The sequence below is a fragment of the Cyanistes caeruleus genome, chromosome 6 (genome assembly GCF_971803275.1).
Source record: "Cyanistes caeruleus chromosome 6, bCyaCae1.hap1.1, whole genome shotgun sequence".
Classification (NCBI taxonomy): Eukaryota; Metazoa; Chordata; class Aves; order Passeriformes; family Paridae; genus Cyanistes; species Cyanistes caeruleus.
In genome coordinates this window covers 51,122,250-51,243,648 of record NC_141706.1, presented here as the reverse complement: position 1 = coordinate 51,243,648, position 121,399 = coordinate 51,122,250, and the positions used below count along the sequence as shown (strand labels likewise).

General features: G+C 38.7%; 1 protein-coding gene across 2 annotated transcripts; it reads left to right on the top strand.

The window, feature by feature from the left end:
- Positions 1-15,455: 15,455 nt before the first annotated feature.
- KCNK10 (potassium two pore domain channel subfamily K member 10) lies at positions 15,456-70,571 on the top strand. 2 transcript variants are annotated; one of them, XM_086894216.1, is made up of 8 exons: positions 15,456-15,547; positions 16,407-16,464; positions 39,937-40,265; positions 49,219-49,336; positions 51,995-52,155; positions 63,995-64,181; positions 67,320-67,462; positions 69,349-70,571. In XM_086894216.1, the coding sequence occupies exons 2-8, from the start codon at positions 16,413-16,415 to the stop codon at positions 69,958-69,960; spliced, it is 1,602 nt and encodes a 533-aa protein (XP_086750342.1). In that variant the 5' UTR covers positions 15,456-15,547; positions 16,407-16,412; the 3' UTR covers positions 69,961-70,571. The 2 variants fall into 2 exon arrangements, with proteins under 2 accessions (XP_086750342.1, XP_023783502.2); XM_023927734.2 differs by lacking the exons at positions 15,456-15,547; positions 16,407-16,464 and adding an exon at positions 35,452-36,247.
- The last annotated feature ends 50,828 nt before the right edge of the window (positions 70,572-121,399 follow it).

The window sequence follows — 121,399 nt, the reverse complement described above, 5'->3', positions numbered from 1 at the left end:
ATTTCCATTTGTTCCCTCTCAGTCAGCAGTCACAGCATCATAGAGATGTCCTGTGTCTGAAATTTTGGCAACACATACCAAAGCTTTATATATTTCTAATTCTATTTCATTAATGGGCCTTAGGTCTTTGGTGGCTTTTGGCCCCCTTTGTTCTGTGACAGTATATATATTTTGAGTGTAATTAAGAAGTAATGCAGTTTCATAACAGTGTGCACATTGAGTCCTATAACATGCATAAAAAAAAAAATAAAAAATCGCCTTAACAAAAATTGAATCAGTTCTGGAGTTTGATCCACTCAAAGAAGTACAGAAATAAGTTCCACAGATCACTGCAGAGATCTTACCGTTGCAGCAGAAGCAAAAATATGTCAAAACCGGGAAGATACGTCCTTTCCCAATCTGAAAAGAAGAAACAACAATCACTGTTGCTGTCTGTCCATTTCAGCAGGCATTTTCCCATTAGAATGCATTGCAATAGAACATGGTTTTAAAATGTGCTTTCACTGGGAGGGAAGGAAAGCAGCAGGAATATGAGAGTCGCATTTGCAAGTGTAGGTGGGCATCTGTCCCCACCCTGGCATGGACTTAGGGAACAATTGCCTTGTCTATTACCTCTGCCCTCTGTATCATCCAATGTAGACACCTAACTGTTGTGAAAATACACAGTTCATAGTATTCAGCAACAAGCCAACACAGAGAGAAATATGCCCCAAAACCCCAAAATATCCCATAAGATGTCTGCTTTCTTTTGTGTGCTTAGCCCAGACAAGTTTCAAATCCTCTGAAAAAGATAGTATGTCTGGAAGGACCTCAGTTACCTGCTAACTTGGGACAGAGATCTGTTCATAACATCAGAAATTTGCTTTTGTAGATTTGGCTTTCTTGGAGAAATAGTTTGTGTGTACCCTGGAAAATTAAAATCTGCAGTTCTTTGGAGAGTCTTTTAAGCCACTGATTTTCATTCATGCTTGCTTTTCCTTACAGCAGTCAAGTGAGTATACAGATGCAGGCAGGAGATAGACCAACAACCAGATCTGCACACTCTATTCACAGAGTATTCTAGAAAAGTCTTAAATTCATCACAATAGGTACTTGATCATGGAAATAAATCTCATGGGTTTTCTTGAGTATTTATTTGGCATAAGTGCCCTATCTCAGTGCAGATTGTCACCTGCCTGTGGTCTGTATGTCAGTGTTCCAAATCCTTTGTTGCAGCTCTCAGAGGGCTTTCATTGAGTTGCAGCAATTCCCACCTGGCACGTTCAGACCATCCACCTTGCAGTCTGTTCCCCTACAACTATGTGGAACTAAAAACATTTACCCGAAAGGTTTGAGGACATGGTACCTTCTAAATGCATTTAAAGACTGGCCAAGCAGTTTTCTTTTGCTACCTAGTTAGGAAATTCTTATGTTGAAACAACTGAAGTAGGTTTCAGATAGTGGGTTGAGGGGAAAAAAAAAAGCCTTAATAGCTACTGAAATATAGTGTTCGCTTGTTTTGGTTAATTTTGGATTTTTTTAAAGGATTACTTTTCCAGGAGGGATGGTAGGTTTTTTTTTCTGCCTTGTGTTTGCTGCATGTTCTTTGGTCATATGGTTCTTCAAGTTATTTAAAATCATGTGCAGTCTTCAAATATCATTGCAGCTTTCTAAATGATGGAGAGTAATGTGTTTTGGCAGGGCTGCAGACTCCTTCGCTTTCTTTGTGGCAATGCATTTAGTCGTTCTGTTATTGTCTGTAAGGCAGCAGTAGTCACAGATTGTTGTAAACCTAGGGCTCCAGTGGGAAAGATGATACAAAAAAACTCCAGAGGAGGTGATTAATATCTTAAAAACTGTGGTTTTTAATACCTTGTAATTTAGAATGCAATAAGGGAGCTAACCTAAAAGAGGGAATATGATAAGGAAGATGAGGGCAACTATAGGAATATATGATGATATAAAGTTTCTATATACTTAGTATTAAAATTCCATAAAATTTATCAGCTTAGAATAAAAAGTCTTCCCTGCAGCATATATAGAATAACTGCTACAAAAACCCCTTTAGGAAGCTGCTGTGCCCATGTACACTGCTGTGGCTTACTCTATACAACTATTTTTTCTCTTTAGATCTATACAGAGTTTTATAATGCATCTATACTGTGATAAAAGACTATTTTTATATGTGTCAAGGAAGAAAGCTGTATAAATTGTATGAGATGTTATTCTCAGACTTAATGTAATATTTTGTAGCTGGAGTGACTCAAGATCTGCTTATATTTCTCCTTATATCATGTCATGTTCTGTTAATCTACTGTTCCCATGCAAGTTTGCAGACAGAAGGCTTGTAGGTGAAAAGCTCTCCTTTAGTAGGGCTGACTGCTGAGGGATGTTCTTTTCTCATTACTTTAATTGAGCTATTAGGTATTAAAGAATGTAGACTGGAATAACTAATGAAATATATTGGAATTTTAAAGGGAAAAAAGCCCATGTAAATGTCATAACTTAGTTGTCTAGACCATAAGAAATTCTTCATTTTCTAACTGATTTACCTACTGTGAAACATAGAAATGCTTACTCATACTAATTAATGAGAAACAGATGAAAATCAAAAGGATTTTTTTTTTTAATATTTCAATGAAGATCAGAAACTTATGACACAGATGAGACATATATAAATGATACAACTCCAGTAAATTCAGTGAAGCTATTCCTGCTTAGGCTGGATGGATCATCTATGTCTACTTAGCCCATGTCAGGCAGACAGAAGAATTGAGGCATTTTGTGTGGCCCATCCACTTCCTATGCAGCTACTCATTCTCAGCTACTAAGCATGCTCAGCCTTACCTGGCAATGAATTAATCCATACACATGCTTGAATAAATGGTAAAGAGAGTTCTTCCAGCTCTGTCAAGGTCAAAAAGAGAAATTCTCAAAGGGTGTCTTTAGAATTGCCTACAAAAGGAGACACAGATATAGAATGATTTTCCAAACTAGTTTGTTATACTTTCAGTATCTGCATGAATGTGAAAAATGGTTTTACTAGAAATAGGCTTAAATTCCCGCTTAGGAGAGTGTGAGGGTATTATTTATCCTTAAAAAATGTACTGTAATGTTTATACATTAACTTCATAAAAGCCTGTGTGTTTATACAAACTGGAAGATGAAGGAAACAGACAGAGACAATAGCTGGCATGCAAAATTTCATAAGTAATAGCAATTTCAGTCACATTAACCTCTTTTAAGTATGTGTGAAAGAAAGCAATAGTCAAGAAAATGGCCAGAATCAAAATGGAGTTCCAAGGAAAACATCTACTACACACTAAACTTCCATGTTTTTACTGACATCATAAAATTTCAGGAATATCCAATGTTCCGATTTAGATAGAACTTGAAATTTACTGGTTTAAAATGTGACATACAGCCTTTTCCCCCCTTCCTCTGTCCATTACATTTAAATGTATCAGAAAAGAAAGGAGCTTCAGTTTGATGGATGTTTCACAGGCCCAAGGGCCAGGATGCTCAGCTTCTATTTATAGCTTTGTCAGTGACATGTGTGATCTTGTGTACAGCAATTTGGGTGTCTCGGTAGGCTGCAGTCTGAATCACCTTAATTCATAGTTGGTAGTAAAAATGGAGGCATTTAGAGTTAGTGCATTCTTCTGCATTTTTGAGATGAGTGTTTTTACACTGTGCTTGTGATGAATAGGAACAGAAATTACATCTATCCTTTGAACAATAAATATCAGAACTGCAGATTACATTAGATGAGACCTAAATGTAGAATAATATTTATACCTAAGATAATGTCACAGAAGCCAGTAGGGCCTGTGAATTTTAATATTAAACATGAATATCTGTAATGGAATCTAGCAATTCCACACAAGACTAGAAGCTGAATTTTCTCTGTGTAAGCAAATCAGTTATACAATGTAGAAAGAAAGAAAAATATTATTAGGATGGAAAGTCTTATGTGTTACAGTGGTTTATTTAATAAAAGACAGTATCATCATATAAATCTCTTTCATAAGCTGTTTAATCTCTGTCATAAAAGTTGCATGTATTTCTTCTTGCAGCCCTCTTTAAAAGTTTTCTCAAAAAATCAGTTCCATAGAGGAATACAAAGCCTTTACATTCATGATCAGTTTACATGCAATTGATGTTGTGTATTAGTCTCAGGTGAAATTAGTCTCATGCTCTTCTGTTCACTTTTTGGATGTTAGCATTCCCCTTCCCCCTAGTTGATAATTTCCTTCATATGTTCTAGTAAGATCTGTGCTAGAAAATTCAACATAATTGATATGGATTTTATTTTCTAAGAATATCCATGCTCATTCAATATTCCTATGTCTCATTCTTCCTATGTCATCTGCTTTTCATAGTGACAATTCTTCTTTCTCTTCCAAGGCATGCCTCTGCACTTGGTGCTGCTAATACCAATTGTTTTCTAATCTGTACCACACAAATCTGCAGTATTAGTAAATACTCTTCAAATTATAATATATACTGGCAATACCTTTCAGTTTCTGACATTCTCACATTCCATACATTTACACAACTCGCTGTTTTACAGAAATGTTTTACTATCATGGTATCAAAAGTTTTCAATATTGGTTTTCCAGGATCATCACTAATAGCTTCAATCCTTGTAGTTTACCTGTCTAGGAAAGATATTTTGTCTCCCTTTTAGCTAAGTGCATCTAAAACCCCCTCAGGTTCTATTTGATTAATAAACCTATTGGGTTTTATTGCATTTACTGATTACTTCTGCAAGTCCTTTGTTTTTGCTTTCTTTAGAACATATCCTTGAAGAGTGCTGAGGTCAAACCAACAGGCCTCTTGTTACCTGGGTAAGTTTTCTCCTTTCTAAACCATACTGTGTTCAGTTTTCCAGCTATTTAGTGTCCCCTTGAAGTTGGTTGCTTCGTTTGGGCAAGCCACGTTTCTCTCCCATCTTTTCTTTAATCAGTTTGCTCAGAACTAAGGAAGGATTTCTGGAGAATCTTCAATGTGTTGTGAAACTTCATAATTTTGCTATGCCTGATAGATAAGGACTTTCATCTGTGTAACTCTTCTCTAAAAAATTCTTTTTCTCTTTCTCTGATTCTGCTGCACTTCTTCTGTAATTTTCTTTCTCTTCCTGGATTTTTCAGCCTCCTTTGGGCTGAATTCTTTTGGGATCCTCCCTCATGGGGAGCCCTCCTTATCTCAGTTCTTTAGGTTTGAAGAAAACTCCCAAGCTCATTAGAATCTTGTTTCTTGTGTTTATTAGAAGGTCATTACAAAACTTGGCAGGTCTCTCCAGACTAGCTGCACAAGCTTTATTCTTTGCAATCTGGTACATTTCTTTCTTCTGATGGTACAAGGCCTTGTGGCTCACTTTGTGTTTGAAAGTAAAAAATGGCCCCGAACTACGTAGTTCTTTTATCTTTATACATATTGTTACCCAATTAACAATAGACATGTATATTATTTTTCTTAATGACCCAATGACCCGTAACCTGTGTGCTGCACTGCGGCATTTTCTAACCAATCGTTTACTATTACCCAAAAACATCTAGAAGAAGAATGTGAAGAAGAAAGAAAAACAAGAGATAACACCCTAAATTCTCCATCTTGTCTTCTGTTCTCTAAACTAACTTTTTCACCCAGTGACTTATGAAAACTCTCTAATCTACACACTTACACTTTTAGCTTTTTCTACCTAACTTTAACAGTTGCTCTCATGTATCACCATGAAAACATGCTCATGAATTTCATATTATATGAAATTCAGTGTTTTTCTGGATCTTAGAACTATGTATCAGAAACAAGGGCACACACTCTAAATCTCAGACTCCAACAGTCTGTGAAGGCCTAAAACACCTGACAACCATACAGCAACACACTCTTCAGTATGTATCTGATGAATTATACACCAATACCATGGATTAGAAAATATTAGAAAGTTCTTTCCACCTCAGTGAAAGTTATGGGGAAAGAATCTCTGTTCACTTTACTGGAGGTGTAGTAATTTCATTCTTAACAATGTGTTCTAATCACATCTCATATGTAAAGGGGATTAAGAGATAGCAATTTAAAACAAAAGTTGCTTGAGGGATTAAAACTTAATGCAAGTTCTAAGTAGCCCTAGTTGTTCATGGTCTTAGTGAAATTGGCAATTTTTGTAGGTGGAATAAAGCGTCTGAGAAGGAAGATAACATATAAAACAAAGCACTCATGATCAAAATAAAGTGGAAGTGGATGCAAGACTCATTGTAAGACTTTAGAGCCTATAAAAATATTTAATTTACAATTAAACTAAAGCTAAAATAAAATAAGATTGCTTTTTTTGGGGGCGGGGTTGGGAGTGGGCAGTACTGGTAATTTTCATTGGAAGATTTCACTGGCCATTTCTGTTGAATTCCAAAAGATTTTGAGGAATACATTACTGATAACTAACTCATGTTTTCTGTGTTATGACTGCTGCAGTGTTACTGATTTGAAAACTCATTTGTCATATAATAAAATGTATAGCTATATTGGTTTACAGTTCCCATGGCAGCCTCTCCAGCTCTAAAGATGGTATCAGCTGGCAGACTGTTATATATCCAATGGTTGCAAAAGCTGGATTTCCTCCTACCACTATGTGTTTGTTTTAATGACATCATCCTTAAAACCAAAACTGAAATATTACTAATTTTGGAAAAATTCATGAGAAAGAGCAACAATCTTAGAGAATATTCATGCACAAAGTCCTAGTCCCTGTACCTCAAAATCTGTGGGTTTGTGTTCATTGCATAAACAATTGCATAAATTGCACTTGTTTAAATATCCATCCCAAGTCAGTCAAGCAAAATGAGGTTCTATGTGTCATGAATATGTTACAACTCTGAAGAAGAAAATAATATGTTTAAAAGATAAATACTAAATATCACCTCATTTGTTTTAGAACTTGTCACAACTTAAGCGATTACTGTTTTCAGTGTTTCCGACAAATTCCTACAAGAAATGGGCAAACAATAGGTTCCCAGCGTTCTGTAGTTTACCTTGAGTGAATGCCTTTACCCAGTTATGAGGGAAGCAAAGAACATTATGATATTTAAATCACTGAGCATAATGCAAAAAAAGTTCGCAGATAAAGTTGAAATAGGTCTTTAATGAACACACCTGTGTTTAATTCAGTTTTGACCACTGCTTCTCAAGACAGTGGAATGAAGATCAAAAAGACAAAGAGCATTATGGGAGTCAGAAAAAGGATGTTGAGGCATGAGGTTAAATTGACAGGTATAAATTTCTGTTCTTACATAAACTGAAAAATTAAAGAGCCTTTGTGATTTATTCTTTTTCGACTGTTAAAAATCAAGAATGAGATATTTATTATAATTAAAAGTTGATGCTATACTGCCAGAAAGTGATATGTAATTGCCAGCATGTATAATTTATAGAGGTTTGTGGTAATTGAGGGAGAGGGTGGTTTTATGCAAAGATATAGTACTGAATTAAACTGCTGGAATAATAGGTATAACATTATCAAGTAAAATGGTAGTTACAATTATGTGTATGTCTCGATTCTTATACAATTTCTTTAACAACAGTGGTTTTTCAGTATACCGGTCTAGGTTCTTAGGTCATAAAATTACCCTTTTTTGATTCTGATTAAATGGTTGGGTTTTGTAGAAACAAATTTTCACTTTTCACTGTATTGAGAATTCTCATGATATTAGATGAGGTGCTAGACCATTCCCTATAGCAATTAAATAATCTTTTAATGGCTATAATAATATTTATTCTAAAGGGTTTTCATGATTCACTTTAACTAGTGGACTGTTTTCAGGTACTGAGCTGGATGATGCTAAAGAAAATAAAATAAGTTGTATTATTTTTCTCCTTGAAATATCATGTACAGTCACTGGCAATGGTAAATTATTGATCAATCTAGCAAGGACCTGTAATAGCAAACTTCCATGGCTCTTTATGTATTTAGCAGCATCTAATGTTAGTTGAGTCCAACTTATGCAAACAGTTTTATAACCACAGCTGCTGTGAGTTCCAACTCAGCATTAAAAAACACTTGTGCCGTAAGTGTACACCTGTGCACTACTTCTGAACTCCTTGACAGAAGAGTCCACCATTACAACTTTGTGCAGATAGAGAATTAGGATGGTGGCAGAGCCTTCATTCCATCACCTTTCTTTACTCAAAATGCTGGCCAATAGAGCTGTGCTAAATTCTTTCCTTCTTTACTTCCATTAGCATGGTTACAGTACTGGTGATGTATGCTTAAGAGATCTGCATGATATTTAGATGCCTACCTGTCATTGACTCAGAGCTGCTTGCCTAAATACCTTTGGGAACTTGTGATTTTTTTTATTTGAGCTAACGCTAAAAGAAGGAAAAAGAAAATATCCAGCGTGCTTTCAGACTGCTTATCTGAGCTGTACATGCCTTTTGTAATACAAGCAATTTTGATCCAAATGTTCAATAATGTTAAGTCTCTGGGATCTAGATACTGCCTGCATCACATTATTTTATATAGTGAAAAGGAAGATTAGAATTACTAAATGGGATCTATATAGACAAATACAATGTAAAGATGTAAAAATACATAGTGGTTTATATTGCTCCTTTTAAACAGATCTCAAGGCTTTTCTATGTAACTGCAGCTGGTTTAGAACTGTAGGGGTGCATTCCTGAATTACTCCATAAGAGGCTTAAAGGAAGTGTTCATTCAAAATGTAAATGCATAAAGGAGGCTACCTGAAGACAACCTGCAAATGTTAGCTTAGGAAATTAATATACATTACATTTTTCCATTCTTCAGCATGAAAATATGCTATCTTCAAAGATATATTATAGTTCCCAAATCATGTAAACTCTTTTTTGCCTTTATATTACCAGAATTCAAATGGTCCAGAACCTTATTATAATTACATACTGTGTCATATTTCTTTTGATAGGTAGCTGAATGAAATGCATGTCACCTCTTGGTCTGTAGGCTGTAGAAGATCTGCTAACTGGGAGAAGTCACTGCCGATGGGTTGATTCACAGTGAGGTTCTCACTTTGCTGAGAATATGCCATGTGTGAATAACACTGCATTCTCTTGCCATGTTGCATCTAAACTGTTGCAATTCCACTACATCCTCTCCCACAAAATACTATGAAGCAGTTAATGAAGTGGAGAATGGTAGTTGTTCTATAAGGTGATGTTATGCATTAGTATGAATCTAATCTTTTAAGTGTTCTCTTTTTGCCAAATCCACTAGATTCCCCTCATGGGTTTATATTGTTTTGTTTTTTGTTTTTTTTTCTGGTTTTGGGGCCTTTTTGTGACTCTAGATGCATATGTATGCACAATTTGTGTAGAAACTCAAACTGGGATGCACGTACTGTTAGGCTACACGTCTTCAGAATTGCAGAAATAGCTTTTTCCTTGTGAGTATATTAAGACAGTCATGAGCTGTTTTCATGATTGTTATACTGCCTGACACACTGTTCCTACTATTAATATTGATGATTTTTAACTTACACTCAGAACAGAGCCCTCATTCTTCCTACAACGGAATAATAATTTATTGATTTGATTTTGCTTGAAATATCATCCTGTTTCAAAGGAATTTTCCCCTGAGAGCTCCTGCACTGAAAGTGGCAATGGTGTGCAGTTAAAGGGACACAGGCAATTCCCAGTGTTAACCTTTCAAATAATGGCTAAACTAGTGATTGCAGAAATTCTACATCTGGCTGAAAAAAATGCATGTCCTGGACTACAAGGTTCAGGAAAAATGTGGGACAGTGATGGGAGTGAAACTCAATAGAAAGCTTTATTTCATTCCTTATTCCACAGCTCCAACCTCAATTCCATTCCTTTCACTCAATTCCTCAATTCCATTGCTTTCACATTTTGGGAACAGCTTCTTACTACTGAAGCCGTGTGAGAAATACGTTACTGAATTTAGAAAGTAGTAAAGCTCTTCTGAGTACTGTAAAAGTGATGATGATTAATGCAAGAGTTGTAGTCGGCCCTTCAAATGCTCAGTATAGCTTCTTTCTTCCTTTGCTGTTCAGAGTAGAAAAGAAATAGTGATGACTGAAAGCTCTAGGAGAACTGGTCACAGCGAATGGTTGTGCAGACTGTTCCTCCCTACTTTAACTGTTCTATAGCTGCATTAATCCCCACATTTAATAGGCTTCTGATACGATATTCTGCGTTGCAAAACACTGAAATGAACAGCTACAGTTGGTGGAATAATTGATTCTAAGAAATGTGGAAGTTTTCAGTCAAAATTGGTGGTAAGACCATGCTTCTGAAACCAGCATTAATATCTTTGGTGTGTATGGCCCCTGATCCTGCCCCACTGGCTGATGAGGCCACTGCCATGTCTGTGGGAGGTAAGGTCAGAGTGCAGGATAAGCATTCTTCCATGTAGCTGCATTAGTTCTACTGGTCCTGCTGAGTAACAAGGAAATATGCAGGCTAGGCAGCAACAGAAAATGATCTGAACTCTTGCCCAAGATCTCTATGTCTTCTAAGTGCAAAGTTTTGTAGGTTATTTTTTTATATCTGGAGGCTTTAAACAAGGGAACATTAGTGCAACAAGCACATACATAAAACTGTAGGGAGTTTGGCCCTATTTTCCTTTCCTTTCTACTCAAGCAGTGCAGTTTTGTACCTTGCATGTGTGGTTCATTATATTTCTTCCACTCATTTATCCCTTCCACTCATTTATCCCTCATCCTGTATGCGAGCTAGGGAGTCTGTTTCACCTTTTTATCCTTACCTTTCTCATGTCAAAACCACCTATTCAATCTTTTGTTTATATTTCAAGTGTTGGGGTTTTCCTGTTCCCTTCTGACCTCATCGCTGACATGGTTGTCCTATGCTCCTGGTACTGATCGCCCTTCATCTGCTGCCTCTCATATTCCCTTTCTGGATATTTTGTGTGCTACTCTTCCTCCGTGCCTGCTGCTGTGTTCTTTCACAAAGTGAAAGTGCCACTGCGCTGGCACCGCATTGCCTTGGCGGGCGGGACTCTGACACGGGGCACGGGCACTCGTGCCCGGCGGGGCTCGCAGCCCTTTCCCCTCCCCAGGCAGCCCCGGGCTGCCCCAGCCCCGCTGCCGCGGGACCCGCGGGTAACAGACGGCCGGGGCGACAGAGCGTGTCCCTGTCCAGGGTCCTGAACGCTGGCTGGGCTGGCACCGCCGCCGCCCTTCCTTTACTGGCTCTGCTACTGGTGCTAATGGCAAAGGAACGGAGGTATCTTCGAAAGCTGACTTCCAAATTTCCTGTTTAATATGGAATAAAGTTATCAACTGGATAAGATAGAGTTTCATGTATCTATCAAGTAAGAAATCTTAGAAAAATGACATGAGGGAAGAGACTAGTACTGCTTAAAATGAACTTGGTGTCTTGTTTTTATTAATCAAGCTTGCTGTTTTTGTCAGATATCAGCCTTTGATCTTATGAGCATTCTTCAGGGACATCATGGAAAAACTGAAAGCCAGATTGTAATTCTCTCATGAGTATGATGCAGGAGTAATTGAACTGAAGTCAAATTAAACTAATGTGAAACAGATGTAAATGGGTTCAGACAGGCTCAGCATTCTGCAGCTTTAGTTAATATTTTCTTACATGGCAAAAAAAAAAAAAATACAATCTACTAATACACTAATAATGTGCATGTGCTTTTGCTAATCGAACAAAAAAAGTGAGGGAACTACACTATAGTCCCTGCTGGCCATACAAAGGGACTCATACAAAAGGTATCTGAAAGCTGGAGTCTGGCTAATGAGAAATGGATACCAGAGAAGAGCCAAGAATGGTGAAGATGATTACAGATTGTGAGCCAGGTATCCCCTTTCCTCTTCTGGCACTTGGATGACTGATGTGTTAGGATGTGAGAGGCAGGATCAGAGTGTATTCTGTTTAGTATCACTGGCCGAAGGAACTGCAGATAGGCTGTGGTACTATCCCAGCATAGTTTTTTGCTGATGTGTACTTGCCTCAGGCAGATTCGCTGTTTTCACTGAAGCCATTACTGCCAATCAGTAAATTTTCTGTTCGATGGATTAATCCATGAAATAAGGAAAACATGGCACTGCAGGCTATAACTTAAAAACTGATAAGAAACTCCACACAATAGAAGACAATATAGACAACAGGTTGTCTTTCCTTGTGCAGTCCTGATTCTTAGTTAACGCTCTGATTCCTAATAACACTAAGCCTTCTGAAAACTATTTGAACAAGAAATTTTCAGGTTATCCTAAAGAGAAGGCTTTAAATGTTCTCCTTAACAGAAAGCTTCCTGGAGAATAAAGAAGTTATAAAAGAATTCTGCACTGGATCATGTCCAAATTAATACTACTGCAGAATGAATCAATAGAATATAAAGAACAGCATGCAATTCACTTGAGTTGCTGTCTTGATCTCAGAGTAAATAACAACACTCGTGTGGCAATAAACTGACTGAAGAATAATCTTCACAATTAGAAATACCAGATTTCAAACAACTACATAGTTAACCATAAACTGAATTGTTACATACACAAATGAGTACATTGTTAAGCGATGACACAAAGACTGTCTAGACTTCCACCTAGCACTGTCTCATTTCTTCAGAGCATCTAAGAAAGGGAGCATACAAGTTACAGATGATACCTACTATCTGCTATCAAGGATGAAATAATTTTTCCATTCCTGCTCACTAGAGGTAAGTAGGCATTTATGAACCTTTTTTTCTATGGCTTTCTTTGAATTACATCAAATTCACTTCTAAATCACTCATGCCATATTATTAATGAATAGTAAAAGGGCACTTAGCATTTTATTCCTTTTTTCAATGAGATGTCTTGTAATAGAAAGCTTTTTTTTCTATTGTGTTGTGACTGTCACAGGCCCTGTCCTGTAAGGCACTGATTTTTCAGCTCTGGGGACATTAAGTCTGAACAATACACCCTGAATGAGAAGTAAGAATTTAGGAAGACCAGTCAAATACTGGAAATTCTTATTCTTGGTGATCTTTCATTTAAACTTTAAACATTACTGAATCCACTTAGCTTATAAAAGTTGACAGAGTAACAGCTTGAAACACTATAGCTTCAAGGCACCAGTTCTCCCTGTCATAAGAATATGACATCACTGAGGGGTGAAAGGCCTTTTATTTGCATAAGATAATAGTTACGTTTCTGTGCAGCAGCTGTGCTGTCAGTGAAAGATGCCAAATCTATCTCTGGAGTAACCTCATTGATTTTAAATGAGTTACTTTGGGAATAAATTGGCCCACTCAATAAAATTGCAGATTTGAGACATTGAAATAATTGAGCAAATTTTTCATGATCATTACATGGTTAAAAAAAATTGCAAAACAATTACATGATGTCATGTATTTATGTACCTGATAGACCACAACTGATTTGCCACAAGGTTTTTCAGTCATATAGGTAGAGCAAGTATCTAGAGATTACAGACATTTCTTGGTAATATGGGAACATTGAAGGGATACAAGAAACATGAATATGGTATTGTGTCATTATTATCTATTTAGTGTTACAGTAAGTCAAACAAATATGAGATGTCTCCATCATGTCATTTTCATGACAATTCCTCTTCTTTAAACAGTATCAACCAGAATGTATTTCTGGAAATGAACCTGAAGAATTCACCTCCAGACTATAGACTTCTTGCATGTCTTAGCAGGAATTTAATGCATCAGTGGACTGTTTCAGTTTTATTATCTTAGGTGAGTTCTCAGTGGACAGGTGTCTGTGGCAGAATACACTATCAGTTAATTGCTGATAGTTATGGCAGAGGGACAGGGTAGTGCTTGGGTTAGGGTGACACAGTTGAGTAATATTTGTGTGTTAGGTTTTCCCTGGTAATGTAAAAGGAAGATGCCAGTAAGCTGGAAACTTTTGCATGCTAAAGGAAAGTTATTTACATGCATATATATATTATGCATGTGTGTGTATAAATGCATGAATTGCTTTTTATTGATACATATTTGATAAATGATCTTGTTAAGGGTTCAGAACACATCTGAAGCCTTTCAGGTTACTGTAACCATAATTCAAGTGATTACACCGCACAGTTAGCAAAGGCTACCCTCACTTTTGTTCCCACTCAGTTTGCAGAAGTAATGTCAACAGAAATCCCGAAACGTGTTCAGAATGCATCATGGTTTGCTTGCAAAGGAAATACCTTGTGCTCTTGATGTCATCACTGCAATCATCTCAAATTGAAGTCTGACTGAGCAGGCTCATTATCATTCTCACCATGTCCTCCCTTAGAGCAGCCTCTCCCTCCTCCTCCTGTACAGCACAAAACAAGAGCCACAGGGGTGCTCAGATTAGGGGAAGGAGAGACTCCTAACACCTCCCCTGAGAAAACTTGCTGCATTGCTTCCATCCAGTTTCTTCAAACTGCATGCTGCTTTACAGGACCTTGCACGCCACTAAATGAAAGTGTGGATTCCCCAGTACTGATTTCCTCTTCCTGTTTAGGGTTGAACAAAGGCTGGGAAAAAGCACGGATTTAGTTTCACAGTGTGGATGTGAAAAGAGTGTGCCAACCTTTACAGTAAGAGTTTCCGGAGGAGAGTCACATATTTTGGGGTGCTTTGGGTTTTGTTTTTTGTTGTTTTTTTTCTTCACAAGGGTAGATGTCTCCTGTTTGTTCTTAGTAGGTTAGCTAACATTTGAGCAACAGATAGAAAAGAAAAACAGGAGAAGGGCAGTTGAGAAAAAAAGTACAGGGGAAAACACAAGACACAAATTATTATAAGCACCAGGTTTAGATCCCAACCACATTCCTGAAAATTCAGAAGGTCTATGGACCTCTGGATTGATTCTGATATGGATCTCCGACCATGACATATGAGAATTTGTGGATATCTCCACTAAACCATCCCCTGTGGATGATCCCCTTCACACAAAGAGTTGATTTCCACTGTGGAAGAGAATAGGCAGGACAGGGTTAACCTCACACAGTTTTCCTTCAGGCCCCCAGAGGGGCTGGGGTTTTGTTTTCCTGGCTAAGGGAGGGGAGCTGGGGCATGTATTGTAACTGGAACTGGAGACCGTTCTGGTGTTACTAGCCTGTTTTGGGTTTGAGGGAAAGCCTGGAGAACGAGGAAGAGAAGGGAGAATGCAGATCTGGAGAAAAGCAAGTGCCTGCTAATTGCACAAGTGTCCTCCGTTTCCCCGAAGGCCCCTGACAGCTTAAGGGAGCTTTGAGGTGCCTCCAGCCTCCTGCCCCCTCCCTGCAGCTTGGCCACATCTTACAGCCCCGCGGTGCCAGCCATTGCCTTGACGCGGAGTGTCTGTCCCTGTCCACGGTGCGGATCGGGGACAGAACGGGGAGCAGGGGTCCCCTGGCTTTCGGGGTACCCGGTCCTGCTCCCCAGAGCCTGCAGGGGCTCGGACGATCCCCTGCCCTTCCCCTCCCCCTGCGCTGCAGAGCCTCTGGATGCTGCCGTACTCCTGCCATGTGCTGCCGCCGCCGCTACTGCTGCTCGTAGCTTAGTGGAGCGTGTCTCCGGCTGCAAACTCCGCCAAACAAGCCTGCATTCCCCTCCCGGGAAGGATACCTCGTGAGTACCAGCCGGAGCCTGTCCCCTCCCTAGGCACCCCGCCACTGCCTCTTACAAAGGGACTCGCAGGCTCTCCCCACCCCCTTTTTATGCCAGTGCAGAGAGGGGCTCCGTGAATTCCCTCCAAAGCTATAGGGTGGCTCCCTCCTCCTCCTTCTCTTCTTCCTGCTCCGGCTCTCTTGGGCGAGCCAGGCTGCTGCTGCATTGAGCCGGGGTGGTCCCAGCCTCGCCCCTGCCTCGCCCCAGCCATGCTGCTGCGGCTCACGCCCCACGGCTGACTTTTGCTACCCCTCTAGTGCCCGGGGCTGAACTGAGGTGCGCTCATTTTTGGGGGATGGCTTAGGCTAGGGAGCTTGTGCACGTGTGGGAGGTGTCTCTGGGGGTGTGGGGGGCTGGACGACTCCCCGATCCTTGCAAGCCTGCGTTCTCTCCAAGCCGGGTTCCCCTCGGGTGGGCGCAGCAGAGGGGCCGCGCTGCAGCGGGGACCCGCCACCCTGACATCTGCAGGTGGACGGGGCGAAACAGCTGCGGGAGCCTCCCCAGGAGCCAGCAGCATCCTGGACCCGCTGCCTACCTCAGTCTGCTCCGTTCCTGCTCCTCCAGATTCTCTCCGGTCCTCAGTCCATCCCTTACACCCCTCTCTGTGCTGGGGTGCCTGCAAACCCCTCCACTCCACTCCCCTGCCCGCCCTTCCCCACCTTCTTCGATTTATTTGTGTATTTCTTTCCTTGGCAACCACCAGTTTCCCTCTGTCAAACAGCGCAGGCTCCCTATAATTTGAAATTAATTTGTTTGACTGCAGCATCGAGACAGGAAGGTTGGGAATTTATTTAATTCTTTTTACTCCCTTTGCAAAAAGGAAGCAATGAAATTTCCAATTGAGACTCCAAGAAAACAGGTGAACTGGGATCCTCAAGGTTGGTGATTCTCTATTACTATCATTACTACTGTAATAACAATATTATTATTCCTTGTGTCTATTGACTCGTGGGAGACTATGTGACTCCAGATGGGAGGAGGCGTTGGATGTTTGCTTCCCATGAGCATAGCTCAGTCTTTCTTGCTCAATCCTATAGCAGTGCATTAGAAAATGCTACTCAGAGATGGGGTTGGGTGGCTGCATGGCTAAAACCTCTTCTAGGTGTAAGTTTTTCAGTTTTATATTTGATATCTCTCTTGCCTCCCCCTCTCCCTTTTTCTTGAGTATTTTCAAGGCAAACTTGGCTGGCATGGCAGTGATCTCTGGCTCACAGCCATTGTTTGTTTTATCAGTGCTTCCTTTGTTGTTTCTAGTGATCATTGTCTCTGCTAAATGGGTGGTACAGGAGTGGACACAGATGTGAGTGCTTGTTCAGGGCTCCTCGATGGCACATGTTTGTTGGCAGGAGTAGAATGCCGCAGCAATACAACCTTTAGTGTGGACAGACCTTTAGTCTGGATGGTATAAAGTGACACATTAAATAAGGGAGCCCAAAGGGACCTTTACACTCTTTACTGTGTCCTATTAACAACTGATCAGCCCAAGTGGATAGTTTGATTAACTACATAGGTACATTTGGACTCAATCTTAGGGAATGTGCTTGTGTGATGGTGGAATGAGATGATATACACCAGTGCAGGGGTTTTCAATAAGATGATCCAAGTAGTATTTAAAAATAAAACATATTCAAATACTCTCCTTGCCTGACATAGGGAGGAGATTCATCTGCATCCTACAGAAGTGACTGAAAAACCTCTACTGGTAATTTGTACACTGGTGTGTCATATTTCTGTGCATTGGTATAGGGGCAGAACAACTTGAAGCCATTGCACAGGTTTGCAGCAGAACTGCTGGCAGCCAGTAGTTGTACAGCAGTGCTTGCAGGAGTTGTGAAGAGATAACATGGGCTTTGATTATTCCTCTTAATTTGGATTGGTTATAGTGGTCAATTTTTCTGTCATCCTCCATGTCTTCACATTTACAAAATGAAACGTTGGAAACAGTTTCTCATGTTATAGAAAGAATACAGTAGAACTGCTGTACACACAATTCAGGTTTAGTTTAAGCCTTAGTACATTTTTAATTAGGTGAAGGCTGAAATCAACACATCAACCTCCTCTGCCCTCATCTTCCTAATGAACACATGGATAGTAGTGCTAACAGAGATATGATTATTTAAATGACAGTATATTCCTTATCCTACGGTCTAAATTCTTTGTGGTGAAAACTTGCTCTATCCAGGTGCTTTTCTAAATGTGTGTTTGCTGTAGCTTACTTTAAACCCATTTCATGAATTTCAAAATGTATTTTAATGCAAAAAACTCTTTCCTTCTTTCCTCTGACAAGGAACACAGGAGAATGTATGGATGACATTCTGTGTGCAGCTCCTTTGCTTGGCAATCTTTAAAGCATGTGGAATCAACAGGTGGTTGGCCACAATTTACTGATGTGACAAAACCACAGAATACTGTAGCAGTTAAAAGACCCCAAGCCCAGCAGGTTTCCTCTCTATCAAACTGAATGCTTGCTAAAAACTTCAGAATCCTACCAGTTATTTCCCCTCAGTGTATTGACTTTGTTAGGCAGATAGAAAGGATGCTGATGTATTGCCAAGGAGGAAGCAAAAATGAGTTATTTTCTCCAAGATACTCAGAAAACAGATAAAATTTGGTGGAATGGAAAAAAGTCAATTTGGCAAGGAAAAGCTGTCAAAGTCCCAATCCTTTTACCAAGAGAGGAACAATGCAGTGACACTGTACTCACATAGTCCTACTGAAGAATTATGTGTGTAGAAGACAAGGTAGATCAGAGTTCTATTTTTTTGAAACAAAAATATATTTATGTAGATATAAATGTTATCAATGATCTACATGAAATAACTAAAGGTCTAAAATGAATTTTTATGTAGTCTGTTCTCTGCACATACAAGAATGATGTCATGTTTTGCATGCTATGTGGTATCTCTGGAGTTAAGAGCTGAAGTAGCTTTTCTCAGATGCAAAGATCAACATGTAGAAAGTTGAAGGGAAGGGATGCAGACTTCTAAGTATTAGAGCACACAGTTCATGTCCAGTCAGTATTCACACTCTAATACCAGACTTATTTCAGAGTGTATTTTATGATTATGCACTGCTCTGGTTGTCAGCCAGAAAACATGCAGTTTCCATAGCTTTGTCTAGTAGGAATTGTGACAACTTGTGCTAACAGTACTTGGAATAGATCAACTGATGCTCCTGGCAAGCAAGCTAGCAGCCCAAGGACATAAGTGAGAGCTATGGTATTCCAAAGACTGTTTAGACCTGATTATTCCAGGCAATATTTTCTAGAAATTATACACATTCCTAAAGGCTGGGAACCTTTTTGTGTAGATATGGCTGGTTTGGTATTGATGATATTGCTGCTTTGAACCCAGGTCAAAATGATAGTCATTGAAATGAATTAATGCTCAACTCCATAATGCTGACTAAACTCTAAATATTTACATAGGCAGATAGATTAGGGGCTGCTGGTAACTTTCATCTGGCATAGAACTGGAATTCTCAGTTAGCATCAGCAAAGATCAATATAGAAACACTGTGGAGAGAAGATGTTTAAAATAATAGAATTGACATGAAGAATGGTCTGTCAGGTAATGGGAGACTGGTTTCTTAGCCATTAAACTGGTACAATCAGGGCTTGGAGATGAAACTGTGCTATTATCATGTATTATCTTCATGTGTCTTGGGCAAAAAGTGTATCTCTGTGTTACATGTAAATGCTGAGTGTGTCTTCTAGATAAACCAAATATTTAATAAATCTGGTTGTATATAGGGTACAGATTTCTATGGTGAAGTCCCCATACTACATCAGGCAATCAAACTATGTGAACTCCTCAACAAACAGATCAAACTCAATCACAAAGTCATTGGGACTTGGCCTTAACAATCCAATGTGAAATATGCCCTAGCATTTGATATATATTGATTAAAACCCATGCAATTTATATTCAATGAATGAATAGAGTAAGAAATTACTAAAAAAACCCCAAGTAGGTACTTCAAGAATATTTTTAGGAAGTACTGTACATGTTGAGTAATAGTAAAGGATATCACAGTACTTGGCCTTACATTTTATTAAAACAAGCTTGCTGTTTTGTGTTACTGGTGAAATCAGTATGTATGTACTCAATCAGAAAACATTTGATCTGCCAATCTCTTATTGTCGCTTCTCACATTTGGTGCAATTTAAGTAAAGCAGTAATAACTGAAATTAGTGAAAGACCAGATTTTCAGTTTCATACTTCTTACAACCTCTCATCTATACTTTCCAGAATATAAGATTGGATTTTTAGCAGCATATGAAGACTTCAATTCTTATAATTGTTCATATCTCTCCCTCCTTGCAGTTCTCCTGCTGTTTCTTATACCCACCTGTTTTCTGTGCTTGAATTGGCTCATAATGTCTTTGCACATATATTTTTATATAGTACCTAAAACAGAGTTTTAGGTTCTGGATGTTACAGCAATATTATTTTTTTCCTAAAAATTATCTGCTTAAAATTGATTTATTTTTTTTTGTAGGAAAAAAATAAGAAAGATAGATGAGACAGTTTCACATATGCTTAGAAATTATCCCCAAGTGTGACTGTCTTTTATAGTGAGGGTGAGATGCCTTTTTCAAGGGAAGGATGTCTTTGTGATGCTCTTAGCAGGGAGTAAATGGAATTCAGTCTTGTTTGTACCTGTGTGCCTGCAGTTTCTGCTGTTACTGCAGTGATATGGATTGTCAGAGCCTTTTGGATATCCAGCTCAATGTTTACGTCAACACTAAAGTTTTGGAACTTTGAAGTTTTCATTCAAGTTCCTGCATTCTTTCACAAATGCACTGTTTGCAGTTTGGAACTCTAAAATCACGTATTTATTACCATCTTTACAATTAGCATGGGAGTTAATGGTCTGTAGGAAATTCAAACTGTGGTTGAAAGTCTGGAGTTCCCCTTCAAATATTGCTACTGACTTACTGTTTAACCTTTGGGAAGCCACTTACCCTGTCATGTCTTCCCTTTTTCTAGACTGGAAAACAGGAATATTAATACTTCCCTAATGCACAAGGGTGTTGTGAATTATAATTAACTTGTTTAGAGCAATCTAAAATCTGCTATTGAAAGAAGAGCTTATGCATTGCAATTAAATGCTAAAACAATTAGGAGGGAGCAAAACAGCCTGTCATCATTCACAGATCACGTCAATTAAGAAATAAGGTTGTCTCTGCACTTTGCAACTAGAGGAAACTAGTATCACTTAAGCTTCTTTACAGACAATTGAGTTTCCCATTAGAAGTATCTAAACACCTTAGATATTGCCCAGCTGCTGCTTCAGAGAGGCTCAAATCTTCCGTAGATCCTTTGTCACCAGCTTTGGGATTTCTCACTTCACCTGAGACACCTCAAGCAGACTGGATACATGTGTGTGGGACAATGAACTGAGTCTCAAATGCCTTCATACAGATGTCAGGATTGGACCATCCCTTGATGACTGTTTCAAAAATCTTCAACATCTGTTCTCAGTACAAATTAAATTGATGCTGTTGGTGAAGTGTTACTAACTGCTGCAGTACCTGTTTTTTCTATTCTTTTGTTTGAAGAGACCAATGCATAAGGTAAACTTGATTAGAAAGGCATAGATGAGTAGAATAAAGGTGTTAATTTCTGTCCTCTGTTTCCAAGAAGATATGTAAAAAAGAGTGGAATGCAGCTGTGAGTTAGACAGTATCTTTCTGCACTATCAAGTTCGTTGTTACTAGCTTAGTAGATGAAGACTGTTCTGGGAAGCTGTAATATGTGAAAAAGTAGGTCTGATCCCTGCCAATGATCCGTGGTCAGAGGCAACTGACCCTGTGCTAATTCTGTCAAAAAGTCATATTGGCTACGTACACACCCGTCTGATAGACTGGGACTCTGCTGTGCCTGGTAAGTATGGATTGTAGAACACTGCAGGGAGTTTAAATGAGATATCTGAAGGAGGATATAAATCGGACAAACAAGAGGACACTTCTGGAAGTGCATGGTGTAGGCACAATAGTGCCAAATACAGTAAGGTGTAAAATTTGAAGAGTTTGTAAAATAAATAGAAGAGAATGACAAAAATCAGAACTTTACTAAAGGCGATGTGGAGCCTGCGGAGAAGGCAGATGAGTACTGTGGATGCCAGTGTGGTAAGAGATAGATACAATTGATTTAGGAGAGAAAGAAAGACTGCAGATGACTATTAGTTTTGTTATTGTTGTCTTTAAGATGCCCTGGTAATAGTAAAATGAAGGATTCAGAAAAGTAGTAGAATTAGTAGTAGGGAAGTGGCAGAGCAAAAGACCTGACAGCAGCTTTCTCAGAGTAGTGAAGGAAGACTGCACTCTAGTCAAGGTAAGAAGGATGGAAGGTGGACTATCATTAAGATGTCATCTGTAGTGCGAGGGAAAGGGAATGAAAAAAATCAAAGGCAATAGGAAACTGTAATTCTAAGATAGGAAGAGCAATAGAATTGTCATCAGTGTGAGAGGTTAGGACAGGATTATGATTTCAGTGAAGAATACCGATGCGCTTTTTTGCCGTGTGTACAAGAGTAATCTGTTAATGGCTTTCGGACAGAAAAGTCCCTTGGGAAACTCTTGAAAAAACTGATGCTACCTGAAATGATGGAGTTTGCTCTTGGGATGAAGATATATGATACCAGTTGTAATTGGGAAGGTTTTGGTTCAGCTTTTGGCATTTATGTGGATTTATGTAGCTAGTGTGTGGACTATATCAGCTTCAGACAGAAGAGTGCATATAGATGGCGATACAGGTTAATTCTTACCCCCTTTATTTAATCCAGAGCTAGGACTCACTTCAGTGTGAGCAAAATGAAATTCTTCATTTTAAAAGAACTGTGCTGTTGCCTCAGGCTTTACTGACCTAAGAGTAAGGGAGTGCCTGGAATTACTGGCAAAACAGAGGCCTTAGATTTTGTGCTCTAAATAGGGTAAACACCTGGAGTGAAATGGGAAGGAGAAAATGAGGAGGCTGATATAAGAAAGGGATAAGCAACACACTAGTATTCAAGGTAGGGTATTAAAAAGCTCAGTGTGATGCAAGTGCCTAACCTTTATTTTATAATAACCTCAGTGTAATAACAAAGGCTGAAGCAGACAATATGAATTCTGAACAGTTGTCTGTTTTTATATAGAAGTTTTATGTGACATTTAGCAAAAGGCTAAAGAGTACTTTTTAAAGTACCTTTTTCATAGGAATATATCTGGTTTTTGTTTTCTGTAGGAGTTAGAAACATCCTGGGACCTGGCCTTTGTCAAATAGAGCTTCTTATATCTCAGTTCCTGAGATACTGGTTATACTGATACAGATATACTGAGACAAAAACCCCTCTAACTACTTAGAGAGAGTATGTTTATTACAACACTGGGCACACCGAGGAGGAATCTCCCACAGGCATGTGCAAAATCCACGGCTCTCTTGTCCTCCTTTATCTAAAAAACGTACATATTCATATAATTATTCATTACATCTATACATATGCATTACCTAACCCCGCCTACCCCTGCTTCTTATTAAAATGATTTTAAAGTCCTTTCACGTCTGTGCAGTTTCTTTCTCCAGATGAGTCGATGAGTTTCAAAATGGGTCAGTGGTCTCCTAAGATGAAGTCAGTCTTCCTCATGGCAAGCTGTTCACCTTCGTCTTATTGGCAGGCTTTCTGGTCCCTTGGCCACAATTCAAACCCCCCAAGTTCTGGCTGGTTTTGGGGCTCAGGTGTAGTTATGGTTTCTTCATCTTTACGGTACCTTATCCTCCCCATCCTGACACAACAAAGCAAAGCCAAAGATATATAGTCTTAGCTCCAACAAGTTCTATCTGCTAATAATTAACTCTTCTACATTGCTTCTATAGTCCTTGCTAAATTCTAGCAATTACATCCCCTAGCTAAGGCCATAACCCTTTGATACTTTTAGACCCTTGATTCAATACTTCTGTTATTTGTCTATAATGTAATGGGAAACATGCTCTAAGATGAACCTGCTGACTTTCATAAATTATGTGCCATGCAGTTCTCACTGCTTACCTGTATATGATAAAACAACAAGTGAGAACAGCATATGTCCTACACCCTTGTACTTCAGGGTGGTAGTACCAATCCTTTTTAGTCCATGGACCACTATTATTCTCAAAACATACTTTCTGGGCTGCTTTTCCCGCACTCAAATATCAGCGCAGAATATTTAAGCAAAAATATACATTTGTTTAATTTTGTTATTTCAAAATTGAACTATGAATCTCTAACCACATCACAGAATTTAGGGACTGTTTTCCTGGTTTGGGAATACTGAAACCAAGAATTCAGATTTCATCTTTTTCTTTAATTGCTAACACAATCCTCATGCTATTACAAATCTTACTGTTGGCAAAATGTCTCAAGTACATGTGCTACTATGTATTATCCAGTTGTCCTAAAATATGAGCATAGGAGAACATTGGTGCAATTTTGAGGTTAGGGTAGAAATTTCAGTGTGGATATATCATGGTGTTGGAAAGTGATATAAAAGCTAGTAGGGTGATAGAATCTGTTATCAACACCTGTATGAGGGAATAAAAAGGCGGAAAAGAATGCACAAGCCTGGCTTAATTTTATTTTTCTTATTTTAAAATGGAAAGGGAACATCCTGCTGGAAGCTGGAATTGTGACAAGAGGTGTGAGATATACCATATATGAAGGGACTTGAAACATGTTGCACTTAGGATCTGGAGTCCTGAATAGGAGTAGTAATCAGTTGCAAAATCTGGATGTGGTTCAATTTCTTTTTTGAAATCCAGACATAGGTTTTGCATTTTGTGAGTGTTTGCTATTTGAAATTTTAGAAGGCATTTGAAAAGAAATAAAGACCTAACAAAGAGAGACATAATAAATTGCTTCAGGAAATATGGATTATGAAAGAGTGGGTCCAAAGTGTGACCAGGTAAGATCTACTGACAGAAGTGCAAAAACTGCAGAATGAACAGAGTGTACCTGTGGTAAGGCTGAAAATGCTGTGAAAAGAAAATAAAGAGACGTAATAAAAAAGGACATAAAGATAAGTTTGGCTGCCTTCAACTAGAATTCACTGTTATCAAGCACATTATGTTATTCCTGACTTTTAGAAGTAAGCATGCATTATAGTTCATATTTTAAAAATCCCTGAAATATCTTTGTATTCTCTATTGGTGCCTCAGGCATGTATCAAGGTCTTCCTCTGTGAACAAAACTAAATCACATTATAAATAATCTCATGGACATATTACAAAATATTTTTATCTCATGAATTAAGTATCTGTCATAGATGATGATCTGTTTATTTGACTAGTCTTTCATTGGAGAAACACACAATGTTTCTTCCATTTGTTCCTCTATTTTTTCCCCAAATGGATGCATTTAATAGATCTTTAAATTGCTTTAGTTCTTTTTCTGGTAGTCTGTGTATTATGCATGACTGTGTGATACTTTTTCACTGAAGACAATAGACTGTTTTATCAGAAATGGATAACAAAAAACAACACCCTAAAAAATCTTAGAAAGCAGTACAAGTTATTATGGTATCACTGTCCTACAGGATCATCACAGCTCTTTAAGCACCAGGCTTTGAGTACCTAGGTTTATTAGAGCCATATGTTCATATCTCATCAGGACTGACTCATCTTTTCTTCCCTAGGAAGAAAAAAACAGCATGCCACTGACTTTACTGGATGAGGATTTTGGATTTTGGCACCTTAAACTTGTGCCACTGAGTTTTTGAGGATTCAGTGATATGTTGTTGAAGGGTGTTTGGATTATTTCTTACTTGATACTGTAATATAATAATATTAGCATGATTTGAAAACAGAAAATACATACTGACAGCTTGTCCACGGCTTTTAACCTCTCAAATTTCAGCTTTTCATCTTAGAGAAACAAAAATCAGTCACCAGCTACTGTGTGTAAAAAGACTTCATTGATGAAAGAGTTATGAAAGAAATGGTACTGCAGAAGCTCCCAGCTGAAATGCAGGAAGCAACAGGAACATCTCAAAGATGTTATTCTAGGTTAACCCAGGTCTATCACTGATTACTTAAATGTTAACATTGCTAAGTTTGTATTGCACAAGAAAACATTGGGCAGAGAGGCCTGGAGTAGCAGCAATTGTGAGAACTACAGAAACAACCCCAGTCACCACTTCATGGTCCTACAGCCTAATCTGTCTTCATAGGAAACAGAGTTTGTTTATAGGGTTACAATAATATACTGACATGTAACTTTATGACATGAATTTCTCATTGCTACCAGACGTTTTTTGTTGATTCAGTTTTCTAAAAATAAGCATCTGCTGACATTTAAGGGGATTTAAGATAGCTGAGATATTTGTATAGGCATGGTATATGTGATAATAGACCTAAGGGAGACTTCTGCCCTTCTGAGGCACAGCTTAAGGCCAGTTAGGTTATCCCATAACCTCTCACTTAGTAGTAGGATGTGCAACTGAATGACACTGTTTGAGTGTGACTTAATTGGAAAATAAAACAGCCAAATATAAGTACGTAGCTGAAATTCTAAGTTTCTAAGGAGCTGTTATGGTTAAGGGAGCTATAGTCAAATATGGTTATTTGAGCCAGGAGAATTTTCAGCAAATGTCTGGTTTAGGGTCAGCAGAATCTCTCTAGGCTTCACTGATTGGTTTGACCACATCAGTATCGACAGATTAATGGGATGTATTCCAAGTTACAGCCAAGCAGAGAAATGAGACACGGGTGTTTCTGATGACTTACTCACTGGAAGTGTAAAATAAAAATGTGTATATTATAAAGAATTTAGAATAAAAGTATAAAAATGCCTATGTTGAATAAATGCGTTTCAAACAGCAACTTTCTCTTCCTAGTGAAAAACATTAGCATGATTTGAAAACAGAAAATACATACTGACAACTTGTCCACGGCTTTTAACCTCTCCAATTTCCTGCACATATTAATTTTGTCTTACCTCACTTATATGTATTCTTCATCCTGTTCCAGAATAGGTTTTTAAAATATTGGGAAACTTTCATTCACTTTAACTAAGGGTATTAATGTGTATAAGAACTCAAGACAACCGTATAGATTGGATCCTCAGGTTATGCAAATAGTATAGCTTCAGTGAACTAAAAATCAGCCCAAGCAATATACTTCTTATAAGATTTCTGACCATTGCCACATGGAAAAATCCACTTTTATTGCTGTTGCACAGGAAATTTGAGAAAGTGTCACTTAATTGAAATGTTAAATAACTAATGAGATTTGATTGAAGTATTTTCTATAGACCCTAATCAGTACCTAATCAGTAGTCAAACTGGGGGAGACACCACTGGCCTGATGTCCAGTCAGCAGTGCTGCTAAAGTCCCCTTCTCATGACTGAAATGATCAAAAAATTCCTTCACTCCACTGTAAGGCTGTACCTCTGGCAGACAGCCAACATCAATCATATTTCAAATGTAGACTAGATAGCTTCCTTGTAGGAAGGCCAGCATGTGTTTTTGCTTTGTTATCTCTTCCACTTGATTGTTTTGCCACTAGGTTTCTTTAAATAAGAATGTCCTTCCCCTTGCGCACAGGCCTTCTTATGCTAAATTCCAAGACTTAGGTTTCCTTGACTATCTGATCTGGCCATGAGACCAATCGCTGAATTTCTTTTCTGAATCTGTGAGATAGGGTATTTGGAAGATCCCAGCATAAGGCCTGACCCTACATCATCCGGTAAGTGGGATGCACACTGAGGGGAACACACTGAAAACCTGTGGTGGGAGATTCAGACTCTTCCTAAATATTGGTGGAATCCTGGGACACTTCCTATTGAAGAAAACTAAACAACTTGTTTCATACAAAGCACATAATGATGTAATGAGTATTTTTGTTTTAGTCTGTAAAAAGAAGATTATGGCTAAATAGCAGCATCACTGTTCAACCTGTCTGTTGTTCACTGAAGGGTGAAATCTGCAGAGAACCAGAGAGCAGATGTTTATTCCTTGGTGCTTGTACCATACTGACAAAAAAATCAGTTTTTCTATGTGTTACCTAATGAGGAAATACAATGGTATGGTCAATTCTTCTGACAGGAACCCTTTTTCATCTCTACACCTCAAGATCTTGAGCCAAAAGCATTTGCTTCTGATTTGGCAGAGCAGAGACTTGCATGAACTCTCAATTTTAGCAGGAGCAAGAATTACCAATCTATTGCTAGGGAAACAGGTTTTAGCATGATCTATTGGTTTTAGCCTTATTTCAGGAAGAGAAAGGTGAGAATTTTTCATGGGTTTCTCTGTATTCAGTTTCTCTATAAATAGCCTCATAAAGCTGATGATAGCTCTGCTGCCAATGAGTGTGTTGGAACAAACACAGTCACCAATCTTGAAGCAGGAGGATTCCATATTTGGGACTCGCCCCTGTCATTCACTTTTAATCTCCCCTCAGTTCTTCCTGCTCCTCACTGTAGTGCTCTTCTGCTCAATTTTTCATTCTTCTGAAGCTCATTGATGAGCCCTGTCACACATAAACATGGGCTCAGGTATCGGGGTCTTTGGGAAGGGTAGTGCTGAGAAAAGGAACTGAACAGGGAGTTAGGGGTGTGCTATCTCTCATGCTGCCAGCACGATTGGAAAGAAATGAGGGACAAGAGCAGATGGATGGATTTGGAGGAGGGCAGGGAGAGAGAGAAGGCAAAGCAAGGGAAACAAAATCCAAACTGCCCTCCAGCAGTGAGTGTACAATCTCACTCCAGCAGAAGACAAACCTCTATCAAGTATTCGTCTGGACTTGGCAGCTCTGTAAGTAGTGCTACAAATGGTGTCAGCAGCAGTGCATCTTCATGTGAATGCCAGTGTTAGCTAGGACCCTCCCTGAGGACTGCTGTCCTTAAGCCAAACTAGAAAAAACCCTGATGCTTTCAGCTATTCCTGGAGTTCATGTCCTGCCTTAGCACATCCATTCTTTTGACCAGTGAGCTGTCACGTATGCATTAGAATAGCGCAGTGCCTGGGAGAGGGAGGAGGGAGGGGAAAGTATGCCAGCATCCCATGACCATGACTTTTGCAGAGATTTTTAAATGTCAGTGGATAAGTCCTGGCAGATACCTGCTCAAGCCAGCCTTGGGCTTCCTGTTGTTTCCCTGACATTTGCATAGCCTCAGTAGCAGGACCTCTATGGCTGTATTTGCAAGAGAGTAACTCTTGGACAGTCCATTTTAAGTTCATGAGTATGCTCAGACTGCAGTTCTGACAGAGCAGAGGCTGGCCCAGAATCTGGAAGTTCTTGTAAATAAACATCTAGAGTGGCTTATTCGTGGTTATCATATTTTTTCTTTATAACCAACAAAAGAAAGGAATCTGATTTATGGCTGTCTATTAATTTTTTAACAGATAGAATGGCATTCTGTAAGACATAGTGGAAAAGAGCAAAAGAAGCTGAAAATTTGCTAATACATTGATGAGAAATTGTACTTCCTTCATACACATGACAAAAACCTTGTTTAATCACCTATTGAAATTACACTTGAATTAAATTAATTTGCTAAGTTCTCTATGGCAGTGTTTACATGAGACAAAGTATGAACACATACAGTGTTGTTTCTTTTCAGTGTCACAGGGGTTTATCTATTATTTGTGAAATGCTATGAGATTTGGCACAACTGATAGAAAAGAAATGTTGAGGTGTGACTGACTATCTTACATTGAAGGGGAGGAAAAGGATTTCAAGAGCATTTTCCTGGTAGGAGTTGAGACTAGATTGTCAAGATGAATGTTTTTTAGATTTTTTTTTAATATCCCTTTAACATTTCATAAGTTCCTATTTTACAGATTTTGGATGTTGAATACACCATTAGGCTGTTTTTTTTTCTGCTACCCTTCATTGGTAGCTTTTCTTCTTGGATTCACAGGGATATGCAGGACATGGATAACTCTGACAATTTCTGGCAGGTGATTTTATGCTCTGTTCTTAGATACTTCCAATAAAAGACATTTCAATATATTGAAGGCTGTTCCCATGCTTAGCTCTCCTTGTAGATAGACTTTTTCCTAATATATATTCCCCTACTTCTTGGTACAGATTAATCAGTTATTTTCTGTGCTATTCTTAAGAGATCTAGGAAAGAATTCATCACTCTTTTTAGTTACTCAGTGTCTTATTTTCACGTGTGAGATTACACTTAACATTTTACATATAATCTAAACAGCGTTTTCATTTATATTAAGCAAATACTTTGGAAGCTGCAATGGAAATTGATGTGGGATGTTGAAAAGATGACTGTGTTGACTATTAATAAGGACACATACAAAAACTAATTTAGGAACAAACTTATTGGCATAATGAGATTTTCTGGGGTTTATGTGGTTAAGGGCACTTAGATTTTAGCCCTTTAGACTTCTTATTTCCTAGGCCACTATTGTGAGTTTTTCCTTTCTCTGCTTTGAAAGCTCCTGTGAGATGCTTGAACTGCCATTCTTCTGAGCTTTAAAACATTCACAATTAGAAATGGAACTGTCTTTCAGAAATAGAATAGGCATGAAAATGGTATTCAGACCCTCCTCTCTCACTATGCTTTCTTGACTAAAATTAAATTTGCTGATACATACATTATTCTATCTCTGTAGAGAGAGTAGGTTCAGAATTGCTAAATTATAGAATAGCAGAGAGTTTTACAACAGCCTCACAATGCAGAGGGATATGGCATAGCTCAGGGGAATGATAATTACATAGACTTTTTAATCTTTTGCATACTCGTTAAATTGATTACACCTAGATTAATAAGTAATCCAACCTGTCAAGTTTACCCAGCACCCAATTTCAAGCCATTTAGCATCTAAAAGAACATTGAGGTTTTCTTATACTATTTTAGAATTGTCAGGGACATCATGTTGTATTGATATTTCATTGGTTACATATGCATGCACTTCCTGCCAGCATGAAATATTTAATCAATTTGACATTTAGCTTTATGTTAAAATGTATCCTGCTGGCATCCATTTTTCTTAAATGTGTGTAGAAAGTGAGTGAAATAAAATACTTATGTTTGAGAAGGGAAAATTAGAATGAAAGGTGATAAAAAGTGAAAAAAATCAAACCCACACAACAAGAAAAATGTTTTTGTTCCAAATTGACCCAGCTCAAGTAGAGAGTAACAAAAATGCATTATTGTTGGAAGGATGTTTGCTGCTTCTGTAGCTAACTGCTGTTCATCATTGTAGTTTAAATCGTGATCTATACATTGATATTAGCTCTTGGGCTGATGACTTTTTTACCAAATCAATATGCAAGTAACTGGTGAGTCTCAGAGGAAAAGTGTTGCTGAACAATACAGTCTGAGTTGTGTCCTCATCTTTATTGCACTGGTGCAAACTCTCTGTAGTGGGTTGACCTTGGCTGGCTACCAAATTCCCACCCAGCCACACTGACTCCTCCTCCTCAACAGGAGACAGGGAGAAAATAAGACCGGAAAAATTTGTGGGTTGAGATAAATCCAGGGGGACCAGTTAGAGACTGGCATCACAGGCAAATGAGACTTGACTTGGGGAAAATGTATTTGCTTTATAGCTAATTAAAATAGATTTGGGTAGTAAGAAATAGAGATGAAGATTAAAATACCTTCACCTGCTTTACTTTTTCCTAGAAACTTTATTGCTTCATTCCTGACTCTTCTTTCTCCACACCTCACATGGTGCAGGGGGGATAGGGAGTGGGGATTTTTGGTGGGTCTAGCTCCTCTAGGCTGCACCTTTCTCCTTAAATAATTTCCTTGCTCCTGCATGAGTCCATACCATAGGCTGCGATCCTTCAGGATAAACCAGCAGCATGGTCTCTCCACAGGTAGCAGCACTTCAGGAAATATCAACATGCCCTGGATTGGGATCCTTCACGTGCTGCAGTGTGAATATCTGCTCTGGTGTGATATTCTCCATGAATTCCAGTGATATACTAAATCCATTATGATCTCTTCCAAAACTCACAGCCTGCAGGAGACTATCTCCTACAGCTCCTGGAGTGCCTCTTTCTCCTTCACTGACCTTGGTGTTTTTAGGATTCTTTCTCACACTTTTTCCTCATTCTTCAAAGTCTGCACAATATTTTCCTTTTCTAAAGTCTGCTTTCACAGAAGTGCTACCAGCTTCCCTGGTGGGCTCAGCTTCAGTGGAAGGTAAAATTCATTGTAACTACTGCCTAACCAAGTTCTTGTCTAACACTAAAGAAGCTCTTTGGGAAGAGACAAGAGGCTTAGGTTCTCCTTAGTTCTGATGGTTTCAACCACTATGTGACGACTCTCATCTTTGGAAAGCCCTTTCTCAAGAGACACCTTAACTCAAACCATACTGATTTCTTTATTTCTACCATGTTCCAATTTAGGCTGTTTAAGATTTTTTATTTTTGCCTAAACTATAGTTTTCTAATGAAAAAGAATGAAAAACATTATAAAACAGTGTCTTTTTGTTTTCTTATAACAACTGTGTTCCAGATTAATAAAATAGCTGGGGTATTCCAAGAGCTATTAATTACTATGTTTCAATTATAACTGATGCAGCAGAATTATGTAGATTTTTTTGGAAGCTTACTGAGAATCATTATTTTGAGCACTAGATGGGAATATATGACAAATGGTGCAGAAATTGCAAAACCCTTTTGGTATGACATACTTTCCAAAGCTGCTGCCAGGGATGGCAAAACAGTGGTCAGATATAATTCCCTCGGATACATATTGCTGGCATTTCTCTCCCCACCAACAGAAACAACTCAGTATTATGAACTTTTACTCTATTTCACTAACATTACCCTGTAATAGGAAGCAAACAGTGCCTTTATTCCTTATGCTGATTTGTAACCTAACATACTGCTCCTTTCTCACCACTCAGAGAAAGGGGCAGCTGGGAGGGCTTTTCTTCTAACAGCACATCCAATCTATTTTGTTTAATGTGTATTGCCCTTTCTGCCTTTACCTGTCTCTCATACTCCATGGAGTGCCTTGGTGCTGATGACTGCATTTGCAGCAGACGGCTGAGATGTTGCTGAAGTCAGCAGCACTAATGCTGCATTAGAGAATCCTCTTCAGGGAAAACAGTGTTAAATTTAACCCAGGGGGTGCTGCTGCAGAGAAAAGCTCTATGCTCAGAGGCACTCTGTGTTTTCCTAACAAACATAGTGTCAAGCTTTGCTTTCAGGAATAGTAAATGCAATAGTAATGCTTCTCACTTCAGTGGCAGTTCTCAGCAAAATGCTGTAGAAGCAGTAGGGTGAAATTCCCCTTGTGTGGCAAGCTTGTGATGACTTTCACTGCTCAATTTCTGTGCCTTGAGGATAGGCAGAAGGACCAGGGCCAAACTGGTGTAAAACATGTCAGCACTGATAACAGCTTTCTTGATCTATGACTGTATGAATCCTGTGGTCCCCAGACAGCAATTCTTATTATTCTTATTCTTCAGTCCAGAACAACTGCCACAGGGATGCTGGTGTTCTGCCCCATATGTAATCATAGCCTGCAGGCAGGATTTTTCTCCCATTTCTTGATCACAGCTGTAATGTCATCTGTTAATTAGCCCACATCATGCAAAGATGCTGCACATACACAAAGGCAAACATGGCCATTGTCTACTGGGATTTTTGTTCTAAAAGCCAGACTTTCTAAACTGGTGTCAGATTTTTTGAATGCCCAGTTATAAAAATTCAGCATTGATTGTGCTGGTTAAATGGATGCTCTCTACAAAACCTGATAAAAACCACAACAGAAAGAGATGAATGGGGGATGAGGGGGAGTAGAATAACAAGTAAATCAGGTAGTGGAAATGATTTGCTATATCTTCAAAACACAAAATTTTGATGGTGTAATGATTTTTGGTAACACATGGACAGAAACTTCAGTGTTTCACTACTTTCACCTGCTTCCTGTGAGACCATGCATTTTTTGTTAGGCATGCATTTTTTGTTTGTGACATATTCTTGAGACGTTCATATAGGTGATAGCTTAGTACACTGATTGTCTCCACTGTTTCTCTAATATACCTCTTATACTTGCTATGACTTCCAGGCACAGCCCTGCTAGCCTAACTCCAACAGCCCTTACCTGAAAGAACCCGCAGAGTCTGTGGGAAAGATCTGAGACTGGAAGCAAATGCTAGATACCCATATCCCCCAGGAACTTCTGTTTGGAGATGAGCAAGAGCCTTGGAATGAAAGATTAATATTTTATCCATTGGTGGGCTGCTCGTTTCCCTGCCTTTCTATATTTTTCAGTCAGAAAGCCTTTTAATGTTAAATTCAGTATGTGGCTATTTCAAAGAGGGACTGGGGGAGGAAAAAAAACTGTCCAGTTAAATAGAAATAAATGATTTTAAAACAATTATGGCCAGTGAAGTCTCTTCATCCCCCAGTCCTTTATGATCCAGTCTAAAGAAGGTGAATCCACCTACTCTTTGTAGTCTGTTCAGGGAAGCTGTAGTGGACTTTGTTAACACCTCACAGATATTTCTGAGCTTTGATGCATGAGAGCTCTGTCCTGCAACTTCATACACTTGACAAAAAAATTGTATTTCTATATTAGTTCATGAAGGAATGCTGGCTTATTAAATAGTGCTACAGGAAGGATGCAGAAGTGCCAATAACCCAATGTAGGATCTTGTAAAAGCTGTAGGGAAGACTATTTGCTCATGAATTTTCTCAGTGAAACTGGACTACATGATGAGATTACTTTATAGTTCTAACTAAATTTCTAGATTATTTTAAACATAAAAAAGGTTTCATGGGACAATTCAGATGTTTGACTATGAACATGTCTGAAGAATGCATAAATTCCTTACTTTAAAGAAACCTCCTGTTGTATCCTCCTGTATGAGTATTTTGGGAAACAAATATTGGTATGCACCTTTAGACAAGCATCAACAAACCTTTTTACTTCAGCTGAAAGTATTTTGTTTCCTTCTTCCAATGACATCACTAAAATGAGAGATTAAATGTCCAGTTTCATTTTTGATCAACTCATGTTTCAAATTTAAAGCTTGTTGCTGAGTTTGTGAATGTGTAAGTGCATATGGCCTCTATGTAATTCTGTGTTGAATCCTGTGAATGCAGCATTTTTATTAGATGTGTCTATTATTCTCTCACTAAAACGTACACACATTGCTGTGTACCTGTGTAACACAGGAATGTGGAAGAAAATAAAGTACTAAATAAGACGCTATTAAACCTTACATTTTTTCACAATAGAAATTGTGACAGCAGTAACATAGAGAGGGCATGTTTATTTAAAAAAATAAATTATTTGGTTTAAACCATTTAAAAATTCTCCTCCAAAACCAGGTTTCTTTGTATTTCATATGTTCTTAGCATTTTGAGTAAGATAGTTGCCAGGATACAGGTCACTGTAGCGAAGCCACATTTTGATATTTTCATAGCCGAAAGTCAGTTGAACACAGGCTGTCACTGAAGACTGAGTACAATAAAGCTGTTGAGTACCCCAGCCTTCTCCTCATCTGTTGTTACCAGTTCACCAGTGTTTATCAGGGAGCTACTGTTGTTTATCAGGGGGCTTGTTTAACTTTCCTTTTCTGGTTAACACACCAATAGAAGCACTTGTTATTATTGGTGTCCCTTGTGAGGTTCAGTTTCAGCTCTGCCTTAGCCTTCCTTACCCCAGCCCTTAATCTCTATACTCTTCCCAGGTTACACGCCCTTGTCTCTACCTTCTGTGCATTTGTCTCTTTAGCTTGACCAGCAGTTCCCTACTCAGCCTCAGCTATACCAGTCTCTTGCCTTCCTTGTCCAATTTCTTGCTCCTTGGGATTGCCAAGCTGCCTTCCTAGAGGAACACCCCATTATTCTTTTCAGACATTTCCCTGGTGTTTCCCTGTGGTTTCTGTTAGGAGTCCCTGGCTCATCTCCCTAAGACTGCAGCTATGGTCCAGGATGGCTAGCACAGTTCAGAGTCACTGCAGAGCCCTTGTTAGCACTCTTGTCCCTCTATTTTCATGTCTTCTCACATCTGCCAGGGACAAGCCCCATATTGCCCCTCACATCCCCTCATATTGCTCCTCTACCCCCTCACATCTAGTTCAAAGTCCTGCCATGGAGCCTCACTAATTCCTGAGCAAAGGCTTTCTTCCTCCACTGAGAAAGACAAATCCCATCTGACGCCAGCATGCCTGGGGCTGTGTAGAACAGTTTCATTGTCAAAACCCCCAAAATTTTGATGATGACACCAGCCATGGAGACACAGATTCAGTGTGTCCATTTCTTCCCATGTTGCTGCCTTCAACTGTAACAAGAGAGGAGAATATAACCCACACCCCTGATTCCCTTCCCAACCAAACATCTGAAGGCCCAGAAGTTTTTGATTGCCCTTGGACTACGTGTTGCCCTTCCCTTGGCCCCTTATGTGGCACGTCAGGAGCGGGCAGCAGTCTGAGGGCCATGCCAGGCTGGGAGGTGTGCCCGTGACCCAGGCCCCAGGAGGCAGCACACCCTGCTATGGGCTAGGCCTGGTCAGCATGCTGGGCCTGCTGCTCGCCATGGGAGGGAATTGCCTACAGCTTTAACCAGTTTAACTTTACCCTATCATCTTGATGATGAGTGAATGTTTTGCTTTTTAATTCTCATCAATATTAGCAGAAATCTGAGGTATTTTATCTCATCACACATCACCTGGAAACGCGGCAGCAATGTTCACCAGTACAAGCCCAGGTAATGCAGTGATCTCAGATGTGAATAAATGTACAGATCCTAAGATTGCAATTTCATTTGTAGCATTAATATCTTCAGTTGTTTCACTTTGAAGGTTATAAAAAAAATCAGGAGTTTACCTTTCTTTGCTCTCTGGCATCCTTTTACTGGGATAAGGCCTGTTTTGAAACACAGGAGTGCCTCTTTGAGGGTTCCTGTACCTATAAAATTAGTTGTCAGCTAACATAGTGCATGCATGTGAATGGATATCTATCATTGCTTTCAGAGACTGATTAAATATTCTTTGACATGATTTAAGAAAAATATTGATGAGGCTCTGTTTGGGGAAAAGCCTGATAAAAGTTCTGATAGCAGCTCGTTTTGAAAAAACATGAACAAATGAAGTAGGGATTGTCCTGCATTAATTGTAAACATATCCTCTTCTCTTTTGCTCTATGTTTGTCCTAAACTATGGTCTAAACCATCTCTACAAATGCAACAATTTATGCAGTCCTTCATTTTTTTAAGCTGTATACTTTTGCACATTACTGAAGTGCCAATGTAGTTCATCCTTTGATTTTAGTAAAACTGCTTGTTGAACTTCTGGAATTTTATGTAGCTCTTATTTTCAGAAATGGACTTTCCCAGGGCACTTGTAGAAAAAATAAGCACTACTTTCTCTTTCTGCATATTGATGAAACCATGGTTTAAAGGCAAATGGCAGCACTTTTGTGAGAGTACAGTTTCACAGAGACAAGAGAATTGAGTGTTCCAATTAGAATTAAAGATTTCTGACTTGCCATGTGCTTAAGTCACTAACCCCACTGTCTTGTAAAGAGTTGGATAGCTCCTAGATGGAGTATCTACACTGTTCTTCCAACACCTAACTCCTGCTTAAAATCTCTGCAGTGTTGACTGCCGTTGTGCCTTGTTCATCGACTTTGTAAGAAGACCATTCTGTTACACATCAGTTGCTTAACTAGCTGCTTTAGTACATTCTTCCTGTGAATTTATTTATATAATATAAAATACTTTAGGGTAAATCAACAACAAGGTCTACATCCACTTAGGACAGCCATTAGTTATAGGAGAAAATGAAAAACTAAGACAATTCTTCTTTTAAGAGATAAGCAAGCTGAGCACAGTAATCCACTAAGATGTTTAAGTGACAAAATATTTATAAGAATGTTTTATGCTCTCTACTGTGAACTTCCCATCTTCTTAAATCAGCACAAAACATTTTCCATAGAAGACAGAATCAAAAAGGCCATGATTTTACTGTAAGGCTGTTGCTAACACTTTGCCAGAAACACTATTTGAATAAGAAAAAACATTTATACTAGTAGACAGGAAAAGAAAACTCACAAACACTGTTTTAATGATACCAGCTCTTGACTTCCAGCTTCTTGACTAATTTCTGTCATATCAAAGGCAGACATTGCTTTCCACTGAGAAGCTTACCCAGTCTACACTGGACTGTATCAGTTTTGGTAAGGTAGGCCTGTTTCAAAAAATTGTAGCATTCTTTCTCATGAATTCTGCTCTCTTCTTACCATGTGAGCCTTGGATCCTGATGCTGAGTAATCTGAAGCATGAAAAATCAGCCCTCAGGCTCACAGATTTTATGTTGGTTTACAAAATAAACAGTAGTTATATGCTCTAACTAATTAAAATTGTATGAATCCTATGGAATCTATGGAAGCTAAACACTGAGTTGTCAGCTGAGCCACTTCTGTGAGTACTCACATTTCATTCGGTAAGGAGATGTTGTGACTCAGGTTTAAGATACTTGCCTTTAGAGAAAGGGAAATTCTAAGTGCTTCATACAAACCTCAATGTTTTATGTTTCTTCTTCATACTCCTCTGGTGTTTTCTGCTGAAATTCACTGTATTTATTACAATAATACTTTCAGGAGACAGAGAATAAACGTACTGATATCTTACAAAAAGTATGACTTCTTTCTAATACTGTCACTCTTCCTATTGTCACAATAATGTTCTTAATTTAATTCACATTAAAGTTCTCAATAGTCACATGAAATATATCTGGAGGTAAGAAAAAATATCCATTTAAGTTTGATGTCATCCTGTCCTGGTTAAAAAGTGCTGGGAACTATAAAGATCCTTTGATGGTCAAACTGAACAGCTGTGTCACAGGGTGTTGTAAAATAAACAAAAAAGGAATCGACCATAACAGCTTTTGCTCTGATTCAGGATCCTTTCTAAACTATTTGGTATCTGGAACCTCTAAATCATATATGAAATGAAATATTAACTGTAAGTGTAAAGCAACTATAGATTTCTGTAGTTTATTGATTATCAAATAAGCTGGAAGCTCTATCCTCCATGCAATGCTTCAGAGTTGTATTTCTTGTAGGAAAATATGACTGTACTAAACACCTCTGTTCTGAAATTATTCAGTATCATAAAACATTTTCTTTTGGGAAAGAGTTGTGGCCCTCTTCAGACTCAAGGTATAATCATGTTGTATGTTTAGATTTTAGAGAATGGGGTTGCCATGCCACTCTGATGGGATGTTGTAAATCTTTCTGTTTTGATTTCTGAGACAGCAAAGACACATTGTGAATATGTTCAGAGGATGCACCTAAAGTAGCTGTATTTTAACTGTAATCTGATTTAGGTCTTATATGCATAAAATTAATTTGGTTTCAAAGAAATTGCAGGCCAGTGGTAGCTGCACCATGGTAAGATTACACAGGAATTTGGTTAAAAAGGAATCCAGCATAATCAAATTCTACATGTGGTACCATTATATCAGTGAATGCTGAGGAACCCAGCCTCATCTTGCCATTGGTAACACTGGCAACAGGGAGTGGGGAAGTGTAATGATGAGACACCTGAATTATTTGGAGGTGACCCAGCTTTGATTTACATACACCGTTAGCTTGACACAGAAGTCAGGCTATTAAGTCCAACTGGAGGTCAGGGCTTGTTAGCTCTGATGTATTGTACAGGTCATCTGGGCTATGCCGTGTCTCAGTCCCAAGGTGAGAGGTCAACAGTTGCACTTGGCTTGTAACTTTGACCTCAGACATCTTGTATACTCTGGCCGACACATGATTTATTTTAAACTTTGTGAAGCTTCCAGGGCTTAAGGATGTTTTCATGAGTGATGGTTTTGTGAATCCAGGTAAATAGTATGGGACAGTTTATGTTAGTGAGCCAAATAGCACTGTGGTTTGCAAAGCATTTTTGTTTCTGTCAATACCAGGTCAGGTAGTGATCAGTGTTCATTAACAGTTAATTTCTTAGCACTATTAATAATATTAAAATTATGATTTAAGGACGCAAATCGCTCCCAGGGTCCTTCACCAAACACCACCATGTGTAATTTATGTCCCAGCTGGTCAGAATTTTCACATAATTTTGCATAAGTGATTTTCTGTATATTTCTGAACTTTTTGCACATGTAACTGGCCTGTCCAGTTCTAGAGGTAATGGGTGAAGTTATAGAGGTAATGGGCAAAGCTCTAGAGGTAATGGGAAAAGCAAACTCTTGTGTATGGGTGGACAAAGCAGACATGGAACCTTCTAGATGATAAGAACCGTATCTAAGTGAAGAACAAGATTTATGTAAAAGTCTTGAAAATGTTATTTAGGAAAGTTTTTAAAACTTTATATTTTATGAAAATAGAGGTCATACCCTAAGAGATTTGAGTTTGAATAAGGTTTTTTGCTTTGTGTTTCAGTGGCTGTTCCCTCAGCAGTGCCAGCTTGTGAGCCTGAGCCCAAAACTATCAGGCATTACCCATCTCCACAATTCTCCATTTCCTCCCGGTCCACTGTTGTTGCTGCCATGGAAACCCCTTCTCAAGGCCGGCAGAAAGTCATGGATTGGAGAGCAGTGGTGGCCATCTTTATCGTGGTGGTAGTTTACCTAGTGGCGGGAGGACTTGTCTTCCGTGCTCTGGAGCAGCCCTTCGAAAGCAAGCAGAAGAACACAATCGCGTCAGAGAAGGCTGACTTTCTTCGGGAGCATGTTTGTGTAACTGAGATAGAGCTGGAGACACTGATTCAGGTAGGTCATGTAAAGAAGATGGTACTTCTTGGAGGTTAGGAAGAACAGCTCAGTGGTTTATTGACCAGCTGAGTTGGTGAGGGACAAAATTGTTCACAAAGGCCTTGGAATAGGCAGCATGAAGAGCAAGCTCTTTCCTAGTCATTTTAAGGTCTGAGAAGCAAAAACTATGTCTCCAAAATATTGTAAATATGGAACCATAGAATCATAGAATAAGCTTGAATTGGAAGGGACCCATCAGGATCATTGAGTCCTGACCCTGTGCAAGACATCCTAAGAGTCACACCATGTGCCTGTGAGCATTATCCAAATGCTTCTTGGGCACTATCAGTCTTGGAGCTGTAACCACTGCCCAACCACCCTCTGGGTGAAAAGCTTTCTCCTGATATGCAACCTAGATCTCTCCTGATTCAGATTCAGGCCATTTCCTTGTGTCCTGTCACTGGTCATGAGAAGGAAGAGATTGGTACTTGAATTCACTAGAATAATGACAGATGTGTGCAAAGAAAAGAAGAATGTAATATCTGGAAAATATTTTTGAATGAGGTGATAGATTTGCAAGACATAGGCCCTCATCTCTACAAATTTTCAAGTGGTCTTAAATTCTTGATTCTTTCTTCAAAATTAAACACAGCAACTGGGAGGGCACATAGAACATGATAGGTGGGATTTTTGAAATAAATATTCAGCCACGAATTCTGAACTTACAGGTTTACTGTTGTAATTTTTAAATAAATGAAGGAGGATGAAGTATACAAATCAAAATAGAAAGTAATTGTCATTTAAAAGCTTTGGGACTTTTAGTCTGATGTAGTATGAAAAGTTTTAGAATCAATTTTGAAGGAAATTATTATCAAGTTTGCAAGGATAAGTGGAAAATGTAATAACAGGCAAGAAAGATGTATCTCTCATTGATTAGAACTCTAGACAAGGAAAGTATTATGGATCTTACAAGACTTTAATAGAGTATCTTCTGGGATTCCATGTAGAAGCCTATCAGTTAGCCCAGAGAAAACAAAGATTAGATAAGAAATGTAACGTACCTAAGGAACAGATTTAAACTTCAGCCTCATATTTCAGATCTGAATTTGTGTCAGCCTTCCAAGAGCACTGTGTTTCCCTCTGGGGTGTTGGACCAGAGATCTGTCATTGATTTCAGGCTGTTTGAAAGAACGTGGATCTATCCCCTGAATTCTTGTGTCCATCCAGTCAGCTGTATTAAAAAACCCTTTCTGTAGGTGAATCAAATTTATAAACTTATTTCTTTTAATAAGATGTTACAATATCTCACTGATGTGATAGAAAAGGCCTTTTACTTTTCAGCCTAAACTTCTTTGCAAATAGATGTGGTCTCTCCCTCTTGTGTTCTGTGTTCACAAAAGACAGTCAGTTCTGAGTCAAAAACTGTGTAGCTGAACCTGTACCTTTGGGCAGCCTGGTGCAACAACTAACAAGACAAAGCTGCTTTTGCAGGATTGCTTGGATCAGGGATGGCTTGGATCACATCCTTGATCTGTCTGCAAAAGACAGGTGAACATGTTAGGTTGGCAGGATCCAGGGATATTGGTTCAGATGTGTTTTTCTTGGCAGCATTGCAAAGATCTGAATTTCCTGCTACTCCTTAGAAATAATGATTAAAGGATGTTTTGAAAACACTAAATGCAAGAAGCATTTATTCCCTTGGTGGGATTGTCACCAGTAAAAGATATGTAAAATACATTCATTCCAACCAGGAAGCAGAACTCATATAAGGTACAACCAGCAAAGCACTTCAGCAGATTGTGGAGTTCTGCATACCAACTGCAGTAGAAACAGCCTTTATTCTCTAGCCTAAGTTATGTACAAACACCAATTCTTTATTTTACACAATATTTTTCTCTTCTACCTCAAAAGTGGTGATAAAGAACACACATACTCTGTTATTAGAAGACAGATATTATGGACAAATCTTCTTATCTTCTGAGATTTCAGTATGTCCTCAGGCATTACAATGGGTAGTTGGAAGTCATAGTGCAAAAATAAATTAAAATGGGTTTATCAGCTTAGGATTTGAATGTCTTAAAGCCAAATAATATGAAATATTGAAATAGATTTGTCAATAAAGAACAAGTTTCTTTGGATTCTTCTGTATCTCTGGGGGTGAAACCAGCTTCAAGAATGTAGCTGGGTACGTTTATACAGAAGTGATTGTAACTGACTTGCACAGAATAGCAGTGAATGAACTTGCTTGAAGATGTCAGGGAGTTAACGCTGGGCTTCCACAGCTTCATGTTGATGATCTCAGAAGTGACATCCCCCTGGCTGGCCCAACACAGTTCTGCATTGCACCAAATGCTGCAACTGCCTTTACAGCTGTGAGTTTAGACTGATGTGGCAACCTCCATGGATCCTAGCTGCTGTGCTGTGTGCAGTCTACTGCTAAGGGAACTATTCATAATTAATGTTATTCGAATACCTGAAAGCTCTTAGATGAACACAGATCATACTCTGCAGAATGACTGTGTTGATTTGCCTCTGTGCTTTAGAGAGTATGGAACAATACAAAAAGGGAAACCTTAGAACTAACTTGTATTATTTTACTGTGGGGATGGCTCTGGAGCAATCTTTTAAGAAGACCAATGGAGTATCCTCATCCTTATGAGACTAATGATGGAGAAATATATACCTTTTCCTAAATTTCAATCTTTCAAAGGATTCTCCTTTGGAAAACCTGTAAGGAAGATGTACAGCACTGTATGAGGATGCTGTTAAAATTTAGTGGGGATGAGACATCCTTTTTAGCTTTATCTCCAAACACCCATTGCAAATATTAGCACTTGCAGCACAAATATAAATTGCTGAGTCCAGACTTGGAAGTTCATTCACAGACTTCAGAAGAAATACAGTGATGAAAGGAGTGCAAATTCTTAGGAAGATTCAAAGTATTTTAAATTTTTATTTGACTGTTGGATTTTGGTTCAAGTCCATCTAATACTCCCACAATGACAGGTAATTTTTTCATAACAATGTCCAGTGTTTCACAGTGCAGTCCAAATTTTCTAAAGCCACTTCAAGTGGAAGTTCTTAACTGTGAATTTTTAAAGCCCATTTCTGTATCTGAAAATATTTGTTGCAGTGAATCCAGTACACTGTTTAAGGTTGTAGGTGATCTGTAGCTTGGCAAAATAGTGAATATGAGGTTAAGAAAATGAGAACATTGTGTGTTCTATCTCAATGCTTTTGAGTTTTCAGAGTTAGAGAAAATGAAACCTAGAATATGCTAAAAGACAATGAAACTTCAGGTTCTTTAAGTACAATTAGCTGCATTGTATTTATTAGATCAAATAGCAGAAGATAGCAGGACTTAGGTGACTGGACATAGAGTTGAAAAGAAAAGTAACATTGCTAACATACTACAAACCTTTTCTTTTTGTTTTTATGTATTATAAAATAATCTTATTAATAGCTGTGTTCAAAACCAAGTCATCCTGCCTTTGTAATAACACACACAGTGTGTATAATGGGGAGGTTACGCTTCTCAGAAAGTTCAGATTTCATCTATCATTAGAAGAGATAGGAAGACCATCTTTGTGTTTTGGCAGAGTAATTCCTATGGACCTGATAAGGGCATTCATACTGTTTCTATATATCCTGTGTACTGTATATGGGTATAAACTTCCATAATGCACCTTGTTTTCCTAATGAACCCTGCAAAATTATGCAGGATAGAGAGGCTTGCTACTTCAGAACTTATGTTATTGTCAGGCTGCTTTCTTCTGCCTTGTCCAACAGGGTTTAATTTAGGAGTGTGAGTGATTACAGTATATATGTATATTTAAAAAATCACCCATCTGTTAACTAAGTCATATTATTGCTGTCCACTAATGGCTACAGCAACCCATTAGAGCTAGACTGCAAGCTGGAAAAGAAGCAGAGCTGGGAATAAGCTAGTCAGGCTTTACTGCCTAATTATGTTAGTAAGAATTCATATCTTGGGTAGGCACTTTGGATTAGTGTTCTGAACCAGTTTTGCCCTGAAGGTAAGAAAGGACACATCCTGCAGAGATGCTTAATTTTGCTGCTGCTTGGTTCATTAGTGTCATAAACCAGCTTTTTTTCCAGGCTGTTTCCATGTCAAAGGAAAAGAATTTTCATGTGCTAGAAGAAAACTCTAAATAGTCAGGCAAAAAATAGTACTTTGAATTAACTATGGAGAAGACTTGCATGTTGCTGAAGACAAGAAAAGACTTTGTACTGTGAAGAAAAACAGAGGTAAGTATCTGATTATTGAACCTTCTACCTGTGCCTCTGGTGGTTAACTCGTCCCAGCTTCCCTTCTGCCCCTATCTTTATTTTACCCTATTCCTCCTAGAAGGAAAAGATTCAGATGTCTTGGGTCCTGTCCTAGCTGGTGCAGGCACACTGGTTTGTAACACCAATACAGAGCTGTTCCAGCTGTGTAGGAGACAGCCTAAGATGCTTCACAAGTCTGCAGCTTTCCCGTAGCTGTGCTGCTTCCAGAGCTTAGCTGATGCCTTTGCAGAGATCTAAACCTTTTGTACTTAGTTCTCTGTGCATATCACTCATTGAATGCTGTAGATCTACCCTCAGACACAGTGCATGCATGACTATCAAATCACTCTAAGTGAAGGTAGATCACTTTCTGGCTGATTTCTGGTTCCTAAAGCCCTTTGTGTGATAGGCAGAAATATTTAAGGAATGGGCTTTGAGAGCTTGTTATTTTTGATTAAATCTGAAAAAAATTGCTTTCCTTGGTCCTGAGAAAATGCTGTTGTGGAAAAGTGAATAAATGTGAATTTATAATGAAGGTCCCTATACATCATATAAAGGGTGGTGAGAATAAGTAGAGAGTTAGGGAATATAGAAAAAAAATTATTAAAGAATTAGTTTTTAAAAGCTTCTTGCTAATGAGAAGCCTCCTAATAATCCTTACAGAGAAATATCAGAGCATGAAAGGCAATTGAAGCAACTTTTTGTATGCTTGATAGGAATCTGCTTGGAAAAAGAATTGTAGAGGGAGATAATAATTATTGGATTAGAATGATCTGTGGAAAGGAATTAATAGAGATAGACAAAAAAAGGACAAGAATTTTCTTTTCCTATCAAATTCCTATCCTTGATATCACATAGGGTAGGTACCTTTTTGACTGTCTCATCACTTGAGAGGGATATTACGCTTGCCCTTGAAAAAGATTTGTCTTCTTCATACTTGGGATCTAACTGGAGAAATTACAGAAACGTGAACAAATGAACCAGATAAAAACCTTTCTTCATGGAGAAACCAGAAACAGTCTATTTTGCTTCTCTCTCCTAATCAGCTGCACTGGCTTCCAGCTATCTTGAAGTTTATGCAAGTGGAATTGATGAAATAAGTGTACTTCAGACTGAGATGTGGTTTGGTTCCACTCTCTTTGGGAATACAGGATTCAATTGTCCCAGTGTCACTACAAATTCTGGGCTTCTGCTCTGAGGTTTGCCTTTGGTCCCATGCAGACCACGTCACCAGGCCATGTCTCTTTTGTTACAGAAGGACTGTACTGATACCAAAGGGGCCGAGAGTAAAGTGCACGTCTATGCAGTGATAGGGAGCAAACCAGAAAGTTGTGATCAGAAATACATGTTTTAAAAAACAAATAATATCACATAATTTTATTAATTTCAGTAGTTTCGTCATTCTCTTCACTTCTACCAGTCTGTTGGCTTGAACACACATCCATTACTTGCACATCCAGAAAGACAATTTCAGCCATTTGAGGTATTTCAAATTATTGCCTTCCCTGAAATGGGTGGCATTTCAAAAGAAAAAAATTACCATAAGTTGGTAGTTATTCAGTAAAGAATAACTTTCAGTTAATAAGCACTTTCAATTAATAAGCTATACTCAAAAAATACTGTTTACTTGTATGTTGTGCTTGTAGCTCCTCTGGAGAAGGAAAAAGGGAACAGGAAAGGAGCAAGTGTGAAACAGCTTTGGGTACTTTCATGACCTGTTACTTTCAACAATACTTCAACTATAAAAGTAGCTGAAACTACTAGTTTAAAATATCTTAAATATGTGGGGCTTGTTAACATAGGGCTTAGCAAACTGGAAATTATCTTTTTTTCCTACTCTGAGAGAACCTGAGGATGCAGCTCTTCAGGTCATTGCTGCAAAGCCTATCTGAAGCTTCGATGAGAAACTTGTAAAATTTTGTGGTCTATGTGAACTTGGAGAGTCTTGCCAGTAATAGTATAATTGTTTGAATTTTGTGTCAGTTTTCATCTAGCAGGATAGTTCTGTGTAGGTGGACTTGTGGTGGTAGTAGTAAGGCATCCTTTTCTCATGCATGAGCTGAAAATTGGTTGTTTGACTGCTGTTAGCTGCAGGCTGCTAGCTGCTTTTGTTTTGTTACTCTTTTTTTGTCCTCCATCACTGTATGCAAAATACTAGGTATTAAAAGACAGCATTGGAATAGTTGGTTATTTATAAATGAATGATGTCAGTGAAGCTTTAAAGAAAAATTAATTTGTTTGGGATGATAAGGGAGTCTGAGAATCTCAAAGCTATCTGAGGCAACAGGATAGACCTTCACTTCAGGGGTTAGTGCTTGGCCCTGAAAGACTTGTTAAACTGTGTAAACTCAAGTGTGATTTAAGTGTAATTAGCTTGCTGACATTCACACACTCAAGGGGAGGGCAGACAGCATTCCTTGGCAGAAGTAACCAGGGTAGCTGACAGTGTGTCATGGCCTATTTAAATGGGCAACCTGTCTGTTATGCTGATTTATGCTGTTCTGCAGAAACCAGCAAATGATCTCTTTTACACCACTTGCAATATGCCAGCAACTGGTACAGTTGCTGTAAAACCCAATGGGTTTGGTCCAAAACACATCTGTCCTCTATATCCTTATTTCTTGAGGTATGGACATGTGCTGAGGAGCCCTGGCTTTCTGCCCACATGAGGTGAAACCAGTCCAGCCTGGAGCTTGCTCATGCTATAGTTTCACAATCAGCTTAGCCTGGCATGTAGTAGATGTACTTTTAAAAAGGGCTGTCCCTTACTGATCTTTTCAGATGTAGCTGTCTCTGTTCTTGCCCATACGCCTCTCCTCCCACTCCTTTCCCTTTTTGTGAGGTAATGATGAATAACTAAAAGCTGGGAAGCAGATTAGCTGAAACTTGCCCAGGCTAAAAAAGCAGTAGAGGAACATTTATGACCTTGAAGTCACTTGGAAATATAGACCAAAAATGAGTGAGAAAAATGGAAGTGGAAGAAAATAAAAACTGTGGTTAATAAGCCATTGGTGGAAACATTAATGATGAAAAAAGTGTATCATGAAGGCTAGGGAGAGAAATGATGTTAAATGGATGAGTTTAAAAGTCAGTGCTAAACCCACAAGAGAATGTGAAGCTATGGAGAAGATCAAGAGAGACCTCACAGACATGATCAGGTAAGAAGTGGGGCAATGGTAAAATAGAATGGCTAACCTTGCTTTGCACATGGACTGTATAGGAAAAGGTGAAATAGAAAACCACCATGACAATTCATAGATCATAAATCAGAAAGAAAAGAGAACTAGTTAAAGAAATGGAATAATAAAAGTCAAACCTGTGTTGATAGGTGGGAATTCCATGTTGAACAAAGCCAAAGAAAAAGAGGATGCAAGAGGTAGCGCTTTGCTTCACTTGTTGAGCCCAGCAGTAAGTTCACTGAAACTACCAAGGCTAAAGATTCGTGGCACTATTTAGGAGGAGGAACAAATAACAGGAGAATGAGATGATCTGGCAGTAGTGTGAGCAGCTGATAACAGCAACATGAAGTGAGGTTGGAGCAGAATGGGAGAAAAGCAAAAAGCTAGAAATGTTAGGAGGCAGAAAAGGAGAAGCTTGGTTCCTCTGCAGTGGTTTTATAGAAATTAGACTAGAGAGCATTTGGAAGGGAGAAAGGCAGTCATTTCAGCTGCTCTTCTAGAGTGAGATCTGAATTTCTCTATGATGAGGAATAGCTTGCATGAGATCTAAAACCAACTGCAAAATACATTCTGTAGGACATCTCAAAAATCAGTTTAGAGTAATTCAGGTGATTATACCAGATGCTGACAGGAGGTTTATTTCTGTGCTTTGTAAGCTGATGTATTCAGCTCTGTCTTCCTTTGGACTGTGAAGCTGCAATGAAAAATGAATGTGTGTGTCCCATGATACAATATGGTGCATTTTTAGAAATTCCCAACAAACATTCAGGAGGCTAATATGTCTGCCTGATTTGATTCAGTACTAAGTGGGACACAGGATAATGACCAGGAAGTATAGCTATCTCAGCTTCTATCCAGAATATACTTCATTCAAGCACTGTCTGGGAGTCTCTGTATCATGCTGTATTTGTGTACATGGGATCATGTGTAGTGTGGTAACTTTTGAGCTGATCACAAAGTTTTTTTAAGATGTTTCCATAGGCATCTTATTTGTTCATTTCAAACAGGGTGTATTTATATCCAATATTTTTTTCTTTAATTATCATAAAATATAAATTACTTAATCAATTATTGATTGTTTGGGAATTTAAATCCTTGGCTGACTAGCTTCTCTTGATTGCACAAATATTATTTGTATTTAACACCTTTGTAGCTGCTTCTAACATGAACTGTTCAATTGAGGAAATTTTCTTTTGGCAGTAGTTGCTACAAGAATGATATTTATGGACGAATTTGTGGTGTTGATCCTCCACTTCTCAATTGCTTTCCATCTTTTGTCATTTGTTGATGCATTGTATCTTTCTTCTACCTGAATGGATGTTCAGTTCAGTTGTATATTCGACTTACATGTACAGAAGAAGCTACTGTGCTTTGAGCACATATTAAAAACTTAAATGGAAGCTGTTTCTATGGTCCTAGAAATTTCCCTTTGGACCCTATACCAAATTGCATAGGATACAGTAAGGCATGAATCATGCTGATTCTTTGTATTTTCTTTGCAGCACGCTGTTGATGCTGATAATGCAGGAGTCAGTCCCATCGGAAATTCTTCTAACAACAGCAGTCATTGGGACCTTGGAGGTGCCTTTTTCTTTGCTGGAACAGTCATCACAACTATAGGTATATTTATTGTTTGTTTTTTAAAATACATAGTCACACTGAGACATGGATAATGAAATCTATTTGAGAAAGGTAGACAACAAAGAAGTAAAGTAGCTGAAGTATATTTCTCTGTTAGCAGGAGACATGACTCCAGCATGTGCCAAGGGCACTGAGTCTTTGGGTAGGTGTCAGAAGCTGTTTACATTATTAGGGTAGAATAGCAATGCTGAGCTGAAAACAGGCAACTCTTATGCAGGCTTTATGACCCTATTCTTGATGTAGATGTAGATGGTCTCAATTTTCACTGAAAAGATCATGAAACTGTACCAAATGAAATATTTTATGATTGTTGGGAATTTAAATTGGATTTTAAGATTATAGATGAATTTGCTCAGAAGTGTAACTTTCTTCCTAAGTACATTAATTAAATTTGGCTTATGCTATGAAGTTTGATAGAAGCAATTCTTCTCATTTAACTGGAAATATAGTCTCATAACTATTACATCCTTTTTAAAATTCTTACTTGCTTTCATTAACAATTGGAAAGAATTCCACAAATGACACATTGTGTAAAAAAAACCACTTTCTTTATTTTCTGGAATTCATGGCCTTAATTACCGACACATTTCTCTGTGTTAAATGAAGAGTATACTGAACTACTCCATTCACTTTTTTTTGAACCACTAATTTTAATAAGATCATTATTCAGGCCCTTATAATCTCTCTCCCCATGTATTGTGTCCAATGTATTTAGAATTTGATCTCTGAATGTTTGCCTCAGATATGCTAAGGTTTTTAATCTCTCCTCTCTGAGCCAGTTCCTCTCTTGAAGAATGCTCAACAAGCTTGGATTTCAGAAGACAGTCTGAAGGAAAAAGAAAATAATCCAATAACATTGGCGATAAAGTTAATCTGCTGACAATTATACAGTAGTTTTATAATTTTAAGCTTGATTTCACTACTGTCATAAAAATCAAATCAAGAGATCTAATTATTTGGAAATCACTGGTAAATTGTTGATTTTTGTTTGTGTTTTCTATGAGTATTATTCTGATTTAAATATTGTATAAAGTGCTTCTCCACATTACAGCTGTGATGCACACACTGGTGACAGTACAGACAAATAACTTGATAATCACATCACCCTTCAATAAAGTGTGAGAATCTGACTAAATTCTGTAGGTTTTTAATGCAGGTAATACAATAACAACAACAACAAAATCCTGTGGCAGTCAAAAGACTTGCTGTGGTGATCATCTCTAGCAGTAGAGTCTGTGTCTTTGGCTCTGCCTTTTCTTTGCTGTCAGATTGAGGGGGAAACAGGGATTGTATAGAATGCACAATCTGTGTTCCTCTATATTAAGCTACCTTACCATGTATTTTTGATGGTAGCATAAAAGCAGCGGGAGGCAAGAAAGAAAACATTTCTGATTCATACATAAGAAAACCCTCCCTTAATATTTGTTTACACAACAGACCCAAGTGGCAAGCTTTTAAATTACTCATTAAATAAATTCCGCTTTGTAGGCATAGTTTATGCAGGCATATTAATTGATATCTGCCATTTAAATAACTTATTGAAAAGACCTTGTATTTTTGCCCATTTGCCTATTTTGCCTATTTGTTTTAAATTCTCCATGAATGAGATTTTTATAGGCTGCACAAAGTCTGTGTATTGTGTGCATGAAAATGGTTTTAGTTTATCCACCAGAGGCTTGTTAAGGCTCCTTTTAGGCAGAAACACAGCAGGTTACCTGGTCAACCTCAGTCCAGGGACCTATGGAACCTGAAATTTCTTGGAATTTTAGGAGAAATCTGGGATGATGGGTCCAGCTATGAAAAGGACAGTAGGTTATGAGACATGCATTATTGTGTGTCAGCATAATTCTTGCAGCATGCCATGACAGAGAAATATACTCTGTGCCAGTGTTGTGAACCCAGCAGGAATAGGACTTGACACTTTCACAGATTTCCTCCTCTCTGGATGCTTTATTGCATCAGTGATTTGTGATTATGTGATGATTTTTAATATTTAAGTATTTATGTATAGTTAAAATAAAAATGTATATGACATTTCAATTAAAATACCTGATCTTAAATAAAAAGGTGCAAATATTACTGTCACAATTGTTTTTTCTTCTCTTTAACATTTCAGCAGAAATACCATGTCTCCTGGAGTCATAATGCTTACTGAAACAAGAGTTCACGGGCAGATTTGCATAGTGTGGGTACAGTTTGGAGGCTGCAGTATAACTAGTCAGTGTGATGAGGGGCTGAGGAAAGAATGAGCTAACCACTGAAAATGAGCCTTGTCAGGTGAATCACACTCCTGTCAGGAAACCATTGGCACAGACCAAGAGGAGCAAGAGCATGCAGGCACTAGGCCAGCGTGGAGGGATTTTTATGCCGTGACATCAGCTAGATCAATTAAGCAAACAGCAATTTTAGATAGACTGAATCTAGAGAAAATATGGGTAACTGAGGCTTCAAGAAAAAAGGAATAACGGAGTGTGACTTGCCCTGGAAATTACATCATGCCATTGAAAGTCTATAAATTGGAATTATAGGTGGAACAGAGGTATGCCTGGAGGAAGAGCACTTTGTTAAAACCCATTAGTTTGTTTTCTGAAAGCCGTGTATAAATTCTGAGAATCTGACAATTGTTTTTCTCCTCAGGATATGGCAAGATGGCCCCAAGCACTGTTGGTGGCAAGGTTTTCTGCATCTTGTATGCCCTATTTGGGATTCCACTCTTTGGCTTCTTGCTGGCTGGGATTGGAGACCAACTTGGAACCATCTTTGGGAAGGGTATTGCAAGGGTGGAACAGGTTTTCAGAGTAAGTTCACTGACATTTTTTTCTTGTGTATTATAGCCTGCTTTTAATTTTGTTGCTATTACTTGCTGCATTTTTTACATGTTGGACACCATGAAACATTTACAGTTTAGCTGAGATAGTAGTTAATGTCTGTAAGGATCCCTGCAGTCAGTGGAGAGAAACATTGACTTCTCCAGATGATGATGCAGGACTTATAGATCCAACTCTGAATTTCCTTATTGATAGTATTCCTGGGAAATGTATCTCCTAAGTTAGTTTTCTTACAAGGAATTGTTGTAAAACAGTCTTCAAAACACCACAAGTTACTTTAGATATGTACATCTCTTCACTGAAAACAGAGAGAAGGTATTGGTTCCCTGAAGGAACAGAGATGTGAAGCAGGTCATGGCTGTGTTACTGGTACAGCCTAAAAGACTTGGAAAGCAGGGTTTCTGTTGTGAGTGTGAACTGGAAGAGAGACAGTTGAGTGATATGCCTGTGCTGCAGGGTGACAGATGTGTTGGAGCAGATCTGCAACTCTACTACAAAAACTGCTGTAGTGCCACTGGCTGAAATCATGATCATTCTCTGCCCTGCCTACCATGAAGATATCCTACCTTAAATTTTTGTGTAGGCTTCCTCATATGTAATTTCCTTTTTTGTTGCCAGTACCCTCTGTTTTTGAGTCTGAATTGCTGTAAGCAGTTCTTTCACAAGCAGTGCCACTGACCTGGCAAATGCTGTTCTGCTAACTCGCTAATAGTTCACTTCAGAGATTCTCTCTTTGAGGCAGAACTTCTAGAGGTGACCCGTGTGACACTTCCCTTGGAAGGGGCATAACTGAAGATAAGTCTTTGCAGGGATGGAGTGGATGAGAAGCTGCCCAAGCTGGTTAGTTTAACAGACATCTATTCCTAAAACATTCCCACAGGTGAAAGCAAATTAGTTGTAACTTTTTTTGGAAGGAAGTAATTAAGTATTAGACCGAAGAATGAGGACTTTCTATTTTGATTAAATGGCTTTTAGGTGTCCCAGACCGGGCATAAAGAGTATATCAGAATAAATGTAGAAAAAGATGACTAGTGATTATGGGTGAGTAAGCATGTACATGCCTGTCTGGAGAGCACTTCAAGGGTTATATTTTCATTTAATGAATATAATGTTATTAAAAATTATCTCAGTTCAATTTGGCAAAAACGCAGCTAAGATCCCTAGTTTATTTTTTGTCTACCTTTTTATTACACCTGCTTCACTTCAGTGGAATCTCTGAACATTCCAGCCTGCTTCTGCTCAAGAAAAATTACTATCTTGAAGCACAAAATGGATTGAGAGTCAGAAAATCTTTGATTAATTGTCAGCTGAGTATTGTATTTCTGAGTGACATGGACAAGACCATTAAACTGTTGCTATGATAGTTTATGATTAAAATAATCAGAGAATCACAGAATAAGTGGGGCTGGAATGGACGTCTTGACATCATCTAGTCCAGCCTCCATGCTAAAGCATAGTATATACACTACTTGAAGTATTTTAACATTCACAGATGAAAGATGATACTAATGTTTCATACAAAATATTGCCCTTCAGCACATAATGTGAGTTATTTTGGTATTCAAAGTATTCCTGCATTTTCTTCAGTTAATGCAGTTGCTTGTTGCTTATAGCCATCCAAAGTATTTGTTTTCCTTCTTGGTATTTTGTCAGCTTCCAAAGGAATTTAGAGATTGTGGCACTGTTTAGCCAAGATGTGTGTTTATTCCCTTTATTTTGATTGTCATAAATCCATTACATTCCATTACATCTATTATTCTGTGATTTGGTTAACAGGGTTGTACATAATTTCTTTTGTTACTCTTAGTAATGAGTTTTGGCAATTTGAAATATTTCTGATAGAGTTTAGAATTTACATGCATCTTAGGAACTGGTAATCATACCAGTGGTTTCACTTTAAGTGATTATTTACATAGCATTTAGCATATGCAGAATATAGTAATCATTATAATTTTAATTACTATGTAATTTATTATCACATTGTATTTACACTGTTAGGCTTCATAAATGTTAGGACCTAATCAGATGAAGCCTCAAGTAGCGTAACAGTTCTTGATTTAATACTGAGCACTGAGGAAATTTTAATTCAATGTGTAACTCTTGTCTCTTATTTTGTAACCGTCTCCTAAATGAATTGAAATTCAGTATGTTTGTGGGTGTAAAACAGCCTGTTACCATCTTTAAAGAGAGGACATAAAAATTAGTAGTGTAGCTACCAAGAAACTAAAAGGAACAAACATAGTCTAAAAAGACACTGAAAAACTTAATAAAATGTTGGGTGGTGTGCCTGACAAATCTTCCAGAGGTAGCTGAGAAGCCATGGGGTGCATCAATGCTCTAGGGAGAGTACAAATTAGCTACCTGTATTATTTGTCCTCACAGACAATTTGGGACAGTTTCTTGTGGAAAGAATGGGAAGAAACTTAGCATGTGTGTAATGCATCAAATTTCCATGTTGATATGTCTCAGCACTCTGCTTCTGTATGTGTCCAGTGCATTGTGGTTAGGATCATTTTTGAAGCTAGGTAAGGTGTGGTATGCACACACTGGTAGCTGACAAGGAGAGAATTTTCTGTTGTCACTGGCATCCTTTCACCCAAAGCAGTTCCCTAACAGGAACTCCTCTTGCTCCATCCAACAGTGTATCTGTGAGCATGGAGCTCGTGCCACACTAGGGACAGCCTGCCTCTGGCATTCCTTGGCATAGCTGGAAAGATGGAAGGGGGATTGAGGACTTGAGTTAGTGCATTTCTGGTGCCTCTGACATGACCTGTGCAGAGCCCTACTAAACCTACCTTAATTAACACCACAAATTAGAGCATAGGAATTTCAAATGTAGCTACTGCAGTAATCAGCCCACACATTCTGTGGGATTTTTAAGGAAAATTTGAACTACATAAAGTGAGAAAAAAATCTGCTCTTATCAAGTACACACTAACCCAACAGTATTGACAGAATATTTCAGCAGAAGAGCTGGGCACATGCCACCGCTCATCTTCTAATCCAAAATGTTACCATTATATCAGTGTGTAACTAGCCAGGAAAACATCTACTCATTTATGAGTAGGTAGGGCTGGAGGTATTTCATAGCAAAATAATGCTTTGTAAAAAATAGAACTTTTCACGTACCGTTTTAGGAAACAGAGGCACTGGCAGGATGATGATATCCCAAATAAATCCAACAGTTTATGCCATCTGTCCTACTGGAATGATTATATTTGGTACAAGTAAATAAGCATCAACCAGGTCAGAGATGTAAACCAAAGCTTCCCCCACAAAAGCTCTGTCTTCTCAGCTCCTGGTTATTTCTGTATGTTCCATCTTCAATAATCTAGGGCAGAGCCTGTCTCCCAGTCTGTTTTTACATGCATGTTAGTGTGATTCCCCAGAAAATGAGTATGTACAAGGCCACCAGATTCACTATATACACTGGTAACAAGCATCCAATTTCTAGGTCCAGTGATGTATCAGCTCTCCCAGATCACCTCAGAAAAGCACATATACACTCAAAATTTAATTTGAAAGTTGATAATTCTTATAAATAGATTGTCACCCAGTGAAACTTTCCAGACACAACAGAAATGAAATATGAATTTCAAGGTGACATAATGCCATAAAAGTAGTATTTTTATCTTACATACATGAGGGATCTTATGAACAACCTGTGAATGTTTCTATAATAAACAGTAGAACAAAGCTCCATTCTTTTGGCTTGCTCTGTACACACAGTGTCTGCAAGCATCTAAAGATAGAAAGCACTCCATAGGCAGAGTACACTGTTACAGAGCACAGCAGCTGCCATTATCATGAGTTAAATATAGGCTAATTTGGATAGTTTTTTTTTCAAACCTTGAATGAGTGTTTGGATTCTCACCAGAAGTAGATGGATAACCTGAGTGGTCTTCCTCTATCTTGCAGTTTATTACAGATGCAGGAATTCAGTCTGGGCACAATATGTTTCTGAGAGCACTCCAGGATTTTCTGGCTTCTGAGGTGGAGCCACTGTGAGCAGTTCCTGAGCTCGGTTTCTGCTTTCAGTGCTCTGGTTTCCAGCAGGACACAGAGGACAGGTCTGGCAACACAGCTGGTAGACTGTGAATTGCAATACAGGGCGTGAGCAAGCAGCCAGAGACATGAGTGGTGGCAAGGCTGCACCACTGAAAAAACACTGCTTTGTGCCTCTGTAAGCAACTTGTGCTTCACTGAGCCAGGGACTTATCAGAACAGACACATCTGTTACTTCTCTTTCAGGTTTTCAGCTTAGAGAACATGTTTTGCTCTAGTTTTCAGAGACATGCTGTGAAAATGGCCTACACTTAATATTTTTATGAAAGATAGCAGTACACATCACCTAACCTTGGAATTGTCCTAGGAAAAGTAATTCTTAGTTGACAGATGTGTAATGGGGCTGGCATAGCAGTAAGGATAGTCCCACTGAGCTGGTGGAAAGCTTTCTTTCAGCACCTGTCAAACCTCTGCCATTCCTAAACTTTATTGTTTGTCTTTCTGAATACACCTGATCAACTCTAGCTTCTCTTTCACTTGGCTTCTCTGATCTCTTTCTGCAGAAGTGACAGGAATTGTTTGTACAAGTTCCTTCCCTGAAAATGAATGAAAAACAGAATCTGGGAAACAACTTAGTATTAAGACAGTAACTGTAGAGGAAGAGCACTTAAAAATATAGACTTTTTTTTATAGTCTCCCCTCTGTTCATGGATTTACTTTGTTCAAGACAATCTCTTTTATTTTGTTTAATTACATTACACTATTAGCTAGCATCAGTGTGTTATTACATCAGCTGCTAAAAACCAGGATATTAATACTTTATCTTTTCTTTTTTTAATCTAGTGTTATTCACTGCAATTTTCTGTAAGGAAAAAGGTAAAATTAAAAAAAATTATATTCACTTAACAACTTCCAAAGAGTAGCTGTCTGATGCAGTGATCCATCTGCCATCTGCTGGCATCCTGTCTCTGGACAGAGCTGTCAGGACAGGGTGTGAAATTCAACCTACTGTTGCACATTCACAGTATTATTCCAAAATTATACAAGGTTTATGAGCTGAAAGTTCAGGGTTCAGACCTCAGCCTAACAATTTGCTGAGTTCTTTCCACCAAAAAAGAATGATAAAGAAATACAAAAAATCAGTGATTAGGAGGGTGATTTACAAACCCAGAACAAATGCATGTGAACAATCTCAGCTCATGATCTGTTCTTTTCCCTGTCACACCTTAAAGGTCCTTTTGAGTCATATTTCCCTGAGCGGGGTTTAAACAGGGGTTCTTGTAGGCTTGGTGGTGAGGCTTGTGACTTCATTACAGGTGGTCCTCATCAACCAGAGCCAAATTTGTCTCTGAATTTAGTTTAAACCACTGTCTTGAATATGTTTGGTTTATTCTTTGAATCACTCATCCCTTCCATTATATTTGAACTGCAGAAAAGTATCTTTTCCTGCACAGACCTAAGATAGTAAGCTAGTACTAAAAATTAATTAGAACATTTGTGGATCCCAGATTTTGACATTTTAGGCCCTCTAACTGGGTATTTAAGTTAGTTAGTTAGTTAGTTAGTTAATTAGTTAGTTAGTTAGTTAGTTTTTAGTTAGTTTTTAGTTAGTTTTTAGTTAGTGATGCTTACAGCTATTCCACTTCAAGGAAAGCAATTTTAGTGTAACAGACATTTTGCTAATTTTGTTCTTATCCTCTGGTCATTGATGGCGAGTATGTAATACCAGGAATGGCAAGATCAAATCCGTTCAAGTACAGGGAAGCTATGTGGAACAATTGTTATTAACCCTTTCTTGTGCTCTCTGGGTGGGGGAATATAGGTGTAACTCAGATGTGAGTTGAAGGAGGGAAGGGAGGAGAAACACATTTGCACAGACTTAAGCACATGGCATAGACTTAAGCCTCTGCGAAATTGCTTAAGTCTATGCCATCAACCTCTGTTGTCCTTTGTCTGCTCCAGTGTTTGCAAAAAGCATATGTATACGCTGATTCCTCTTATTCAATTTGGTTTTTTGCTTCTTTTTTTTTTTTCCTTGGGTTGAATACAGCTCAGCCATTTTTATTTTTGTAATAAGAAACATGCAGAAATTAGTGGGTCCATATCAGAAAGCCCTGTGTGTGCTTTCTAGTGAGAGGAAGAAGATGGGAAAAGGGTATATCAAGCGTAGAAAATATCTGAGCCAGTGTTTCTGTATTTTCATGACACAGTACTCACGTTATCACTGCAGCAAGATCCATGCACAGAGATTTACAAAAATGACATTAGAGAAAGCTGCTTCTCTGTGAGAAGCTTGTTGCATATTCCATCTGGGTCTAGACAAACACCCCACAGAAATGTAGGTTTATGGGGGAAAAATGATGTTTAAAAACAAAGAAGAAATCCTTCTTTACTCTGACCTGTGTCTTGTATGAGTTCAGGATTGTCCCTCCCAAGCTTAGTAATAAATGTGAATGTTTACAGCTTTTAATATCTCTGGTACTGAATACAGTTAAAAAGCAGAGGATGGACTCTGCACCTTCTTATAGCAGCATTCTTTATAAAACATGAGAACTAAAATAATACTGAGGCACCAAGAGGTTAGAGTGTATGGGAAGCCCATAACTAGTAGAATGGTTCAGCCCCCTTTTCATAAATCATGGAGGTGTCTGAAATGTCATCTATATTTTAGTACATATTATAACTCTGGCGCTTGTTTTCAAGGAGTGTTGTCTTCTTCGCTGGTGTGGTGAGTAGGTTCTGGCTGGCAGCAAGCATGGCTGTTTGCTCACTTGCCTACAATGATGGAGAGAACATGGAAAGAGCAATAGAGTGCTCTCTGAGAAACCTTGTGGGTCACATAAAGACAGCAAAGTCACTTACCGTCTACTCTCACAGGCAAAACAAACTTGTGTGATTTAAATGAATTTATTGACAATTAGCATAAAAACTTTATTACTGAGTTGAATGTTTGGAAACAAAATCCTCACAAATGTCTAAAATGCCTTTCTTCCCCATTTTGCAAGCTCTGCTTCAACTCCTAGGCTCACTTCACTGCAGAAACCCCTCCTCCACCCATGTTACTGTGGGTCACGTTCAATCCCGCTGGTGCAGCAGCAAAGGACACAGGGGTTGGGTCAGTACACAGTGGTTTCTCTGCTATTCTTAACTCTTCTCCTCTGTTCCTTTGCTGGTCCTCCATGGGCTGCAGACCCTGTAGTACCTGCATTGCCATGGAGAAGCTACCACTCACCTGACCTTGTTATTCCTTTGTTCTCTGTGTTTCATTGTCTTCTGCCTGTCCAGCATTTCTGCCCTTTCTTAAACATGCTTTCCCAGAGGTGCCACCATGTCATTTCAGGGGTTCAGCAGTGCCCTGAGGTAGGTCTGTTGGAGCTGACAGGAGCCAGCAGTGTCAGAGAACAAAGAACAAAACATTCTTATATTGTTCTTAGGTGTTATGTCCAAGTCACTGATATTTACAATACATTTAGTTTCAGTCTCATTTTGGACATGAAGGAGCTAGGACAAGTTAAGATGAAATCCACAGTGACAGTTACAGGCAGCAAAGAGGTTGATGTGACCAAATCACTGATGACCAAGGAGCTCTGTGAGCCAGTGGTGTGCCAGTCTTTCCACATAGCCTGTTGAGAAGGGCCAGGCCACCTGTTGAGGTGTGTGCCAGGCTCTGGACCAGGACTGGCTTGCATTTGGCTAAGCTGAAAGACAAGCAGCATGAACCTATGACTGCCTGCTCCATCTACACTAGCTTTGCAAACCTATTTTGACTAAGGACATATCAAATGTTTGTCAGATGATATATGTGATATTCTGGTTTATGGCTTTAGTACAAAGACTGTCATTCCTAGTGTTAAAATATTTTGGTTGGGAGAAAGTGATTTAGAAGACAAGCTGTTTAATTAGTGCATGGGCAGAGACAATCTGTTCTGAGAATAGCTGGCAGCATGGGGAAGGACACAAAGTTAAGAGTAAGTGAAGGGAACAAAAGAAATATTAAAGAAATGTGTTTTGTTTGAAATGTGTTTTCTCTGCTCCAAAATACAGAGCCTTTTGGAGAGGTGAGGACAGCATTTTCCATGCAGGTTTATTACATTATCCCTAAAAAATTCCCATTGGTCATCTAGCCAAAAAGGTAGCCAGCTTGCCCAGAGCCTTGGGGAGATTTGTCAGGAATTCAGAGAAGGAAGAGTTTGGAAGATGAAAAAACCATCTGAACTCACTGTGAAGCAGCAAGTGTTCCAGTGCTATTTTTGGTTTACTAGTACTGTATACTGGGGAAGCTTTCTATGAAATACAAGGTGACACTACAGAATCTTGGAATAAGCTTATATGGAATATGCTGTTCATGGAAATATATATGTTCTACATATTTAGCATTTACTCTACTCTGATAAATGACTGTAGCTTCTTTTGATTTCCTCCTTAATGCCTCATGCTCCTTTTTCCTAGGAATATATATCAACCCTGTGGTCTCAGTTTGCAAACTTAAAAGCACTGTTTGGAGCTTTTATTGTCAGCCATCAGGTCAGAAAAATTGTACCTCAGTTAATTCACCTGAAGAAAGCAGGAGACATAAAATAATCCACGACACTGGCTTTGATCTATTGGGCTAGAGAGAGAAAAAAGAAAGTAAAAAACTCAAGGTTTATTTTAAGTCCTTAAATTACTAGGTAATACCAAAATTACTAAAACCCCTGTATATATAATAGGAAATGAGGAAAAAATGAAGCTGCAGTAATTGATGGAAAAGATGGATAAGAACTAAATTCCACTGATAAATTCCACTCATTACTGTCTGTCTTTACCCCTCTTGGCAGTAGAGAAGATTGACTGTAGGTTGTTTGAATTCATGTAAGCAAAATGCCATCAGTAATGTTGCCAGTTTAGCACTTAACCACCTTAAGAGTAAAATCAGCACTGTCATTGGAAAATGGAAATGACCTTGATGGGTTCACAGAAAACTCTCAGTTCTTAGATTCTTAGATTACTTCTTTGATGTTTTACAGATTAGTTCTAGGTGGAATTAAATTGGTCTCATTAGCAGGCACTAATTTATTTATATTTGAAGAATGTTTTACAAATTATCTGCTTCATCACTGGGGAAAGAGCTTGTGGGTAAACAAACTTAAAAAGAAAAAGAGAGGAAAACATCTCTTTTAAAGGTGTTCTAATTTTACTTGAACAGCTATAAGATTAGCTACCTTTCCTGGAGGAAGGGGTTTCTTATTATTTCTTTATGATACTTATAGAAAATTCTGTGTTCATGCCACAAAATGGGTTCAGATGATTTCTTAGCTTGGCAGAACGTGCTCAGCTATTTGATAATGTTTGGCTCCAAGCTGAAAATACTGTTTAAAAGAGAAATTTTTTTAAACTATTCAGGCTTCTCAACCTTTAGTGTTATATAGAGTGATTATTTAAATTTATTTATTTATTTATTTATTTATTTATTGGCTTGGTGTACCATTGGAGTCGATTACACTTTTGTAGTATGTCATTATTACAATGTACATATTCCATTAGTAAGTACAATTATGTCTTAGCATTTTTTTCATCTTTAGCAGTTAGACTGTACTGTGAATTTCCTCTGAATGCATGCCCAACTGTAAAAAGATCCCCCTTTTCACGTCTATCCTGCATTTCATGTGTTATTGTTCATTAAGTAATTATTTTTCTGAGTCCTGCTTTTGTGCTCTTTTCAGCAGCTCTAAAAACGCTGTTCCTGATTTCACCATTGCTTTCTGCCTTCATTTGTATCCTCAGCTGCTCTGCTTTTGTGTGAGTGACAAAGGTGCACAATAACCATGAGTCCAGCCTTTTACAGATCCTTTCATTAACATTGTTACCATTTTTGCTTAAAAAAACCAACAACCCTTGGCTGAGTTTATTGCTCATGGACAAGGGGATGTCCTGAACATTTTTTACTGATTTTAAGACAATTATTTTTGTTCCTGTCTCTCTCATGAGACAATTCTGACTCATATTGAAATGCATTTTAATTTTTGCTATGTGGGGACTGGAGGAAGAATTACTATGCATAACTTCAGGAAACTGAAGCATTTAGTAGAAGTAAACAAGTTGCCTTGGTCAGACTAGAAAATAGATGTCAATTTGGTTAAATCCTCATTCTCAACGACAAAAGGCAAGGGTGACAATGTAGGATATGTAACATCCATGTGATCTGTTCTTTTCCTTTCACTTTCCTTTCATTGAGTCTGAAGTCATGCCATTGTGAATGTGTGTTCATACTTCTTAAAGAAGATGGATTGTCCTTTGGTGTTTTAGCAAAATACTCAAAATGGCTCTTTGGAAAAAGAGGCAATAAGGAATTAATTCCGATTTTATATTTTTGTTTTGCTTTTCCTCTTGCTCCTTGGCAGTTTCTTCCATGTCTTATATTTGGCATTAGATTACTAATCTTATGGAGCTATTTCTATTCATCCAGACACAGAAAATAGTGCGCTCACACACAAATAAATATTAAGTGTAAGGATCATCTTAACCAGTTTTAGAACTTAAAGTATCTATGCAACATGGCATTTTATGCTACCTGCTTCTGAATGCATCCCAGATCAGCGGAGTACTTAAGAGGGTCTGACACTGCACCTCTAGAAGAAATGCTCTCATTTTAGGGAAAGCACAGTATTGTTCCCAAGCTGGTGAGGTATTAACCAGTTCAGGCAATATCCCTTCTGTATATTACAAAGATAACTTCTGAGATCTTATTTCCTGTCTAGGCAATGCCTTAATCTGAAATGAGATCTCTTTTTTGGGTTAATGGAGATGCTTGGTTTGGAAAACTAATTTGGAAATATGCCTTACAGTGACCTCCACATTACTTTTCCAGGGTAAATACAGAATTTACGCTGGTTCTGAAATTAATCCACAGTAAGGTTTCTAGTAATTTACAGGTTTCTCATGAAACTTTATTGGATGCTGAGTTTATTCACAGCAGAGAAAATCTGAAATAAATCTGTCAGATCAAATTGTGTTAATCCAGTCTTGCATCAATATTAATAGAAGCAAAATCTAAGTATATATTAAATATATTGAGAGTTTATATGATTTAGTAGTGTAAAATATTACAATTACACTGACTAGATTTTAATTCAGTTTATAGAAGCCAGTAAGATATACTCTGTTCAAGAGCTTTCCAGTGTGGATTTATGTAGGTAATTTTATTTCGTGCTCTTTGGTATTTGACATAAATCCTTTTTTTATTTTCTGGAGTAAACCAATAATACAGCTTTCTATTTTTAAAAAGGAGATTTAACCTTTATATTTGTGAATGAAAGCTGGAAATCCTGGGTCTAGAAAATCCAAAACATGAATTATTTCTACATAAAATTGCAGCTTTTCAGTGGGGGAAAAGGGGTTTATTTTCATTTTAATCTTGGTCCTCTTTGAATGCTTGGTGCTGGTGAGGCAATGTGGGCAAGTACACATACTTGCATGGATGTGTGAATGTTCACTTTTTCTTAAGCATTGAACCTGATATGGAGCATATTGATACCTTTCTGAAGCTCAGGTATGTTTTTCCAGGTGGTGTTTCTGGTAAATTAGTCACTTCCTAGTGCACGGAAAATGGGAACCATGATAAACTGGGGCCACGCATGGGGGTGTACTATTACCTGGACAGGACTCTCATTAACAGGGAGAGAGGGTTGTATTTCACCCAACCAGCTCACAAAAGGCAGAAAAGGACATGCCAAGTGACACCAGCATAATCACTGTGTCATTCACAAAGAATACAGTTCCAGAAATCCACTCAAACATTTTTCTTCCTGTTATTTCCTTTTTCTAGAATAAACAAGTGAGTCAAACAAAGATCCGGGTGATCTCCACCATCGCCTTCATCCTGGTAGGCTGCATCGTCTTTGTGACCATTCCTGCCTTTATCTTCAAATACATCGAGGGATGGACAGCCTTGGAGTCCATTTACTTTGTAGTTGTTACCCTGACCACTGTTGGCTTCGGTGACTTTGTAGCAGGTGAGCAGCTTTGAGCCAAGGTGCTCAAGGTGCACAAGACCTTGGCTCTCAGAATTTGTTTTCTGGTATAGAGAGGAGGCTCTTCACAGTGTGTTATATTCCAGTGAAATGATGGGATTCCAGTGTTTCTGTTGGGATTACTGTGCAGTACAACATCAGGCTGATTTAAGGTCTAGGTGCCTTGACATCTGTAGATTGTGAGCCTTCAGCAGTGTAGATAACGGGAGCCTGGAAAGTCCTGATTATCCTTTATCATGCAATGAATTATGTAAAAGTAAAATTACTTTCCCATTGAATTAAAGATTTGTATTAGTCCATTACTGCTCAGTCTGAGGATGACTGCAGGGGCAAGTCAAATGATGAATGGAGGAAGCTCTTACAGAGGACGACTGAGCCATAGGTCTGTAGAATTCTCTGGTCAGATGCAGTAGTGGGCTGCTGCTACAGGAGCTGTAGCATTTCAAAACCTGCATTCTGTTTCCTAACCTTGGCAGAAATTTTGACATTGCAGTTGCCCTGTTAAGAAAAACTCTTGTAGGAGAGAAGGACTAATGGGGTATGTATCTCAGTGCTTGGAGGAGATTAACACAGTATGAGCTGGAACTATAAATATCTACCCATATACAATTTCCAAAGAGGGAATTGAGATAGTTGGCTGGGGAGGAGAGAGGTAATTTTTTATTTTTTCCACACAACTGCTTTGCTAACAAAAAAGGTGGTTAAAATAAGTGGATTCTTTTCCCATCAGTGCCTGACCTCTAGTTCTCATTCATGTTAGTGGTCCTAATTAAAGGTATTAAGTTTCCTGTGTTAAAAACAGTCATTGCTTGTGTTAAAAACAGTCATATTGTACTTCTTCATACCTATAAACAGAATGAGTTAAAAAAAATCAAATAAAACTAAAAACCTTTCTTTGTTGAAGAACAGTAGACAAGTCTCTTTTGTAAAGACTTGTCCTCCTTTTTTATGACATACTGGCATAGAAGACATGAATTATTGAGAAAAAAAAGTCATTGAACAAAGAAAGACCCAGATATAAAAAAGAAAGTTTTACGAGCATTTAGCTACAGAAGTCATTGTGTGAGCTTGCTCCATTTTAACCACTTAGTGTAAAGGGATTCACTGATATTCTTTGAGGTATCACAGTGGGAAATAAAAATAATTTACAATATTTTTCTTAATAATAGCACATTTCAGTATTGTTTAATAATGTGATTGTAAAAAAGCTCTGAATATTAAATTGTTCTATAATCACATGATTAGGAGAATATAATCCACAGCTGGGTGGCTACTAACAAGCAGGATTTCTCAAAAATCATATGGAAGATCCTGAATAAGGCAGCTTCAGAGGCATTTTCATGATGAGAGTTTAAGGCAGGTGATCACCAGGAGATCTGGGGTTTATTGCTGGTTTTGAGAGAGATTTTCTGCCCCTTTTATTTTCTGCCGCTTTAATCTCTCAGTATCTCTGTTCCTTCAACAGCAAATCAAAAATACTATATCTTAATGGTTGAAACAGCATCAGTGGAGCTATGCTGGCTTATTCCACCTAAAACAAATCCCAGCTCTTGGGAAACTGGAAGGTTTTTGTACTACAGTTGGATATAAAATTGTGCATGGAGCCAGAAAAAACAGAGTATCTGATAGGCTGAAAAAAAAGTGGTCTCATACTTTCTCAGTCACCTGATTACTCTGCAAGATAGATCCAGACAATCTGTTTCCTAGTGAGCTTCCTCAGGGACATGTATGATCAGAAGAGGCTTCTTCTACCATAGCAACAGCAGTCCCTACCTCCCATTGTTTCAGACTCTTAAAGACTGGAAAAAAAGAGTGTGATTCATGCAGTCTGTGGGGAGAGATTAACATCAAAACCTATATTTGGGTTCCTGCCAATTCTCAAATGTCTGACCTTCCACGGGGGTGTTCAAACGCTGTAACTACACTCGTATTGAGTCTTGATAAAATTAAAGAGTCATAGAAGTGTCTCAGATTGTGAAAAGCAAAAGGGAAAATGCTGAACTGTGTTGTCTGGTGATTTTAACAGGGAAAACCCCTAAAATCTCTCTGCAGTAATACAGAGGTATAGGTGTCTAGCTCTTTCTAAGCAAGGCTGGAGCCCAGGAAATATGCAGACCTCTGCCTGAGTCTCCTGGTAGGCTTGTTTTTCGGGCAGGGGTTTACACAGCTACCACCAAGGTGATGTTCACTTGCATTGAGGGATATGGCAGTGCCCATGGGGCTCTTCAGGCTCTTTGCTGCTCATTCTCTTCCACTCAGGGCTGTGCCTGCCTCTTACTGGCTCTCATTCTTGCAGTGCACATAACACTGTGATGGGACTGAGAGTCTAAAAGGTGAGGTTGTCTTTGCTTTCTTTTTTAAAAATTTCTTTATTTTACGCTGTAGTAACCAGCAACCTGGCTGCTACTTACTTTGTAGTCCATAAGTTTCCAAATGGCTCATTTCTTGTTTTGCCAGCTCATCCAAAGACTTGCATAAAGAACAATATAGTATATTTGTTGCTTGACTTGATCCATATCTTTTATGAAGTCACTGACCAGAGAATGCATCCTTCTGAACGATACCCAAGCAGACTGCATAGCCTTATTTTCAGGGCTAATACATGGCTTCCTGTCAGACATCCTGATTTGGAAGACAAAGCTACATTTCTTTTTTCTGCACACAGATCTCTCAATCCTGCAGCTAAACCCAAAAAAGTCTGGAAACTCTACAACATAAGCCGGTTGATTTGTAAATTTTCTCAACTGTGAAGCTTCAGGCAGTTCAGAATAAGGCAGACTAGCTGTATTAAGCCTTTTTCTTGGACATGTGTTTGTGCTGTTGCAAGTACTATTAAAGTAGAATTTCAGAGCTGCTTCAGCACATGAGCAATACAAAGGAAAGTGTTTACTGGATGTTCTGGCAGGTCAGATAGCAGCAGAACAATAGGTAGGTGTGAAGACTTTTAAATTAAAACAGACTGAGTTCCTCTCATCTGACCAGCTTCTTGTCTTATTATCAGAACTACAATGCTGTTGACAAGAGCTAAGAAATACTTCTAGGCATTTTTCAGAATTGCAGATATTTTGTAGTTATTTTGGGACCTCATGATTTGTAAGCATAAGTATATGCTTATTTCAGGAGGAAATGCTGATATCAAATACAAGGAGTGGTATAAGCCCTTAGTGTGGTTCTGGATCCTTGTCGGCCTTGCCTACTTTGCTGCTGTCCTGAGTATGATTGGAGACTGGTTAAGAGTCCTGTCCAAGAAGACACAAGAAGAGGTATGATCAGTAATTTCTCAGTGGTTTGTCTTTTTACAAGAGAGATTTAAGTACCTGAATCCTGCTTATCTAACTAAGAATGCTGCTCTGCATGAATAATGCTCAATATGCCCTGTTGTTTACTTCACTGACTGCCTTTGGTGTACAGTTAGCTCTGAACTTTAGCTCCTTCACAAAGGAAGATAAAAATAAGAGAAAAAGTAACAGAAGCAACCAAGGCTGTTACACCTCTATCAGTACTCAAAAATACACAGAACACATCAGTAGCATTGCAATTATGGAATGAGATGCCAGCCTTTACTCTGAAGCTAGCTATGAAACTGTACTAAAAAATTCCTCAAAAATTAGGAGATTTCCCTGACTTTTTCTACTGCAGAGAATATGGTTCTGAATAGAAGTTTAAATTCAGGCCACTTACTGTGTACTCTGTTTTTAAAAATTGAAGAAACTGAGTAATCAGCATCAAGGAGAGCATGACTAAATTCACTCAGAACATGCCCTCCGTGATTCAAAGAGGATACTGCTAATGCTTCACCCAAAAAAGTGTGGAAAATAGAAAGGCAATTGCCATGACTCTAGAGCTGAAGCCTGTGGTGGAGGATGTTAGTTTTATATATATATATATACACGTACATATATATAAAGCTTACCTGGCAGGGTTAACAAAATAGCAGGCAAAATTTGGCAGGTGTGTAGTGCTGTTTCTAATTTTTGAAGGCATCTGCACCACCCAAGGCCTGGTGCATCCCCCATGCATCTCATTAATAAAGGTGACTACAGAGATTGTGACTGTTCCATTGATCATCAGGCACCTACTGCAGGGAACCTGGTCTCCCACGTGGATGCAAGATGCCTTCTGCCACAGTGCTAAAGGGACACATGCACATCTGGCCTGCAGAAAAAAAATGACTCCTTATGGGTTATTGGATGCAAAAATTTGAGTTCAGGCTGCAGCAGCACAAGCAAACCATTGACCATGGCTTTCTTTCAGCTTTCTCAAAGCTGAACTTTGAGCACACAGATCAAACAGATCTTGAGAAAGAACTGTTTTAACTGAAATATTGCTTGGTCATTTATAATGAATTTCTCATTTTATGAGAATGTTTATAAGCATGTTTATTGAATACAGCCATCATTTGGTGATTTATTCTTAGCCATTATTCCAGCCTGCAGTGCAAAGGAGTAAAACAGAGAAAGACAGTAGGACATTCAAGTATATGCTCATACAGTATGGGTATTCAAAACTCCTCCAGATGGCTTGACAGTGTGGTATTTGGACAGTTGTGCAATGGAAACCTCCATTAAAGGCAGCTACATTTGTCCCTCAAAATGAACCCCATTCTGGAGAAGTTAGAAGACCACTTGAAATTACCTAATGAGTATTTAACATTATCTATTCTGTCACTCTGTGGCTCTGAAGAGAACCTTCAGTGGGACTTAGCTTCATCCATGAGCAATACAGGAAAACACATTCCTGTACTGCTGCACTGGTTGTTGTGCTGTTCTGAAGTGTATTGGTTTAACTATAAGTGATTAACTTTGCCCACTCTTGACCATCTACTGCTGACATTATGAGTCAGGAATTTTGTTCTTAATCAAGGATGGATTAGCATGAACATGTCCCATCATGTAACACAGCTATGAAATGTGTGGAGTGGCAAAGTGACAGACAGATGATTTCTATGCCACAAAAGCCATCAGTTGGTGTGTTCAGAGTTTGCCCAGTGTAAGCCCTTTGCTAATGAAGTTTGGGTCCAGATGGATGCAGTGGAGATGGGACAACTCTTCAGTTTCATGCCAGAGAAGAAAGCACTTGTGCTGTGTTCTACAGGAAAGATTTTCCTTTTTCTTAAAAAGTTAATTTCTCTTTCTTCATGTTTCTAAAGGTTGGAGAAATAAAAGCCCACGCAGCAGAGTGGAAAGCAAACGTGACAGCTGAGTTCAGAGAGACACGGAGGCGGCTCAGCGTGGAGATCCATGACAAACTTCAAAGGGCAGCCACCATCCGGAGCATGGAGCGCAGGCGCCTGGGCCTGGACCAGCGAGCCCACTCCTTAGACATGCTCTCTCCAGAGAAGCGCTCTGTCTTTGCTACCTTGGAAACAGGACGCTTCAAGGCCTCCTCTCAGGAAAGCATCAACAACAGGCCTAACAACCTGCGCCTTAAAGGGTCAGATAAGCTCAACAAGCACGGGCAGGGGGCATCTGAGGACAACATCATTAACAAATTTGGATCGTCTGCTAAGATGACCAAACGGAAAAACAAAGATCTCAAAAAGACCATGCCTGAGGATATGCATAAAATTTATGAGACCTTCAGAAACTATTCCTTGGATGAAGAAAAAAAGGAGGAGGGGACAGAGAAGATGCATAATTCCAAGAACACTTCTAGCACTGCAGTTCTGACCAAGTGCATCCAGCAGCACTCAGACATGGAAAACGGAGTGATTCCCAATGAAGCCAAAGAAAGGGAGCATAAAAACAAAGTGTTACTTTAAGACAGAAGATAAATGTAAAAGATGCTTGACTTGAATTAACAATGTTGGTGTTTTTATATACATATATATTGAGACACGTGCCTTATACAGACTCCTTATTCAGTCTGAATTATATAGCATCGAAGAATATTTCACTGTGCCATAAAGACTCAAGCTTGCTCTGCCAAAACAAATCAGGAACACAGCACTGGAGAATGGCAACAGAAAGCTACGCACATGGAAATTTCAGCCTGTATAAGATTACCAGGGCAAGACACAAAGGAAGGGATTGAACCATGGCAGTATCACCAGAGGGCTCCTACCATGGTGTGATATTAGACAAAGGGCAGCTATGCAAGAAGAGCCTACGAAAGGAATGAAAACAATGTATCTTTTTAATGGAGTATGCATCCATAAAGCCTTCCCCTGGTGATTAAAAAGAGGAGAAATGATTGGAGTGAACTAGAAACTTTCAGTAAAGCTTAGTTTACGTTTTGGCACGTGATCCAAGCTAGATTTTTTTCCCCCCTATATTTGAGTCAGATGCATTACCTTTCTAAATGCCAAAAGAATGTCCATGGACACAGCCAGCAGCTGGGTGCTGGTTGGAAAATAAACACAGACATAAGTAAGGGTACGATTGCTCTTTTAATTAAAAAAAAAAAAAAAAAAAGAAAAAAAAAGAAAAATACAAAACAAAACAAAAAACTGTTTGGGTATTTATCTTGAGCAATGAAAAAAAAACAAAAAAAAAGAAAAGAAACAGATTTTTTCTCATGTAGGAAAATTAAATGTAAAGTCACATCAAGAAAGTGCATATGAAGAAAATACAACATCTCATGCCATGTTGTTTGAAAGAAGAGAAACATCAATTTAATGATATTTGGCTAAAAGTATAAAACAGTGGGCCAACTTTTTTTTTTTTTAAAGAATTTCTCATTCACATTTTCTACCACTGAAAAAAAACCCTTCTATTTTAATGCTGTAAGACTACAAGGACAGAAGGGAAGCTATAGCTTTTGCATGTCAGCAAACTGCTGTTCTCTAGCTGAATCTGAATTTTTAAAAATAGACATAAGAGCATATACATGATTCACATGAGGGCCAGGGCTACCATAGAATCTCAGGGCTCTGTGCTTCCTTTTGGGTTTGATTTAGACATAAGCTGCTGTCATAATCTCAGAAAAAAAAACAAAGAAAGAAAAAAATTTAGAAAAAAAATATTGTGGTAATTTTTTAAGTGCTTATAGCTTTAAGTGCCATTAATGCTGTCATATTTTGTAACTTTTTAAACAAGTATTTTGAATTATTTGGTTTATTTCCTTTCAAGTACTCTGTTGGAAATTTGCTATCCCTTTTATTGATGAAAAGAAAACATGGGCTCTCTGCATTTCTAGACTAAAGTGAAATGTAACTAAACTATAGGCATTTTTAAAAAAATCTTTTATGTTGTCTGGGCATATAGATATGAAAAATAAAATTGTGTCTAGACTTCACAGTAAATTTTCAAAGAAAATGCTGCAAAATAATTAATGTGAATTGCAAAACATATTCAACTTTTTAGTGTCAGCCTGTGGGCTGCTGGGTGGGCCATTGCAGATAGAAGATTTTGCATGCTGGAAATGAGATACACTGATTGTACCAGCAATGCTTTCCCTGAGCTTTCACAAAATCCTAAATATTTTTGCAATTCAAACTTATAGGTAAGGTAAGCATGGATGTTGATTGCAGAGACTCTTGAAAGCTAGTCAATCATGCAGACATCCACAGGTCATGCAGACACAGGCTTTTGGAATTGCATGCCGATGTCTACATACACAACAATGCATGTATCATTCCTTGATACTTTCTGAGATTTTATGCACAGTAAGACAACTCAAAATCAATCTGGCCACCAGAATTCAAGATTGCCATGGCTATGAATGGAAGCATGGCTGTGTGAATGTAAATTTTGAGTATACATATTTGCATATCTGTTGGACTCTGCTGGATTTGCAGGAATGAGCCAAAGTCCACTAGCACAGAGGAAGAAAGAAGTTTATAGTTTGTTCTGTCTGCTGGTTCACTTCCCTTGAAATGACTCTTATCATCTTTCTAATTTCATTATCTGTCTGAAAATCAAGGATGAGAAAGCAATGTTTGAAAAATTTCAGGTCATTTAGGGTTGCTCTAACTCAGTAAGATCCAAGGGAAATTGAATTCTGCTTACTTCACCAGTGAGTCTCCTAAGGGGCAGGGCTGCACTCTGGCTTCACCTTACCAGAGGCAGGGCCGTAAGCCCAGTCCCGGGGGAAGGTTCCACTTAACTCCAGGACTCTTATGGCTTCTGGAGACTTTTGTGCCAGGCAGCCCTGTGCTTGGCTTCACAAACATGCAGATGGTGGCTTGTGACCATCCCCAGGTCCTATCCTCCTCAAGCCCCAGGCAGACACCAGAAAGGTAAAAGCTGGAGCTCTTTAGCCTGCCTGTTACTGCTGGTTGTGGGCAGGCCTTGAGTGCCACACATGAGCAAATGTTCTGAAGTCTTATCCAGGAGCATCATTAATTCTATAATGCCAGGATGGATGAAGCGTATCTGGATGTACCAAGGCTGTTCAGATCTGGTGTTTTATTGGTAGGAGGGTAGGAGTGAAAGTTACAATTTAGATTTGTGTTTGAATTCCAGAAAAGGTTCAGAAGTGCTGAGATGTACAATTTGGGTCTGAGAATTGAAGTAATTCCTTGTTACATCATCCTGTGCTTTGCAACTATGAAGGATCTGGCACCCAAAAGCATCTCAACTGTCTCTGAAAGCATGAAATACAATCAGTTTTACAAATTATTTTGTTTGCAAAAATTTGGTTACCAAATGCCAAGGTCAACATCATGTATGCAGTGTTATCTCCAGATGAGTTCTTCTCACAAGTTATGCTTGCCTGCAATAGAAACGTTCTGCATAGTCACACAGACATCTGTAAGAATATAGAAGATGCATTTTCTGTATGTGAAATATAAAGTTTAGCCGTAGCCAGGGCATTTCTTCTGATTAGGGTCAGGGAAAGTAAAATCTGTCTTGTAGGAATTGTTCATGTGAGCTGGGAGTTGGACAACAGGCAATAACAGAAAATGAGTCAAAATGGAGAAGTGAAGAGGCAAAATCTCTTGAGCAAATTCAGAACTGTTTGTTCTTATGCAAGAGAAGGACACTGGCATAGTTTTTATCTTAGCTTTCTGAGTTCTCAGGCTGTCCCCTGAACAGATTCTAGGTGATGGTGTGTCATTCTAGTTTCTGTGTGGCCATGCTATGTCATTTTGGATGACATTTTGTCAGCTGTTTCTTCAGCATCCCCTGGTTTGGGATATAATAGTTCAGGGACAAAAGGTGATGCTCTATAAACTCTCAGTGAGATACTGAGCAGAGAATTTGATGACCTTTTATATGAAAGCAAAATTCTCTCTTTCAATACTCTCCATTTCTGTGCCTATGAAACTTGCTGAGAAAGTTGCCAGGCTATGACTGACAGGAGTAAATATTTTCTGCTAGATGATTCCTTATTAAATACCTCAATATAGATAATTTATAATATAGGAAGTGGAAATGGTGTATTTCATAGTGAACCACACAGAAACATCTTGACACCTAAAATGACATTTTAATGAGCTAAATTTCTTTTCCCCTTTTAAAGGGCACCCCTTGGTTTTAATTGTCTACAACAGCTTGAGAGAGAATCTCAGTTCAAACATCAAGTGTTTTTATGGCTAAAATTATCATCCTTTGGCATTTAGTAACACCTATAAAAAACTTGTCATGTTATTTCTAGTGAGGCTGTTTCACCATTATAGAAAAGTTTTAGCAAAAGTAGTCTGAATCATATCTGAAACTTCTTTCTCTAAATTAGACCCTTTCCCAGCAGCCTGAAAATAAAAGTCAGACAAAAGGGTGAGTTACTGGCTTTAACTCTCCAATCTTGCCCTGAGCATAACATGACTTGACATGGGAATTGGGACCTGAAAGAACAAAGCAACATGGATTTTCTGTAGCTGCAGCCCTCACACATAGAGGATGACTCAGCTGCTGTATCCCTGCAGCTTTCAGCTCTGCAGTCCCACTTTCCACTGCCTTGTGCAGGACAATTCTGCTATGCCACTTTGGGAATCCTTCTGAACCATTAATCATCATAAGCATCGCTGAACTTGTGCAGATACTGGTTTTCAAAAGATTTTTAATTTCATTACCATTTAATAGGGAACATTATTTCTAATAAAATCTAGAAATAATATTAAATAAAATACAATAAACCCTCCCCCCCCCCCCCCCCCCCCCCAGTTATTTATATTCATGGAACCTGATTTAGATTGTGGCCATGAAATTATAAATCACCCGAGCTTCTGGCTTTAGGATGTCTCTAGTACCAGTCTGCTTCCTCCAAAGCCATTAATGGACTATGCCAGAGACTTTCTGCAAAAATCTCTAACCCATAATAAATAAAATTACGTCTGAGTTCAGGTTATTAAAACCTTGTCCTTAAAAGCCCTTCATTTTTCTAAAGTATTTGAATTTATGCTGTACATGGGCTGTTTGTTTTCCAGCTTTGGTTTTCTCAGGGGTTTATTTGTGTTGTCAGGTTGCATAACGTCTGCTACTCTCACTTTTCCCATCATCCACTAGAAATAAATTACAGGTAAAGACCAAGCATCATGTTATGTTGTGTACTAACCTAGAGCAGGAAGTGTCCTACTAAACAGATATGAATTTGAGAGGTGACTGGGGACTGTTTCTGTCCTCCCTGTACATTTACTTGTTCTGAGCTATGTTTTGTCTAATCTACGCCCAAATCTGCCCCTGTAAGTCTATGCAGTAAAGTGGAACTTGCTTGTTATTTTTAAGCTTTTTATTGCAAAGGCCTGCTGTTATAACTCATCTCTACTGTGCAATTTATACTTACTGGAATGGCATTATATCAATACTAAACACAGATAAGCTCAGCTTCAGAAACAGTTCCCTGGGCATTTAAATATCAATGAAAACACAAGGCAAATCAACACAACTCTGTGGAACACAAATAAAGGCTTGTAGATTAATGTATGAAACTGGTTGGCTGAAATGAATCACCAAAAAAATGTAGATCTGAAAATTCCTTTGAATTACTGAAATTTTCCCAAGGTCTCCGTGTCCTCTACTATCAGTAACAGTTACTCTCCTTAATACCATTGCTAAACTGGACTGTATTTTCTCTTCCTGCCACTGCAACTGCAGTTGATAACATTGTTAGTCTCTGTTGACTTGTGCTGCTGAAATCAATGAGGAAGCAGTAGCAGAAGCTAATTTGCAGTTGTCCTGACGTAGCCAGTGCATAGTCTGTGAGCTGGATCATGCTGGAATGGGAAGGTCACTCTAAAGGCAAGTCTTATGCACCACACTGGTGAGTTCTCAGGAACCAGATGAAGAATAGCCCCATGCTAACACCCCTCACATGCCACACAAAACTGGTTCTTGCACACAGATTTACGGGTGATGCCTCCTCACTCCATGCAGGTAGATGCAAACTTCTTGTGCTCCCTCCTCTCTGGTTACAGGTCATATCTGAGCTAAGTCTCATCACCAGGAAATAGCAGGGTTGCTGCTTTTTATGGTAGCTTTAATTAGAAAAAAGCAGAGTTTGTGTCTAGATCATATCTTCCCAACAATTTAAATTTATTCAGGGCAATGTATCAATGTACTTTTAAAGTGATTTTTTTTTTTTTCAAGTTCTAATAGAACTTGATCTGAACCTTGGACAGTACTGAGAAACCAATATTAGTAATTTTCAGATTTGTGTTTAAAAAAGAAGCTTCTTAAAATTTGGGAAAACATTTTTTGGGATGCTGTTCTACTATATTTTCCTGATCAACTTCAAATTATACTATAAACAATCAGTAACACCACTTACAAGGATATTCTATCTACTTTCTTGTCTATGTCCCTCTTTCATTCTTTATGTAAGATTCAATGGTGCTTTAGAAAGGCATTCTCAGAAAAATTAAAATTTCAGAAATGTCATTACCAGGGTGCAGAGCAGAATGTGCTTGTACCAACTTGATAAGTTTTGCTGCTACTGTCTTTATCTTATGATGTAATGTTTTAAAAGATTAAAAAAATTGCAACAAAGACCATCCAGATGAAAACACTTTTCCTGGTTTTTTTTTCCTTTTCCTCTTTCTGTTGTCTTATCATCCACCAAGGGGAGAGGAACTATAATTAACCTCTTGTGCATCTCTAGAAAACTGTGCATTGCTGGTAATACCACTTTTGCTGGACCTTTGAGCTTGTTTTTCCTTCTACCTTTTCTCCCTGGTTGATAATCCAGATTTCCTTATTTCCTGGTGTTTAATTTGGGAAGCCATGGTGCTGGGCTGGTTTCAAAAGAGAGACACAAATTTCCAGCCATACTTCTACTCATACTTAGCCATTTCTGCATTTAATGACCAGTCAACAAGGAAGAAAGAATCAGAGCTTTGAGGAGGCTCTGTCTCCTTTCTAATTTTTTTACATAAAATTGTTTGCCAGGATGACTGGAAGAAGTTATAGATAGAGAGATGAGGTGAAGCTTTTTGACCTTGAAAAGCACAGACAAGGATGAGGTTGTCTTTTACTGTCAATTCTTTTGTCTTTTTGCAACTTTTTTGATATTTCTGTCTTGACAACTTTCTATGCTAGGCCTCAGATTCCCTCACTGTCATGTTTTTCCTTTAGCTTGGAAAATTGCGACACAGTCCAGTCCACTTCCAGAGGGTGCAAATTCTTGAACTATGGTTCCTTTTGTCAGCAAATTGGGGTAATAAAAAACCCCAGGAATCTTGGTTCAAAATTCTGCATAGTGCCTATAGAGACCCCTCATGGCTGAACCTTTGCTTGACTTTAAGGAAAAAAAAAAAGAAAAAACCTTCTCTGGACTCAGCAGAACAATCTCTCTCATATTTGTGCTACTTTTTATATGCTATTTGTGCTATTCAGTCCATACTGATTCTTGCTACTTGTGTACTAACTGTGTGAGTCAATATGCATTTCTCCAAAGTCCATCTCCGTCTCCAAAATTATCTCTCTTCCCTTATAAGCATGGGTCTCTTATTTGGACCTACTTTAGCTACTCTGTATCACTCTTATATTTCATGCAAAAAATGGTTATTTGCATTTTCTAGTTTATGCACATTGTTTTTGTTTACTTGATTTCCAGGTCCAGACTTTATCAAGCTACAGCTGTTTTCTTTGATTTTGTGACCTCTTGCCGGGGATATAGAGGTGGTACTTAAGTTTCTGGAGTCCTCCAGCAAATTGACCTGTTTAGCAAACTGACCCAAGTCACTCTTCTGAGAGGTGATTGAGAAAGATAAAGAAAAGAAGAAGAAAACCCAACAAATCAGCAAAAACCGAAGGGTGGATGTGTGACAAATTGTGAAATATTTTTTTTACCCCCTCCAAGATCTGTATGCAGGATGCTGGGGGTTGCACTAAGATTCTTGCTGAAAAATTATTTTCTCAGTACAGTCCGCTGTTTTGCATAATACCAACTATTTTTGAAACAAATTGTTACATGGTAGAAAATTTAAATTTGCTTTAAAAACAATAAATAAGTATACAATAATAAAGTAACATACTCAAAGTGAATAGTTCAGGAGGGAGTATCCCACAGAGATTCCACAGGACATTTTTTGTCCTGGCAGTTGTCACTGCTTTCTAGCAAAGCTTTAGATCATTTCCATGGGGCACCCAGGAGACTTTCCCCACTGTAGGAGACTGCCTCTGGGCCATCCCTTCCCTTCATTCTGGCACAAGGTGCTGATGTTTTTCTTTTGACAGCACCTTTTCTGAAGCAGAGCAATGTAAATGTCACTACTGAACCCAATTTAAACAGGATGGATGGACACCATAGGTTTGACTTGAAGCAATTAGCTAAATGGACCTGTGCCACAATTTCCTTCTAAGTACAATTATCTGACTTTGAAGAATAAAGCAGTGAATTAAGGTTGTATTACATTCCAAGGCATGTGATGACTGTTGGTTGTTCATATGAAGAACTTGCTTTCCCCTTGCATAAATACCTGGTTAGAAAAAGAGATACAAAGAATTCCACAAAGAACAGAGTTTGGGCCTGCACATCTCTTCTTCCTACAAGGGTTTGTGGGAAAGAGCTGCCCAGTACCTTCCAGGGCACAAGCTGGGAACCACTTTTCCACTATGATTGGAAAATAAACAAAACAGCACATAAACTGATGCTGTTGTGCAAAGAGACATTAAATACAGACAGGAACCTCATGAGATCTTTTTTGTGGTGTCAAATTATGGACCTGGGAGTGACTTTTAAGATGTCACAGCAGGAAAAAACAAGAGCCCTGACAATCATTGTCACATCTGCTGAAGTGTGGAGAGGCTGGAGCAGGGCTAATCGATAACTCCTCCACAATGAATAGAGCAGCAGGCATTTAAGGGATTAAGCACAAACAAACGATGACTGTGTGTTTTGTAACAAGGGAAATAATAGGCAGTATTTGAGTAGCAAGAAGATTTCAGCTGTGCCTTAGGTGCTGAAAGATACAAGTTGTGCTGTCAGGTTTACACCAAAGTGTTTAATCCTCCAAACACGGATGTCTGTAAGACAATAGCCTACTCAAGTGTTGAGCCCAGACTCTACCCTAGAGCAGGTCCATCTTGTGTGGAATTCATGCTGTGCCGTGAAGCCATTTATATTCTCTCATTTCCATTTCTCAGTCTGATGTAGCTCAATTTGACAAACTAAACATATTTTGTCAAAATAAGAAAAAAGCCCAACTAAATACAAAATAACAACAAATATCCCCTTAAAGGTTGCAATTGTTGCTTTTTTCCCCCTTGGAATTCTTCAGCACAGTTGCCTGCTGAGAATGATTAATAACAGCATTTATAATGTTGTTTAGAAACAGCAAGTCTTGCTGTTTGAAGTAAGGTGCATGACTGCATTTCTCATGAGAAGCAAAAGATGAGGATTCTCTTTGAAATCTGGGCTTGTGTTAAACTGGAATATAAAATTTTTACTATCTCTTCCTGAAACTATGATTTCCTTTTTAGCAGGAAGTTATTTTATATTTCACAGCTTAACGAGAGCTTTAAATGGATCATTTCATTCCTGCTTTTGATTGCTTAAGTTTCCTGCCTTGCTAAGCCTTCACTAATCTATGAAAACAGGTGTCTTCCTCTCTGTAGAATGGACCTCACTCCCTCAGGCTGAGTAGTAATAAATTAGCCCTGCCCACTTGCAATCCTCTATGAAGCAATCCAAGCTCGTTAGCTCGTATTTGGCAGTTCTCAAATAAGGCATTTTAATGCAACAGCAAAAGAAATTTAGGCTGTGCTTGGCAATTTCTCTCGTCCATCATTAGTCACACATCCCCCCCTGGGTTTCAGATTCCTGCACTGATACCCTTGGCAAGAGGCTTGCCTACAGTAAGTTTAACCTGAGTTCTCTGTAAGGGGGTTGGTGATGTATGTTTTGTTCATGTGCAAGGTCAAGCTGTGAAGGCCAAGAACGTGGAGGTGCTTTCTATATGATAGTCACCATTATATTTGTGGTCTTCAGGCTCTTTGTCTTAAGCAATCCCCATTTCTGGTATGCGGATCTCTGTATATTGGTCTAGGCACTTATCTGCTATTAACATGTGTAGTACACTTCCATGAAGCATCCTGATGATGGGGAAATGAGTACACTGGGGATGCTCTCAGGTGCTGAAAGACACTCAAAAGAAATAAAGTGTTATATGGCAAACCTTGTAGCTTAATAAGAGGCAATGGTTAAGTCTTTATCTCTCTGTGTCTGGTGGTATTGCTTAGTTATTCCATTAGTTTGTTGGTCAGTCTGTACAAAGAATTAAAAGAAGACCTACAGTGCTTATGGGACCCAGAAAAGGGATTTTATTTTACAGTGCTTTGTGGTTTGGAAAGGAAACCTCTCTTATAGGGAGAAAGTGAAGACTCTTTGGAGGAGGTTTTAATGTCCATTAATGTAATCATCAATAACTTGCATCACAATCAATGTGTATTTGGAGTGCTGAAAACATTGGTTGAAATGTCAGCCTGTCAAGCCACAATCTGGATATGTCGGGGTCCCTTGGCCAGGCAAAATGTGAATGTGTGACCGGCCGTGACTCAGACAGGAGTGGGGACACTGCAGGGCAAGCTTTAAATGAGGAGTACTGCAGGGTAGGCAGAATAGGGATTTCTTCTACTGAGATCAGGGCCCTTCTTTGGCATCTCTGGTCCACTAAGAGACAGAAATATTCACTTTATTTCTTAGTATTGTAACAACCATAACAGCGAAAGTCTGTTTTCTTTCCATTGCAACAAAATTTCTGTTGTATCGTGATGGGTAGTAGGAGTAGTTTTCCAGAGAAGCAAACTCTGCTAAATAATAAGATTCGTTTTAAAAATTTTATTTTAGGAAAATAAAATCAGAGTGGATTGGATTAAGCGATGCTGTGTTTGGATCAGACTTGACATAGGGATTTAATCAAAGATTAGATGCAAAATTGCACAAGGCTAGCAAAATACTATGATACAAAATACCTGGGCTAAAGACTGACTGGAAAAGAGATGTAATCTTGGTAAAACTGGATCTCAGAATTGCTGATCATTCAGCTCAAAGATAACATCTGGAAGACAAAAAAATAAACATCATTTGTGGGTCAAACCAAATTGAAATATCTTCTCAGTAAATACAAAAGCAGTAAAAAAACTCTAGTCAAATTCTATTGGAATTAATTATCTTTTCAATCTGAAAGCAAATGTCACATTTCCATTTAAAATGAACTTTCCCCTGAAAATTAGAGGAGCCACCTATTAATTGAAATGAAAAAAAAAGGTTTATAAACGAAAAACAAGCTTTGTCCTTTTTTTTACCCTTTTTTTATTTTTCTTTCAGATGAATGAACATATAATTCAACTGAATTTGGTTTGTCAACCCAAATGAGAAGTCAGATGGTTTAACCAGCAGGAGGCATATATGGCTCAAGTAGGAGCAGGCTGGTTCTTTCCTGTTGTACACTAAATCTCTGAGAAGCTCTGAAGCCTGCTCACACCAGTGTGCATTGAACACAATCACTGAATCATTAGAAAAAACAAGCTCAAGTTTTGGAAACGTAGACTTTTCCCATTAGGAGCTTAATGTAAGGAGCCAATTTACAATTGAGCAGCCAATGTTAAGTTTAGGGCATGTATGAACTCTTAATAATTTTAATTATTTTGGTAGCATATTGAGTGCTACCTGTGTATTAATTTAAATTCTAGACAGAGGATGCTTTTTTGCCTTGAGGCTCTTGTTTCAGCTTCATATTTTATGTACTGTTTTGTATTTATAAAGACACATTTACATGAAGCACTAGGAAGATAGGAGAATGTGAAATACAGAAAAAATTTTAGTGTTATTAGTGATGTGATGATTAATATTTACTTATTATTTTTTTTCCCCAGTGGAACACTTCCTTGCCAGATCTCATGTGGTAGGAAATAAAAATTAATTATAGTCAACATACTTAGGAAATATCCTTATTCCTACTTTATAGTATAGGAAATGAATTAGATAATTCAGGTTACACAGAAACCTGTGTCCAAGCAAGGGTTTTAACTCTAACTTCTTACTGTGTGCTCTAGTAGCAGACTAGCCATGCTTTCATGACTATACCATGGCTCAGGTACAGCTTTTCCTATAAATAAACTGTGAAGGTTTGGGAGTAATCCATGTACTTATTTTATTTATTTATTTATTTTTAATTTTTAATTAATTGCTAAATTGTAGTCAGGTTTTCACAAAACTGGTAGATGCCAGAATTGAAATTGTCTATGCACCTTAATTCCTCTTATTTCTGCTTTATGGGACAATCTTTGATTTACATCACTTCATACTTGTCATGGGGTTTCTGTTTCATGCCATGTGTTCTGGTCAGTTACTGAGTACTTTATCTGTTCCTTCATGTTCACCACATAAACCCTGGCCTTATTTACTGAAATCTCTTCCACCCACTCTCTGGATTGATCTTTTCTCATGTGCTTTTCAGTAGCGTTAATCACGAGTGCATCAGGAGTGATTCACAAGCACTGACTACCCTTCAGGGCTGCTGCAGGGAGGCAAGGCAGCGCTCTTCCTCCACTCAGAGGGCAGAACAAAGGACAAAAAGTGTCTTTCCATTAACGCCATGGGTTCAGTGTGAGGAGTTTGGAACCTGAGATTTTACTGTAGCACTGTGTAGCACCTTGGGATATAACAGCTCAAGGGGTAAATGTGCAGAAAATGAGGATGAAACAGATTCTGATCACCTCAGAAAATCTTGGTTATATGGCTTGTTCAGCATTTCCGAGGTAGGAAAAAGAATGCAGTTTTCTATTGTGGCATTTAATTTCCTAAACCAAGAGACCTCTTCTAGTTTCTTTATCAGAGTTTTTGCAGACATACCACATCCTGGAAGGATACAAGTGCTTTCATTAAAGTCTAAGCAAAATGCTTGAGGAATGATACTTGAGACTTACTCTTTCCTTCATTCAACACAGAATGCCTTAGGTAAGGCACCAAGAATGTTTGCTATTACAGCAACAACCTTTCAGATGCCTAAGAGGTTACTGGATTTGTCCTGAAGTTCTTCTCAAGTTCTGAAAAGATCATCAGATAAAAAGTCTTGCATAACTTGAGCCATGTTGGAGCAACGGCAAAAGAGGAATATCAGTGCATGAAGATACTAATCCATCTGTAAAAAGGAAATATAGCATAGAGAGTTAAAGAAAAACAGTAGAGTAATGCATATATTTCCCTGGTAAGAGAGTGAACTTTTGGTAATGTATTATGAATTGCCAGCCTTTCTGTGCCCTGGATGTATTGCATACTGCTGCTTTGTTTTCAAGCTGCAGAGAAAAGTGAAGGGTACATAGATAAGACACAGACGTTTCAAAAAATATTTCATGTGTGGAATTTAATTTAAATCCTTGCATAAAATCTTAAATTTGCAGTAGACAGTAAATGAAATACAAAAATCTCCACAAACCTACAGCATTTTGTAGTTTATCAAAAGCTCAATAAAAGAGAAGGGAACTATTCAAGTTGAGGTACTCCAGAAAGTCGTGGGGTTCCAGGTTTCTAAAAGGGCATTAAAGGGAGCACCCACATGCATCTGTGACAATCAGATTCAGAACACAATTTGCACTCCTCTTGCTTCAGGCAGAATTTTTATTTTGGCTTTGCAACTACAAGACACCATATTTAAAGGGTTTTTTTCACCTTAAGTATTTCATAGGTTGCTCATGGATTTTGAGTAACTATGATCAAAGATGGAAACAATGGCTCAGTTTTGGAACTGCCTATTGAACCACCTCCCACATGGGCAGTGCACTGTGACCTCAAATTTCTTAACATTCTGTCCCCACTTCCATCAGTTAATGGGAAACAAGAGAGTAGTTAGTGAGGGAGATGCTGATATAGGACACTTCTCCAGAGAGTCCTACTATAACAGCATCCAGTATCCTTTTTTCCAATACTTTCTCTTTTTTCTTGCCAAGTGCAATATTTTTTGCAGTATCTCTTTTTTCCTTCCCCTAAGTCTTGTGAGCATCAGTTGTTACCAGTCCTTTCAACTGTGCTATCTGGTGAAGCTGATACTTAGAAAATTAGGTGGCTCTTGGTTTTGATATGGTCAGTTGTCCTGGCAAGAGGAAAATAACAGGAGCTTCCAGCAGCAGAGAGAATAACAGGAGGGTATGAGGAGTCCCTCCCGAGTCAGTCTGGCCTGTCAGGGGCTAGGGAGTGGGCTCTTCAGTGCATCCAATGCCTCCCAGTGCCTCCTCTGCTGCTTACAGAATAACCTTGCAGGAAGTGGGGGCTCTCATGTTTGTCTCCCTTGATGTCCTTCTATACACACTTTAGAGTGTTCTGTGTAGCACATTTTCCTCTAAGCTTGACACTTAAAGCTGTTTTGGAAGCCAGTCCTATGTACTAGACCTATCCATATCCATTTTCACCTACTCCAGAGAAGTCCTTTATGTGCAGATACCCTTATGGAAACAGCTTTACTTTGAGCAGCAATCTTCTTTTCTTTTTCTCCTTTTGTTGTAAGTTATAAGCTCTGGTAGACTTAACCCTACATCTTTCCTTCTTTTTAATTCTACGAAGGAAGAAAAAAATTGTGTGAAAGTTCCATGGAAAGTGTCTTATTTTTTTTCCAAATCATTTCCCATCACAGATTTTAGTTGGAACTGAATTTGGTTTGCACTTTTTTAATCTTCATTAAATACTTAAAATAGTGCAGCACATTTTGCTTTGAAACTGGGAATCTGTTGCTTGACCTCACTTGTTTATACTTCACTGTATTTCCTTCAAGTTGTACATAATTATTTCTAAATAGAGTGACAATCTGTGCTTTTTCTTTAGTACATCTATTCTCCTATAGCCTGTGATTAGTTATTCTTTTGTTATATGATTGTTTGTTTTTTTGCTTGTTTTAAATAGCCATAATAATGCCCAGTTCATCCTCTGGCAACTCTATAAAAAATGCTACTTTTTTTTAATAGCTCTGCCAGACTGACGTCTTGAAGCCTTTGGTCTGGAACATCACACAGTCATTTCTTTATTTCAATATCTTATTGAAGGTCTGCTTATTAGAGATCTATCAGCCTTAATAGGCTGTTTCCAGCTGAACTTCCTGTCATAGCTGAGCCACTCCATTATCTCAGTGAGGCCCAAGTAAAATGCAGTTCCATCTCCCTTGGTTGCATTAATTGTGCTGGGCTAACAGGGGTAAGAAGTAGAAGGTATTTAGTTTTGGCACTGCTTTGTTATGGCTTGGAATACACACCAGAAAATAGATATGTTCAATTAGCAGTTTTATATAGCAACTTGTCAGAGTAGAACCACACTATCAGCCTAATGTTTACTAGCTGCTTTAGAGACTGAGTCATTTTTGATCAACTTAGTCCTTTCTAGGGCAAAAATATCAGTGCCTAAAATGAAGAGGGCAGAACATTTAAGGCTCATCCTGTAACTTTTCAAGGTCTGTTATAAGTATTGTAACTGCAAGGATTTGGAATGAAAAAAGAATTACCTTTTTGTCCAGATCTGAAAGACTGCATTTCGAAAACTTTTATTTCTGAATTCAGTAGCTTGTTAATCATGGAACATAAAGCTTTTCAAAGAGTTCTGATTGTTGTTCCATAGATTTCTATGCAATAAATGTCTAGTTCAATTTCAGATTGAGGAAATGGTTTAGACATAGTATTATCAAAGGACATTTCATTCCTTTATGAAAAATGAGGAGGAAGCAGGGGAGTAAATTTGAAATTTTAGTTCTTACACAAGTCATTCAAATTTAATGTAAACATTTGTGAATTTCTGTGAGCAAAGAGGAATGGAAACACTGTTCACCCTTCAATCCCGTGAGGAAATATTTACAGCCATAAATTGCAGAGACATGGAGGCAGCATTTTCAAAGACCTCTTTCTGCACTGCATTTTTATGTGTAGCTCATAACTGAGCATGGCAGAGCCAGTGTGACACTTGTCAGGGATAGGGACTGGCCTTGGGTACAATGGGGACTTCATTACAATATGGCAATATGTCTCAGAGGAGCCTTGCTAATGGTGATAGATAAATAGGGCTGTGCATGTCCAGTATCCTAAATACATGTTATCATGCCATGCCACTTCAATGAGTTTATCTGTTTATATATGCATCAAAGGGAGCGAAAAATGTTTAACTTGCTTCAGTGAGCTGTAAGCAGAAGGAGAATAGATGAGAGCTGAGGGTTTGGAGCAAACTGAATCACATCTCATTCAGGAAATCTTCTGAATTATTGATTATGTTTTCCTTTCATTTTTTCATTTTTTGAGTCACCACATTTGTGTCTTCTGAGGTTATCTGCACTAATTTACAAGTGGCTTCTAACCATCATGCAAGTTCAAAGTGGGGTGTGCCCTTTTTGTCTGAGATGGTCAGCAGCCAGTGTGGAGTGATTAATGTGGATTCCTGCCTGTGCATAATGGCTTGACAGCAATGCTTCCTTTCTGCTGTCTCCTAAGCAGGTACAAAGGCAAGAAAGACCTTTGCTTAATTAATCAAATTCACATATGTCATTTAGAGGCATTCACATCTGCCTCTCTCAAACAGACCCAAGAGACTTCCTGTCTCCCTCCCCCTCTTAGGACTTCATACATTTTTTACTGAAGATTAACTTCAAAAAGGGTTTGTGCTGTTTCATACAGAGGGTTGTACTGTCATTGTGCCTGGCAGGTGTTGACTTTCTGTCGTGGACCAAAGCATCCAGAAAGTGAGGTCTGAATTCAACAGCAAGCCAGGAGAGGGGATAAGCTCTCTGGTTGCATGTGGACTTGGCACAGGACCTGGGACCTGCTGTCCTTTGTGGCAGTGCTATTGCTCATTCCAGATGCTTTGCACTAAAGTGGTTTTAGGCAAACAAGGAGATGACAGACGTGTTCAGCCCTCCACTGATTAGTGTAGCATGTGGCTTCTGGTACTCCTTTACAGTCCTCAGTGCTGATGAGCTGAAGTGTGAGATTGCCCAGTTCTGATGAAATAAATGCTGGGCTTCCTTCTAAGCTCAGGGGATCCACAGGAGAAACAAAGAGAAGGAATTATCTCCTTGCAAGTGTCACTGGCTCTGTGAGGTCTTAGTGTTCACCTAGACAGCTGAATGATTCCTGATGAGCCTGCAGACAATTCAAAGGACTCTGGAACCCATATGGCTTGGTCTTTTACTTACTTATTCTAATGTATTTCAGTCTTCACTGTACAGTAAATATAGAACAAGCAGATGGTAGGAAGACAGAATCTACTCCCCGAGGTGAGATGATAATTTTTGCATGAATATGCCTTTCCATGTGCTGGGGTGGTTCTGGCCTTTATTGCCAACCCTGGCTGAGAGCAGTCCTGGGTGGCTACTGGGTGTTTGTCCTCTGACCCACCTTGGGATGGCAGCTCCTCCCCACCACAGGCTGTCCCATGCCCTTTCCATGCTGTGTCCTCATGGCTCCCACAATAAGAACAGAAAGGATAGCAGGTGCTCGTCCAGTCACTTGAAAAATGCCTCTTTCAGTGTGGGGAAAACCACAGCTATTTTCTGAACTCAACAGAAGCACAACAGTAAATTAATTGTTCCTTGGACAATACCTTTTAAAGTATTTATTTACCTCCTTTTAACAAAGCTTTTCAACTATTCTGTTATCAAAGTCTCTACACAGGTCAGATTGTATTGGTTTTTATACATTATTTTTTCATATTATTTCATGTTTATGATAAACTTCTTTTAAAAACAGCCCCATAGGAACTTCCTATTATGTCCCTTTAATTTTTCCTCAGATGAAACAGAGAAAAAATTCCTTCTCTTATGCTCTGAATACTTTCTAGAGCCTAGGACCACTTATTTAAGAATTTCTAAGCTACTCAGCCCACCAGCTGATGGAAAAAAACCTTTTACCTCAGGCTCCCAAACCATCTCTGCATAGTATGTTCTTCTTGCTCCTAATTATATCACAGCTAATTGCACTGCCTGGTACTGCATAAAATGCAGCTGGAGAGAGCTGCCACCTGATCCTGGGGAAGGTCACTGGTCACTCAATTGGTATCTGGACAGAGATACTGCTGGGGTTAGGAGGAGAGGGAGCATTTCCAGGACATGCTTGTGGCATCCTGCTGGGTAAAACCCATTGTGCTGCTGACAGCCACCACCCGTTTAATTCAGGGAGAGGGAGAGCCTTAGTATCACAAGGCAATATTGCCAAGGTTTTCTATTCCAGGAGAGGAAAGAAGGGAGAAATGTCTTTTTCAGGCATTGAGTGGAGTTCTTCAGAGAGCAGACAGACTTGCAAGTGATGATCATCTATCAATTATTTGCCCCACCCTCAAAGGGCCTAGCACAGTTTAAGCTGTCCCATCAAAGGAGGAGCTGGATTAGCACTTCAAATCAAGTCACAGGCTTTGTCTGTTAAAAACTGTGAAGACTGAATTAATAAAAACTCTTGCATGGGAAACTGAACCCTCAGTGTTCAGCTGAGGAGATTTAACTACTACTGTCTCAGACCCACTGCAGCAGCACAGAGCATCCATGCCAGCTGTGAGTGTGCTGCTGTACTTGCTCTCCCCAAAGACGCCTGGATCAGCTTGGCCGGTCCATCTCATACCCTCTAGGCTAGTCAAGGTGCTCCTCCTTCAGTTTAGAGAGGAAGGGGGGAATCTCCCCATACTCTGGGTTAGGAGAGTTGTGTTCTAGGGAATTGAACAAGCCAGGGGAAGGAACAGAGCATGAGAGATGGCTCTGAATGTGGGTGGAGAAAGACTCAAGTGCCCCGGGCACTGTTATCAGCATGGCTATTTATAACAGTGATGTTACTGGTAGCAACAAAACCAATGCATCTCAATGAGAGAACTTTTTCAAGAACTCAGTAAATAAACCCTAATTAGCCTCTTTATTTCCATCAGTACTCTGCTAGTTTTGCACCAAAATTCTATACCAGAAGTCTTGAAACACAGGTTGGAATTCCTGGTGGTCTCACATTGTTCTGTGTTTGAGCTATCAGGGCTCTGTGTACCTGGGAAGCAAAGCTGCCTTTGCCCTGCTGTATGGGATGAGTGCACAGAAATCACCCAAGCCACTGCTGCTCCAGCCAGCACACAGGACTTCATCCCTGAGTGACAACACTACAGAAATGTCTCCACTTGAGAAAATCACCATTAATTGCTGTCATATTCCCTGGGGAAACCATGTGGCTGAAATTGACTGAGAACTGGAGAACAACCAGATGGTAAAATTACTAAGTTCTCTGGGGAGAGGAGCAGTTTCTCTGCCTGAGCATCCTGCCATATTTGGCTCCTATTTTACTAATCTTCACTCTCTGGTGTTTTTTGGACTTTTCCCTGACTGAGATTAAGACAGAGCTACAGCATTCACCCCAAAGTGGAGTGCATGTATTGGGTATGAGAGGGAGAGCTGCTCTTCTCTCCTCTGTGCTATCTCCCTCACCTGCCACTCAGTGCAGGGATTGCAATCAGAAGAAAACAGGGAACTCTGCAGATTGCACAGACAAGGCCATCATCCCCACAGGGAGAAGGCTGCTTACCTATTCAGTCCCTTGCCTGAGCATTGTCATAAATCCAAGCACTTGAAAGAAGCGTGGCAAAACCCAAGTGGTTTGTAACAGTGTGTCCTCAGAGGCTCAATCCAGGGAAAACAAACACTGAAGAACACTACCCGAGAGGCTAGCTGTCTATCTGGGGATCACAGCATTTAGAGCACTTCAGAAATGTGCTTCAGCTCTCCAAACCAAGTAAGAACATTGTTGTGCTGGCCCAGACCAAGTGTCTCTCTTGGCTTCACGTCTCACTAAATTCTCCATAATATTTTGCATGACAGTACCATGGGATACAGAGGTAGAAGAACATGCATCAAATCCTTCTCTCCTGTTTTCTGCTTCTCCTCTGCCTCCTTCTTTGAACTGCCAGATAATATAACTCCATGTTTTTCATTTCCCACTGAGACCTCCTGCTGATTATTACTATCAGCAAAGCACCCTGACTATACTTTTCTCCTCCTTGCTGCATTTTAGCAAAGGTCACCAGTGTTAATAATTGAAGCAACCATTTATATTAATGCTTATCATCCAGACAGCTCAAAGCAGTTCAGTGAAAGAACAATGGAAAAGAACTAAAATTTTTACTCTGATGCTGCAAATAGCAGGAGCTGGAACTCTGGAAGATAATACAGTGACAGTGAATGTTTTACTATTTAAAAATTATGTCAGAAACAATTCCAGGAGAGTTAGGCAACCCAGTACCAGCTTTATAATACCTGGGACAGGTAAATAGGAGCAGACCTAGAAAACGAAGGTGAGGGCTCTGTTACAGGTACAGAAGGCTCCAGTATGTACACCAGATAGTGCCAAGGAGAACACTCTAGCCCTGGAAACCTGAAATGTGCTTGGCTTTCAAAGCTGTGTGGGAATGCATGTGTCTGCACTATTCTTGTACCTGCTCTTACCTGTGATGCCAGGAGAGAGCACCTGCTGCCACAGACACACGCTGGTGTGCTCAGGCAGGTCCAAATCTACGTGTCTCACATAAGCTTGTTATGAAGATACATTCCCTTATTCTTTATTTAAATCACATTTGGGGTCAATTCTAATGTTTCTTTTTCCTCAGCCAGAATTTTATCAGGAATAGATGCATCTGGTTCCTTGGGAACTGAAACAAATGATGAGGAGATAAATGTGCTGTTCTGGGGAAATTGCCTTCTCTGTGGGAAGTTGTCTGATTCCAATGATCCTATCTGAAGCCAGATAATGTCAAAACCACAAAATGCACTTGAAATCTCAGCCTTCATCACTCTGGAATTCATAAATATCTAAAATTTCTGGATTTATTCTTTATGTTAGGTCTTACCCAGACTCTGAAGGACCTGCCTGTTCTGCAGACTCCAGCCTGAAAAGCCCACAGTGGCCAAATGAGAGTCCTCAGAGCTGTGCATTGACCATGGCACTGGGTAAATCTGTGTGCAATGCCTTTCCTTGACACAACTTTTTTTTGCTTTGCTTTTTGATGGCTTAAAAATCCATAATTCTCAAAAATTCAGTCATGGATAGGAGGTTTCTGCTTAAATATAGTCATTACAAGGAAGGAAATATTATTTGTGTTTGCTTTTAGTTTAAGCCACTTAAAAAAACTTCCATGCTCGAAGTTACATACATATCACTGAATTTACTCAGGTAACCTGCCCAAAGGAATTTATGGGCCTATAGTTTCATATTCACAGTCATAACTGTGACATTCAGGGGTTTCCTGGCTGCTGACAAGCTAATTTAAAGACCTTGATTTATTTATATATAATTTTTTTCTAATCCCAAGGCAATTATTAATCCAGTTACAAGTTTTTTTTGTTTGTCAAAGTTGAAATACTGCACTGATCAAAGACATGAGCTGGGGACACAAAAGAAAAGGAATCAATGTGCCTTTTCCTCCCAAGAATCCCACAGAACTGATTTTACATCAAATTTATGGGAAAATGTTAATATCTGAAAACAGTGAATTGAAATACTGTAACACCAATACTGCACCAAAGAAATGCTGGAGTTAGAAATGTGCACACTCTTGACACATGAAGACAAGCATCTTCATGCTGGAACCCTAATAAATTTTGCAATATTGAGAAATACTAGTGTATGTCTGAGCCTCTAGTGCCAAACCTCACCCAAGCTGCTGGGCTTGCAGATTTGAGAGGCAGCTGGGGCAGGAGCCTCGGCATGACTGATGGAGAGCCCAAGGCCATGGGGGTGCTGTGCCTGGGCACAGCCCATCCTTACTGCCTGACCACTAATGGGGACCTTCATCACTACAGATATCACCTAAGCTGTCAAAGTGTTGATGAGAAAACTAGTCCTAATTTTCTGGCTTGCTTTTGAGTCTATGGCTACCTAAGCAGGTCAGGTTTCATTCTGGCATCCTCTCTAGTGTATAGGTGAAAACCTTACTTCTAGCACTTCCTCTGGCTTGAGAACATTTCCCTTTGTCTCGGGTCAAAAGGATGTGGTAGAGCTTAAGCTTGGGAGTCTTATTAAACCTTTAGCTTATAAAGCAGCCCCAATAAAAGAGACTTTAGGAAGTCTGCCAGTGCTAGCTACTCTGTAGCGTTTTGTGTTTGGTATTTCTATGAGCAGCAGAAATCTGCTGGGTAAGTGCTGCACAAAGCACCAGCCTGTGACCAGGGCCCCTCATTTCTGCCAAAAGCACAGAGCAGCTGGACAATAAGGGCAGACCCCAGAGCTTTATTTCTGCTAGTACTGTTCAGGGCATCCCTTCATACATAGACATAGTCTGTTTAGGTAAGAAGATATCTGATCTATAACAAGCTATATGGTCTATGCTGGAAACATAAATTTCAGGAGTTGTGGGAATTTAAATCTATGTAATGATGCAGGAAAATCAAACAGACCACCAGAAGCCTTCAATAACAATTTTTTTTAATAATAGACTTGAAGTCTTCTGCAATTACGCAAGGCAGACAGGACAATTTGGTTCTTTTTCTTCATGTTTTGATAATGAGTCCTCCCAGCGTAAGGATATCTTTTTTTGCCTATTACCTAAAAATTACCAAACTGAGATTTTGAGATTTGGTAATAAATGAAAATTTTAACTGCAATCTACAAGAAATTTTTTTTTTTTTTTTTTTTTTTTTTTTTTTTTTTTTTATGAACTAATGGAGTATCTGTGCAGATGAAATTCACCCAACTTCAGTCTCAGCTATGGATCATCAAACATTATTTCATAGTGCATGCAAAATTCCAGCCTACTGAAACCAAAGCACAAGAAAAAGCACTAAATTTTCAAAAAAAACAGGTGATTAATATATTTTAGCCAAAGTGTAGGGAGAGGAAGGATTGACTCCTGTTAGGCTGTATTATAATATTACATCATTAGATATATATGCAGAACTAATGTTTCATATGTATGTAATAAACTACATTAAAGCAAATTAATTATTTTTTGATTAAAGTGTATATAGAAATGTTCAAAATCAGACCTTTCTATCATTTCCCCCTTAATTTCAACTGCTTGAATAAAAAGACAATTATTGCAAAACTAACAGAAGTTTAGACCAAATTTTTATGAAACATGTTTAAGGGCCACAGTCAAAATCCAATAAAACTCTTGCTCCTCAAGGCTCTTTTGAACTCTTTTGAATAGTGATTAATTGCAATATTTTGATGAATTCTGCAGAGGTATTCTGATTTCAGTGATGACCAGGAAAGGGAGATTTTGGGGGGGAATTAATTATTTGTGGAGATAATAATTTGTCCATTCATCTAAGCTGGTAATTAATTCACAGGAAGTGTATCCATAGTATTTAAGCAGTAGTCATATAAATTTAAATTAAAATTGCTTTGGGAAACCTACTTCAACATGAGTGACTGTGGGAATATGCTGCCCTTAGCTCAAGTCTGGCTGAACTGCATTCCAAGGATTCATCTGGAAAGTCCTGTTATGGGCACGTGCTCCTGGCACACCTGCCAAGCCACAGGTTTCTTGTTGTGGCTGACATTTTCAAAAATTGATGAACTTGGGGAAAACAGGCCCAGCCAGTTCTGGAGTGATGTAAGAGCTCAAATACAGGTTACACTTGTCTGAGTGAAGCAACAGGAACTCTGTTGTGCCGACACTTCTGTGATACCTTGCTGGTGCTCCTCTGTGTCATGCATGGCTTTTTAGCATCAGATTTATATTTTGAGGTGATATAGCAAAGGAGTCTTTGTCTTAAGGGGTGTATTGTTATATAGAAATTCTTGAAAACCGCCTCTGAAGTGTGTAGTTTTTATGCATGTCTTTTTTTTTCCCCCCCCCCAAAGAATCCCATTTTTCTCATCTTTAAAAGGAAAGTTTCTAGAAGACAGATGCTTATTATTTCTTCCTTCTTCAAAAATTTTGTTCTTTGATGCTTGTACAGTTCCTTCTTTACCCCCTCCCCCAAAACAGGAGCATAGTTCTTACCTCATTTTTCTTTATATGATCTCTTCTTTTCTCCTGTTCTTATGATAAGTTGTTCAAAACCTAGACAAAAAATAGCTTGTGCCTCCACTCCAGCAGAACAGAGTGATATTGTTGCAGAATGGAGTAAGGATTAATCCCATTTCATTTCTGGACCACTGGTGTGCTGACACAATGTTGATTCTGAAGGGCGCTGCAAGAGCTATAGATATTTCTGTCTACACAGGAAAAGCAGCCAACTGAAAAACTACAGAGGGTGGTGAAAACCCTGCTTGTATTGACTTGCTTGGGTCACAAATGGCTCTGTTTCTGAGAACAGGGTCTGTTGCTTCCTTCCCTAAGGAATTTTACATGTAGCTTCAGGGAAGAATAGGCTGTCCAGCACAGCCACTCCACTGGCTAAACAAGCAGGTTGCTTATGCTCTTTCTCCATCCATCAGTTGCTGGCTTTCTCTCATCAAGGTTCCAAATGAAAGCAGGCAAGTTTGTCCAAACAGATCTGAGTAAGGCTCTTTAACAAGCCCTTTTAAGTTTTATCCTTTAGAAACTATTTCACATGTATTCTAAGACAACATTGAAAAAGCCTAAAAAAATCCCCCTAAAGATCAATAAGAAATGCTACTGTCTTATCTTAAATATTTTAAAATCCCATCAAAATAAAAGGTAAATTCAGGGTAAATTTTGCTAAAGTTTAGGTTTTCTGCCATAGAATTCAGTTGATCACATTTTAAAGAGATTTCTTGAGCAGCTTTTTCATCTGGATTGGAAGCAGAAACTCAGGAGAAGCTGTGTCTCAAAGTGAGGTGAACCTAAGCTGGGTATTTTATAGCATAGCAGTCAGTACAAATGTCCTCTGAGACCAGGCATATTTGAATCTTGTTTTTATTAGTGCCTTTTTTTTGCATGCAATCTTCTCTGTGCTAAGCTCTTCAGTGAAGACTTCTGACATTTTCTCCTACATTTTGCCTTTTCTCACTAGTTCTGATCCTATCCGAAGATGGTTATTTCAGCAGGCTGCAGAACTGACGTGGCAGATGTGTTAAACACGTGTTATTCACTACCTCACCCTTCAGAGCTCTGCCAGCTCTGGACAGCACCAGGCAAGCCAGATTTAAAAGGTTTGCACTTGGTTTGAGTGTATGCAAATGCTTCCACAAAGGCCAAGCTGCAGAGGATTTGGGTACAGTGACAGCAAGTTGAGAGATGCTTAGGTTTCTGTTTTTCTACAGTGATGTTCAAACCTCAAAAGCTCCCCATTTACACATCAAAAATGAATACATACTGAGAGATGGGCCAATTTTCTTGTGGATGATAATCATTGTTGCACAAGTCATGCTGTTCTTGTTTGAAGGATTTAATTCTGTGACAAGCAGAAGGAAAAGAAGGAAAGACAGGAAGATATTCTTAAGTATCTATAGCTAGCAGTAAAAGATAAAAGATCGAGGACAATTCAGTGAAGTTTCATATTTAAATAGCTTATGAAATCCAATGCATTGCTTGTTAGAAAGTGTCACTAAGATTTAGAAATACCAGCTGACATGGACTGATTCTTAAACATACACTGAATATAGGAAAAATGTGTTAGTAAAGTTTGAATTTAAATTGAATATTGCAGGTGTTTCCATGATAGATAAAGCAGGGAAGTGGGAAGTGCCCCTAAGTCAGTCTTATGGTTTTGGGATGAAAGATCATTGAGAAATGATCAGTGTTTCAGGTATCAGTGGCTATCTCAGGTCCATGATGCTGTTCTGCTCTAGTTGGATGTGCATTACAGCAACCTTCAGATGTTATTTTAATGAGAATTCTGCATTTGTAGTGAAAATAATGTTCATTTTTGGTTGTCTGTTGAGGACTTTCCTCTTCAGTACCAAAACTGGTTTATATTGGCAGTGTGCACTTGCTTTCTCAGTAAGGAGGGTGTGGCTTACTGCTGGAGAGCTCGTGTAGTGGAAAACAACATTCAGCAGTACTTAAGAATAAGTACCCTGCTGAACAGAGGGGTTTTCACATCTTCACAAACTTTAAATGGAATATACATTCTTAATGTTTTGTGGAGTTAAATATTACAGCAACCATTTCCAGCTATTCAGAATATAAAATTATGCTTACATATATCCTGTGCTACTCCTCACTTACAGTATCTGACAGCCTCTCTTATAAATGTAGGGAAATATTTAAGGGCAAATCCTGACTTTCTGATGGAAAACACTGCAAATGGAAGAGATATTTCATGAAGTTATTCCTCAGTGTAAAAAATTTGATGATCTTCACTTCCCTGCTCATAATGAACTGGTGGATTTCATTATGGCATCAATTCCCATGCCTCCCAGCAATCTGTAAAAATCATATTCCAAGTCTCCCAGCAGAAACTGTGTGAAAGTGGTTTTGTCTGTCCAGCTTGGAGTGCTGGTACAGTTCTCTAATAAATGTATGGTTAATTTCATGATTTAAACATCATTCAGTTGGTCAGGAATTTGCATTCTGAAGTCCTCCTTAATGCCATTTGATTGTAATAGTGCGCCAGGCAAATTAAAACAAATGAAAAAGTCCCAAAGGTATCTCATTGAGGCAAATCATAGGTCCCTCTGGATCATGTAAATGAGTTAATATACTACTTTTTGCTTCCAAATGTATTTATTAGCAGTTTACTTTCAATATGTTCTTCAGTGAGCTGTTTTCTTTGCTAGCCAGCTGTTTAATTATATATTTTCTGTATGTCAGCAAGTGATATCTTGTCACTTAAAATGTTAATGGGTAGCACAGGACTGATACATCTGTTTGAATTGGCATGAATGTAGGAAAAAATCCCATAACGTGCTGGTAAGTTACTTCACACGACTGTTCCCACTTGTTTAGTGCAAAGATACTGTACTAATTTAAAAGATTTGCAATTATAACAGTCAATCTAGATGAATCATAAAATTGCAGCTTTGAAAAACTGTAATGGCACCGTAGAATAAAATTTACGTAGAATAAAAGTCATTTGGGTTAGGTACTATGTGAAGTCTGGATGATGTTGGAAGCTGTATCACTGCTTTGGGAAATGCTGCCTTGTGCCTGTTTGCCTTGGCTTTTCAAGCTGTGCACAAGTGTTGTATCCACCACCCATTCTAGTGCTGCCTGTAGCACTGGACCTGGCATTTCTAACAGTGCGCTCCTCTTGGCACCTGGTCACTCCTCATTTGCCTGCTTTGAAGGAAGCTGGCTGGTGTCTGTCGGTCTCTAAGAGGCCTGATACAACAGGCTGAACTATCAATCAGTTCCAGGTTGCATCCCTGCTGCAGTGCAGCCACGGCTGGCAGGTGTGTCCAGCCTCTCCCAGGGATGGACTGGCCCTTCCCAGGGGCCTGTGTGAACCAGGAGGCCCCATAGTGTGCAGCTCCTCAGCTTCTACCTCACCTTTCCTTCCAGGAGGTGGGACAGATATCTTTCTGGCATGCCATTTCCCTAATCTCCCAGTAACTGTCCAAACTTAGTCTAGATTCTCATTTAGAAGGTTTTGGTTTTGGAGACAGTCTGTCAATATCCACTGAAAAGAGTGTCTTTTCTAGTTGAGCATTCAGAAATAGACAGAAAAAGTCTGGATGAGGTAGGTCATGCTCAGTGCCAGATACCTGTCCTGCAGATGTAGCATTTTGCATGTCTGATCAATTGCCCCAATTGTGGGTTCCTACAGAATAATTAATTGTAAACCATTGATAGGAGTGACAACCAATTTCCAAAAAATACACTTGACTCTTTAGAGCACACTTTCCACAGCTGGGTTCAGTCTGAAAATGGTGGAAGGCCAGCCAGGCAGTGAGAGGAGAAGGATATCTTTGCAGCTGTATATCTTCTATACATTGCTGTCAAAGGGAAATGAAATGAGCAACAGAAGTCATGAATCTAAACTAGTTGCATGACTAAAGCAGCTGGGTCATGACTAAGGCTGCTGTGAGACTCCACATACCAAACTGCCAACAATTCGTAGAAGGCTGAACTGTGTTCCTAACAAATATGAAACCCACAAATGTGCAGTTAGGAAACGTGGCTGGCTTGAAAAGTTCATTCTGTTTTATTCTAGCTGTTTTGTCCCTGTCCTGCCCACTCACATCCTCTGCAATCAGTAACCCATCTGGTGTCTAGAATGATGACGGCTCTGCATGACTTCTGAGATAACAAAATCTTGATTAATAGGAAGATTATTGTGAGGATTTATTTTATAGAAGATGGCTGTGGAAATAGCCCATACATGCCTGATTCTTGCAGATTCAAGATAGTCACTGGGTGCTGGGAAAAAAAAGAACTGGAGAATCAATCCAAGGGAAACTTAGAATGTTTTAATCTACAAATGGGCATGTTGCAAAAGCACTTTTTCTCTTGCTCATTTCACCAAAATGGTTTTTGGCTTCCATAATTTCATTTTTTTCTCAATGAGAATTTAAGTTGCTTTTGTCTATCTCCTCTTTTGTATAGTACTTAGCAGATTTGGTGCTCTCTTAGTGTTCACTGAACTGTGGACAGAATGGTTCAGATGAAAAAATCCTAATGGCATGATCCATGAGGAAGAGCAGAATTCTGATGAAAATTTATTCACAGAATATTAAATCTAGTTAAAGAACAGTAAGCATGCAGAGCAGCCCTTTACTGGCTTCTATGGCACACGTGGATATAAACAGGCATCTCATGGAGACCAAGACAAAAAACAAGATTCTAGTATCTTGAAATCATGAAGCAAACATGCCTGAAGTCAGAAGGCAGTGAAATGAAAGCTATGTTTATTTTGAGGCTATGTTAATTTACATTTATTTTAAAGCCATGTTAATTTCAAGCTGAGTTAGGTGCAGCGAACAGGACCTGCTGTTCTAAAAGGAAGTGCCACACAACATTTGTGTTCAGACCAGATGTACTGGATTCAGGTAAGGAAAGACACAAAAAACACTTCACAAGAATGTGTTGATTATATGAATGAATCATGCAATATGTTTCAACACTACATTAGACATAAATATCCTGTGACAAACACATAAAATTGTTCATGCATGTTCTCACCAGCTAGAGAAAAAAACCCATAACCTGTGGTTAGGTGATGCTGTAAAAGCTTTTCTTTTGGTTATAGATTTTTAATTAAATATATTTTCTCAATGGAAGACGCCAATGGAAAAAATAATGACTTAAAATAATTCCTATTTACAAAGATTAGGTACTTAGATATTTATTATGGGCTGTTTTTTTCAGTTTTGACTTTCATCTACCCCTCCCACTGTCACATCCAGACTATTTTTGCACAGTCTTAGAGAAAAACACTGGTAGGGAAGAAACACATTCTCTGCAGACATTTGGAGAATGTCTTGCAGAGGTGCCTGGTGAATAGGTACAGGAGAAGAATTTCTGTAAGGAATAAAAATGGATACTGCACCATAAAAGCTGCATGACACTAAAAAATTCTTGTATGCAATGGAGGAAACAGGAGTTTTATTAAATAATAATTTGAAGATTTCTACTTCTCCTGAATTTTTGGCTGGCAGATTGCAAAGCTTTGGATCTGTTAATTATTATATTTATGATTTTCCTTACTGAATAATTCTCAGGATGCAATTTGTATGTAATGCAATAAATCAGCAGCTGACTGTGTGAGTTTAGTTATGGGAGTCATGTTCTGTCCTTACATTCATAACACGATGTTTATAGTATATCTTGCCACTGACTGCCAGCAAAAGCAGTGTTATATGACATATTTCCTTGGAGAATACTTGGGCTAACACTGATCTTTTAACACCTAACAAATGCTACTAGAGGTCAAGACCACAAAAAGAGGGTTTGCCATCAAAATGTCTTTGGGGATGGTAGGTATACTTAGACCAGCAAACTGCAACAGTTGGATTATTTGATGAAAGCTCTTTTGTTTTCCATTCTCTCATCCTGGCTACAGTAGAGTGGGGAAATGTTCTGCCTCAGTGAATGCAAGAAAATCATTACAGTGAACACAGCTGCATTGTGCAGGGCCACATGATTAGAAATGTGTGAAGGATGAGGCCCAGTCCTCATAGACTCTCAATGACCCCTGAAATCAGAGCCTCTTTATCTCTCAGATGGATGAATATTATTTCTTGCCACCCTTACTTTTGGAGTCTATGCAGGCCATGACAGAAATCAAACTTGATGGTTCTTTCATGTCTGTAACAGCAGGCAATGCTGTGAAATGTGGTCTCTCAAAACTCTGCAACTGAGTTTTGTTCTGAACACATGTTCAGATTTTTGTTGGAGTTATTATGAAGAGCCACATGGCCTAGCACCAGGCAGGCTGTGAGCCAGGAGACAACCATTTTTTCTACTGCAAGAGGGAATCTGAGGAATTATACAGTCATTAGAGTGGGAGCTTTCTCCAGGCATTGAGCTAGTTATTCTGACTTATGCAATGTACAGGCATGTCCACAATACATCCACGTTTCTGTGAAAAATGCAAGAGATATTAGGTAAAAAACTTTAGTCAAAACCAAGGTTCTCACAAGTCAGTATCACCTTATTCCTGTCACCACCAGAGCTTCATAAACCCCAGGTTTGAAATCCTGAGTGATGTGGTGATGACACACAGGCTAGTACCTAATCATGTCATGCCAAGACATCCAGGCACACCATGGCCTCACAATACCCCAAAAGATTTCGGAGACATCATTAGCAAGAAGTGACATCTTACTGACCCAGGTGCTGTACAAGAGCCTACAGCACCACAGTCCATCACCTCTGCCTGCAGTGGCTGTAACAGCTGTGACATCTGAAATGACCTAGCTCAAGCTTTAACTTAGTTTGCATTCCATCACTCTTGCACTATGCTAAGGCATTTGTTTTGTGGTGTATTAGAGGGAAGCTGCTGACATCTGACTCACCATTTCCTGCAGCATGTAGGTGTTTCTTGGAGCTCCATCAAACAGGAACCCATCCCAACGTTGCTCACCATGAGAGCTGGCTCTGAATCACAGCCACAGCATCACAGTAGTGCTTAAAGCTGGAGCATCCAGGCTGCTTGAACAGACTAAGTAAAGCACTTTATAATAGCTACATGCACCTCCTGTATGTCTCCTGCTTTGTAATATCTTTGCTTTGGTTTTGCACTTTGAAAACAAAGGATAAAATATAATTTCTGGTAGAACCAGAGTTGTTGCAGTGGAGATGGACTAAAATGGAAATGGCCCCCAAAATTTTGATTCACTCTCTACAAAATTGAATAGCAAAAGGATTAAATAAATAGTAGAATGCAAATGAAGCTTTTCCTACCCATCACCAAAAGTTAAAATCATTGCAATAAGTAACATGTTTGTCATGGTGATAAAGTGCTTGTTTATGAAAAAATATATCAGACAAAGCTAAAATGTTTTTAATCTAAAGCCCAAATTATGGGAAACTGAGTAATGTAAGCAAGAGCAGAAACATATTTTGGTAGATACATGCAATTAATTATTTTTCCTATGAAAAGTCATGTCACTTCTCAGTGTTTTTTCTCCCCCTTATCTTCATTCAAGTTCTGAATATGTTTGTCTTTGAACAGTGCAATGAGCCAGCAAGACAGGTTTCGAGGAAAATGGAAATGGGCACTACTCACAGGAACACTCCTGGTAGTAAACAAACAATAAGCCCTCTCATAGTAACATTTCAGAGAAGAACAATTCTTAAATCTGAATGCTGCACTGTACATTCTGTGGTCCTGGCACTTGCAAATATGTAAGCACTCAGATGAATAACCTGCAGCATTGCATTAGTTCAGCATTTCTTTCTCCTGAAATTGTCAGGTGATTCAATTGTCTGAGCACCAGAGACTAAAATTCAGTTTTCTTAGCCTAAAAATAGCAGGAAGGAAAAAAAGTTATTCAATTTGCTTCTATTTAAAATGACAGGAAAATCCTGTTAAGAGAGGAGGTGCCTGACAGACTAGAAGATAGATTGCCACATGATTACAAATTAGTTACATGTAGATTACTCTTGTTAAACTGCAATAGGTCCTAGTTCTGCAACGACCTTAATGAAAACACTGGGGCAAAGCTGTCTACTGGAATCTGATGGCAAATTTCCCAGAGACTTCAGCACCTCTGGGCTCAGCTGAAGACAACTGCAAAACAGCATCCTCACCTGCAGCTGTGTAATTCCAGATGGTATTTCATGTCCATGGTTGGTATTTCTTGTCCAATATCTAATGGACTGTAATAGGAGGTTTTGATGAGGTCTGTGACACAGAGCTCAGTTATTGAAGGGTAAGAGGCAGGGGTTTTGCAGAGAGCATAAAGAACACCAAAGATATCACCTTGTCTCTCCTTCTCTCTGCCTCTCTGATTAAAGGCAATGAATGTGATAAACAGAGATGAGTATCTGAATGAATTTTGTGTAAGGACTGCTGGCTCACAGGGGAGGCTTTGGTGGTAACAGTAGGGAAATTGAGTTTCTTCTGTATTTAATGATATTTTTTGCAACACGACACTTTATGCTTTATCATTTTAAATGAACTGGTAAAAAATAAGCTGGAAACAATCATTACAGGTTAATGGTCAGAGATAAATCTCATTGAATTCAGTGGTAAGGCATATTAATTTTAACAGGCTTGAAATCGAGACTTTAATGGTACATGATACAAGCTAGGTACCTTTTGAAGATGTCACTTCAGAGTAAAAAAAGGAAAAAATGTTTGAAGTTCTCATCTTATCAAAGAGAAAAATATGTGGTTTTAAGTAGAAAAACCTATCAGATGACTTTGCAAAATAATTTCATTTGTTAGCTAATTAAATTTGCAGATACCTGTATAGATAATAGGAATCATTTTCATGGCATCATTAGCAACCACAGTATTATTATTATCATCATGAAAATAGCTTTTGGATGAAATTTCCATTTCTTACTGCTTCATCAACGCAGTATCAATTTCACATTTATTGAAAAACAGTCCTTAGGCATGGATAAAAGTGAAGGTAAAATTTATTATTTGGCCTAAGAATATATATTAAATCAGTGTAGCTCAAATTATTTCAATAGTACTTTATTTCTTGCAAGCCAATGTGTGTGCCTTTTAAAAGAGCTGAAAGTCCCTCAAGGTCTCCATTTTGCAGAGTGCAATGTCTTTGAGATGCAAAACTAGAAAGTAATATGTAATTAGATTAAGGCTTAAATTCATCCAAATAGAAATACTTGACTGGTGAAAGCTTGGTTTTGGCAAGAGCTGCAAGTTTGCAGCCCTTGGGAAGTGAGATAGGAGACCTGTGTGGCCATTTTAATCTGGAAAATTTTAAGCTGGCTTTCTCAGGAGGTGGTGAAGAAATCAAGAGACCTGAGAACTAATACTAGTTCTCCTGGCATCTCACAGTCTGGGCAGGACACATACAGGAAAACAGCCCAGACATCTGCTTTCTTCCACTGGCCTTACCTTTGAAGCAGAACACTTACAGTAATAAAAGGTTTGTCCTTTTGTCTTGGTCTTAATGGTACTGAATGATGCCTTGAGATCTGTCATGAGGATATCTGCTAGAATATCTCTCATCATCCATAAGACCTTCTTTTGCACTAAGTAGGAGTTGCCTGCACATTTTTTTTTTTGAGCACTGCAGTCCATTTTTTCCCCCATCTCTTACAGATTTCCCCTCAAGTTCGTCACTGAAATATCTGATCATATTATCCACATCCCTGTCAGGCACCAGTGGCATTGTGGACAAGAGAAATGGTCTAATAAACATAATTTTCTTTGTGTTTTGCTACGTTTGAGGCTGCTATTCTGTTATAACCATTTAATTTCATTATTCAGTTCAGAGCTGAAACACTAGCTTGAGCATTTCCACTGGAGTGTGCTGAAAGGGTATCTGATTTCCCTTCTGTTTCCCCTGCCTGCTTTACAATTTTTCCACAGAAACAGATATGGATACAGATTTTCAGCAGAATGGAGAAAGCTAAAACTCTTAATGTGCCAAGGCTTCTTTGCTAGTGTGAAATGAGGCATGTTCCTGCCCGTGGGCATGGGCTGGGGTCTGGAGCAGCTGCGAGTCCCCTGCTCAGCCCCCAGCCCCACAGTCGCCCGCCCTGCACAGCCAGCACTAAGCTGGTGTGATGGAAGGGAAACAGGAGAAACAGGAGACCTTCTCCTCCTAACCCAGGGTAAATTATCTAGCCAATAAAATATGGGTGCAGCCTTCAGAGTGTCAGAGCTTAACCACAAAGGTTGGGTTATTCAGAAATGACAAAAGCAATGACACACAGCTAATTGAAATATGTGCTTGTTTTCTATGGAGAAATACTGCATCTCTTTGGAGCCCAGATGGAGTCCTGGGCACTCCTGGAAATCAGGATTTTTATGCTGAAAGATCAACCACAAACCAGACCCAGAAATATTAAGAAAAAAAATGCTACTTTGTAAAGTAATTAAAAAATAAGCTGGAAGTCCAATAAATAATGAATGAATTTTTTGTTTGGGTGGAATCCTGGTCTTCAGCAATTTTTCTTAGTGGCTTTCTGCCTCAGACCTAAGGTAAGGAAGACTGTATTTAAACTTAACAGTTGTCTTCTGTTAGAAAGGCAAATAAGATGCCTAAAAAGTGGCAGCACATGTACAAAATAAAATTATAGACACTAAAAAGACCAGATACTCTTTGTTCAAATACTATTTTTTTTTTGTGATGAGCTTTTGCTGTGTTAAGAAATGATTCCTTGGTCTTTTTATCTTGAAGAATACTGGTGTAGAAAGGCATAGTATTTCTCAATAATTTCAGAATGCTTGAGCTCCTCAGAATATTTAATGTATTCTTTTGGCAACAGGCAACATGTAGGCATGTCCCATTGTCTTATTTATTTAAGTATTATATTGTTTTGAATAATTCTTTCATAATACTAAAGGTTATAGCATAGGCAGTGTCACAATCCTGTGTGGGGTGTTTATCTGTACCTAGACAGTCCCAGACCATCTGCCAGGACTGTTTTTCCTTGATTATGGATCAGAAATACTATAGTGACAATGAATAATTATTTTCCATGATAATCCAGGAGGCAGATGAACCAAAAGGCTACTAATGCCTAGAAAACAAGCCTTCATCTTCCAGTTCACTGGTTCAAAAGCAGTTTGAGCCATAACAGACCAGAAATCAGGCCCAAATAATTTTTGGGATACATTAAAGAATAAGCTCAGTCATATTATTTTGACAGTCGCGGCACCTCATGAGAAAGTGTGGAAGAACCTCAGGGCAGGCTGAGTCCATACTACAGTAATATTAAATATCTAACTCCACGGCAGCAATATGATGCACAAATAAAAGGATCATGGAAAAATGAAAGATATGCAGTGTTTGGGTGTCTCTCATGGACACATGAGAACCTGGCAACCAGGCTGAGACTGCAGCTGCTGAGGACCATCAGCAAAGCCACTGAAATACAAATGTAATAGAAGAGAAAGTGGGAAATCAGTCCTTGACAGTGATTACAAAAATAGTAACTGTGTACACATTTAATGTATAAGCTGTCATTTGCAGGTCTCAAATTGTTTTACAGATGCTGATGACTTTTCAATACCCCCTTATGAGATATTTTATTCAGATTTTTCTCTCATAATTAAGGTATGAATAAATGCAGAGGGACATGAGGTGATGTGGCACTAAGCCCACTGTAGGTTTATGTGATATAGTATAAAAATTAGGCCTCATGGTTCCAGCTGTCCACACCACAGCCATTAGATACTTCAGCTTCCAAGGGCATCAGTTAATATGCTCAGGGCTTGTCAGACTGTTCAGTTGCCCTCTTCATAAAGGATAGAAAGAAACAAAGAAAATTACTAGCATTTCAGTGCAGCAATTACAGATTATATTCCTATGGATTAACTGAAGGCTAGTTAGGTTAATTTGTTCTCCTGGCCATTTAAAGTGATGTTTCCCCATGTAAAATGATCTCTCTTATCCCATTGAAAATAGAGGCAATGATACCACTCTGAAATTGTTTAAAAACTATGCAAAGGTTAGGGAAAATTGTTGTATGCAATAACCAGCAAAATCAATGGGGATTATGGAAATAAAAGATTCAGAGATTTGTACTAAATTATTTTTTTCTCAAATTTGCACTGTCTCCAATCTATTTTAGGTTTGGAATAATTACAGAGAAAATGCATAATAGAATATACAAATCTTTATGATCTACCAAGCAGGAAGTGTTCTTATTCTTTGAAAAAATTAATTCTGTGTAAAACCAAAATCAGCTGTCCTCCTTTGATCAAAATCCCTTTTCCTTTTAATGATTGCTGTATCTATAAGGAAACTGTTATATCTTCTGGTTTTGATTTTTGGTTCAAAGTTCTGGTTCATTTACAGGTGCTGTCCCTGTCCTTTTGGATTGTTTTGTAGAGGACATTTTGAAACAAGCTAAATTCAAGTTGGATCAAATAACTGGCTTTGGTAAAAGCAAAGCCTTTTTTTTTTATTTTTTATTTCTTATTTTTTTTTGGTAATTGAAGTTTCAAAAGCTCCTTTTTACATTAGAGCAAGTTTAGAAAAGTTGTAATTTTACAGAGAGAGAAATATGCTTTGTCCGTAGCTTACTTTGTTCCCACTACTGTTGTTGAAGGCTTTGTTCTTTTTCACCTTACATGCTGCAGTCCAGGGTTGCTTTCTTTCCAGAACAGCCCTTTGAATGGACAGGTCTGATTGCCCATGCTATTATTCACACATTGAATTTCCTGCTGTTTACCTGATTCCAGCAGAGTGTACATCACTCTGGAAGGAGGAGTGGCTGGAAATCAGAGCAGTGGGTTAGATGGCATGATTAGCAGCTCACAAACCTTTAACAACAGCTCTGCATCTCACTGACAGCTGTGATTCTGGTTCTGGAATTCAGAGCCTGTCTTGAGTGTGCAGGTAATTAACAACAAGCACTGATGCAGGCTCGAGGGGGATGAAGCTCAGCCTTCTGCACAAGTACCTTTGACTACAGTACATGAGGAGAGTTTATGCACAGTTTAGGTGAAAGCACTGTCTTTCTCCCGTCTTCCTTCTAGTAAGGCAGATATGATGTTAATAATTTTGTTTTTAATTTTATTTATCTTTAGTTACACTTTCAGATTATTAGCTGCCCTATGACTCTAAAAGCTTGATCAAATCTAGAGAGAAACCCACTTCTAGAACTTCTAGAAATGCCAAATGCCTTCTGGGGAAGGTTATCAAAGGCATATATAGGAAGCAGGAACACAAATTATTGGGCTTTTGATACTTTTGACTCCTGTTTTAACCCATTTTACCTACAGATCTGACTGTTTTAAACAAGGCAGTACTTTCATTTCAGTTTCTTCATAGCCTAGCAGGCTGGCCACTGAGAGAGCTGTCAGTCAGCTCCCAGAAGGCACATATGGCAGATGTGTTAGTGTGTTTGAAATGGAGAGCCAATCCAGGTCTTTCCTGTATTGATATTTTTCCATTCCTTCAGCCACTTGTGTCATTGAATACCTTCCTTGCCTTTCTTCTTCAGCTTTCTTCTTCAGCTATGAGGGCCACTGTCATGGGTGCAAGATTCTTAGCTGCTGTGTTAAAGGATGTATTAGCAAGCAGGATTTACTTGGCAAGATCATTATTACATGTTTAACTGGAGAGAAAGCTCGCACTGGCCTCACATTGTTCCTCTTTGAATACCTCCTGTGCAGATCCCTCAGTCACCATGTCTCTGGACTTCTATCTGCTTCCCTGTGCTGAAATATTCTCCCATGACCAGCTGTGTTACTAGGTGGAGAAGCTGCCATTCAGGGAGAAAACGGGGGATGCACAGTGACAGGGTTCCAAAGTCAGCTCACGCTCATCACCTCAAACTGGACTAGCCCTGTTTGCCCTGTAGGGAAGCAGCACTGCAGCATAGCTTGAACATACTCCCTCAGTCGAGTAAATTAGCCTGGGTCACATATTTTCCACGTATATACCAAGGGATTAAACATTTTTTTCCAAAGGAGACTCCTTTTAAACTGTGTATTAACAAAATAAACCTTCAATGATAGAGATACTGCAGAGTAATTAGACTTTATATGATATGGTAGACTTTACACTACCTGTAGGGTAATTAGACTTTATATGATGCATCACATAAGCTGATGAAGTTTCCTAATTAGTAAATTTCACACACACAATTAGAAGTATAATGTGAACCTGGAAAAAAACTGATCAAAATAATTCTTCTTGTGATTGGAGCTTGGTAGGAAGATTTCTCCATCTCAAAGTGTCAGTAACTGGCCAGTCTATGTTTCATGTCTTCATGGTTTTCTTTGTGGCTGTGTAGGATGGGATTGTAGCCTTGGATCTCTTTTCTTCCCTGCTGAGCAAGAACCTGGAGCATTAACAATGTCTCTGAGTTCTCCTGCTCTCTCCATTTTTGAATTTTTATTTGTGCCTGTATGTATTTTATTAAAAATTTAAGGTTGTTAGGGAGGTTTGGGGAAATGTTTTATGGCATGTGGGAGTAAGGGGGAATGGATACTCCATGGATCTGGCTGTGCCAACGAGACATTGTGCAGTCACGTTTTTGAAGTACATATGTTCACTTTCAGTCTTACATTTCTACTGTCCTAGTACCTTTTTAATTGATCTGGAAAGGTTTTTACATCTTTATGTATCACAGAATTTGAAAGTCTTTAGAGAGGTTCCAAGGGTTTGAAAGGGAGAATACAAACTGAAAAGAGAATGTGAATGGTGAAATGCACAGCTGAGACAATTTTAGATAGCAGGCACAAACCATTCTGAGATGGCATGATGTGGGGAATGCTGTGGCAAAAAAAGAACTGCTCAGGGCAATAAAGAAAACAGCCATTTCTCAAGTAATTGTAGGAAATGGACTTAGGAAGTGAAGTAATTGAAATGAGACATGAATTAGCCAGAAGGGGAAGCATAAATCACTAGCTGGAGGAAAATGAAATGACAAATGGAGACAGTGCTGGGAAATAGGCACCACTACAGCTAAAATGACAACAATAACAAAAGATAAAATCTATAGCTGCTCTACAGAGCCATTTTGTGGGTAGGAAAAAAAACTAAATATCCTGGATTATGTATTTTTATTAATTTAGATGGTTAATTTCTGCCTACATGTTTGCTACTTTATTTTGCTAGTGATTACTCACAGTTGTGGATAGATCATGGAGAACACATTTGGAAAGCCTCTTCTGAAGTCAGCACTTTCTTCAATTTGATGACATAACAACCAATATTCCCCACATATGTAATAATTGCATTGTTTTGAAGATGGTGGCTGTTTTGTAGTAGATTCAATTGCTGTGTGCTCCAAATTTATATGTATTCTTCAAGCTGACACTCCCTCTCATGGAAACTGGACTCCAGACTTTTAAACTGGTTTTGATCCAAAATTATTTCAGTTTAGATTGCAAAATGCCTTTCATGAAAGGGGAATGAGAAACACAGAAGGCAAACTTCTCCTTAAAGGTAATTCTTACCTACAGCTTAGTGTACTGGCATTACAGAATGTAAATCTGTAAATTTGGAAATCTCACAAATCCAACAGTATTCACACATTTAAAGGGTATTATTGAAATACAGAAAGATTAACCTGACACAGCACAGCTCTTTCAACTAAAAGTTTTTTCTATTACATGTTTTAAACACAATGTCACATAAAAGCAAAAACCTTTTGTCTTCCTCACAGGAGGCTGCACAAAGCATTTAGCATCTACTTCAATATCCTCTACTGTGCAGAGCCTCCTGAATCTCAAGTGAATATCCATTTCATTCACAGCCAGCAATCATGCTGGGGAAGCCAGCTCATCTATACTTTGGACCTCTGACTCCTGCTGTAACTCTTCAATCTGTCTTTCTGTTTTGTGTGTGACATTTTATGCCCTTTCATTCATTCCAAATAGGTTTTCTCTTTAACCTTATGGTTCCAAAACATTTCATTGTATTTGAAACTAATGGCATTTGGTAATTGGCAATGCACTAAGTGGCAAAGGGCACCTCCAGCAATTTACTTGAATGCTGTTTGAAGCTGAAATAATTTGATTTTCAGAAAAGGGCTGTAAGCATACTAACAGTGTCTTCTGAGCCATTAGTGTAAAGAGGCTGTTTTGGCTCTGCACTTTGACTGCTTTAAAAGCAATAATCAACACCTATTGATATGGAGGATAAATAGTAAAGGCTTAAGGGGTTTTGGAAGCATTTTCATAGCTATTTTTGTTGTTTAAGTTATATTGTTACTTTACTGTACTTTTACATTTCAATATTTAATCAAAAATTCAAAATATTTCTCATGGTGAAATTACAGTTTTCTGGCCAATCCTAAGTATTACCTATATGCACACATGGCAGAGAAAGAAAATGGAGTATAAATACGCATTTGTGTGTGAACACAAAAGTGCATATGCACAAGATTCACTGTGGATTAAAAGGCAGTGTGAGCTCTGAGGCTGTGTGTAGGGCTCAGAGTTGGACATTAAACCTTATGAAGCTTGAACAAAATGATTGCAAGGTATGATTGACCATATGAACTTTACATGAAATGAACAGTGTGTCCTAAGTTTCTCCTTCTTCAAAGTGGAAATGATGGATTCATTCTGTGGTGCCTTTAAATACATATTTCAGGCAAGGAGGACAGGCAGAAGAGGGAGTCTTGCTAGCTTCTATTATTTTTTTCTGTTTACAGAAAAATGTAAATATTTGTTTTGGCCAAGTCTATCATATTTAAGCTAGTCTTGTTCATCTAAGTAGGCATTATTATCTGATAATTATCAAAACATAAATAAATCTATTTTGTCAAGTTACGGGTGGGAATTACTTGCCTAAGCAGAAAAAGAAGGGAATAAGGAGAGTGGCATATGTACCTGAAGTGAATTGCAAAAAGATCTAACTGAGAACCCCCACCAGAAATAGAAGAATTTTCTAGATGTATATTTTGATATGCAACACAATTTTTTTTGCCTCCTATTTCTCAAACCATTTCATTTTCATTCAGAACAATTCTAATTCATTTACATGTCATTATACAACGCTGATGGTATGTGTAGTGACAAGAATCACATAAGCCTGCAGGTTCAGCAACAGTTCAACTCACAGATAGATGTTTGTTCCTTCTTAATGGCATTAATTTGGGTGACATTCGGCTTTTAGTGCACATTATTCATGCTCACTTATGGTGGAATAGATAAAGAATTAAAAGACACAATCACATCTGTGTTCTTGAATGAAGAGTCTTTGTGACATGCTTATAGAGATTAAAGTGTCATCCAAGTGAATTAATTATAACAATCTGTTTCCCAATTCAATCTGGCAATTATTTCCTTTTCAGAATAGCCAGCTCTGATTTTGTTTACAGATTTTATACAAACTTTGCAACAGACCCATAAGCATGTCACCAATTCATTTATGAGGATCTAGGGAGGGAACTGTGCAGCTGCAGAGGTTACAGCAGAATTGATTCTGGGAGGGAGCAGTCTCCATTCTCTGCCATTGCTGGAGAGCATTAGGGCAAGTCTGTCTGTCTGAGTGGATCAGCTTTCTGAATATGGATCAGGAATGAGGAACCCCAAATGACTCTGGGACTCAGTCCTTCCAGTTCTGAACTCTTAGTATGTCACAAAATCACAGAATCATGGAATAAGCTGAGCTGGAAGGGACCCACAAGGATCACTGAGTCCAACTCCTGGCCCTGCACAGCACCACCCCCAGGAGTCTCACATGTCTGCCAATAACACATGAAATTTTCTGTAAGTGGTAAAGGATTTAGTCTGTTCATATTGAAGTCTATAGGACAAAAAAAGGCTGAACTTGGCTCATGTTTGTCCATGTGGATGCATGGACGCAGTAATGATTTTTGTTACACTGAAGTTCCTTTTTAAATTCGTAACATTGTCTTGTAATGTTTATTGTTATGACATTTGTCTTCAAACCACAGCTGAATTTCACATGGGCCATCAGGGTGCTTTTACCATCAGTTCTCTTAGAGTACACACTTTTGTGTTAATACTTTTCTGGACTCCAAATCACAGTTTTAAACCAATTTTTTTCCTATCTTTACCCACTTTTACTTTAGTGGGATATCTTCAAATTAATCCCGCAAAAAAACCAGTACTAAACCTTGTCTTATTCAAGAAAAAATCATGAAAATTAATTCAATTCGAGAAAAGATCATGAATAAACAGGATCTGGATTTACATCTCATTACAGCAAGTCTGAAACTGGCTCTTATATTTCTTTGATGTCTGCCATAGTTTAACTGATGGTGATCTTGAACCAAATGTTGGATGGATGTGTGCATATGTGTATGAAAATATATAATTTCTATCAAAAGGTGTTTAATTGCATTTTTCAGGTTGAGGAATTGTTTTTAATTGAAGCGTTGGGTGTCTCATGGTTATTCAATAAACGAATCCATCATGATAGTGCTGTTTCCAGAGAAACTTTGAAAGTTATTCCCTAGAAAGAAGATGGAGATCAATTATCTTCTGCAAAAGTGCAGTGCACTTACAGAGTGGCAATGGCATGCAATGGGAATAGTGGCAAAGACAGGATTTTTTTCCCTTTAGTATATCAGTCATAGTAATCAGCTGCTTCTTTCTTTGTCCTAATAGATGGATTGTGAGGAGAAAGTGCTATTAATAGGAGAGATTTTTTTTGGCAGCATATGCCCTTTGTCAAAGTAGCTTTAAAAAAGGTGTACTCTCTGTGCCAGAGTGACACCAAGAGCAATCTCACAGCAAAGGAGGTGCCTTACAGGCTAGTTCCTATCACAGGGCACACTTCCTCTGATGACTCAGCCAAAAGTTGTGTACTGGGCTTGCTTTATCTGCAAACACTGCTACTGGCCATCAATGGCAAATCACAGGTGGATTCCTTCCCTCAGCAATGTAAGAGAAAAATAGATTTTACAGGTGAAAGAACAGCATGAAATGCTGCAGAAATAACTCCTTTAATGATTAATGAATCTAATTATTATTGTTATTAATGATGATACCATGCTTAGAGCCATTAGTACAAATTTTAAATAAATGCAGGGAGAGCACTTTTTATATAGCCTGAAATTACAGAGTCTAAGGGACATTTATAAGTAGAAATCTGCATTATAAGTATGTGCATTATGGTTGTTATATCAGTTAATTCTGCTGAATTTGTCTGATTTTTGGATTTGCTTATAAATCTTAATTAGCCACTGTGGAATTGAACGCAAATAAAAGATTGCTGAAAACAAAGTAAAATGCTTAGATAAAACCTGTTAAATTATGAGAATTAATTCTATCATGTATTAAGAATAATAAATTAATTGACTTTAGGTTTGACCACAGCTATAGCACAAATGCACATTTTATTCCTGGTTTTCAATATTAAGAGTAAGTCAGCTTTGTATTTGTGTGGAAACAAGGGCCCAGGACAGCAGACTCTGATGGAGGTGCCATCAGTAAATACAAGTCTCATTTAGCTGTGCCCTCCATCCTCTGAAGTTAGATGTGCAACCATCTTCAAAAATGATGTGCTTATGTGAAATGCAGCCTGGCTTTGTCACTTTCACCACTAAAGTGTCATGTGCACCACCAATTGCATTTATACAGTAACTGTTTCCTTTGGAAGTTTTGAGGTGTTGATGAAAAAAAACCCATCACCAAAGAAGAGATCTACAAAATAGCTGAAGAAATGCTTATCCCCAGTGGAACTAGAAACCATTTGCTGTATTCTGGTGACTCATCTGAGTACCTCCACATCTCTCACATCCAGTGGAAACAATAAGAGAAAACCTGATAGCCCAATGGGAACCAGTCCCTGCCACTGTTGCTGGATAAATGGAAACTCAGAGATTTTCATAGTGAGAGGCCTGAAGATCCCTCTGTGCTCTTTGATTCTGAAATGCCCCAGAAATTCTGTATGTTTGCCTATAATGTGTTACCAAAAAAAAACCCAACAGAAAACCAAAAAGACCCCATAGCTCTTAAAATAATGTTTCTCCAACTATCTCCTATCATAAATACTGTTTAAAATCACAGACTGCACACACTGGCCTCATGCTCCTGTGTCTTTTTGTCCCTGTCCTTGGTATTGAGATATTTCAGCACTAGTGGCTGCACTAGTGGCTAGAGGTATTGAGGTATTGAGGGAGCAGCAGGAATGAAACTTCAAGGCACAGTCGGTTCCCCCTTCATGCTGCACAGAGCAGATAAATCACATTCCTGTGCTAGCTGTGCAGGAGGATGGGCAGCTGTAGCTCCTTCAGCCACTGCAGAAAATCTCTGCTTGCATTCAGGGTAAGTGGCAAGGACTCAGTCACTCATGGGCCATCACAGTCTGTACTGCTTATCTATCCTTACCCAATTTTAGAGACTCCAAGTGACCGTGCTGCTGCCTCGGAGCTTACCAGTGTTTAAATACCACTGTTGTAAGGAAATGGCCTTTTCCATATGTCAGACTGCACCTTCTAAGCCACTTGGACCTGTGATCCTTTCTGGGTGGGCAGGCAGATAACCTCCTCCTGTCACACACACACCTTTTCAAAGTCTAAACATGTAAGAAAGAGATCAAATTACTCCTCAGCTTTCTTCTTGGGTGATCAAATATCTTGAATCCTTGAGACATGCAATAGGTTTTTTTAGTCCCTGGATCCTCTTTTGTGAAATCTAGACCATGCAGCAGAAAGCAATTCACATCTTTTAAAAATTGGCATGCACATAAGATTTTATCATACAAAACAAACAGCAGGGAGATGCTTCTCTCCTATTATGGACTCATCTTTGCTTCACTCTTAACAAATATTTATTTCTCTTCACTGATGTATTGCCAAGTGTCATAAGTGTTGAACATTACATTTATTTAGCCTTAGTGCTGCTCATAAGACACGCTAAATTTTTCTAGGAATTTCTCTGCCATAGTTAGTGGTACTAACAAAGATTTGGATTATACCTCATGTGTTGATTCCCAGGAAAACCAAGGAGAAATGCATTATTTCACAGGTGTGCCTTCTCTGGGGTTACTAAAGCAAATTTGGATTTCAGCATTTTTACCTGACAGGTCAGTAATTTAGTAATGCCAGCTAGTTGGCTCTTTTCTTTTTAACTCATTAATGTAACAAAGGGCAGCTAATTTCCAGCGTGGTTATTATGGAATGTATGTCATGCCCATCTGTTACAGTAGGATATCTGGAGAGGATGATTCACAATTCTGAGGCAATGTCCTGTGGAAAGGATAGAGCATGGTGGCAGATGGGAAGAGATGGATCCGAGCAGATGGATCTGGGTGTGGTTCATGTCTCACGTGCTGGTTTACACTGGGACAGAGCACTGGGGCTAATTTCTTGCCAGCAGGAACAGCCTGCAATGTGCACTTGTAGCATTCACCAGCAGATACCAAAATAATTCCGCTGAGGAGGCAGGCGTGCTCACAGTGCTGCTTTCCCCGGCGAGCACCGCCACAGCAGCTGCACGGGAATAGCCAAGGGCAGTACTTTGCTCTCAGAAGAGAATGCCAGAGCGAGAAACCACATAAGGTGTGCAGGTATGACTCGTGATCGTGTCTGAGTGTATTGGGGCTTGACTGACAGGGCTCCCCAGATGCCCACAGTTGCTGTCAGTGACAGTGAAGTGACAAGCACATTGACAGCAGAATGTACTGCATCATCTCTTCTGAAATGGTGATAAGTACAGAAATGCCAGAATTTGATTGAAGAAGGCAGTTCTTGGTAATGTTAGAGATCATAGTTTCACTCACAATATAGTGTTTTCAAACAATGTATTAATACTTGTGATGCTCCATAAAAGCAGCCTAACCAAATGAACTGTTTAGCAATGACACTGTTTTGGAAAAATGAATCACCCTGATTAAATACTATTTTCTATTTAAAATTTGAACTTGCCATTACTAATATCATATGTGCTACTCATTTGATGAAATAGAACATAGCTCAAAGCTCACCAAACTCCCTAGGAATCTTTCCCCACAATCTGACAGGAGTTAGCTTATTGCTTTTTGTACACTCATAGTAATTTTGGAAAGAAAGCTGCTGCATGAACAAAACATTAACAAGGTGAGCCAAGATGATGAGAAAGAAAAATAAGTAATATACCTTGCCAAGGTGCTTGCCTTCGCTGCTGCCATACCCAAGGGAAACAATTTTATTTTTACAATTTTATTTTTAGCTGAATTAATTTATTGATTTGGTGCATGCTATAGCTAAAAGTCAGCATGTACATGTAATTTCTAATCACTGCATATTTTATGTGAATTCTAAAGTGCCATAGATAGAAAAATGAGAGCCACGTTGGAGACAAGGGAGTTGTTCCATTCTGGGCTGAGATGATGGCTTCTTTAATATCCTCTTTATAGGAATCTTTGTGGTTTAGCACCTCAGATGAAATTTAATACTTTTCCAAAAATAGCTGACAGCAAGGAAGAAATGCAATTATCTCAGGACAAAGAAATTATTTTTAGAGCTCTGTATTGTCTGCTTAGCATCAGTTTTTTATAACACTTGATATGTGCATGACATATACAGCACATATAATTGGACTACTCTCTGCACTTGTATTCAGAATCTGAGCTGCACTGTATTCAGACTCTGATCTTATTTATATCTTTGCTGGGGGAGATTTAGATCCAGGTGTGGTGGCTGACCAGCTCAGCCATAGCCTTTTTTCACTGTCTGGCACAGTCACCAGTAAGGCAAATGCTATTGGTAGTAGCAGTTTGCTAGTAGTTAATATAGGAAAAAAAATAATAAAAAAATATGCTATTTTGAAAATAACAGCCATTAAATCTCTGCTTTTTAATTATTAGAAAATAGGGACTGTGCAGGTGATGTATGTTTAAGATGACCTAATACTGGTTAGGTAGGAGTGGCCATGCAATACAGCATCACTGTTTGCCATAATTCCAGGACGGGTATTTTCTAGGCTGCAGTGATTCTCTGCAAAGCCATTTTCCAGCAGTTGTAGATGTCTGTGAGTGCACATACCTGCACACATGCTGCTCCCCTGCTGGCTGCATGCACTGTGCCCTCAAGGAGAAATGCCATTCCCAACACAAGAAAAAAGCAAAACAACATCCCAGGATGGCAGTGTGGCAGGAGAGGGGACAGTGTGGACATAGTGACTCTAGCCTAGCAGACATTCAGCAGAGTATCAGGGCTCTCTGTTCCTTTAGCATCTGTTTCATATGATCATGCTCCCACAGAACCAAAAGTTTCAGATACCTTCCTTATTGTTAAAGCTTTTGGGAACATATTTTCTTGTTCTGTCTTGAACGGCACAGAGTGAGAATTATTGAGATGTGTTATTCTTTTGGTAAATTACACAACCATTTATTCTTGAAAAACATTGTGTAAGTGGGAAATAATAATAATTATTACTATTATTATTAACAATAATAATAGTAATAATGTTGGTGGGAACTACTGAAAACATTACCAAAATATATTCTGAAATTAAAATCTGTTTCTAACACTTCAACAATTCTTGAAGTTACAGAGCCTGAAGCTGAAATCATGTTTTCTTGACAAGAATTTATATTCCCAGCTGGTCCTCGTGACACATTATTGATTAGTTCTACTTTTGTTGTTGATAAACATTGTTGGCATTGTTGACAACAGCAGACCACAACAGAGTCAATACTGATAGAGGTGAGAGCAGGAATCCTTCCTGCATTCAGCTCTGCACATCACAACTGTTCCAAGGTTGCAAAAGGGAAGAATGAAAAGGCTTTTTGTGTGTCTTTTATGAAGCTCCACGATCAATAGCTGGGAGACCATTTAAATGGGTACAGAGCATATCGTTATTTGAGCACCTCATTGCAATGCTTATATATCTACAAAACATTTTGAAGCAAATAAAGACATTTAATACTTCTCTCCTTGCTACACATATCTGAGAATATGGAGAAAATTTCTTTCTTCCCTACTTTTTATTGGAAGAGGAAAAATCATCTTGTTTAAATAAGTAGTTGTCATTCCTGCCCAACATAGCACTGTACAGTTATTCTGTGTTTATTTGCATACAATTATTAATATGATGTAAGAACTCAGGAAGATTCTTCTTCTTCTTCTCTTTTCTGATCAAGCTGATTTTTCTATCTGTAGTAATTTCTTGAAATTCAGTATAAGCTTAGATCATGTCATGCTCGTAGTATTATAAGGTAAAGACATGATGCTTATTCTAGTAAACAACTTTTAATTTTGAAACTTTAGTAACTTTCTAAGTTACTTCAGTTGCTCTTCAGAAAGAAGCTCTTCTAAAGAGCTCTTCAGAGAAGTAACTAACAGGGACAAAAATATCCCAAAATAGCCCAAATAAAAGGGAAAAAAAAAGAAAAAGGGGGTGGAGGGGGAAGAACACAGAAGATTGCAGTAACAAGGAACCTGGGTTGTACAACATCCATTCATTTTGCCATCACATTCATATGAAACTTCATGGTGGTTGGCCCTTGAGTTCATTTTAGCTCCGAGAAAATTCTCCTGAATCCTGTTTGTGGCTGCCATTGTGATAAATACATCCTTTCTGACCTAGCCAAAATACTGATACCTAGCAAACTTTTTTTCCTTCCCCAAAACCATGACAGTTCCATGTACTGTGCCATGGCTCAGGGTTGCTTATGTTAGTAATAAAGATGTGAGGAGATGAGCAAAGATTTTTTTATAAATATTCTTCAGGACATATGACGGACCAGGGTGGAGCAATATAGTGGAACGAACTCCGGACAAAGAAAAAAGAAGCAAATAAATGTAAGGACTAGTGAAATGGAAGCAAAAGAAAAAGGAAGGAGAGAAATCTAAGGCTTCACACTGGATGGACTTGCTCAGAATAACACGGAACATTCTTCTTTGTTAAATATAATGTTTAGATACACATGGCTGAAGCAGAAAAATGAGAGTTGATGGTGTACTACTGTAGCCAGCTCTCAAGGCTCACTGTTGGGCCTTTTGTGTTTTGCTCCTGGGTCTGATGATTGACAGCCTGACAGCTCGCTGGAGCTCAAGGCAGAGGTTGGAAGGACCATGGTGGCTCACTGCAGCCTCCTGGGAGCTCAGGACAGCTCCATCCCCAAACCTCCTTTTCTTCTGTTTTAGAAACACAGCTTTAAACTAGGGATGCTTTAATGCCTTTCCACAAAACCTGCCTAAACAGACCAAAATCGCCACCTAGTGAGGACAGGCTCTCAGCTCACTCATTTCACACAAGGCTTTTGTAAATACAACTGAATTAGTCATAATATTCCACTGCATTTAAGTTTGAGTGATAATTATATTTTACAAGAAAAAACCCCAAGAATTTAAGGAAAAATGTATTTGCTGAAGTGATAGGAACACAGGCATTTTTCATAAAATGATATATATCTAAGCACACGTGCTCCTATCGCCTCTCACTGCAATCATTAGGTGCTCACTTTATTGTCTTCACAATGTATTTACAGGAATCTTGAGTGAAGAGCCTGATTTAATATCTGCATTGGGTGTCTTATGCATCCTGCACAGGTAGTGCTTCAAAAGGGCTCTGATCCTGGTTTCTCTGAATGAACTGCTAAAAATAAACTGCAGAACTGGCTAAAACCAAAAGTATCCAGAAGTGGTTTCACTTTTAGTATGTCTGTACTGAATTGAATGTGCGAAAAAGAAAAGATAAGCCTATATGTACCTATATGTACTTGGGAAGTTTTTGAAAGGCTTCCAGCTAAATTCATTTTGCAGGTTTCTTTTGCTTGATCTGAGTGATCAAGACACTTTTCTATTATTTCCACCATGACACATCATATGTAAGTTGTTTCCTGGTACACCGAAGAAATAAAATGACAATGTTTAAAAAAATGCATAGCAAATCACTCTTAAGATTTTATTTTAAAATCAGTTACAGTTAAATATACTATATTTTAGATTATTTTTTTGTGTCCTAGTTTTAGTCTTTTAAAATTAAAATTGTACAGACACAAGAAAAAGTAAGGGAAAATACACATGAACTTCCACATACAAGAGCTGTGACTTTCAGATAACCACATGAAAGAATTATGAAGAAATCATGAGTATAAGCAACAGTGAGACAGGAAGAATCAGTGGTTTTTTCACTCACAGAAAGTTATTTTCCTTGACTTGCTTTGGTAGAGATAGAAGTATGGTGCTTACTGCTGATGAATATTTCTAGATCTTTTTGAAACTGCATATGTCAGGCTTATATAAAATCAAAATTTTATCTACTAGCAGTGTACTAAGGATTAAAAAAACCTTCAGGATTTTTTTTTTCTCTCCCCAAACAGGTCTAATTTTAAACTGCTAAATGCTACTGCCTAAATTTATTTCCTGCTTTCCACAGAAGTAAATCATCCTCTAAGTTTGAACACTAGACTTCATGATAAAATGGTCTTCTCAAACAGAGCATGGGGAATTTTCACAGATGCAAAATTCAGTGCAAAGCTAATGTGGAGTCACAGTACACTTCCCAATCGACTGCAGTATCTTCCTCCTCCTGTTGTGTTGTGAGGGCCGAGTCCCACATGAACGGTGCAGAGACCCTGCATTGAGAGCCATCAGCTGGGGGAGGAAGACTGGCACTGATCGCATCAGAAATGTGTCTGAGAAATTATATCCTGTACTTCACACATTTCTGGCACAAACTCTGCGACAAATGTGACTGCAGCATTGTTTCCCTGTAAGACATCTCAGGATGGAGCTTTTTCCTACTTTGGTTGTGCTCCACAGAACCTATATTAGGTTCACATACACTGAGCTGCCAGACAGTGACATGTGCTTGTTCTCTGCATGCCAGGAAGGAGAGCTCACGTGTTTTCATGGGATTTCCATGAATAAATCAGCAGTCCTCAATAGTCTGACCTTTTCTGTTTGTTTGTTTGGTTTTTTTTCTGCCACGATACAGAAGGAGAATCAGCAGAAATTTTGGTTTACTGTGGATTATTTATTGTGTTGCACTGAATGAGGATAAGCAAAGACAGTGAAGCCACGAGTTTATGCTCTCATTCTGAGAACACAATGAATCTCAGGAATTGCTTGGTAGGTATTTAGCAGAGTTAAAAGTTCCTTTTGCCCATTAAGAACTTCCTTGTTGTTTAAGAGTCCTTGGGTATCCTGTGGTGAAATGATAATTAAGAAGAGGAATTGCCATAAACCAGACCACCTTTTCAGACAAGGGAGACCTGGTACCTCAAATTAGGATACTCACCTCAGTCTCACCACTTCGTTTCATTTAAGGATGTGAGTCTAAGGAATTACTGATTTACAGGATCAACAGCATTTTCCTCACAGTGTTTCCTCACACATGTAATTAAGCATGTGAAACAGAACACGGTGTACAGATTTCTCCTTTAGATTGTAGCTTTCTGGATTTAGTACCTGTTGGGACATCTTGTAAGATACCAGATATCAGATGAAGGAAACTGGGGTGACAATTTCTCCAACTGTTCAAGATAGGCCTGAGATATGATTAGGATTAAGGTGAAAAAACCTCCATGCTAAAATGCTAGAAATTTGAAATAAAATTTTTCCTGGGTGTAGTTCTTCATGTGGGGTCAGAAAAACAGCCAACATTTTTCTGTGGTTTAAAGGAAGATTTTTTTAAACAGGCAGAAATGGCAGGTAAGGCTAAGATTCTACAAGAAATCAAAATAAAGCTGCAGCTGGTATGAAATATAGCACAAATTTAGGGATATCAGGACCACCTCTCGTGAAAATCTTGTGTAAATCAATGTTTATGTTAAGTGAACTTCAATAAGTAATTTGAAAGGCAACAAGCCATATGTAAAGCTAAAGAATCATCATAGAATCATAGAATGGCTTGGGCCGGAAGGCACCTCAAAGATCACCTGGTTCCAACCCCTCTGCCATGGGCAGGGAAAATTTTCACCAGATCTGGTCGCTCCAAGCCCCATCCAACCTGGCCTTGAACACCTCCAGGGATGGGGCATCCACCACTTCTTTGGGCAACTTGTTCCAGTGCTTCACCACCCTCACAGTAAAGAGTTTCTTCCCAGTATCTAATCTAAACCTACTTTCTCCCTTGTCCTGCCCCTACA

Excerpts from the sequence above, each read along its gene's own strand:
- KCNK10 (XM_086894216.1), top strand. The coding sequence starts at position 16,413 with ATGAAATTTCCAATTGAGACTCCAAGAAAACAGGTGAACTGGGATCCT. Across the intron at positions 49,337-51,994 it reads AACAGTCATCACAACTATAG|GATATGGCAAGATGGCCCCA; the intron begins GTATATTTATTG and ends TTTTCTCCTCAG. Across the intron at positions 52,156-63,994 it reads GGGTGGAACAGGTTTTCAGA|AATAAACAAGTGAGTCAAAC; the intron begins GTAAGTTCACTG and ends TCCTTTTTCTAG.